The sequence below is a fragment of the Crotalus tigris genome, unplaced genomic scaffold (assembly GCF_016545835.1).
Source record: "Crotalus tigris isolate CLP2741 ecotype Arizona unplaced genomic scaffold, ASM1654583v1 scf7180000024370.6872682, whole genome shotgun sequence".
NCBI classification, from domain to species: domain Eukaryota; kingdom Metazoa; phylum Chordata; class Lepidosauria; order Squamata; family Viperidae; genus Crotalus; species Crotalus tigris.
In genome coordinates, this window is record NW_024100540.1 from 3,897,126 (window position 1) to 4,015,758 (window position 118,633).

At 39.5% G+C, this 118,633-nt stretch overlaps 1 protein-coding gene across 4 annotated transcripts; it reads right to left on the reverse strand.

The window, feature by feature from the left end:
- Positions 1-22,502: 22,502 nt before the first annotated feature.
- CYGB (cytoglobin) lies at positions 22,503-105,099 on the reverse strand. Of its 4 annotated transcripts, none has more exons than XM_039328018.1 (5): positions 104,901-105,098; positions 93,715-93,876; positions 63,852-64,083; positions 59,957-60,088; positions 22,503-28,017 (listed from the first exon to the last, which is right to left on the reverse strand). In XM_039328018.1, the coding sequence occupies exons 2-5, from the start codon at positions 93,855-93,857 to the stop codon at positions 27,943-27,945; spliced, it is 582 nt and encodes a 193-aa protein (XP_039183952.1). In that variant the 5' UTR covers positions 93,858-93,876; positions 104,901-105,098; the 3' UTR covers positions 22,503-27,942. The 4 variants fall into 4 exon arrangements, with proteins under 4 accessions (XP_039183952.1, XP_039183950.1, XP_039183951.1 ...); XM_039328016.1 differs by having other exon boundaries at positions 104,598-105,097; XM_039328017.1 differs by lacking the exon at positions 104,901-105,098 and having other exon boundaries at positions 93,715-94,263.
- Positions 105,100-118,633: the final 13,534 nt, after the last annotated feature.

A 118,633-nucleotide genomic window follows, 5' to 3' on the forward strand; every position in this document is an offset into this window, starting at 1 on the left:
ACCTTCCCTGGTTGTCCTGTTTCCCTAACCTGAGAAAGGAGAACACTCTTAGTAATGTTTCCCGTGGGATTTAACTATTGTGAAAGAAGCCACAAAGCCTTCAGATCGCTAGAGAGAGAATTCAGCAATCATAATCAGAAAGTGCAAAAGCACCACAGTCCATCCATAAATGTTCCTTTATCCTTGGATGGAAAATTCAGAAGCCAAATTGCTTTCATCAAACAAAATAAGAACTGATAAGGGGGGGGGGACCAGAATTTTTTTTCTGCTTAATACTACTTAGGACTCCATCATTTGTATTTTTTCGAGACCCTTCTAACTGCCTACAAATATAATGAGCACATGTGCTAAATGAACATGTCGAAAAGCAATTCTGAGCAGTGCTGAGGAAGAAAAATGAAATATCATTTATAAGCAATGCATATACATTATACAAAAACCAGGACGTAGAAGCACCATGTACGTAGAGGGGCTATAGTTTTAAAGCAACTCTGAGTGACTTACATATAATAATTAAAATAATTCAATTCAATCTTTATTGCTGTCACAGACCAGCACAATTCAAAGAAAATAATAGATATCAAGGAAAACATTAGACAGTTGACCAGAATAAAAGTAAAGCTGCCAAAGGTAACCAACCAAAGGAGCTCCACCTCTACCACAGACCAGGGCCTGGAGGAACAACCAGTTTACGGAATGTTAGAAGGGTGGGAGCAGTAGGGATCTCTAGGGAGATATAATTTTGCAATAGTTCCAGCAGCTGATCACTACCCTGGACTGCCAGGTTCCTATGTTTTCCATTAGTGTAGAACAGACATATCAAACACAAGGCCCGGGGCCTGAATACGGCCCGCAAAGTGGTTTCATGTGGCCTGCGAAGCCATCCTGGAAACAGTAAGAGAATGGCCCCTCTGCCTTGGCCTTGGCCCAGGCTAGCAGGGAGCCAATGTACAATTTTGTGGTGGCCATCTATGCTGAAACACATTCAATCTTAGCTCCATAAGCCCCCCCGAATGGCCTGAGAGGAACAGTGAGGCTCCGCCAGTAGACCATGCCTTGGCACTTGCCCTGGTCCCACCCCCTTCTGCCAGAGACCCTCAGATCTGTCCCACTCCTGCCCAGGCGCCCACAGGCACCCTTGACGCGAACAATGTAGAGCTGGCCATGCCCACCCAGTAGGCCACACCCACTCCATCCACACCCACCCAGTAGGCCGCATCCACCCTGGCCACACCCACCCAGCCCCCTGATGCGGCCCTCAATGAAATTGAGTTTGACACCCTTGGTGTAGAAAATAAGGAAGATGACTTGATAAAGAGAGGGGAGATCTATTAATTAAAGCAACAAGGAGTGAAACAATGAAGGAGGAATATAAAAATGTTTCAGATTTCCCCTAGTCCACCTGATTATAAGAAAGGGAGGAGATAAAACATAATCTGACTTGGAAGATTCTGTTACTATAGCTAGGCTTAGTGGGTAAAGGTAAAGTCCTAGTAAAAGTAGTTTAGCCTTCTACGAAGTTAATTTTCTAATTTGATCTATGTCTTGGGGCTGATAATGGGACAGCAGCTACCAAGCTTTAAATTACGTTTTGATTATGCCAACAATGACCTTTTAAATCAATTAAGTTTTCATCTATGTTTTCCCATCCCCTTGGAAACTCATTGTTCCATTCAACCCTTATATTTCTCAGTAGGCACATTTCAATTTTGGCTTTCAGAGTGAATAATACTGTCTTTGTTTTCCCATCCCTTTTTAAAAATTTCTAAATCTGTAAATTGACAGATTGCTTCTATAAAGCTGTTCATTCTTTTTTTTTTTTTTGCAACTGTGTACTGTTTTTTTTATTAAAAAGTTTTTATTTTCCATTTATTCATACAAAATACAATTCAATTAAAATAAATTCCTAACCATTGGTACCGCCTGCCCATTGCCCCCAGGCTGCGTCCACCCTCTCTAAACCTTCCCTACTTCCCTCCTCTTTCTCTCCTCCCCTCCTACTCTCTTCCCCTCCCTTTTTCCTCTAACCATCCTACTTCCTCCCTACTCCTTCCTCCCCTCTCATCCCTCTCACACACATGAACGCAGCATAGGGGAAATGCCCAAGCATTTACCATGACTATATTATCATTACCCACCCACTCACTCACCCACCCACCCTCAACCCTCCCCCCCTCGCTTCCCAGAGCAGAGTACAGGGTTATTATTAAGAAAGTTAACAATAATAAAAAAGAAAACAGAAAATAAAAGAGAAAAAAAACATCATACTTAACCTTTAACTCCCCTTAAATTAAGTCATATAAACAAATCTCTACAACAGTTACTATAAAATTTACTCATAAAATAAATGAAACTTTATAGTCCCATATTTTTTCTGAATATAATCTATCCATCTTCTCCATACAATAATATATCTTTCTTGTGTATGATCCTTCAAATAAGCAGAAATTTTTGCCATTTCTGCAAAGTTAGAAACTTTAAATATCCATTCTTCTAAAGTAGGCAACGAGTCCTTCTTCCAATACGAGTCTACTAATAACCTTGCTGCAGTTAATAAATTCAACATTAAAGTAGTTTCTTTGTCATTTAAATCCACAAAGATACCCAATAAGAATAATTGAGGGGTGAACTTTATCTTCCTTTTAAAAATCTTTTGAATGTTCCACCAAATCATAATCCAAAAAGCCTTTACCTTTTTACAATTCCACCAAACATGAAAATATGTCGCATCCATATTACCACATCTCCAACATTTGGGTTGTAAATTTGGATACATACAAGATAATTTTTTAGGATCTAAATGTCATCTGTAAAACATTTTATAAAAATTTTCCCTCAAATTTTGAGCTTGTGTAAATCTAACATTTCTAATCCAAATTGTCTCCCATAAGTCCAATAGGATCGGATCCTGGATATTCTGAGCCCATTTAATCATACAGTCTTTAACCAATTCTGTTTCAGAGTCTAATTCTGTTAAAGCATTGTAAATTCTTTTTATATGGGCCTGACTCTGATCTTTAATCTGAATAACCAGATTTCCATCTTCTAGTGTTATTCCTTCTTTTTTATCTACAGTCCACCTGTCCACTATTTGTAAATATTGAAACCATGACTGTAGAATATTTTCTTGCCTTAATACATCTAGAGATTTTAAATGCCAATCCGAACCTGACCAAGTTAATAATTCTTTATATGAAATTTTATCAAAATTCATCCCCTTAGAAATCCCCTCAATTGCATGTCTAGGAATCCCCCAGATAGGTATTTTATAGTTTAACCTATAATAATACTTTTTCCAAACTCGAAGTAAGGCACTCCTCAAAATATGTGATTTGAAAGCCCGGTCCACTTTCTTATTAAAAATTAAATATGCATGCCAACCATACATTAAATCCCACCCTTCAAGAACAAGAATATCCTTATTTGTTAAATTAAGCCAATCACTTATCCAAGTTAAGGCGGCTGCATCATAATATAATTTCAAGTTAGATGCTTTAAGTTCTCCTCTTTCTCGGGCATCTTGCAAAAACCTTGTTTTTTTTCCCAGCCCAAATGAATTTATTGATACCCTCTGCCATTCCTCCAAAGAGCTGTTCATTCTTATTATAAAGCTTCTGTGGTCTTTAGCAGAACTAAGAATGAAGGGATGTTCTCTTTGCCTTAACTCAGTGGTGGCGAACCTATGGCACGTGTGCCAGAGGTGGCACTCAGAGCCCTCTCTATGGGCACGCGCGCCATGCCCTGGAAATGGCAACCATCCCTCTTCAACCAGCTGCCCGCTAACTCGCCGAGGTCCCACGTGGCTGGATGCATCCCAGCACCCATGCGCTCGCTGACCTGTGTGCAGGGGCCGATTGTGTCAGGCAGCAGCCACCGTGGCCCCTGCTTCACCTTGCCTTGTGACAATGGCACCCCCATCCTGCCTCGCCTCACCCTGCAGAACGAGCCTCCTGCCCATTTGCCAGTGCCCCCTGGATGTCCCTCAACTCTGCCCAGCCCCCATAGGATGTCCCTCAACTCTGCCCAGCCCCCTCTCCACAAGCAACATTGAGGTGATCACGCCCATCTTGGCCACACCCACCCAGTCTGCCATGACTACAGCCACGCCCACCCAGTGGACCACTCCCACCTGGCACCCAGTGATAAATAAGTGAGTTTTGGGTTGCATTTTGGGCACTCGGTCTCTAAAAGGTTCGCCATCACTGCCTTAACTGCAAAGTATAAAAGCATTTGTTTTCTTTTAACGACCTTGTAATCCCTTGCACTGGGGTGGAGTCGGGGCAATTGAATGGAGCTGAGTATTTACTGGCCGGATGCCCTTCCTGACACCTAAATGGTATTTGTAGCAGACAATTATTCACTGTGTCCAGGGAGAGAAATATCTCTAGGATCAGACTCACAGTCTCCTAATTGTGAGGTGAGAGCTCCACTGCTAGGCCACCATTTTACTCACTAAACAGTATCAAAGCAATAATGGTACAATAATCCTTCATTTTAAGCTGCCTAGAGTTACCTGATGGTGAGATGGGTGGCATATAAGTTGAATAAATAAATAAATGAGAAAGGGAAAAAAGAGGTTGCATTAAGGTCAAAGGAAAAAAACTGAAGAGTTTAAGATTAATGTCAGCCCTTTAAGGTAGGCCCCTCAAGAAACTGGAATGGCAAATATTCCAGAAATATATTTTATTGTAGTGACTCTTGAAATAAGACTCTTGAACTCTCTCCAAGTTTCTCTCTATCCCATTTTACACTAAACAAAATTAAGGTGGGGTTATTTTGAGTTTTTTTTTTTTTCATGCTTCCTTCTATCTCAATACTGGACAATCTTTTCTGCAAGTTCTCCTTAAAGGCTCACTTCTTTTTTTCTGTCTTTACAACTCTCTCATACCTTCCTCAAGGCCAATTGTACATTTCCTGTTAATAGGTATGGAGTTTGCTAGACTGTGAGATGAACAATGCACCCATAGAATTATAATTCTATCTCTATGGTCACAGCAGGCCTGAGGTCCTACACCAGAGTGGAAAAGTCTATTGGTAGGTTGAAGAACCATCTAGAAATGGGGGCCGCCCAACATCCCATTTCTGTATTCTGCAGTTAGTGGTATATTCTGTACCCAGGTAGGCCTAGAAGAGTCACATCAACTTGTGTAGCTCAGGCAGAGGATTACTCTGGAAGTCCTTCTCCGCTGTTCTCTTATCTTCCTTTCATGACGTTTTCCTCCTTGTTTATTTTAAACTAGAACAGAGATCTCTGTATAATTGTGTAAGGCCCCATATACTTAACACAGTAGTAACAGAAGGAGAAGCAGAATGAAGCAGAACAAGGAAATGCAATTGCTTCAGCTGTCCAAAGAAGAAAAAGTATAGGAATCAAATCTTATAAACAAAACAAAAAGAAAAAAGAAAAACCAGAGAGCTCTGTGCTTCTCATGGAGCAATGCATTCTAGAAAACCTCATTGTCCATTCACAACACATTGTGCAGGCAGGAAAGGGTGTCCCAGTATGGATCACCCTCTTAGACAATACGAGCCCAGTTCCTTCCATTATCGTTTCTGATTTCCCTGGGTGGCAAAATGCCCTATATTTTTCATATCCAGCATAAGATCTTCTCATGTTTTGGTTCTTTCTTCTCTGAACAGTAGAGAGCAGTGTGACTCCGCTGTGATTCCATCTTCAGAAGCTGAGAGTGTTGTTTTTCTAAGCCCGCTTCTCTTAACTATAATGACATGTTACATAAATGCCCTATAGACAGACCTTTTCTCACCAGGGTTTGATACAGAAATGAATGTTCATCTTTTCCCAGAACATTTTCTTAGTATGTTTTCTAAATAAGTAAATTCTAACCAGTAAAATAACCTGCTTTCAAACTTAAATCAAATTTACAAATCTCTCCAGACTAGAAAAAAGTAGAAATTTTACAATATCATAACAACTAGGCGGAACTCTTAAGGCGATGAGAAACTTGAGTGCCTTTCTTTTGTTACCAGTGTGCTGGGGAGGCTTGTAACAGTTTCTTAAAAGTCCTGGGCTATCAGACAAAGGAGCAAAATTACTCTTTGCTCTACTAGAAACTCCCTTCTAAAAACTAAGGCCGAGCTGGAAGGGGAGGACCTGCAGCACAGCTGCTTCCTACAAAGGTTTAAACCAGCATTTCTCAACTTCAGGTTGAAGTCTACACAACTTAAGAGTTGTCAAGTTTGAGAAACACTGGTCTAAGATTTCCTTCTCCCCATCCCCTTCCGAGGAACACAGCCATCAGTTTCACCTTACAAACTCTCAAACATTTTGCCTCTGCCTTGAGAGGGATGAGAAGATTGTTGCTATTCCTGTAATACAGCAATACTGCGAGTTGCCAACAAGGCCACTCCGTTCCATTCCAGTGACCAATGGGAGATACAGAACTTGCATTCATCCAAAGTGCCCCCGCCCCCAGCTTATAGATAGTCCTCAACAAATGACCACAATTGAGCCCAAAATTTCTGCTGTTAAGTGAGACATTTGTTAAGCGAGTTTTGCCCCGTTTTATGACTTTTCTTGCCACAGTTGTTAAATGAATTGCCGCAGTTGATAAGTTAGTAAATATGAACCGGTTGCCAAGCATCTGAATTTCGATCACATGCTGCATAGGTCCTAACTGTGAAAAATAATCACAAGTCACTTTTTTTCAGTGCCGTTGTAACTTTGAATAGTCACTAAAGAAGCTGTTGTAAGTTGAGGATTACCTGTATTGTCCTTGCCTCACTGGATTTGTTTTTAAATTGTGGGGTGATAGGGAGTAAGGAGAAAACTGTGCTCCCTCAATTTTAAAAGCATATAGAGCTAATCCAGGGGTAGGCAACCTTGGCTCTTTTATGACTCGTGGACTTCAACTCCCAGAATTACTGAGCCAGCCATGCTGACGGGAAAGGGAGAGGTTTCCAAGCTGAGCCATGCTGGCTCAGGAATTCTGGGAGTTGAAGTCCACAAGTCATAAAAGAGCCAAGGTTGTTTACTCCTGAGCTAGTCAGACTAATGTGACAAGGAAATCAATTCCCTTGAATTTAAAATCTGAAACAGTTAAGTGTTCCAGCTAGTGGCAGGATTCATAGCTGTCAGAGGCCAAAACTCTCATGCCCACAATATTGTACTGGTTGCATAGTTGGTTGAGTTGTCTTGGGGAGGGGGTGGTGGTGGCCTGAGTCTTTGTGGCTCCAAAATGGGCCACAAAACCCATCCCTCCAGAATATCTAGCCCCAAAGAGCGGGAGCCAGTCCTTGGCTTGCAAAGCGGTCTTCTGTTTCTTTCTTATCTCCTTGTGGCTCTTTAAGGAGCAGCGCAACTCTGCAGATCAGAGACAACATCGAAGGAATCAGGGCTCAGTTCCGGCCATGCTTTGCAAACACAAACCCATCCCTCCAGAATATCTAGCCCCAAAGAGTGGGAGCCAGTCCTTGGCTTGCAAAGCGGTCTTCTGTTTCTTTCTTATCTCCTTGTGGCTCTTTAAGGAGCAGCGCAACTCTGCAGATCAGAGACAACATTGAAGGAATCAGGGCTCAGTTCCGGCCATGCTTTGCAAACACAGTCTTACCCTGCACAAGACAGAGGAGGCAAAAAGAGGTTTGATCCTTCAAGTGGAAGGCATCTTGGGCATGAGATAGATAGGCATTGATTCATTTTGTTTATTTTGTTCCTGTTCTAGAAGGGGAGAAAAATGTGATATTTACCTGAATCTCTTATAGCAGTGGTGGCGAACCTATAGCATGCGTGCCACAGGTGGCATGCAGAGCCCTCTTTGTGGGCATGCGCGCTGTCGCCCCAGTCCTAGGCCTTCAGCTGGGTTTTATAAAACCTTTTCGCTTTAGGCCTCCACCGCTGTGTGCAAAAAAAAAAAAAAAGGTTCAATCAGTCAATTTCAACTTCTCACACGAAAAAAAAGATCTTGCAAAGTTGGAATTGATTGATTGAATTTTTTAGCCCCATCCAGTCTGCCGTTACCACCACAGCCACGCCCACCCAATTGGCCACGCCCACCCAATTGGCCACACCCGGCCAGTGGGCCACACCCACCCGGCACTCGACGATGCATAAGTGGGTTTTGGGTTGCAGTTTGGGCACTCAGTCTCTAAAAGGTTCGCCATCACTGTCTTATAGCAAGCAGTGGGGAGGCTGAGGTTTTAGAGTAAAGGTTGTCAGGCAGCAGAAAAACGAGCCAGGGCAGAGCATCACAGAAGAACTGGGCTGCCCCTGGTGCATGCAGTGTGGTTATTTCTTCAATCCAGGAGATTGAAAGTATGTATGTGTGTGTCTGCGTAAGCGTGAAAAAGAGAGAGAGGGTTTTCATTTCTCTTTGTTCAGCAAAAGCATAGAAGCAATAATATCTAATCATAAGCCGTATTGCTCTCTGGGATGTGTTGGATCATGAATATTCATTTTCCACAACCTAACTGGGGGACAGCCAACATGGGCTAAGGGCCTGTGGACCCCACAGAACTTGGCATTTTTCTTGCCCAAGGAATTCTGGAAAATCTGAGCTGTTTAACTCCCAGCCGAGTGTCATGGCTTGCCTGGAATTCTAGAATGCAAGCAGTTCACCTTGCTACTATAACGTGAGATCTTTTCTTGACAAGAAGAGTTGCAGGATATTTGCTCCTTGCCTCCAAGATGGCCAGTCCACTACTAGGAGCTCAGTGGAGATGGGAAGGGAGAAAGAGAAAGCAGGATTGTTTCAACCATTTACAAGTCAGCACATTCCTATTGATGTCAAAGTAGGGTTTTCATCAGCTCAGAAAACTTGGGTTAAGGAAGCTCCAATCTGGTTCCAACATTAAACTAAGTAAAAAAATTAGCTTGTTTGCTTTTGGCTCAGTATATGTGGTCTTAGCTACTGAACTTTGGAAGCTCATGGCGCTGATTTAGTGCAGGGGTGGGTGGCCTTTCAGCACAGGACTATACTTTAGCCCCTCTGTGATGTAATATGCACCTGTAGGAGCAGAATGAAATTGTTTTAGCAACACAAAGCTTCCCAAAGAAAGCCTTAGATCAGCGGTTCTCAACCTATGGGTCGCGACCCCATTTGGGGTCGATCGACCATTTCACAGGGGTCGCCAAGCAAGGCTGTCCGCCATTTTCCCCCCTTTTCCGGTGGGTGCCTTATCTCCCTTGGGCTGGGCCAGCTGGTGGCCCAGCCGGTGGTTGGCCTGCTCCGTCTCTGCCGCTTTCCAGCTACGCCTCGGCCGGCGCAGGGGGCGGCACCACGCATGTGCGGCGCTCCCGGGCAGGGAAAGACCTCGACTTACGACCGGTTGGGTAGTCCTTGACTTACGACCAGTTTAGTCCTCAACTTACGACTGGTTTAGTCCTCGACTTACAACTGGTTGGGGGTCATGGCATTAAAAAGGTTGAGAACCACTGCCTTAGATTAAGAGGCTGTGCAGTCTCAAACCAGAGGGGGGGGGGGAAGAGATTCAGGGTAGCCACACCCTAGAATCTCCCATGTTACACCTGATAGGTTAGAAAGTTATAGTTTTAGTTTGCCAAGATTTTGTCCATAGATGTAAGCAAATAAAGGACTGAGTTCAATTGGATTTTGCTGTGTTGTTTCTGAGTTTGGACCTAACACCCTTTGACCATGAATTGAAGGCTGCAAGATTTCAGCCATTTGAGACAGGAAATTTTAATATTGTCATGCCAGCCCTACAAAGAGGTTTAACATGGTTTAGATACAGTAAACCTGACTCCCCAAATCCCACCGACCAGTGGAAACAAATAAAAATCTCTGCCCTGTTTAGACAATGGTAGGTCCTGCCCAATTTGCCCCCGGCTTCCTTAAAATAACAGTGTAGTTCCTGCCATCTAAAATTGCCAATAGTGCTTTAATCAATTAACCAAAGTATGATGTGTGAATTAGATTATTACATCTGTGGCCTTCCTGATGTTATCAAACTACACATCCCAGCCACCTTCCCCATTAGGCAGGCTGAATGCAATTACTAGGATTTGAAGAATAAAATAAGAGCAGTGCTAAAAGTCTTGGGTAGGGCTACCAGATTTAGGTGGTAAAAATCCAGATAACCACTAGATAGCACCAAATATTTATCATCTATCGTTCCATTGGTATGGGTTTCAAATCCCACAGGTATCCCTACTTTGTAGTTGGGGTTTTGTCATTTGGACTGATGAATGATATTCTTGTGGAATACGAAAGGACTCTTACGAATTCCAGAGGGTTTTAGCAGAGAGATTTATTGCGCAGGTTCAGAAGCTGTAGCAACAAGCAATTCTGAACCCCGCAGGTTCAGAAGCTGTAGCAACAAGCAATTCTGAACCCCGAGGGCGGTTCAGACTTCAGTTTTATACTTTCTCTTTCTCAGGAACAAAGGAATACACACATTGTGATACATTTGGTTAGTTTCTTACGGGTATACAATGGAGAGTTTGCTACATACATTGTATCTGAATGTAATGCGCATTAGGTTAGTCACATATTGCTAACACAGCATTATTCCAGTAATTATGCAGACACATCGTTATTTTAGTGATTTTTTTCATTGTTCCACATTAATATGGTGCATAAGCTGCTCTTTTACTGTTTGAATCCTTGTTTGGAAAAATACATCAGAATGACAAGCACAAACTGTTAGCTTCACTGGACAAGCAAACCTTGACTACATGTCCTTCTGGCCCATGGTGACAACTCTTCAGGGGCTTGGGCAGAGAGGCATCTCTTTTGTCACCGCTCAGCTGAACCTGCCGAGGACTTAACTAAAGACTTTCTGGATGCAAACCAAGTTTTAGGGTCTGTTTTCTCCTTATCTCCAAGTTAAAGGCTGTGCAGGCAGGCAGGCAAGCAGGCAGGCAGGCAGGCAGGCAGGCAGGAGACACCCCCTTCCTTTGGGCTGAGCCACAGAGATTTCTTCACAATCCCGCCCCCCCTCCAGCATTTAACCAGTATATCTTTTTCTCTCCCCATACCAGATGAGTCCAAGGGAAGAGCCTCCCTTGGCCATTTGTCTTTCTATAGTATACAGTACACCGCAAGGAAGCATTTCTACTTACATTTGGCTGGGCAATGGGATATTTTTGTTTTATTGCTTTCCCAAAGCATAAACATGTGCCAGGCAAGGTGGGAGTGCAGGATTTCATCAAACAGGGAGGCAGCCCAGCCAGAGTAAGAAGCCCATTTCCCCTGGCACCCTTCTCCTGGATTGTGGTTTAGGATTTTTTATTCCCACATAAATGTCATCCTGGTGAAACATTATGGCTATAAATAGAGCTCTCTGGTCTGTCCCAGAAAGCAGCCTGAAGCTCCGTAGGGACTGCAGAAGTTTAGAGACCTGTTCTGCAAGATCGGGGCTGCACTGAGAAGTGGAGGAGATGGTGCCCAGGAGGGGCAAACAGATGAGATGTTTTTAAAAAGCACCACCGCTCCTTCTGAGAAATAGAAAAAGCACATTCCCCGGGATGTTAAAGGGGGATGGCGTGAAATAGCTTTGAAGCCTGGGGTGTTTTTAAGAGCTGTTCCAGTGGGCTGGACCAAGAGGAGACTAGCAAAGCAGGAAGAGCAATTAGAGAATTCACACTCCTTGACTTTAAACACTAAAGGAAGGAGGTACCATGTCAAAGAAAGCCTGACAGCCCTGTGCGGAGGGCTGCTAAGCAGCCTGCCCTTTTCCAAGTCAAAAGCAGCTATGGATTTAGAAAGCAGATTGATTTTCCAGACAGACCTTTCACTCCTGTCACAATATATTACAACATTTGAAAAGGACATGTCTATCTGGAAACATATGCAGGAAGGCTTGTTTGTTTGTTGTCTCTTGATAACATGTTCTGCAAAGTCATATTAGAGGTTTTGATACTTGGCAGCAAAGAAAGACAACAACAACAACAACAACAATGTGAATGTTCCTTAAATGGATATCATGGAAACTAATCTACCTTATAAATTGTGAAATGGCGCCAAGAATGGATTTTGCATCTCAGGTCATGTGCTTGCAGTATGCTTGCTAGGAATCAAGTATCTTCCAGCTCAAAAGGGTTTCTTCTTTTAAATAATGTGTTGATTTCTAGTCTGCTGAGCGTTATATTGTAGCCCACAAAGTGATTGAGTTTATGGATCAAAGATCAATCTTCTGTTGTGTCTGAATTATTCAAAGGAGCATTTGATGATGGGGAAGATGATATCTGAGATGCTTGTGCAACTAGATGGATTGTCTCTTGGGGAAGGCTACTGTCCGGTAATTCAGCCATAATGAAGGAGAAGGCCTTTTAAGGAGGTACACAAATGAAGTTTCAACCTTGACCCCCTCCCCACTGGCCTCTTTGTAAATGGGTTTTGCATTCAGGATCATTTTATTTCAACAAGTTTTGGATTATACATTAATGTTGCCGGCTTTTTTAAAAAGCTCATTTAAGAGTGAGGAGGGGAAAAGAAAGGAAAAAGTAATACAACCAGTATTAAAAGAAGTTTGGTTTCCTGGATAAAAGTGATGTTTTACCTTACATGGACCCAAAGGCAATATGTACCACTTTTTATTTAATAAATACAATAGAAAAGCAGCAGAGAGCCTGCAAGTCTGCATATCCTATTCTGAAGTTTGAAATGTTTTTTATATATATATATATACCATCTGGTCCACCCTTCCCATTTTTGTGGGAGAAATGCTCTAAGGGGAAGACACAACCACAGTGACAAGCCTTTCCTTTATCCTAGGGCCATCAAATGGGATGGATTACAAATTCTGTTATTCCCTACCAGCAGGCCCATGGAGAACACCTGCTTGGGCAGTGTTGAAAGAAAAACCATCAAGTCCAGTTCCAAGCCGGAAGTAAACAAAATGGAGGCTAAGATGCTGGAAATAAAATGGAGGCTGGCTGTTTGGAAAGAAGGTTTGATGATGAGCAGAACCACCAGCAGCATGTGGTTTTGGGACAGCTGACAAAATGGAGTTGAGAGTGGGGGGGGGTTCTACCTTCTTTGGGGCTTTGTGTTTGAGGTGTCTGTTCTTGTGCAATGTAATTTGACCGGTGCTCTTTTGGTATTTTAATTATTGTTGCCTGACTCCCGGTTGTGGCTTGGAGGTCATGTCTTGGGTGGGGGATGTAGATTTAGGAGTCTTTGTTTTTCTAATTGAATCAGCTCCAGTCTTTGTGGAAACTGTGGCTAAAGGCATTTTGCTTATGAATAAATTGACCAAGTCTTCCTGAATGGATTACCAAATCTGCATTTCTAAAAGCTGGTCTGCTCAATTTCTGCCTGGGGCAGGGAGACTGGGCGCTGTTTCTGTTAAGATTTTTCCCCAATACTCCTTCAGGGAAAATATTCTATCCTGCCTTTTTAATATTCCCCAACATATTTCATTCTTTTGGGGGGGGGCTACTGACTCCCTACATCAGGCTGTGCTTAAGTAACAGAGAGGAGATGACTGCTATCTTTTATTCACAAGTGAGACTGCTGTGAAAATTATCTTTCAGGATCAAAGAAAAGGGAATCACTTTGAACATGTTCTTCATCTCTGTCTGGACTGTTCAGATGTTAAGTCAGCTCTGGTGCACAGCCAAACCCTCACCTGTGTTTATCACTGTAGATCAGTGGTTCTTAACCTGGGCGATATCGCCCCCCGGGGGCAATTTCATTTTTCAGGGGGGCCATGGAACAAAAAGGGGCGACATGGGGGCGAAGGAACGAAATGGGGGCGATGGAGCGAGAAGTTTTGGGGACACTTTTGAGACTTTTTCATACAGTGAATCGCTGTATATCTGTTGTACAAAAACATCAGATCCCTCGCTATTAGTGGATTGAATTGTGTTTTCAAATCCAGCTAGCTTCAGTACAGAATGCCAGACATATGTGAATATGCATCGCTTATCTTCATGCACGTTGCACAGCAGCTTCTACCCTTTTTATATTTCTTTTTGCGTCTTAAATTTCACTTATAATTCAATCATTAAATGTTACTGATTTTCTTTTTGGGCATTTCACTTTCTTGCAATTGAATTTTGTTTTCAGTGGTCATTACATTTAAGTATCTTGAATAAATAAGATAATAATGAAATACATGTATCACGAAGTTTGGGAATAAAGTGACGGGTGGCATCAAAATTTTTCACACAATTGAGATATGGGAAAAAGACTGGAAATAAATTATTTGCATCGATATGTCCTGATGACAATTTTAAAGAAAACAAAACAAGTGTTTGCATAAATTGAAGAATTATTTCCTATGTTGTGATTGAGAGGTTATGTTGGGGGAGGGGGTGATGACATCTTCCTCATTGGCTCAAGGGGGCCATTCGTTCAAAAAGGTTAAGAACCACTGCTGTAGATTACAATAGTATTTACAGTCAAGCACAGTAGTGAGCAAACTACTCTTCCAATTACCTGAAACTCTTCATAGAGAAGAGAGAGTAGGCCAAAACGGGATGGGAAAAGAGCAGATTTCAGGAGCAAGGAGGATGTACAAGGCTTCCTACTCAAGAAAGATATAGCAGCAGCAACTTCAAGATTAATATTCGGGGGTGGGGTGGGGGGAAAACAGCAGGCAAACATCCTGACAAAAATTCCAGTACCAGCCAGCAGAAGCCAATGTGGCTAGCAAGTGCCATCTAAAGAAACATCTCTAGTTATCGGGGAATCTAAAGATTCTATTCAAAGTTTTCATTATGCAAAGTTGCAGGTGGGCACGGAGGAAATCTCTGCTTATTATCAGATAGTAGCTTTCAGAAGGTTCCAATATCTATTAGAAATCTATTGTCTTCACTTGCAGGATTAAGATCTGGGAAGGGTTAAAAAAAAAAATGGTTTCCCCCAAAGGGTGGCCTCTCTATGGAGAATGTCTGCTCAAAGTGCCAGCTCAAGGACCAAATGAAGCCATATCTTAAAAACAAGATATGGCCCTTCATATTCTGAGATGAGGGCCTGGGGATGAGGTGCTAGTGCCTGGCTAAATAAGGAGTAAGGAGGAGTTTGTTGGTAGGAGTGGAGCCTAGTGGCAGTGAACAAAATAAGGTATGGCTAAAAACAGAATCTGATCTTCTTGTGGCTTCCTAAAGAGATGCAGATGGTTCTACTTTGATTTGTATTTGACATATTTCTAATGCTTCGATGCATCATTTGTGTGCTATTTTTTCTTGCCATCAAAAGCAAGGCAGCTGTTTCACTTGAAAGGCTGCATCAGTTCTGAACTGGATGGCAGGTCCAACCTATTTCACTGCTCTCCCTATTTTATAATTTTAGAATAGAATGGAATAACAGAGTTGAAAGGGACCCTGGAGGTCTTCTAGTCCAACCCCTTGTCCAATCTTTTCTTAAAAACATCTAGTGTAGGAGCATTCGCTGCTTCTAGAAGCAAGTTGTTCCACTGATTAATTGTTCTAACTGTCAGGAAATTTCTCTTTAGTTCTAGGTTGCTTCTCTCTTTGATTAGTTTCCATCCATTGCTTCTTGTCCTGCCCTCAGGTGCTTTGGAGAATAGCTTGACTCCCTCTTCTTTGTGGCAACCCCTGAGAAATTGGAACACTGCTATCATGTCACCTCTAGTTCTTCTTTTCATTAAACTAGACATACCCAATTCCAGGAACCGTTTTTCAGAAGTTTTAGTTTCAAGTCCCCTAATCATCTTTGTTGCTTTTCTCTGTACTCTTTCTAGAGCCTCAACATGTTTTTACATTGCGGTGACCAAAACTGGATGCAGTATTCCAAGTGTGGTCTTACCAAGGCATTGTAAAGTGGTATTAACACATCACGTGATCTTGATTCTATTCCTCTGTTAATGCAGTTTAGAACTGTGTTGGCTTTTTTTGGCAGCTGCAGCACACTGCTGGCTCATATTTAAGTGATTGTCCACTAGGACTCCTAGATCCCTCTCACAGTTACTACTACTGAGAGATGTTCCACCTATACTATACCTGTACATTTGTTTTTTCTTGCCTAAATGTAGAACCTTACTTTTTTCACCATTGAATATAATTTTGTTAGATAGTGCCCAATGTTCAAGTCTGTCAAGATCCTTCTGTATCTTAAGCCTATCTTCTGGAGTGTTGGTTAATCCTGCCAGCTTGCCGTCTGCAAATTTGATGAGTTCCCCATCTATCCCCTTGTCCAAATCATTAATGAAGATGTTGAAGAGTACTGGGCCTAAAACAAAGCCTTGGGGTACCCCACTGCACACTTCTTTCCATGTAGATGCAGTTCCATTGATGATCACACCCTGAGTACGGTTGGTCAGCCAGTTACAAATCCATCTGGTGGTGATGCTGTCTAGCCCACATTTTTCTATCTTATCAAGTAGTAAGTTGTGGTCTACTTTATTAAATGCTTTACTGAAGTCCAAGTAAATTATATCCACAGCATTCTTCTGGTCCACTAATTTTGTCACCTTGTCAAACAGCTTTTGGAGAATTTTGTTCTTCTCCACCCCAAAACTTTACAAGACCAGTTGCAAATCCCAGATCTTTCCTGGCCAATCCTTACTGGAAAAAAAGATGGACAAGATGCTCATATATATATATATATGAGAGATAGAAAAAGAAGGTGGGGGCAACTGTGCCTCTTCTCATCATTTGTATGAGTGACAAGCTTAACCAGAAACTGCCCACATGACAGGGTCATTGGGTTACCTCCCCTTTTCTTGATTCCTCTGAACAGAGGCTGTTCCTGCCAGAACAGGCTACAGGGCCAAAGAGGCAGGAAGCAGGGAAGATACACGACTATTAGGTAAATGAATTGCACCACAGGCATGAGTTTCTTTGCTGGTTCATTTCCCTTGCTGCCTTTCCTCAAAGGAGAAATCTAATTTTGGTTGACAGATTGTTGTAGATAATCATCGTAATCAAAGGTGGAAATGGAAATAGTCAGGGGCACACAAAGCCCGCTCCTTTAGATTCGGAATGGGATGTAGAAAGAAGGCATTTTAAAATTGTTTTCTTGCTAGAATATACCCCAAAGGGGAAAAAAAAACCTACTGCAAAACAATGTATATACATGAACGTGCTCATGCATGTGTGTGTAGACATAAAACCCAAATTAAAAAAAAAAGATGCAAAAGAAAATCCCAACAAACTAAAACATATACATGATAGATCTGCAAAGTGATTTCAATTTTAGAACAATGAATTTGTTTCTCTTACAACAAATGCTCTATTAAGCTCCTTGCTGCCTTTAAAAGTTTATTCCATTGTGGCTCCAGATCCATCCATCCAAGTGTTTGCCAAATCCTTGAGATAAGAGCACTTCCCACCCTGCATCTTCTTGTGTCAACATAAGGCAGTTTTGGTTATTACCTTTCTATCTCAACCTTCCTGTAGATGTTGCTATTTTCTATTTGATCCCAAAATTATGCTCTTGACCCAGGCCCTCTTCCCACAATCTTGCTTCTTCTAGTGTCATTTTGTTGTTATTTTGTAAGAGGTGGAGATGTATTTAATCAAACAATCATTCAAAAGGAAAAAAAAACAAGGAAAAAATTGATACTGTTGGCTTAATTTCCCGTTGTACTGAAAACCCTTCCTATCCCTTTCCCAGACTGAAATCCTTCTCATGTCATTATTGTTTTCACTCCCCTAATTCTTTATTTCTGATTCAATTCTGGACAATGGACAACTGGGCACCACTACAAAAGAAGCTTAACTTTTACAATACCAGAAAGATGTGTAACTTCCCCAATTTGAGATGCTTTGCAACTAATGGGAGCATGAGCTTTCAGATTACCGAAACCGATGAGGATGATCAGCCCTCTCTCAACAGAGGGGGGGGGGATATGACATCATCTATCTCTAGTCTACAACACAGTCCTTTCAACATTTCCAAGAAGGCTCCACACCCATTTGCACCACTCAAATAACCTGATGACACAGATAAACCTCCAGGTGGCCTCAACGACTTTCTAAAATAATGCAAATGACCAGCTGTCTGCAAGGAATTTAAATCCTTCCATTCCCCACCATCTAGTCAGAGCTGAAGAAGCTTCTTGGATGAGAAGTGAAATGTCTTCAAAGAAAAACAAGAAAGTCCAGTTGCCTCGTGAAAAAACACCTTTGGGATAACTATGACCTGGTTGAGTGAGAATCTCCATAGACATCAGGTGAGCTGTCTTCTTCCGATGGAAGGTGAGACAATAAGTGAATGGGAGGGTGGAAAAGCAGGAATAAAATATTTTCATTATCTTGCCCTGTTCTCCTGGACCAATAATAAGGAGCAGGAGAACTGGACCCTAGCAATTGTTGCCCTAACACAAAGAGTGATCAATGACTGGAAATGATTCATACTTACCATATAATTGTCAAACCACATTTAGGAATTTGCTATAGAACCAGTACATTAAATAAATTGAGTAAAATAACAAATTCAGTAAATTAGTAAATAAAAAGGTAGATGTGCCATGAAAAATCAGAATAGCAGCTGGGTGTAGAAAACAGAAAATAAGAGTCTCTTTCTTTACCTTCTGTCCATTTTTGCTCTAGCTCTTAAATGTTGATAGTTAAATATTTGATAATACTTTGACCAATATTGGGTCTTAGCGGGTGGCAGCACCTGCTCTTGGTATGGCAGAATCAGATCTCCTTGGAGGGGACATAATCAGGGAACACCAGGGCTATAATTTGGAGACCATCCCATAAAAGGCAAAGGGAAAACCTTTCTGGGCTGTTATTAATACATGGATATGTTCATGAAGTCACCAAGAGTGACACACAACTCAGAATCACCTTTCCCTTACCAACATTCTGGCCCTATGTCAAAAATTATTATATTTATGCCCATCTTGGGCTATTCCTCTGAGATTCCTTTTGTTGATCATAGGATTGAATGGGATCTTGGAGATTTTTTAATCCAAATTCCTGTCCAGACCACCTCAAACGATTAGCTGTCCAACTTTTGCTTGAAAACCTCCAATATGGTTTGAAAATGGTTTGAAAATCTCCAGTAAGGGAAGCTGTTCCACTGGTTAGTTTGGATCTTTGTAAATACATTAGATGGTTGGACATTGGTTCATGTTCTACTCATGGGCAAAAGAAAAACATCTACCCCCTTAGCCTGTTCTTCTTTAAGGTAAACATATCCTGTTCTTTTAATTGTTCTTCATAAAATTACGTGCAAGACTCCTCCCCATTGTTTCTACTTGTCCTGTTGGCTCCAATATGCTCCAGGTTCCTTCAATAAAACATCATTTTATGTAACCTTGGAAAGATGCCTGTTCTATCTATCCACCTGCCCTCTGGAACCCCTCTAATTTTTATAAGGAAATTGTGTTACCTTGATGAAAGGCAACGTGATTTTAACAATACAGCTTTCCTGCCAGCTTTTCACCACTTCCTTCATTTTTTTGTCCTTTAGGTAGTCAATTACAGCTGGCTAACTTTTGGGGGCAAATAACATAACAGCTGAAAGGAAAAAGGGATATCTGGGACTTTGCAGAAAGCTTAATAACGAGGAAAAGTAACTGTCAAGGTATTTCTCTATTTCTGCTCCTTTAGATTGCTAGGCAGAGTGTATAGGTTATTAGAAAAACAGCCAGCGAGGAGTTTCAGCCTTTCTTATGTTTAAAACAACCATAGTCAGCCAGCTGTGATTGTATTCAGGCAGCTGAACAGCCTATAGGGACGACTAGGTGTTTTCCATCTTCAACAATCAGGTTCCCAAAGAAAGTATTATGTTTTATGTATGCTGTTTCTTTGAAGTCCAGGAAGAAACAGGGCATCGTGACAGGGCATTATGCAGGAATTCTCTTGCATCTCTTCTTTTTTGTGGTGTTTGACTAGATCAGTGGTTCTTAACCTGGGCGATATTGCCCCCCAGGGGGCGATTTCATTTTTCAGGGGGGCGATGGAACGAAAAGGGGCGACGCGGGGGCGAAGGAACGAAAAGGGGGCGATATGGGGACGATGGAGCAAGAAGTTTTGGGGACACTTTTGAGACTTTTTCGTACAGTGAATGGCTGTATATCTGTCGTACAAAAACATCAGATCGCTCGCTATTAGTGGATTGAATTGTGTTTCCAAATGTTCCTCCAGCTAGCTTCAGTACAGAACACTGTACATATGTGAATACGCATCGCTTATCTTCATGCGCATTGCGCAGCAGCCTCTACCCATACAGTGGCGCACCATTGGCCAGAATATGGGAGATATGGGGAAAAAACTGGAAATAAATTATTTGCATCGATATGTCCTGATGACAATTTTAAAGAAAACAAAAAAAAATGTTTGCATAAATCGAAGAATTATTTCCTGTGTTGTGATTGAGAGGTTATGTTGGGGGAGGGGGGCGATGACAACTTCCTCATTGGCTCAAGGGGGCGATTTGTTCAAAAAGGTTAAGAACCGCTGGACTAGATGACTAGAGAGGTGTTTGACTAGATCACTAGAGAGAGTCATCTAGTCAAACAGCTGATAGCTTTTCCAGTCTGTAAAATGTCTGGTATTAGGGCCAATTCATTTTCTAAAACTTTTTAATCTTTCCAATTTTCAAATGTTTCTCCAGGCTAAGAGCTCACACGTGCAGCTCCCAATGCAGACATTACTGAGGTCAATCACTTAAGCTTCAGCAGATGTATTAAATTTTCCAATGGTTTCAGAGCATTTTGTAGATCAGAAAATGTTTATTTTCTGTCTGTTAGCCATTGTGCAGCCAAATGTTTGCTTTAATTCTTTCTTCTGTGGGTCTGTTAATCATGTGCTGTCAATTGTGTGGCCAGGATTCAACAGTGGTTAAAGTGTGGGAGTTGTTATTGAGAAGCTCCTTTCAAATATTCTTGCCCATAAATTTCCCTGGGGATTTTGGGAGTCACTCTCTCAACCCAGCCTTATTATGGTGATCACTACATATAGCATGGGTGTCAAACTGCATTTCATCATATGGAAGCTGCGTCCACCCCACTGCTGGCAATGCAAAAGGAGTAGTGATATATTGTGACATGTCATGTAATGTGTCAAGTTTGACACCTGTGACATATAGGAAGCCCTTGACTTACAACCCCAATTGAGCTCAAAATTTGTTGCTAAGTGAGACATTTGTTCAGTGAGCTTTGCTCCATTTTACAACCTTTCTTATAGAATAATAGAATAACAGAGTTGGAAGGGACCTTGGAGATCTTCTAGTCCAATCCCCTGCTCAGGCAGGAAACCCTATATACCAGTGATGGCGAACCTTTTAGAGACTGAGTGCCCAAACTGCAACCGAAAACCCACTTATGCATCGTTGGGTGCCGGGTGGGTGTGGCCCATTGGCTGCGTGTGGCTCATTGGCTAGGTGTGGCCCATTGGGTAGGCATGGCTGCAGTGGCAGACTGGGCGGGACTAAAAAGTTCAATCAGTCAATTCCAACTTTGCAAGATCTTTTTTTTCCCCATGAGAAGTTGAAATTGACTGATTGGTGGAACCTTTTTTTTTTGTACATGGCGGCAGAGGCCTAAAGCAAAAAGGTTTTATAAAACTCAGCTGAAGGCCTAGGACTGGGGTGATGGCGCGTGTGCCAACAGAGAGGGCTCTGAATGCCGCCTCTGGCACCCGTGCCATAGGTTCGCCACCACTGCTATATACCATTTCAGACAAATGATTCTCCAATCTCTTCTTTAAAACTTCCAGTGTTGGAGCATTCACAACCTCTGGAGGCAAGTGATCTCATTAGAGCCAGTGGTTTAGCTAAAGACACTCACATCCAGAATAAGTATTTTGGCATCAAAAGCTGAGAATGGAACCAAAAAGTGATCACCACTGATCAATCAACAATCCCCCATGAATTTAAATGGCTTCTAGCCTATCAAGGATTCCTAAAACAAACGGAAGAAATTCCCCTATACCAGTCACACTGCGTATAGTTTTAAACAGAACACTCTTGCTACACTTGTTAAGTGAATCACTGCAGTTGTTAAGTTAGTAACACAGCTGTTAAGTGAATCTAGCTTCCCCATTGACTTTGTTTGCCAGAAGATCACCAAAAGTGACCACGTGACCCCAGGACACTGAAACCATCATAAATATGAACCAGTTGCCAAGCGTCTGAATTTTGATCATGTGACCATGGGGATATTGCAATGGTTGTAAGTGTGAAAAATGGTCATAAGTCACTTTTTTCATTGCCATTATAACTTAGAACAGTCACTAAATGAACTGTTGTAAGTCGAGGACTACCTGTACATTGCCTTGAGTATTTAGAAGATAGACGGAATTTCAATGTATTCTGTGACGGCTTGAATCACTCAGATGCTTTGCACCAATAGTCCATTTCACTAGATTGTAAGCTCATTGGGGTCAAGGTCTCTGTGTCATCATACTAGTTCTATAACAGAGGTCCCCAATCTTTTGGGCACCAGGGACCAGTTACGTGGAGAGAGGTTTTTCTGTGGACTGGAAGGTGTGTGGTTTTGTGTGCTGCCTGCATCCCGCAGATGGGGCTTTCTTGTTTGTGTGGCCCGATTGCTAGCATGCCGCGGCCCAGTAGTGGTCCAAGGACCGGGGGTTGGGGACCCCTGTTCTATAGTATTTACTAGTTATTTATTCTGAAAGTGTTAATAATGAAAGGTACTGCATATTGGCAACAATGTTGTTGTTTTTTAATTCTTTTGCAACTTTAACAAGAATGATATTAAACAACAGTGATACTGAACAACAAAAAGGGAATGGACAGGAAGTGAAATAGATTCCTGTGGGAATATTTTGACTAGCATGTTAGCTTGTCAGCTTTTGACTCATTCAACCAAAGATTGCTCTATTTATTTTTGGTAACATAATTACCTCAGAAGAAGGAAATGGCAATTTAGTTTTGCCTTATTGTCAAGGAATTAACATAGATGAGTTTCCAGGAAGTCATTGGGAGTTGAGTTTGATTTTTTTTATCTTTTTAGATGACCTCACTGATACTGAAGTGTTAAAATAATATTTCATAGAAGTGTTCAAGGAACAAGTCTATGATTCAGGTCCGAATAGCAACTTAAGCATTACACACATTTTCAAAGTAGGAAGGAAAATGACAAAGATATATTTAATGTTATATCTATCTTCCTTGTTGGTTTATCCAGGATAGAAGGATAGGTTAGAAAAAATATTGCAATGCAGCTTCTTTAGCAGAACTAGCACAATTTTAAATTTATATCTGATTGCAGCTCTGTGGCATAAATGTCATAGTTTTTCCCAATCAGGTATTATCTAGATGTGTTGGATTACATCATGCTTGGCAAGCTTGGCCCATGAAAGCTGTAATCCAACATATTTGGAGGACTTTATATTGGAGAACACAAATTATTGTGTGACTCAAAAACCCATGCTATACTAGCTTCATCTTATTATTTCTCTTATGTATTTGTTAATTTTGGAAGAGGCAGTTTATTCCCGCTCAGGAATATGGTCATCCCTTGCCTCCAGTGAGAATGGAGATACCATTATGACATCACTGAAGAAGGGCTGTGAAAGTGTTATGAGCTAAATAAAAAAGGCAAAACATATTAAAGGGATTTCTACATATAGAATTCAATAGTCATGGCTTTTCTTCCCACCAAATAATGCTAATACTAATTTCTATTAATAATAGTTGGGGAATTAATGATATTTTTATTGTTATTTATTTTGCACTTTATGCCAGTCCTCCTGCTCTATACTTACAATCCTGGGAAATGTAGTTTTGTAAGGATACTAAGGATTCTAAAACAAACAATGCCCACTCTGTCCAAAACTATACCTCTCAAATTCCTTGCAGTGAGGGAGTCAATTAATCCATATAGATATGCTCCAGACCAAAACTAGATAATCTTTGGATGGCTGCTGACGAAACTAATTATTGTTTGAAGAGATAAAAGTCACAGTAGGAAATGTGCTGATGCAAAGTGGGCAGGGCCTTAGAAACCTATTTTATACTGATTTTCTATCTATAAATGGTACCACTGATCTTCAGCTGCTGTGTTCCAATAATCGCTGCAAAAGCAATTATTTGAGTAGATATACACAACTTCTACAGCCTTAGACTGCCCATGTTTGCTCCCAATTGCCTGTGCTTTGTTACTTGCAGTAGCTGGATGAAATATTGGATTAGGCCAGTGCTTCCCAAATCTGGATAAATTACCCCACATTGGCTAAAAGTGGGTTTTCTTTGGGTAATGGCACATGAAACCATTGCCCATCACAACAGGGACATTTAAATTGACTTAAAGATTGCCACACATAACATATTTGAAAATCTCCCAAAGTTTTCTTATTAAGATAAAAATCGAGGAAATTATCAATGGTAGTTTGTTGAACGATCATGCGATGATATTTTTATGATACAGGTAGTCCTCAAATTACAGCCATTTGTTCAGCGGCTGTTTGAAGTTATGATGGTGCTGAAGGAAGAGGACTTATGACTGGTTCTCAGATTTTGATAACACTTTTTAATAAGTGATTTTGGGCTATGAAGGAACATGTTCGGGAAGCACTGGATGTAACGGCATGTGAGAATGACCTCGCGAGACAAGGGGAAGAGATGCTACCAAGGTAATGATCAGATAAAAAGGGGAGGAGCCTGCAACTGCTTAAAGGCCTTAAAGGGCAAAGAAAGAAAGTTAAAAAGAATCTGCCCTAATGTAACAGGCTGTTAAAAGTGACAGTGGGAGGTTTGCACTTTGCAAAGTCTTGTTAATGTAGCCTTACAATAAAATAGAATGAGCTCATCTGGTTGCGTTTCCTGTCTGGTTTACCTGGGAGGGCTGACTCTGAGCTAGACTAACAGAGTCCATTATTTTGCCTCACAAGCTTCCATCCACATGCTATAAACTAGAAGCTGACTGATCTGCCTTGTGGCTCTCCTTTTCTTGGCATAGGAGATTAAACATGCAGCTACATGATTATACTTTCCCACGTACTACAGCTCTTGCTATAGCAAAAGCAGGATTAAAAACTAGCAGACACATAAGTGGTGGACAGGCCTCGTAGAGGAGCACACTTGGTGTGTAAACTTGCATTCATTTAACATGTTTTTAACGGCCTTAAAGTGGAATACACACTTGCAAAAAGCATGTTTTTGCAAATGAAGGCATGCGTTGTAGGAGTTTAGCATATAAAGGAAATCACAGCTCTATGTAAGTACATAGGGGAAGAGTTAGGGCAATATAAAATCCTGAATCTATAAGTTTATTTTGAGCATTAGAATATCTACAAGTCTGAGACTGGTCTGCTGTAGAATTAACAATAATAAAATATTAATTGATCACTCTTGGATAGTCCAAAGGGATATAGTGTGTTGATCCCTAAATGTACTGAACTTCAATTTCTATCAGCCCCAAGTAGCATGGTCAATGGCAAGGACATTGTGAGTTATAATCCAAAACATCCAGAAGGATCCATATTGCTTACCTCTGGATTAACCTATCCTGCCATAGATGATTTTCTATTTTCTATGGAGACAACACAGAATGGTAACACTTATAACAAGGAACTGATGTATAAAGATTAAACAAAATCACGACAATATATTGGCAGCATACAGAAGTCATACAAATAATACAGAGGAAAATTACAACAGGGTTCAGCCAGTACGTTGGGTAATAAACAAGAGGACTTAGTACGATAAGGAGGAAAACATTCACAAATCACTGTTCATAGCACCAGAAGCCCATTTTATAAAATACAATATTAAATTATATGTATTAATATTTATTATTTTATACAGTGCCGTATTCTTGTGCATGGCTGTTTAACAGATAATCCCCATGAGAAACTGCTTTTTGCTCCCAAGGACCCTACAATTCAAAGTTTGGAAGAATTGGGAATGAAATGAAGGAGAGTCAGTAAAGAGCTATAAGTACTGTCATAGCCAGGTACCTTCCAGCTGTGCTAAACAACTCTGATCACCCCTTCCAGCATAGCCAATGGGAATTGTAACCCATCACATTGGTAGGGCCCTGGCTAGCCAAGGCCATTCTACTCTTACTTTGCCTTTGACCTGCACAAGCTTTGAGTTTTTCAGTTCATTTTATATTTCCATCACCAGCTTGCTATAGGCAAGATTATGCTGTGTTTTTGCTTTTCTTTTGCATTCTTGCTTGGCTATCCCTTTTTCATTGATAATAAAATTACTTTAGTCAAAACTGTCTGGTTTGTGTGTATGTACATACACACCCACACCGAGAGTATTCACTAAAGTAATTTAGTCTATGTATGCAACGTAACGGTCAGGATTTTCCCACCATCGTATGTGTGTGTGTGTGTGTGTGTGTGTGTGTGTGTGTGTGTGCATGTATGTGTGTGTGTGTGTGTGTGTGAGAGAGAGAGAGAGATGGAGAGAGGGAGAGAGATAGAAGACAAATTGTTATGGATTGAAATAATATAGCTCCAAATTTTTAAGGGCTAACATATTGCTTCAGGGATAAATTAATGTGCACGTATTTTCCTTCCAGAAATATCATCGTACTTTGAAAATGAATTTCAAAATACATTTAGATTGTGATATGGGATCATGGTGTTATTGTAGATGACTTTCAGAATTTAAGGTCATATTTTTTGAGGAATGTGGTGAAATTTAGTAGTAGTAGAGTCCCTTTTAGCAGGAAAAAATGTGTATTTATAAGCATTAGAACTGTCATATTTTGTAACCAGTCTAGATTCTTATATTTTAATGGCAGATTGGCTGATTCCTTATTTCCATGTCATGAAGGATTCCCTTCTGATTTTTCCAAATCTGTTCTCTATTAAATGAACAGCCAAGTCAGCCAACGGTCAGATTTTCCCCTTCTACTTAGGTAGCAGTGCTACTTGCTGGAGTTGATTGGTGGTCATGTGAACACAAAAATCCTATCAGAAATCCTTTCAGATCTAATTACAGGAATTTGAAGGAAAGCGTTAAAAAAGGAAAGATTAAAAAAAAGGATTGTTATCCCAAACCTATCTGGGCACAATATTGCCAACTCCACAGCAATAAACCTATGTACAGTTAGACCTACATAAATCTCATTCACTTACATGGGATTTATTCTGTTACAAGAGATGAGATCTAACGAAGAATGTCCTTCCACGTCCACCTTTTTGTAAGAAGCCCAATAAGACCTCAGAAAGCCAACACATATGTAGGACTGGATGAAATGATTCAACTCAACCCACACAGAGAATTTCTTAGGCATCATGAAATAGCTATAAATTAATATATTGATTTGTTCTTTTAATACATCATTTTTTGGTTTCAGGTGTTTTATGTATTCAAACTTTGGCTAAATCTTCTACAATCGCAAGACTTCTAAAGTTAGTTTTGTAAAAGGGGAAAAAAACATTGTAATGGAATACAAAACTAAGAACAGTGAGGACTGCAAGCACAATTCATATAATTCCAGAGAAACTCCAGTCCAGAGGAGATAGCAGGAGAGAAAAGCGTAAATGAGAAGACAAGACTAAGCCTCGTCTCACGGTGCAGATTTTGAAATCTAGACTAAATGTATTGAGATCAAATGTCTTTTTAAGGACATGGTCAGAATGTATCATGCGGAAATGAAATCCTGCAAGCACTTATGCACACATCACTAGTATTTTGGGGGGTGGGGAAGCAAGGACACTCACATAGTCATCAGTGATATATGGGCACAAAAGTACTTGCAGAAATCAAATATTGGAACTTGTACATTCTCACCTTAGTACAAAAGATGGAAACGTATCAATTCAATGCCATTTGATGAAAAGTCCTCTTCAAGACAGACAAAAACAGTAAGTCTCCAGAGGTATCAATGTGGATGAATCATAACAGTCAAGATCTATATAATTTTTGTTTTCCTCTGGGGAAATTCAATACATTCCCTCCCCCCGTCACAGTGTACATGATTTGAATTTGCCTGGCTAACTTCAGGGAGAGTGTTTATGCACACCTGGTCTTCTATAGCTTAGCTGGCCTTAGCTATAGAAATTATAAAGCATTTCCACTGACTAATATGTACACGGGATAATTAAAGGAGACAGATGTAGTTCTCTTGGGTGCTATCCTTTTCCGGTGCCAGTTTAGTCTTCTGAGAGACGACATTTCAGGTCTGTGGGAGGGGTTCTGCCACTTTGCTGCTGCTCCAGCTGCTGCTGCCACCGCTGTCACCTGGGGGTTCCTAAAAGGAAAAGGGAAAAGGGAGAAAACAAAATCAAAGGAAGCTCAGGTATTCACTTCTGGGATTTTTGACAGCTCAGTAGATTTTGCTAGATGTCTGCAGTGATTGCAATGATCTCATAAGGTGACCAACCTTTAGGGAGGACAGTCCTCCTTTTGTAAGTTCTGTCCTCCCTCAAAAAGTGTCCTCCTTCATGTCCTCTTTTTCAATATTTGAAGACTAATCTGCAGGGCTTTTTTTCCCCTCATAGAATGCTCAGAACGGCGTTCCGGCACCTTTTTTGATGGTTTTTTTTCAACTTTTGCATGAGCTGTGCTATTCCCACTATTGGCTTTCGAAAGCCAATAGGAATTGCTGCTGAGCACGCCAAAACACCTGGCCAGCAAACTTTGCACATGTAAGTTGTCTGCAGCGAAGGAGAATTGGCAGGAACTTTGCACATGCGCCAAAACACCCGGCCGGCAAACTTTGCACATGCAAGTTATCTATATTATTGTTGCAATGAATAAAATGTTTTTTTATTTACGATATTTTTTCTTCAATTTATTTGTGTCCTCCTTTTCATTGTAAAAAAGTTGGTCACCTTATGATCTCACGATGTCCATCTGAGGAACCTCACATTCTACCATGGTTGATGGGCCTTATTCTTGGCGAGGGGTGTGCTGAAGAGAAGCTGTTCCTTGCCAAAAGAAAGCAGCCTGCTGATAATAGAGACAAATAGGCCATTGGCTTTTCACCCTTCTACAGCATATTTGAGATATATTTCCAGCACTCCAGATATCTAGCTTGTGCCTGGCTGATTCCTCCCCAATGGGAAGGTCAGGATGTTTCCTTCATCCTGAGCTGTTTCTCTTTGTATCTGAAGTTGAGGAATGGCAGGATTTTTTCTCATGTTTTTCTGTGAATGCCAGAGCATTTCTTCATCCAACTGTGAGTATGTTGCCCCATGTACCTCCCCCCCCCCATCATCTTGTGACCCATGAGTGATGGCATAAAATTGAGGAATATTTTCCTTGGTTCTTTTGCCTTTCCTAGTAGTAGTGTATTTGTTTGGGCAGGCTGGGAACCATTAGTTGTTTCTCTAACTGCTTCTTACCTGAAAAAGTTTGGACTATCTTTGAGCTGAAGGAGTGAAGATGGTCTTCTCATGTACTTACTCTCAACACAATATTGGTCACGTTTTCTCCTAGGATTGTGTCAATAGACTCTACACATAGTTCATTTCCTGAAATGGGCTTCCCAGTGCTGTCCCATCCCTCTCCAGAAACCATGGATTGCAAATTGTGAGCCACCTGTAGAAATATCTGCCAGGAACTATTTGCTGATTGTCTCTTAGGCATCTGGTTAATGTGTGAAAATGCCCTCTGTGTTAAATCCAGGACAGGAAAAGAATCTAAGCAGATGATTCCCAAGATATGTCTTTTTGGTTCATCCCCAAAGCAGAAACTCTGCTGCCAGAAAAATCAGCTCTAGAAATGGAAGGAGGAAATGGTGTTTGTTTGTTTAATGTTAGATTTCCCATCACCAGGGTCAGAGTTCTCTCACCCTCTGCAGATGAAAACTCAAAATATCCTCTCTCGCCTCTGAGACTTATAGCTTGAATAAAAATGACACTGAATAATTCAGTTGCCTGCTGCAGATGTTGATTAAATCTTCTCATACTATACTACCTTATAGCTATAAATTAGCATGATTAGTGTGGCTGAGTGGTAGGGATGACCTTAATAAAGCTGTTAAATATTTACCAATCTGAAGAGCCAATATCTTATGAAAACAAACAAGAACACTTTTTTTGAGTAAGGAAGCATTGTGTGGCCAGGGGAAGAGAAGGATTGAGGAATTAGCTGAGTCCATTAAAATGACAGATTGGCAATTATTTGATACTTAGAGGCTCTGGGGTACCTTGAGGGCAGGATTTTTGCATGAAGACAGAAATGGAAAATTTTCCATATTCTATCCCTCTGTGAAATATGAAGATTGATGCTGTGTAATTTCTGCTCATTAACCAGCTTCCCATGTGTGGAGAACAGAACAGGAAATAAGTGACAAAAGACAAATTCTCTTTATGCCTCCCTTTTTATCTTGTTTTGGGGTTTTGTTTTGTTTTTTGTTTAGGGTTGAAACCTGTCCCTGGAGATTTTTTTTTCCCCAAAACATTAATATATTTCTGGATCCCACATTATTCTACCTCAGTCTTCACCACCTAGTAATTAATCTTTTTCTTGCCAAACATTGTGGGAATTAATCTTGGTCCAGGCTGACATAGTTTATATTAAGTACTCCTCAAATAAACCAAATTGTTTTGAGCAAATGAAGAAGAGACAATGAAGTAAGTTCTTGCTCTAGAATCACAGCAGGAAATTAAATCCCTCCCTTCCTTCCTGTAAGAATTTAGAAGAAAATCTAAGTTATGGGATGAAAGCAACTGAGATTGACTGTTAAAACCAAGAGCACTTTTTTTTAGGGGGGGGGGTTCATTGTATTATTAAACCATCTAATACTGAATTAGATTGTGTGGGAATCATATTATCTGGAAAGGATCTTATTGTTTCCAATAACAATACAGGTAGTCATCCTTACAATATGACCATTTGCTGAGAGTCATATTGTCACTGAACAAATAATACTTATGCCACTCCCCAAATTTATGACCATTGCAGTGCCCCCAGTGTCCTGTGAGCAAAATCTTGGTGCTTGGCAGATCACTAGAACTTATGACTATAGGGGCATTTCCACACACACACACATACCCTCCATCTTATCCCTTTTGGCTGTCCTGCACAGCAGCACTCTTGATGATGGTGCTGGGTCTGATGTAGATACCTGGGGCCTTCAGCAATCTTAGCCAGATGTTAGCACCCACAGGCTACTACTTCAGCCAAGAAGTGCTACCTCAGACTCTCATTGCAGCCAGGCATTCCAGCTCCATAGTGCAAAACCCCAGCCGCTCTGTCACCCTGCGCTCTGCAGGCCCTGTTGCATCCAACTAACCTTCATTGTTTTCCTCCCAGTGCTGACAAGATGCATCTGGCCTGACCCTTTGTGAGGCTGGCTGTGCTAGGCCTTCTTCCCAAGTCCATTTACCCTGTTCTCCAAATAGCATGTTTGGAGCACAATGCACTGTTCTTGTGATGCTTTGCAAGGCCTCAAAGGTTTTCTGAAGGCTTTCTGAAGCATTATGAGAATGGCACACCCCATTTGGGGAATGGTGTGTGTTATTTGGAGAACAGTGTGAGCAGCCTCAGAAAGAAATGGCCAGCAGATGTGTCACACAGGAAGATGGTAAAGATCAGCTGGACACAGCAAGGCCTGAGGAGTGCAGGCCAGCTGGGTTGACTGGGGCTTTGCACTGTGGCACTGGAATGACTGGCCACACAGTATGGGGCTTGAGGTGGTTCTGCTTGGTGGTGCTGAGATTAAAATAGAGCCCAGAAGATGGTGGCAGCCGGCTGAAACTGCCACTGCTCTGTTGTAGGAGATGACTAGGCTAAGCCTGAGGGAGGGGGTCAAACCCATCATCAGTCATGAGTCTCTTCACGCTCACAAGAGATCTAAGTCCAACCCACCTTGAATTCCTCTGACTCTTAACTACCACCATTTTGCTTGGGCTGTTAGTAGTTCAGATTCTTGTAGAGACCTTAAGCTTGCAATAAATCTTTATACCCATTTGAACTGCCTGGATCTCCTGATTTCCCCAGCCCTTGACACCTGGGCCTCTGCCCCGGTGCTGCCACCACGAAGGAGTGCCACTGGACAGAGTGGTCAAAAGAGGAAAAATGAGGGTAGAGATATTTTACCAAGGATCGGGACTGAAAGGGACCAAGCCAAGAAGGCCTAACATCTGGTAGGATTTGGTTAATGCTGTCACTAAGCAATGCAGTCACATGACAACATGCTTTATGACTGCATCACTTAGCAGTAGCACTTCTGGTCCCAATTACTGTTGTAATTCAAGGACTATCTTGCGCAGCAGTTAGAGTGCAGTACTGCAGGCCACTTTAGCTGACTGTGTTCAGCAGGTTAGCGGTTCAAATCTCACCGGCTCAAGGTTGACTCAGCCTTCCATCCTTCCGGGGTAGGTAAAATGAGGACCCAGATTGTTGGGGGCAATGTAAATATATATATACATATACATTGCTTACTGGTGTACACCGCTTAGAGAGTGCTTGCACTTAAAGCGGTATATAAGTCTCATAAATAAATAAATAAATAAATTGTCCAAAACCAGCATGGCTATATAGAGATGCTTTTCTTCAATAATAACTTGAGCAAAGCATTCCCGCAAATGCCTTCATCAAAGTAGGATTCCCCCCCTTAAAACAGCTGTTCTGCTTCATCTGGCAGCAGGGTCTTCTGCATACGGGCATGTTCTATATACAGAGACTGCTGTTCATGAGGCAGATGAGGCCATCAAGGCAAACTTCCCCATCTCAACTCTCTTTTGAGGTGTAGACCCAGGAAGTTCTCTGAAGTAGGCAACAACCAATTTCACAGTGATTTGCCCTGTTAGCTTTTCAAAATGAAAAGTGTCAAAGCAGTTAATAAGCAGGATGTACTGTGTTTTAAAAAGTTCTATTATTTTTATAAAGATAAAAATCATGGTAAGTCACATCAACATAGATAAAACCAGGGGTCTCAAACTTGGTAGTGCCATTACTTAATAACATTTCAAACAGAATTGACCTTTCTCATCAGAATTCAAGAATCTGCTGGAAAGACTACAAGCTATCTAAAATTAAGTATAGAGTCTTGAGATATGCAGTGGGTTTGGAATATGAGGCTGATAGCCCTTTAATATAAAGTATTCCCTCTGATCTGAGAGACGTTTCATCATAATGGCAGGTTATATATTCAATCCTGGTTCTCCACTTAATGAGGAGAATAAGTTTGCAATTCCTGTTGAATGTGGAGGGTGAAAATATGAATGCTTACAGACATTTTTTTTCTTATTTAATCTCACTTTTAATATTATTGATATGGTATATAATCAAGCAATTTTAAAGATTCTTTCCATTTGCAGTCCAAAATTCACAGTTCATGCTTCTGTTAAGAACTGGGATAATATAATACAATTTTCTGCCATGTGTCCTACTGAACTAAGCTATGCATGTCAAGCCTCTGTTTTTTAAAGAAATCAATAAAAGTCAAATTCCAGCATTTGGAATCGTTTGGATATGAGACGAGTGTCCAATAAAATAAAAATAAAATAAAAAATAAAATAAATTTGTTTAAGTACAATTAAAACTGAAGCCTAAACCTCACTTTTTCTTGTTTGCAACCCCCCCCAAATAATTAATTTTTAATTGTTTTTTTAAAATTAAAATAACCAAGCCTCCAAATCTTCAAGAGTATGTCAGGAGACAGCCCACTGGGAAGGCTAAAAAATGTATGGGTGCTTTGGCTCTCGTATGGGAGGCTGTGCCAAAGGGCTAGAACTGCCACTAAGAAGGTGCATTTTGCCTGACCTACCAGGTGGAAACATTTAAGGGAGAACACCTGGATTGTACCCACTCTAGTTAATCTGGTAGAATGGGCAAACACCCTCATGGCCCACAAAGAGCCATGAAAACTGGAATTTTTGAAGAAAATAAGAGGGCCCAAGGACTGCAGTGCCTGCTTTAAACCTCACCTATGCTGAAGGTATTTTTCTTATCTGGCCTGAGATTCATTCATTTCTTTACCACACCTGCGTATTAGTTAAGCCCTTTCGTTGCTTCAGCTGGATGGGATGAAGGATTTAATAGAACTGTGATTATCATCAATATTCTAATGGCATAGCTTGCTTGCTTTCCCAATTATCTCTTTCAGCAATTTCGTACTGACATTAAATAGGAGAGTTAAATAAAGTAGAACTCCTGTGGGTTTTATATTCAGAGGACAATAGCTATTCACCCTGGACAGCAGTAAATAAGTAGCTGAACTTTTTTTTTTTTTTTTTTTTGGAGATCACTGAGTAAATAAACTAGTCCAAGGCAGGGATTGTGGGAGTTTGTCTGGAGGGAAAAACAATGCCCACTCGTAATTCAAAGTGATAGTTGTGCAATGTGACTGTCCATGCCTATCCTAACAAGCCTCCCTTGCTGGCACTTCCACAAATTCCCTAATTTTTTTTTTCTTTTGGTTGCGGGGCATTTTTTTTTTAAAAAATATTATCTCTCAAAGAGAAGGATAGATACAAGACTTGAGGTACTATAGACAGATGTACCATACTCTGAACTTGAATATACACTGACCAGCCAGTTATTGTGCCCACATTTTGCTCTGAATCAGTAAACGCTAGAGTTGGCCATTGAGAGCAATTCACCTGGCATAGATGGGATTGTCTGTCAGCACTTCTGTTAGACAACAATCTTCCCCACAAAGGGAAAGTAACATTTTGCCTACCCACTGGCACAGATAGAGCCTCCTCAATAAGAGCAGTTTATAAAATTTGAGTAAACAAATTTAGAAAAAGCTCCCCAATATGTTTGAGTGGGAAATTTTAACACAGTAAGTGTCAAACACACTCTATTAATTGCACACCCAATAAATTAGGTGGGAGAATTTTCATTAGCTGCAAGAGTATCACATTTGTCAACTCAGGTTCATTCATAAAACAACTTCGTGATTCTGGGGCCAAACTAAATGCTACAGTTGCAGCCACATCTCATATATATGCTTGCCCCTTGCAAAGTTTTCTTCAGCAAAAGGTCCCAAAAGTGCTTTTCCAAAAGGCAACTGGACTTTCTTAGTTTTTTCCCTTTGAAAACATTTCACTTCTCATCCAAGACACTTCTTGGAGAACTGAAGAAGCTTCTTGGAGGAGAAATGAAACATTTTCAAAAGGAAAAAAACATCCAAGAAAATCCAGATGCCCTTTGGAAAAGCAGCTCTGGGAGAATCATAACCTGGATGGTTGAGAATCTCCACAGACCTTCAGCAAAGGGAATTTGCTGAGCAAATAGGAGATAGAGAGAAGGTAGCTGCAGCCATCTCTGAGAATTTCCTTAAAATTCTCCTACTAAATTCTTTGCCCCAGATGTTCAGACCAGCTTTGCAAAATCTATGCAGGGCTGCTTGGAGGAGGGAAGAGCAAGGAGAGTTTCAAAGGGAAATAGATATTCTTTCTTACAGGGAAGAGCCATTTCCTTCTTGTGTATGATCTAGCTCCATTACATCCCCTTTATCTCCTTCAGCTTGCCACTTTGTGTCCTTGGCAAAACATTTCGGCACCTAAATAAAGCCAGCTAATGAATATGCAAGCAATATTATGTGTCTGCTTGTCTAAGTCACAGAATTTGGGTTTGCGGGTCAGATAGAAACCGTTGTTTTTAGCATCAAATTCTAAGTACAAGCCTGAGGCAGGGGAACACAACATTCTCAAAGATGCCGAAATCCTTCTCTTAGGGGCAATCCATCTTGCCTTTCACTTTTTTCATTTGCTTTTGTTCTTACACAACTGTGTACATTACCCAAATCAAACAAAGTCATGAAGCATGCCTGCAGGCAAGTTAAAAAGAGGGGGAAAGGTAATCAAGGAAGGATTTCTGGCAAATAAGAAGCTGACCTGAAGCATTCAAACATTCCTACAGTTGAGCTGTGTGTGTGATTCAAATATCATTAGATCTCATGTTCAATATACAAGGACAAAGTACACATTATTACAGAATAGAGCTGGAAGGGACCTTGGAGGTTTTCTAGTCCAGCCCTCCACTTAAGCAGGAGAACCTATACCTTCTCAGACAAGTGAATGTCTAGCTTCTTCTTAAAAATCTGCAGTGATGGAGCCCCCACGATTTCTGGAGGCAAGCTGTTCTACTGGTTAATTGTCCTCACTGTCAGGACATTTTTCCTTAATTCTAGGTTGCTTCTCTCTTTGTTCAGTTTCCAACCATTGTTTCTTGTCCTACCCTCTGGTGCTTTGGTAAATAATGTGACCCCCTCTTCTTTATGGCAGCCCCTCAAGTACTGGAATACTGCTATCATGTCTCCCCTATTTCTTCTTTTCTTTAGACTAGCCAGATTCAAGTCCTGCAGCTGTTCTTCATATGTTTTAGTTTCCAGGCCTTTGATGATCTTAGTTGCTCTTCTCTGATTTTTTTCTAAACTCTCAACATCTTTTTTGTGATATGGCGACCAAAATTGGTTGCAGTATTCCAGATGTGGTCTTACTAGGATTTTATAAAGCGGTACTAATATTTCACATGATCTTGATTCTATGCCTCTGTTTATACAACACAGGATTGTATTAGCTTTTTTGGCTGCTGCTGCATACTGCTGGCTCATAGTCAAGTGATCGTCCACTAGGACTCCAAGGTCCCTCTCACAGTTAATTTTTTTAAGCCAGGTCTCGCCCAATCTGTACTTGTACCTTTGATTTTCCCTGCCTAAATGTAAAACTTTGCTTTTCTCCACACTGAAACTTATTTTGTTGGACAGGGACCATTGTTCAAGTTTGCCAATATCTTTTTGGATCCTGAGTTCGTCTTCTGGGGTATTGGCTACTCCTGTCAGTTTGGTGTCATCTGCAAATTTGATGAGTTCCCCTTCAATTGCCTCATCTAAGTCATTTATGAAGATATTGAAGAGTACTTGTCTAAGACGTAACCTTGTGGTATCCCACTGCTTACTTCTCTCCATGTAGATAAAGTGCCGTTGAGGACTACTCATTGAGTACAGTTTGCCAGCCAGCTACAGATCCATCTGGTGGTGATGTTTCCTATTCCACCTTTTTCTAGCTTACCAAGGAATAGGTTGTGGTCTACCTTATCAAATGCCTTACTGAAATCCAAGTATACTACATCCACAGAATTTTGTTGGTCTATTAGTTTAGTCACTTTATCGAAGAATGAAATAAGGTTGGTTTGGCATGACCTGTTTTTGATAAACCCTGGCTGGCTACTAGTTATAACTATGTTTGCTTCTAGATGTTCGTAGATCTATTTTTTGATTATCTTTTCCAGGATCTTCCCAGGTATTGATGTTAGACTGATTGGTCTGTAGTTTCCTGGGTCTGTTTCCCCCCCCCCCTTTTCCAATTCTCAGGTACTTCCCTGGTGCTCCAAGATTTTTTGAAAGATATGGTGCAATGGTTCTGACATAACATCTGCCAGCTCCTTCAGAAGTCTGGGATGTAATCTGTTGGGTCCCGGTGATTTATACATGTCAAAGTCAGATAAGTGTTCTCTTTACCATTTTCTTGCTTATTTTAATTTTTGTATGTAGGAGGTGAATGTATATATGCCTCAAATCTCCTACAAATGATTTTGTCTTTAGAACTTCAGAGCAAGTGACAGTTGGGAAAACTATCATATTACAGTTTTTTTAAAAAAATTTTTTAAAGGATTTTACAAGACTGAGCTTCGATGAAAACAGTTAGAAACCCACATCTTGATACCTGAAAATTCCTTTTAGAATTTGGTAACTGCACAAAAATCCATAGAGGATCTGCTTATGTGGGCAAGTTGGCTAAGCACTGCAGTCACATACCTAGTTCTTGCATGCTTCAATAGATCTTTGGTCTAACACTCTTTTTCCTGCATTTGCCTGAAAGGAAGCTGGGATTTTTTTAATTATTTTTTTTAAAAGGCTACTTAAATTAAATGACAGCAGGAGGCTTCCTAAAGTAAATTAACTTTCTTAGTTTCCTCATTACTGCCTTGTTGGAGTTCCTGACATCCAGTGACAAATGGGCAATAGATCTCAGAAATGTTGGCTGAGCAACCAGGGCCAGCCAGCAGCTGCAGGACTACTGGAAGAAAAATTGTTTACCCTTTGCAAATATACAAAAACTGGAAATGAAGAATTAATGATCTGTTATTACAAATCAAATCCAACCAGAAGAGGATACAGTATCTGAAAAGAATACACCAGTACTGAAAAGGACAACAGAATCAGAAATAACAGAGCAGGGGCTAGAACATTCAACTATGACATGAAATACAGTATTCATAGATGTAGAATAGGAAGAACTGCAAAAATCTATCCAGGGCAATGAAATAGAAGCCTTCCCAGAAGTAGCTCAGACTGTACATGCAAACCACAGGGAAGGGGGTATAGGAAATGACCAGGATGACCCTGAGACTAGGGTCAAATGCATCATCAATCTGGCATCCCCACATCTCAAAAGAGTCCTAAATCCAATCCTTCCCTTGAAGTCTGTTGACTCTTATCTGCCAATTTTCTTTGACCATTAGTAGAGCAGACTCTTGTGTATAGTTTGCATGGAATAAACTCATGGTGCTTTTGAATTCTATTCTGGCTCCTGGTTTCTTGTGCCCGACTAGGGGTGGGAGCTGGTTGGTTTTGAATACTTTTTATTCCCATACCAAGCACTCTCTCCTCTGCCTTCTCCTCAGAAAGAACAAATCCTTGTGACTAAAGAAAAACAAAAGAAATTCAAACAGAGAATAATTGAACATCTAGAACAACACAAAAACAACATAAGATTGCGTGTATTGAAGCTTGTTCCAAAGAAACAGCTAGCACAAGTATTAACAGGTGCTAATACTGTGTAATATCAAATATAAGCACCAACTCACTGCAAGAAACAAACCAACTAATATGCAACATAGGTGCAGTTATAGCTGAATATCTTTGATGCAAATCAACAGATAAACAAATAAACAAACAAAAACAAACTGCATCGCCAAAAAAAAAGATTAAGTTAGAAAATAAAATCAGCATGCTAAGGTCAAATTCAAGCATGCTAGAACAAATAAAAGAAAAGAAGGTGAATGGAATCAGAAATCATTTTTAAATAAAATTATGCATTTAGAGCAATTTTTAAAGTCTCACCTTTTATACATTTATTCATAATTTAGTTTTTCTATGTTATGTTAAAGGCTGTGGCAAAGGATAACTTCTACTCTAATTTGCAAGTGGAAGAGCAGTTTAATCCTTCCTTCCTGAGTTCTGACTGTATATGAATTATCCCTGCATGTTTGTGAGGTTTAGAAAAAAATCTGCCATCTTTACATATACTCTGAAAGTATCAGCCTTTCCAGGTAGTCCAAACAGGAAACAAACCAGATGAACAAATCCTACTTTATTGTAAGACTACATAGCAAGTCTGCTCTATTGGTGGATTTGAAATAAGATTTGACTTCATTGGTATCTGGGTGGGGAGTGAGGGGTCAAAACGGCTAAGACACAGGACGCAACATCACAATCCAAGGCCTGCCCCTTTTGTACAAAAAGATTGTAATGTCTTGTTTACAGTGTTAAATGAATTACTGCAGCTGTTAAGTTAGTAACAGGGTTGTTAAGTGAATCAGGCTTCCCCATTGACTTTGCTTGCCAGAAGGTTGCAGAAAGGGGATCACATGACCCCAGGACATTGTAATCGTTATAAATGCATGCCAGCTGCCAAGCTTTTGAATTTTGATCACATGACCACGGAGATGCTGCAGTGGTCGTTAAGTGTGAAAAACAGCCTTATCACTTTTTTCAGTGTCATTGTAACTTTGAATGGCCACTAAACAAATGGTTGTAAGTCAAGGACTACCTGTATTAAATTGATATGCCACCCATCTCCCTGATAGTGACTAGTATGAATGTGTGTTGTTGCTGGGGTGTGGTGGTGGTCGGTTATTATTTTATTATTTTTCTTATTATTATTTTTACTTCTTTTATATGGTATTTTTATATCTGTGTAAGCCGCCTTGAGTCGCCATGTGTCATTAAGCGGCAATATAAATTTTCTAAATAAAATAAATAAAATAAAATAAATAAGGGGACTCTGAGTGGCTGATGAGATGATAACCACATTGTAGGATGTGGTATGAATTGACCTTTAGTTGGAGCCACATGTAGCTACAATTTTTTTTTATCAAATCCTAGGTTCCCTGGAGTCTTTTAGTCTCATTCAAGCAAAATTCCTGCCCCTGGCCATTTGTGAAAACATTTGATATTAATGCGTTCCAACTGCACGAAGGATGTGGTGAAAACCCACAGGATTACTTCTCCAAAACACATTTACTCCATTGAATGCTGATTCCTTGCCTTTTAAGGGATCTGCATAAAGTAAGGTTTAACCGGGCAATTACTAATGCTACATAACTTTCTCCTTCCCCAATGGTTCATTCAAGATGTTTTTGCTGACTCATTCCCTTGTTTTGGCTATAGAATCTGTTAATGTGTTTGCAGAAGAGAAGCTGAGAGACACATGGAAAAGGAGAATGAAACAAGTGATTACTTTTAGCCACTGAATTCCCTCCATTTCTGCTTTTACAGCCCTCTCTAAGTGGTTTACAGAGTCAGCCTATTGCCCCCAACAATCTGGGTCTTCATTTTACCGACCTTGGAAGGATGGAAGCCGATGAGACTCGAACTGCTGAATTGCTGGCAGCCAGCAGTCAGCAAAATGTTATTTCACTGTCTTCATCTTAGTGGCATGTTTTGGATTAAAAATATTAAAACTGAAAATATGGTGATATGCTATTTTTTATCATTTCAGGTTTCTTACAAAGGAAGAGTATAGTGGGATAATCTGGAACTGTCAAGCTGGCATCCAGGAAGCTAAATCTCAGAATGAGTTGAGGTTAGCAATCAAAGCTAAAAATAACAAAAATGCCTTCCTTAAATATATTCTCTAAATATATAAAAAAAGGAAACAAAAATAATCAGCATATCAGCCAGTCAATGGCAAAATATTAACAGGCAACCAAAAAAAGAAGACATTGCTACAACTCTTACTTCAGTTTAAACTTTAGTTCAACACAAAATTATACATTCTATGTGAAAATTATGAGGAGCAAGATAAAAAAGACAGGTTTGAAGCTAGGTATGGGTAGATATATGGTGAGCTTAATTCCCCAGGATGAGGTAAATTGCATAGTAGGGTACTGAAAAAAACGGATAGCTTAGATCCGTGGTGGTGAACCTATGGCACGTGTGCCACAGGTGGCATGCAGAGCCCTCTCTGTGGGCACGCGCACCATCGCCCCAGTCCTAGGCCTTCAGCTGGGTTTTATAAAACCTTTTTGCTTTAGGCCTCCGCCACCATGTGCAAAAAAAAATGTTGAATCAATCAATTTCAACTTCTCATGGGAAAAAAAAAAGATCTCGCAAAGTTGGAATTGATTGATTGAACTTTTTGGTCCCACCCTGTCTGCCATTATCACCACAGCCATGCCCACCCAATGGGCCACACCCACCCAATGGGCCACATCCACCAAATGGGCCACGCCCACCTTGCACCCGATGATACATAAGTGGGTTTTGGGTTGCAGTTTGGGCACTCGGTTTCTAAAAGGTTCGCCATCAGTGGCTTAAATGAATCTATATGTATTGTCCTTGAGAACTCCTGAAGAACTGGTCAATACTAAATTTCTAGAGGAGAAAAATGTTCTCCTCCCAAAGTGCTGGAAAAGGAAGAACATAAAGCCCAGCCTGACATCAGTACCTGGTAAGTTCTATAACAAATCATAATGAAGTTATTTCCAACCACTTAGAAAACAATGCAATAATTACCAGAAATCATAGATATAATAATAACAATAATAATAATAGTAATCGCCATTTGGAACACAATACGCCGGATATCACAGTTGTAGAGAACCGAAGCGTACAGCTGATTGATATCACTGTACCAGGAGATGCCAGAGTCGAAGAAAAAGAACTGGAAAAAAACTACGAAATATCGTGACCTGGCCATCGAAACTGTGCGATTATGGATGAAACGTGTAACAGTGGTACCCATTGTCATTGGGGCACTGGGAACTATGTCCAAAATCTTTGCAAAACACATCAAGAAGCTGCAGCTTCCTGCAATAACTCCAGCAATGTTACAAAAAACTCTGCTACTCGGAACATCTTATATTTTAAGGAGATATCTGGTTGACACCTAGGATGCTGGTAGCAACCCGTGTCAACTATCAGCGCCAGCCAATTTGAATGTTCAGTTGACAGGTTCATGTTTAATGAATAAAAGTATAATAATAATAATAATAATAATAATAATAATAATAATGATGATGATGATGATGATGATGATGATGATGATGATGTTGTTGGAAGGCACCTTGAAGGTCATCTAATCCAACCCTCTGCTCAGGCAGGAAACCCTATACCAGGGATAGACAATCCAAAACACTCAAAGAGCCACTTGGAACCGTTTCCCACCAAAAACAAAACACTGGGAGCCACAAGCCTCAGGTTGCCGACTGGAGAAGATAACAAAATACAAAGACCTACAAATAGAAATAGAAAGACTGTGGCAAAAGCAAGCAAGGGTAGTACCAATAGTCATAGGCTCCTTGGGTGCAATCCCAAAACAACTGGAGCACCACTTGAACACAATTGGCATTGACAAATTCGCTATTAGTCAATTGCAAAAGGCGGCCTTATTAGGAACTGCTTCCATCCTGCGACGATATCTGTAATACCATCAAACATCCACATCTGCCTATCCCAGGTCCTGGGTAAGGACTCGATAGGTAGACAAAATGCCAAATCCAGTCTGAACATCTGGCTGACTGTGCGATGATTGATAATAATGTTGGAAGGGACCTTGGAGGTCATCTAATCCAACCCTCTGCTCAGGCAGGAAACCCTATACCAGGGGTAGGCAATCCAAAACACTCAAAGAGCCACTTGGAACCATTTCCCCACCAAAAACAAAACACTGGGAGCCGCAAGCCGCAGGTTGCTGACCTGTGCCCTATACCATTTCAGACAAATGATTGTCCAATCTCTTCTTAAAAACTTCCAATGTTGGAGCATTCACAACTTCTGGAGGCAGGTTTGTTCCACTGGTTAATTGTTTTCTGTAGTTATAGGTTGCTTCTCTCTTTGGTTAGTTTCCATCCATTGCTTCTTATCTTGCCTTCAGGTGCTTTGGAGAATAGTTTGACTCCCTGTTCTTTGTGGCAACCCCTGAGATATTGGAACACTGCTATCATGTCACCCCCTTGTCCTTCTCTTCATTAAACTAGACATACCCAATTCCAGCAACCGTTCCTTATATGTTTTAGCCTCCAGTCTCCTAATCATCTTTGTTGCTCTTCTCTGTACTCAAGAGTCTCAACATCTTTTTTACATCGTGCTGACCAAAACTGGATACAGTATTCCAAGTGTGGCCTTACCAAGGCATTGTAAAGTGGTATTAACACTTCACATGATCTTGATTCTATCCCTGTTAATGCAGCCTAGCACTGTGTTGGCTTTTTTGGCGGCTGCAGCACACTGCTGGCTCATATTTAAGTGATTGTCCACTAGGACTCCGAGATCTTTCTCATAGTTACTACTATTGAGCAAGGTACCACCCTATACTATACCTGTGTATTTGGTTTTTCTTGCTTAAATGTAGAACCTTACATTTTTCACCATTGACTTTCATTTTATTAGATAGCGCCCAATGTTCAAATCTGTCAAGATCCTTCTGTATCTTAAGCCTATCTTCTGGAGTGTTGGCTATTCCTGCCAGCTTGGTGTCATCTGCAAATTTGTTGAGTTCCCTATCTATCCCCTCATCCAAATCACTGATGAAGATATTGAGGAGCACTGGGCCCAGAACAAAGCCCTGGGGCACCCCACTACACACTTCCCTCCATGTAGATGCAATTCCGTTGAGGAATACACGCTGAGTTATGGCCAGTCAGCCAGCTACGAATCCATCTGGTGGTGATGCTGTCTAACCCACATTTTTCTATCTTATCAAGTAGTAGGTTGTGGTCTACTTTATCAAATGCCTTACTGAAGTCCAAGTAAATTATATCCACAGCATTCCTCTGGTCCATTAATTTTGTCATTTGGTCACAGAATGCAATAAGATTTGTTTGGCATGATCTGTTTTTGACAAACCCATGTTGGCTTTTGGTAATAACTTTGTTTGCCTCTAGATGTTCGCTGATTTGTTGCTTGATTATCTTTTTCAGAATCTTCCCAGATATTGATGTCAGACCGATAGGTCTGTAGTTTCCTGGATCCATTTTTTATCCTTTTTTGAAGATGGGAATTACATCAGCTCTTTTAGTGCTCCAGGATCTTTGAAAGATATAGTTCAGTGGTTCTGAGATCACATCTGCCAGTGATCTTCACCATAGGCTTTTATTATTACAATACTTCGTGCAGATAGAGTAGATTATGCATTTAAATCTCATCTCTGACTCTCTAATTACAATTGCTCATTCTAATGGTGTTGCCTATCAGTCACTTGTGACCAAATTTTTCTGTCTGTCTTAGATGCAGATGTCCATGCTAGACAACTATTTTCCAGGTGCCTTCAGACATTAATTTAAATTTGCCAAAGCATACCCTGCTATTTGACTTACAGTCTGAGGAATCACTGATGGTTCAGCCACATTGATGCTGTGTTTTTGCTCTTGTCATGGGGGAAGAGGCCAATCAGTTGCTTTTCAAGGAGTTTATGCATAGCACTGCTTCAGCAAAGCAAGGAAAAGAGTGTTTATATAACAAAGTAAGTAATATAGCTGGACTGCAAATCAGCTTAACTGTATATGAAACTTTGCCAAATAACAGTATTTCAATGAGTTGCCCTGCTTCTGTTTGGTTCTTAGAGCTTTATTTTAGAGATTCTACTATAAAAGAAGAGACATATTTACTCCAACAAAAATATCTCTGCTTGACAGTTGGGAGAAGATTGAGGGCACGATTGGGAAGTGCCCTGGTGATGCAGTGGTTAGAGTGCAATATTGCAGGCAAACTCTGCCCACAGTCTGGAGTTGTATCCTGACAGGCTCAAGGTTGACTGATTGTTGGGGGCAATATGCAAATAATGCTGACATTGTAAACTGCCCAAAGAGTGCTGTAAAGCATTATGGGGCAATATATAAGCCTAAATGGTATTGCTATTGTGAACAGCAGCAGAACTAACTCAACCTAAATTAGTTTGATATAACAAGTCAAAGAGTGGGTGCAGGAACTATGACACCATTGTGTGGGGCAGATGACCATATGATTGAGATCATGAAATCAATGGCTAACAAGGATAGGAAATTCCAGAGTTGTTACCGTCTGCCTCTAAAAGCTATAAAATTATTATATTTATATTTAATATCCTCAGCTTCCAAAACTTCAGGATATGGTATTTAAAATGCTATAAACAATAACATGTTTAATAATACTTAAATGATAAAACAGGAGAAAAGGTTTTATCAAGTTCTATTTTTATAATGGTATACAATATCTTCAATTCTGAATCCTATTTAACAGCTAAATCAACTTCCTGTAAGACTTATTACCCATGGCAGAAAGTCAGCAATATTCTATAAATAAAAGCAGTATATAATCAAGAGTTTGGTAGATTTTTTTAAAAAAATGGTTAATTATTTGTAACTTTCTTATTTATTTATTTAATTATTTATAACTAGAAAAGATATTATAGTATATAGAATCTCAGTAGTACTGGTATTGTATAGAGGAAATGTCTCAACAGATTTTTTTTTTGCTTAAGAAGATTTGCATAAACAGAACATTTCAAGGAAAAATAATTTTCAGTGTATTGCTTAAATACAGCTGTAGCACTAAACATCTGTTCAGCACAGTACTGATTGAAAGTTGATCTGGAAGCAGCTTTGCAATTAGGGAATTCATACTGAGTGATCGATGTATCAGTCAGCTCTGCATATCAACAAGAAAAAACTATAATTAGAACCTGTGTTTAGTTTTCAGCAATAATAATGCCTAAGCAATGTTCACTTCAAAAAGGTTCAGTAATTAATGACTGGGAACATTCTTCAGGTTCTCTCAGGCTTATCATAGCCATAGCGCAGAGTTAATGATTTTTTGAATTTTAGATTTAGAATATTTTTATGGCTACTGTTCAATTTATTTATTTTTTTATTATGAATATGTGTTTTTAAAACTTGCTTAGTATGTTTATATTTCACTTTTCAGTTCCGAAAGTTTTGAAAAGACAGCTTAAAAAAGAATTTAAAGTCAGCACCAGCAGCTAACATTTCTGAAATTTACTAATGCAAATCAGCAACAACAGTAACTTAAACAATGTGAGAAAAGAGAAACAAATACTTGACCAAAAAGATATGTTGAAATACAACATTCTTTAACAACCACTAAAAATGAAAGGAGAGGAAAAATTGGCAGGGGTGAAGGAAGTGAAGGAAGTCCAAGACTGCTATTGGAAATTTCATGGAAGAAACTTTAGCATCCATATTAAGGGCATCTGGAATCAGGTGCTACTTGTCAATATCAGGGCTCTAGAACTAAGATCACAGCCTGTTTGGTTTAAGAAATCATACAGAGGCCAGAGAAACTATCTTCTTCTTCTTCTTGTGCCATATCCATTATCGGACGTTGGCGATCATGTGGCGATCCTGTTTTTATCAGCAGCTGCACGAAAAGTGCTGCTGAGTTTTGTCCAAACCAATCCCTTAGATTTTGAAGCCACGATATTCTTCTTCTGCCTGGATCTCGTTTGCCTTCAATCTTTCCCTGGAGGATTAAATGGAGTATGCCATATTTTTCTGGGTGTTGCATCACATGTCCGAAATATTCTAATTTTCATTTTTTAATTGTTTTGATGATTTCCCTTGGCTTTCCCAGGTGGCTTATCACCTCCTCATTTCTGATCTTGTCAACCCAGCTTATACGTAACAGCCGCCTGTAAATCCACATTTCAAATGCTTCTAGTCTCTTCAGGTGGCCTTCTGTCAGAGACCAACTCTCTACTCCATAGAGCAGGATAGAAAAAATATAGCATCTGACAAGCCTGATTTTCAGTCTTAGGCTTATGTTGTGACTGCAGAAGACCTTTTTCATTTTGAAGATTGCTGTTCGGGCTTTTTCTATCCTTGTCTCTACTTCAACGGTCATGCCCCAGCTTTCATGTAAATTAAAACCGAGGTGCGTGATCCTTTCAATTTTTTCTAGTGGTATTCCTTCTGAATTTATTGGTGGTAAATTAACGGGTTGTTTGCTGATGACCTATGATCTTGGTTTTTGAGGTGTTAAGCTCCAAGCTGTATTTTTCAGATATTTCTGTGACTCTGTTGATGAGGAGCTGAAGGCCTTCATGCTTACTGGCAAGCAGAACTGTATCGTCAGCATATCTTAAGTTGTTGATCCAAACACTGTTTACTTTGATGCCAGCATCGATGTTCTCCAGTGCCTCATTGAAGATTGACTCAGAGTAGATATTGAACAACAGTGGAGACAGAATACATCCCTGTCTAACCCCTCTTCTTATTTCTGCATCAGCTGAGTATTTTTGGCCTAGTCTCAATTTGCAACCTGATGCTAATACAGATTCTTTATTATTTGTTTTTCTGAATCAGTTCCAACCAATATGGTCTCCGCCTTCAGTTGATACTGGGGAGCCAGCTGCCATTCACCAGGCCTGTTGGTCCACAGGAGGTATTTGATTCCCTCCAACCCGCCATTACAGTATAAAAGCCATAATGGGTAGGGCCCCCCAATCTGCCACCTGGGGACGTGTTCGGGGGTGAGTGTTCCAGGCTCCCCCTAAGAGAGAGAAACTATGTTAAAATATAATACCCACTGGTGCCTATAAATAATTAAATGTGACACTCTGTATATCAGCAAAGTTTTGGAACTATCTTCAAGCGCAGCCTCATGTAGACCACACAACAACAGCAGCCTAATCAGGATATTATCATTGTTGGAAGTCAGCACTCACCCACCCTGCTAGAGAAGGAAATATTTTGGGGAATATTAAAAAGGGCAGAATATTATATTTCCCCAAAGTAATAATGAAAAAATCTTAGGCAAAGACAGCCCCAAGTCTCCCTGCCCCAAACAGAAACTGACCAGAAACCAGTTTTTAGAAATGCAGATTCAATAATCTAATCAGAAAGACTGAGATCCTGTTCATGAACAAACAATAGTCAGGACAGGATCTTTCAAAATCTTTTAGAGCAAGATTTGACAGCTAACAATAGCAGAGTGATTGGATTAGAACCAGCAACTTCCCACCCAAAAATCCAACACAGGACATAGCCATTAGCCACAATAGAAGTTACCCAACACTCTTTTAGAACACAAAAGCCCCCCTCATTACACACACCCCTGAAGCATTCCAGACACAAAACTCAAAGAATGTCAGCTATCCCAGAACCACATGCTGTTGGTTCTGTTCTTCAATAAACAGAACCTTCTTTCCAAACAGCCTCCATTTTTTATTCCCGGCTTGGACTGGACCTGATGATTTTTCTTTCAACACCACTAAGCATAGTGAACATACTCATGAAACTGATGAAACATTCTAGGTCATGGCTTGTACTTGTAAATCAAAGAGCAAAAGTTGAAAATTATTATTTTGGCCAAGGCTAGCCTGAACAAGGACGTACTCTGGCCAGACAGCCAACAGTTATCCATTCTTGTCTTGAACTTGTATTTATTGATCCTCCCTTAATTCATCATCAACTACAAAGTTTTGTTTAGGGAATTCTCTGCTAGAAATGGAGCAGACCAAAATGGATGAAGAAGCTTGCAGGATGGTGCTATGGGGAAGAACCACCATCTGCCACCATCACTTTCAGAAACCTCCCTTCCAATGTAAGAGTAGAGCTTTTACAAAATAGTATGTTAAGGTAGCAGTTCCTAGGACAGTCCAGAAAAAGAGCAGTGTGGGTTTGATTGAAAGCCACTTGGCCCTTTTTTACTCTCCCACCTGGGTGGTCAGTTATGGGCACTCAGGCAGGTTCATCCACACCAGGTTGAATGTCAGGCAAAAATGGATCAAAACAGCCACCTTCAAGGCTCTGCATTGTTCTAAATTTTAAAGGCTAACACGGCAGATATGGAACTGGCAGGATACAACTGGAATCTTCTGTTCTGTTTTATTTTATTTGGGAAATTTATATGCCGCTCATATCCTTTATACACTTTTTAAAGGAGCAAGTGATGAGAATTTGGCCTACCTGTGCAAGAATGATTTATTTAAGTGGTATTCAGGCCTCATAAAAGTATCTTTGGGGACTGGGTATAGAGTAGTTCTATCAGATCATTGTATCTATAAACTGACTGGAAAGTGAAGAGAAGAATTACAAGCAATCCTCTACTTCTCTTCCTGACAGACAGCTTTCCTTAATGAACTTTGGTGAAGCTGGTGTCTTCTAAGTCCTTCAGTCATTTATAGGAGTTGTTTCTAATGCATCTCCTAGATAGCTGTACATGGAAGCTTGCCTCCTGCTTGATAATCACTGGATAAGTTGAACTTCAGCTCTCTGTCCCACCACAAACATTTGAAGGGTGTTCCTTCATCTCCAGAGAGCTATAATTTTCTTGAGAAATATCAGCTGATGGGTTCTCAGATAATCCAACTAATTCAACCCAAAGCACAACGCAAACCACTAGAACTATGCAAGGCATTCAGCAGAGTAAACATGATGTGAGGCAATCTGTGACATATCTACTGGGCACAGAGAAAACAGAAGAGATAAATGCACTCTGATTTCCAAGAATTTTCATTTTGAAATATTTGTTGCCTCTGAGGTCAAGAGAGAGGGAGGAAAGATATGGAATGTGGATAGAAGATCTGATGAAACATGGTGCAGCTGGCTCAAAGTATATTTACTAGAATCACCAACCAAAGTCATGATTCAATCTTCCTTCCTTTCCTTCGCTCCTTTTAATTTCCCTGTTTTTAAAATTATTTAATTGGCAGATTTAAATTTGAGTTATATATCCTCTTTATATTAAAATATGACAGATTTTTTTTAATATAATGAAGTTAACTATGAGCAGTGGTAGCACAGTGGTTAGAATGCAGTACTGCAGGCTACTTCTGCTGGATGCCTGAAGTTTGGCAGTTCGATTCTCGCCAGCTCAAGGTTGACTCAGCCTTTCATCCTTCCAAGGTCGGTAAAATGAGGACCCAGATTGTTGGGGGCAATACACTGACTCTATAAAACCACTTAGAAAGGGCTGCAAAGCACTGTGAAACGGTATATAAGTCTAACTGCTATTGGTGTTGCTAACTATAAACGTATTTCTGAACTTGCATATGTTCTTCCTTGGTGGCAGTTTTTCAGGTTGATGATACTAAATGCTGCAAGCAATTGAATTCTATTTAGTAAACATTTCTGCAAAACTGCAGTAGCAATAAACAAGTATGGCAAATGCTTTAATAATATGATTTCTGAAGACATAGATTTATTATAGCTTGCAGCCGGAAACAAAATAGCCCCAAATGTCAATTACCGTAAATGCCGGCGTACAAGGCAACCCGGCGTATAAGACGACCCCCGTTTTATAGCCGGGCCGCATTCCTAGAACGTCGTCTTATACGCCGGAAACTACCAGTATTTCCGGCGTATAAGACGACTCGGCGTATAAGACGACCCCCGTCTTTGGCGCCAATTTCAGCGCTCGCGGAAGTCGCCTTATACACCAGCATTTACGGTATATATTATTTGACAAGTATTTTCTTAATGATTTTCTTTAGTTGCCAAGGTATGTAAGGCTGATGTCAGTCTTGCTATTCTGAAAATATATTTCTTCCCTGACACCTTTATAACCTAAGAAACTAGGGAGCATCCCTTTTTTGCCACACCTAAAAAACTTTTTAGGAGCTAAGCTGCTTCTTGTCTGACTACTCCCCTGGCTGTAACTCTTCCTCTTGCCTCCCAAGGTCATTCCCACATACCATTTCACTTTGTCATCTCTGAGATTGATTGGCATCACACAACATGGGCCACAAAGCTAGTGATAAAAATTGTGTTGGTATGTTTGAAGTTTCAAGCCTCTTTTCCATGTTATCTCAGTTATGTGAGAACTACTTAAACACGATTATCTTTTGTGTGACTGAAAGCATGTCTGAATGATCAAATTATATGGTCCTACATAATTAACATTCTCTTCTTGCGGTAATACTAATTTCATAGGAAAAACGAGAAGAATCAGTTCCCTCAAAATGTAGTTAGGGGATCTCAATACAATTTCTTCCATGGAATATCTGCTTGGAGAACCATGGCTGAGACAACATCAAAAAGTTGCTTGAATGAGAAACTCTTGAATTCTGGAACCCAACTGAAATCCCCCCAGGGCTCTTCTGAAAACATTTATTATTCTTATTACTGAAAATTTAACATGTCAACATCTTCCAGAGTGATGAAAACCCTTGGACGGCTTACATCTGAAGATAAACTTAGTGTGAGCATGCAGAGTTACTTGATGTTCTGTTTTGTCAATCTTCTTTATTCTGCTGTGAGGTCCAAATGGATTTATAACATGCTTTCAGTCCAGAATTGTTTTTGGAAACTTCCAATTCCCTAAGTAAATGTTTTGTGAAAGCATGGGCAATCCAGAACCTCACTAAAATTTTCATTTAAACCTTATAATATTTTTGGGATTCCTTTGTATTTCTCAAGGTTTTTTAAAGGAGTTTCTTCATAATAGTCTTGTCCTGATTAGAAAGTCTTTGTAGGTGGCATTGATTCTGCAAATCTGCCTTTTAAAGGTGATGGAAGAGGGGTTCCCCACCCAATAGGCCACATTGCACTATTGCTGTAATTATTACTGCCCAGATTGAATTAAGGCAGTATATACATTTAGCCAATCAGAAATGCTCAATATTGGAGATGTGTTACACACAGTATTGTTCACACATTAAAAAAAAACAGGAAAAAAGTCTGGCTCAGTATTCTGTCATACATGCTTCCAACCGTTCCTTTTTTTATGCTACAAATACTATATCATTTTGTGGTATTGAAGACACTTTGACATGACTATTTTACAGCAAAATTCATAGACATTTATCCAATTTATCAGCTGGGTTGGACAGTTAATCATTTCTGATTCTGCATAGATTTACTTTAACCTGTAGCAAAGCTGGGTCTCCCTTGTCACAGTGTTTCTCAACCTTGATAATTTTAAGGCAATTCCACATTGCTGGCTGTGGAATTCTGGGAGTTGAAGTCCACATGCCTTAAAATTGTCAAGGTTGAGAAACACTGTAAAAGCTAGACTATAATTCTGCAGAGTTTATAGGAAACCTGTTTCCCCATTGTGGCACCTCCTACCTCATCTCATTTTCTGGCCCTTGACTCAAGGCAGTCATTCATCTCCCCCCCTAACTGCCCCGCCCCAAAAAACCTACAGCATCTGGATTCTAGTATGTGTCCACTGACATATGTTTCCTAGACTCCAGCCATCACAAGTTACAAGCAGTAACCATTATTACTATATTGGGGAAAATACGAATCTTGTAAAAATTGAAAAAAAAAATCTGACAGGCTTATCCTTACAGTGTGCAAATATCTTTTTCTTTTAAATATGACAAAGGAACAGAGTCTTGGCTGCCAGATTTCCTTCTCATGTACTGAAAGTGTCAATAGGAACAGTATATTAGTAAATTAAGGTTATTTCCCTTTTGTGTGAAGGGATTTTGTGTTGTGATTTCCTGGGTTTCTGGTAGCTCAGATAGGCCACCAAATGGATATTTTGATCTTATTTACTGGTCAACTGGATGATGGGCAATTACTGGCTTATAGGATTCTTTGTGTGTATAGGTAATCCTCAACTTACGACCACAAGACAGCCCCAAATTTCTGTTGCTAAGCGAGACATTTGTTAAGTGAGTTTTGCCTCATTTTACGACTATTCTTGCTACAGTTGTTAAGTGAGTCACTGCAGTTGTTAAGTTAGTAACACCATTGTTAAGTGAATCTGGCGTCCCCGTTGACTTTGCTTGTCAGAAAGTTGCAAAAGGTGATCACATAACTCTGGGACATTGCAACTGTCATAAATATGAGTCAGTTGCCAACCATCTGAATTTTGATCACCTGATCATGGGAAGGCTGCAATGGTGATAAATGTGAAAAGGGGTCATAAGTCACTTTTGTAAGTCGAGAACTACCTGTATTTAACACCTTGAGACGGTAGAAGTGACAACACTAACGTGTGAATGATTAAGCTGTGTCTCCTAAACCATATACAGTAATAAACTGACCTAATACTGTCAGAATTGAATAGATCAAATTCAGATCTTGCTTCCCTGCAAAGCTTCTCCCCTATAATCTTATTTATACAACAAAGAAGAGGTGAAAATATTTTGTACTTTCTTGCTGGTCACCTGGATGGTGAGCAATGATTGACTTACAGGATTCCTTACAGGTGTTTATTATTTCACCAAAGGTGTGTTAGGAAAGTCGGTTTTGCCACTAGATAATTCATGATTTCCTGGCTAGACCCAGAGACGGAGGTTTTTCTTTAACTTGGGAAAGCAAAAATCTCCTCAGAGAGGCTGGTTTTCAGTTATTCTGTAAGTTCTATAGAACTGAGGTTACTGCTCAGGAAAAAAAGAAAGAAAAGGAGGAGTGGAAGAGGAGAGTGACAGGCTGCCTATTAACATGCAGTTGGAGGTCCAGATCCACTCTCTTGAATAATTTCTTGGTAAAGAAATAATAAATAAAATTTTATCCTGCGCCAAAATGGACAGGTTAACTCTAGAGATGAAAAATAAAACTGAAACAGAGTATTATGAAATTTGGAAAAATTTGCACGATTGGTTAGAGATAAGGAGAATCACTGAGATGACTATCGATTGACTAGTTGATATCGTAAGGACTTCTTATTAGTACTTATATTAGGGCACAACTGAAAGATATGTAAATGCAATGTTGAAGATTGAAAGATGGTTTATCAAAAAATTTACAGATGTTATACGCACAGTTTGTTATACTCTGTCCTGTTAAAGAATATATTTTAAGTTTCTGTTTTTCTTTCTGTAACATAAGGTAATACTAATAGCACTGTTGAAGCCAGGGAAGTTGAATCATGTCCATTTTTGTTTTTAAAATGTACATTTAATAAAATTTGTTTAATTTTTTTTAAAAAAAGAATAATTTCTTGGTAGTATATTCTGAACATGTGCTGAAATCAAAATCCCAGGCAAATCCACATTTTAAGGGCTTAACTGAGTTGAGGGGTGTCACTTATTTAAGAATGTCTGCTGATATGAAATCTCATTACTGCAGCATTTAAAATTGCCAAAGAAATGTGGTCCCATGCATTCAAATTTCAGGGTATTAAGTATTCCCAAATTAAGGTTTTAATACTGACAGGAGGGAGGTTCAGAAGTAATGTTAAAAAGTATTATTTCATAGAAAGAGGAGTGGAAGCTTGGAACCAACTTCCATCGGAGGTGGTGGGTTAGTCATCAGCTTAAACATGTTTGGGATAAACACATGTCCATCATCTGACAAAAATGTAAAAATAAAATATAAATAAATAAAATATAGAAATTAGAGTTTTGGTTTCATTGGTTTAATAAGAGATATCCTTATTAAACTTTACCCACATGCAAAGTTGCACAGCTCTCAGTTGCATTTCAGAATGCACACAAGGGTGTGACAAGCATTGTAATTCTAGGTTTGGGGGCAGAAAAATTCAAAAATGTTCTCTCCCTCCTCACCCCAATTTCTCTATAGGTGGGCTGAAGTGAGATATCTGGTTTAAAAGAGTGAAGACCTCCCCAGTTGAACACAATCAAGGAGAATCTGGATGTTCAGTCTGACTGGTGTCATCTTGTCAGAAATATTTTTCACTGGAGAATCCTTGTGACAAAAAAAGTGGATGATCTGCTGGAGGATGGTTTGCATTATTTTCCCTCCTATGATAGGTAAGAACTCCCATCTGATTTTTTTTTTTTTTTGCTCATAATCTGTTCCTGAACTTAATCTCCAGCTTCTTCTGATATTTTAAAGCATACAGCCATTCAATTTCCATGACTTTCTTCATAATACCGTAGTTTTAATTTAAAAATAAACAGAGAAATGTAATTTTCTTTTTTAAAAACTGTCTGTATGGCACACACAAATGTGTTGAAGCCAACCTTCTGTCTATCCTTGCTTGAACTGGGAGAGGCGAAATATAAACTGGAAAAAAAAGTCTTGATAATTACTGTTTGAAATCAGACATTATGTGGGGTGTGTGTGTGTGTGTGTGTGTATGTTTAATGGTATCAGGAATTTCTGACTGTCTCATTCCAGGGGTAGTATATAATTCCATTTATCTTAGACATACATTTCATTCTGGTCTGGAGTAAACCCCCCAATTTTAATTGAACATTCTTCAGCTGGATGAAATATTTTATGAATTTAGCCTGGACTTTTAGTGTGATTATTACACTAAGAATACAAAATTCTCTCCCCCAACCTTTATCTCTCAAACTGGTCAGTACTGTATTAAGCCACCCCCTGTTAAATAAATTGCTTCTTTCATTTTCTCTTAGCAAAAGCTGCAGCTTGTCCCAACCATCCCTCTGTTACCTGGAATTTTAGGCTACATTATTAGCATTTTAAAAGGTGATATTAGCATTTTTAACATGGCAGTGTAGGCCTCTTTTTTAACTTCAGGAAAACACATTTCTTTCTTCTTAGCCAAGGACATTTCTTTTGGTATGTGAGAATGTGTCTTTTCAGCACTAAAGAATACAGAGCATATTCTAAAAGTCCCTGAATATACTTGCAAGTTTTAAGAAAGATGCAAACCTAGTTTGGAAAGAATAAAATAACTTATAAATTTGCCACTTGTGGAATGTTATCTAGCATCGATGTTTTCTATTGTTCAAGTCTCACATGTTCTTTCTTGCTTGATCGCCTGCTTTCTGATGTATCACATATACTAAATAAATGAATCATTTGTTTCTGTACCTTATAAAAAGAATCACCCCCACCCTTTTTGCTTTGCCTGAATTACTTGGTAATTCATATTTTTGGGTGGACAAAGCAGCCTCTTTGCAAGGATAAAACTATGTCTCTCAAATTCATGGATCAAGTTCTTATCAGCGCCACCAAACTTGGGGTGCTGGAGTTTTGAGGCAACACCTGTTTTAATTTGCTTTACTTGCTATGAGGGGTTGGTAGCCAGCCTCCCATATGGCAAGAGAAGATGGACTTACTTAGGATGGGGGGGGGGAATAGGTGGGTAATTTGGATTGAAAGATTTAAAAGTCTTGAATCTCTGGCATACAAGAAATTTGGAATAGAGAATTGGAGTATTTTATATTTCCCAATGAATAGATTCATTGGCCTTAAGAAATGCTAGTTATGTTTCTTAAGACTTAAAAATTGATTAGTTCACCAAAAAGGAGAAAAAAAGAGGGAGGGTTTATTGAAGTTTTCGAAATATGTTTTAAATATATTGGCTTTTATCTTGTCTATGTTGGAGACATAAATTGGAAGGAAGTTTGGCGTCTATCTCAAAGGCACATCTGCTTCTAATACGCTATTGTTTTGGTACCATTACTATACTGAACAAGGTTCTTGGAAGGCGGTTAATAGCTAAAGATATTAAAGTTTTGCTAAAGTATATCCCCCAGATCTGAAGTCTTTCAGTCTGTGAAGAATTTGAGAGAAATGCAGGTAGTCCTTGACTTACAACAGTTCATTTAGCGACCATTCAAGGTTACAACAGCACTGAAAAAATGACTTATGATCATTTTTTCACCCTTAGGACTGTTGCAGCCTTCCCATGGTCACATGGTCAAAATTCAGACACTTGGCAGCTGACTCATATTTAGGACGATTGCCATGTCCTGGGATTTTGTGATCACCCTCTGTGACCTTCTGACAAGCAAAGTCAATGGGGACAACAGATTCACTTAACAACCATGTCACTAACTTAACAACTGCAGTGATTCACTTAACAACTCTGGCAAGACAGGTCATAAAACGGGGCCAAACTCACAACAAATGTCTCACTCAGCAACGGAAATTTTGGACTACCTGTATTAAGTTTGGACTGCAGCAAAAAAAAAAAAAAGCAGTTGCGAAGTCATGGATGAATAGCAATAGCACTTAGGCTGTCTCTAAGTGGTTTACAGAGTCAGCCTTTTGCCCTCAACAATCTGGGTCCTCTTTTAGCAATCTTGAAAGGATGGAAGGCTGAGTCAACCTTGAGCCAGTGAGGATCAAAATGCTGAATTGCTGGCAGTCAGCAGTCAGTAGAATTAGCCTGAGGTACTGCATTCTAACCACTGTGCCATCACTGCTCCTGAATGGTGCTGTTCCAGACTTTAAAAGTTGACTTAATGACATTTGTCAGCTCTATGCCACTGAATCAATTATGTAACAATGGAGAGGCAAGAATTGACAATATGGGGTGGCTTACTTTAGGATCAATTTATTCAAACACTGAATCGTAATGAGGAAATTATAAAACTTCAACAGCTTTATTTTTTACCTATGTTTTTTTTTAACAAGTAGGTAACATCATCAATGCGAGTGAGTGTGCGGTTCTTCCCGTTGTGTTGGATCACCCTGGGAGAAAATATTGCAGGATCCTCTAAGTGTTTAAGTAGAGGAGAACTCCAGATTTGAGTGAGTCTGAATGAGTCCGTTTCAGTGACAGACCCATTCTTATGGAATAATTTGCCTCAAGAGATTTGGGAACGGCTAATCGTAGGAGAGCTTTTAAGACTTGGCTTTTCAAAAAGCTTTGGATCTTAAGTAACTGCAACATGTTATAATATTTTAACTGTAGGATTTTAAAGATGGTATTAGAGTTTCCTTGTGTAGTTTTTAATTTTATTGCATGTAAGTTGCCTGGTATTCCTACAAACGTGGTTGGATATGAATATCATCAGTGCTAGCCACTGTTAGCCACCATCAGGAAACTGACTTGCAATGATCATATTACCTAGTTGGGTACTGCAGTTAAATGTCTGCAAGTAAAATAATTGATCTGGTTTATCACATTATGATTGACTAATTGGTGGATCTTGGGAGGTGGAATCCAGGGCTTTTTGCGGCGGGGGGGGGGGACCTTATGCAGCCCAAGGATCTCAAGCAGTGCACTGCTGATTTAAAATACTTTCAGCAACTAAAATCAACTATTTTGGGAATGGGAATGCATGTGCTCCTGCTGTTTCTTTGACATCATTTAGCCTGCCTATACAGGTCATCCTCAACTTTAAGTGAGACATTTGTTAAGGGAGTTTTGCCCCATTTTACAACCTTTCTTGCCACAGTTGCTAATTGAATCACTGCAGTTGTAAATTACTAATACAGTTGGCTAAGTGAACCTGACTTCCCCATTGACTTTGTCTGTCAGAAGGTTACAGAAGGGGATCACGTGACACCCCCCCCCAGGACGCTGCCACTGTCATAAATATGAGTCTGTTGCTGAGCGCTCTGAATTTTGATCAGTGACCACGGGGATGCCGCAACACTCATAAGTGTGAAAAAAAATGATCCTAAGTCACTTTTTCCGGTGCCGTTGTAACTTCGAACGGTTGTAAGTCGAGGACTGTCTGTATTGTTTTCAATAAGGCAGAGCTATGGTATCCCTTCATTCTTATGTCAGGCTTTTGAGATGACTAAACCAGAATCCAAATGGGCAAACTATTCAGCAGTATTGAGTGAAAGAATCCTTCCAATTCTTAGCAGTATGGAAAAAATACAGCTGAACTGAAACCTTGCAGAGAGGGACCCCAACTCTTGAGATCTGACCTCAGTCACTAGGCCAACCTTAGTTAGCAGCGAGCCTTCCAGGCAGGGGACAGTTCTACCTGCACTTATATATAGCAAGCTTATCCTATCCAGTTAAACCAGATTTTTCAAATGGCTCAGGAAGAGTCAAACAATATCGCCCCATCATTATATTTTCCTTGTCTTTCTTTCAGTTACTGCTTTTCGTATCTGCCACTTTAAAAACTGCCCTGCCTACCATGGGCTGATTCATTGTGGAGGCAGCATTGTCTCTGGGAGAGCATCCAGAGCCTTGGCAGATTCACTTTCTACATCAGCCTGGCTGACTAATTCTTTGTTCTGTCTAACCCAGTATGAATCAATACTGGAAGGGGGAATCCCAGTGCACTCCTCTAATACCTCTGAAAATAGGCCAAAACTGACATGCTTTGCCACCTAAGTAGATCACTGAGATGAATCACAGCTTTGAAAAACTGTAAACGAATCAGCATCAGTGAAGGAATAAAAATATAACTTGAGTTTGGAGAGAGATGGACTTGGGCAGAGATCACCTGATTTCTTATTATTTATAATCTGGGAGGATTTAATTTTGAGCTAGGGTTTGCTCTAAGAAAGATTAAGCTATTTTATAATTCCACTGTATGAATTGTATTTTCTGGGCTGTAGAAAGACTGCAGACAAGTCATGTGTATGGTAGTGAAAATTACCAGTCTAATAAGACCTCATGTTCATCCATCAGTGGAAGATTTGTAGAATTCCACTTTTTTCTTGATGGATTCTGAATTAAATACCTCTGTTAACATCAAGCTGAAATAAGTAAATCTGAAATAAATACATTCTGAAAGCTATTACCATAAACTAATAGCTTTTAGAATGGTAACTGGCTTCTGCTGAAGCAAATAAAGACTCTTGCGATACTTTAAAAGAAAAGATTTATTGCGTGATTTGTGGATCAATGTTCACTTTATGTGATGAAAAGGACTCAGATCCACAAAGGTTTATACAGTTACCAACTACTGTGCTACAAGATTCTTTACAAGATCCATATAGTATGGGTTCATATATCCTAGCACTGTATTATTAACAAATCTGGCAATTCTAAAAGTCACAACTGAACGCATTTCATCTTCTTTATGCTGGCTTTCCATTCTTACATGATTACTAATGCTAGTACAGTACAACAGGGATCCCCAATGCTCAGCATACTCATGAAACTCCATTTATGTGAGTGGCAGGTGGGCACGTATGCCTGCTGCTTGTGCAAATGGAGCTGCACGTGGTCACCCACCACTTGTGCGGAACCATCCCCTCTTCCCCTCACCAATCCACAAAGCCAAAAAGATTGGGGACCGCTGCAGTACAGTACCTATAATTGTCTAACTCTCTAAAGAAGTACTTAATACTTCTAAAGAAGTATTTTTCAGACTTCTTCTTAAATACCTGCAGAGTTATGTGTATGAGCCCATTGCAAGTAGAGTGAAGGGGTGATGGGTCATGAGAATTAGGATGAAATTGTGCAGGAATCCCAAGCCTGCCCTGCCATATTACACTCCCATTATTGAGTTTGGAAAGTGCATCCAGCCCACCTCCTTGTATGCAGCCGTCACATGAGTGTAGATGAGGCTCCTCATCTTGGCCCAGGCTCTCTGAACCTCTGGAGCACTGAACTCATTGGTGTACTCTTCCACAAGCACTTCCAGTATGATGCCAGTCAGAATCTGGGAGAAGGACGAAGAGGAAAAGTTAGGAGAACAGGATTTCTCATTCTCCTCTGTAGTTTCAAAACAAAGCATGATCGTTAGCCCCTCCCCCCTTTTTAACTGCCATTGCTTTGGCTGTGTGCTGCCATAATGGACATTTATTCTCACTTTCTGTACAATACCCAGTAGATGAATGACAAGGTAATTAATAATAACATAAAAGCACTCTTCCTTAATATTATGCTTCCCTGGGATTTTAGACTATAACTCTTTCATTCCTTGGTAGGTTATTGTAGGCTAAGGCAGTGGTGGCGAACCTATGGCACAGATGCCAGAGACGGCACTCAGAGCTCTCTCTGTGGGCACAAGTGCCGTCACCCCAGTCCTAGGCCTTCAGCTGGGTTTTATAAAACCTTTTCACTTTAAGCCTCCACCGTCGTGTGCAAAAAAAAAAAAGGTTCAATCAATCAGTCAATTTCAACTTCTCGCAGGGAAAATAAGATCTTGCAAAGTTGGAATTGATTGATTGAACTTTTTAGTCCCACCCAGTCTGCCATTACCACCACAGCCACGCCCACCCAATGGGCCACACCCACCTACCCAATTGACCACACCCAGCCTATGGGCCACACCCACCGGGTACCTGATGATGCATAAGTGGGTTTTGGGTTGCAGTTTGGGCACTTGGTCTCCAAAAGGTTCGCCATCACTGGGCTAAGGAGTGTACCTAAATAATTTTAGGGCATGGGTATAAAGGTCTTAAATTTATTGATCTTTCCTAATCATCTTAGATGACTAGGTTATTTCAATTCAGAAGTACAAAACTAGAAGTTCTCCTTTACCTCATAGCCATTTTATCCTTACAATTTCTTGTCCATTTTTAGTAGACTACAGGGGGCAAAATGAGATTTGTCCTTGATGCTCTGAACATGTGTGGTGAGGCAATGCACCCATTGAAAATGACGCAGAAGAAACACTTTGGATATTCAAGCTTGAGCACAGCACATTTTCTACTATTCAACAAGGCAGGTTAATGTGATCAAAAGTTGCGACTGTTTTATGAATTACTCATTTTAGTGATTCGGTGCTTATAACTTGAAAAGTAAGCATTTAGTTATATTAAAGTTGGGCTTGTGTACTATTTTCCTCATCATCTGACATGTCCTACATGGTCATTTCAGCAACCTGTGGGACTCTGAATTTCAGCTCCAAAGTTGCACCACAGCTTGCACTGAGGGAACTATAGAACAGACTGTTTGGATGGCAACACAACATATTATCAAAATCAAATCAATAGAACAAAATCAGCGATAAAATTAGACGACCAAATACTTAATAAAAGCAAGGGAATTAGGAAAGTGTTTTCTTGATGTTGGAAAAACTACATGCCAAGAAAATTCTGCAAGCAGGAGCCCCAAAAACTATCACCAACAGATATAAAAATTATTAAGAAAACAGCTTCTTTAGTCAATAAAGAGTCATGGGATAGCTCATCTAGAAGCAGATTTTTTTTCAGTAGCTACCTTAAAATTAAGTCTTTCCATTCAAACTGGACGGGGACTATTTTCTACCCAAGTGAGATGTGTTTCAATTACTAGTTCTAATTAGTACTTTAGCACCTGCCTTTTGTGCTAACCCCTGGAACTGAAAAATGATTCGGCAAGTGCTTCAGCCTTCATGTGAGGGCAGTATTTTATTTTATTTTGCTATTTATGAAAACAGCCTTTTTCCGGGCTTCTTCAAAAACCTAAAAAAATATGTTTTTCTTTAAGGAATCAGAAAGATTCTTAAGCAGTGGACTCATACAGAAGTCTGAAAAAAAAAAGATGGGTGTGTTTGAATAAACTGCAGGGAAGTGCTGCATACACACCACATCTAAAGCACTTCTGAATCACTTTCAAAGTATGCACAACCTCCCACCTGGTCTGCCTTCAGATATAGTCCACTTGCAGTTCACTACAACAATCCTGGTTGAAGATTCCCATTGCATAAATAAACTCTAACCAAAGTATTTCTATCCAGGAGAGACTGCAAGTAGTCCCCCCTTCCCCCCTGTTCGCTATAGATTAGAAATAATAGAATTACAGCATAAAAGAGACTAAAAATAAAATATATGAGAGCATTCATCATATAACTTATAGCTGGTGTCCCTAGCTTCATGTTTGTATCTGAAAATCTAATTGGAAGTTTCAAGCACAACAATCACAAAAGGCACCAATTTTGACAGAATAGCCAGATCTGTGGGCAGGTCTGATATTTTAAAAGTATGTTGCAAATATTCATTATTCACTGTAAAAGGCTGAGACTGTTTTATCTTTTTTCAATTTACCACTTAACTTTTTTCTGGGTCGGGACACACTTTAGATAAAACAAACAAACCAAATCTGGACTTTAGCTACCACCTTATTGCTCAAAAATAACTAGTGACAGTTTTAGAAAGAAAAGAAAATGCTTTGTGCCATGCCAGCTAAGCTTTTTGGTTTGGTTTTTTTTATCTTTATAACAATATGCCCTGCTAATTTAAAGCATATATATCACAACAAGGTAATTTGTATCTGATTGCTAGCTGATATTCTGGAATGTGTTCTGCCAATCTTCTTCCTGTCTGTTCTGCATTGTGACTGCTATAATCTTTAGTGTTTCAACTGGGAAATTATTGATATTTTAGATCAAGCCAAATCCAAAAATGCTAAGGAGTTCCTGGAAAGTTGGCATTCTGACAAATCAGCCATATGTGTGTGTATGTGTATATGTATATATATGTGTATGTATATATACTTTGAACTAAATTCACACATATTTATGAGAACTAGTGGCTGAAATAAAACTGTCTCAGTGCTGAAGGACAATCATAGTCTCATCCATCAGTCATCAACTAGAATTGTGGCCAATGATAGATCTAGATTTCAAAATCAATAGAAACAGATCTGCAGTAAGGTGAAGTTGCTCCAAGTGCTCTATTTCAGTCAAAATCAATAGCTTGGGTCAAAGGGCATGAGCAAATAAGGGCTCGTTGATTTGAGATTTTTTAGCAGAAAGAATATAGTTCCTCAGAACTGACAGAGGAAATCAATCCTGGAAAAAGACACAAAATAATAATCTCTAAAGAGTGGCATTATATAACTGCAGTATTTTCCATTCAAGTAAAAGACTTCTGAAGGACAGAAAGACACTCTATAGTCTTCTCCATCTGAAAATGACAACCTGAGTAACCTTTTAAATAGTCCTTAACCCACAATTTAAAAAAAAAATGTTTTTGGAAAACAGCAATTAATTCAAGTCTGAGTTTGCTGCTTCCCTGTAGAATGATTAATGGAAAAAAATGTACCGTATATTCCGGCGTATAAGACGACCCCCGTCTTTGGCGCCAATTTTAAAGCTTGCAAATGTCGTCTTATACGCCGGAAAGTACGGTATATGTATTTGCTGGTCTCTGCCTTTCCCTTATAGGTACTCTTAGGATATTGCAGACAATCTCAACTCAATCCAAATGTTAAAACAAATGGGAATGATTGTAAACACAAGCCCCTAATGTACACATTTCGTTGTTTGTGGATCTTACAAGTAAACTGAATATTGATGATTACACCGCAAAATGATATATAGTTTCTGTTATTAGAATTAGATGGAGATTCTTCATCATTTAAATACTTTTGAGATATTAAAGCGCCAAATTTGAAATTGCCAAGGACTATTAGCCAGTCATTATTACCATTTTATGTCTGCTTTATTTGGTTTGGGGGTTTCTTATCAATGTTCAAGAACATGGTTTTTCTCTTACCTTGAAGTAGACAGGGTCGACTTTGTGCTTGACCGCATGTGCCTTGCCCACCAGAGCTAGCACAGAAGAGACCTTTTCTGAATCATATATGTTCTCCACCACGCTATTAATAGCCCCCATAACCCTCCTGGCATGTTTCCGCAGCTGCAGGCTTCTTTCCATCTCTAGTGGATCTTCCATGTGCTTGAACTGGCTGAAGTACTGCTTGGCAGATGGGAAGTTGACAAAAAATCTGCACAATACCAAAGAGAGAAGAGTGCCAAGTTAGTTTGGAAAACAATATGTCCCAGTGTGTTTTGGGGTGGGTGGGGAGGAAAGAGCAATGGAAGTGAAGTGAAAGCCTTAAAAGTAAGGATTTTAAGAGGGAGACCTGGATGCCATTTTTCTCACATCATTAGGACAGCTTCTACCACAATGTTAGCTTCCAGACGAATTGTAATCATGCCAGCAGAAAAGTAAATTTTTTTAATGAATTTTGGGGAGCCATTTTATATGGGAGCATTTTAAAACTGGAAGAAGGCTGAACTTCAAGTGATTTTACTGTGGAAGTAAAGTAAAAGTAAATCTACTTTTATGTGGAAGAGCTGCTGGGGTGAATGCACATCACCATATTTATCACTTCCTTTCACTGAAAATTTGCCTGCTAGTTTAAACCAAGCCTAGTGCTTTTATTTTAGCCAATATATTCCCCAGGATGATACTTTTAAGTCTCTTTAGAGATGATTATCCCTTTAGCTCACTTTAAGTCAATGTATAAAACTCTGCCAAGCATTCATTTATTCATTCATTTTATATGATGTGTTGTTAAATTTTCAAATTATCCCCACAGGAACTTACAATAAAAACAGTGTAAGCAATTGTGGGAGGAATCCAGAGAAAGAAATATTTTGGGGAATATTAAAAAGGCAGAAACTTCTCCTACACCCAGCTAGAAAACTCAGCATAGGCCAGCTTTTAGAAATACAAATTTAACAATCTTTCAGAAAGGTTGGAGCCTTCCAGCTAGAAACTGAAGAGATTAGGAAGACAAAGACACCTAAAATATACATACCCCACCCAAACTCTAAAAGACATGACCTTTGGGGACATAATAGGATTAACCCATCAATACCAAAAGGGCACACTCAGACTCAGGTCAAAGTACATGACACAGGAAATACAAAGCCTCAAACAGGAACAGGAAACAATCTCAAAAGCCCCAGAAGATATAAAAAACCCCACTCCCAACTACATGTGGTCAGTTTTTCCCACAGCCATCTTTCTGTCTGGCTTTCCTCTTCAATAAACTGCAACCTTCTTTCTAAAGCAGTCTCCATTTTGTTTATTCCCAGCTTGGACTGGACCCTGATGAAGATTTTTCTTTCAATACAATAAAAATGGTGCAAACAATATAAAATGATTAAGTCATCCAGTCTGAGGACAAGGGTAGTGGGCCAATGTATCACAATTTAATGATGAGAACATTTGGTTCATGCAAAACTCTGCTTTGTGGGAACACCCACCCAACCCTTTGTTCTGTTTTTTTTTTCAATTTTTTTCAGCGATGCATGTATAGGAGAGGTAACGCCATTGAACTGGTTGAAACAGTAGTCTAGTTCATTTTCTTAATGGACTATTGGGGGTTTATGTACTAATTTGCATTCATATTCTGCTTTTTTTCCGAGAAACCCAAGCTGGGGGGAACATTTCTATCCTTTCCAACAATTTTGGGGAGATAGGATAATGATTACAGATGCCTAGAGTGCTTCATTGCTGAAAACGTGGGAAAGGATTAGCGTTTGAATGAATCAGAATTTCAGTCAGTTGTCCCCTTCTATTCCCAAATCCACCTTGAAAAGCCTTGAACCATGTGGCATAGAATGGCAGCCTGAGGTATATTAGCCATGGCTTTGAGAGCTGCTTTCTTATGCTTGCACAGTTTGCTCTTCAAGCAAATTCCTAGTAGGCCAGTTTCACTCGGAGACAGATGAGGGTGGGGGAGGGGGAAACAACCACCTGGCTGTTTTTGATCCTGACTGTTTCCTTCACCCACACACCATGACAGAGCAGCAGACTCTTTGGGTTCCACTTGATTAGGTTGTTCCCACTTGGCTGGTCTCACACAAGAGGTTGTCAGGGAAGCCATGTGAAGCCGCAAATGGAATAACCGCATCTCCTGCTGCCTTTCCTTAGACATCTGGGATTCATTAGCCTGCCTAAAATAAGTTCTGAAGTGTGAAGAGTGTGTGGCAGCAAAAGGACAGGAAAGATGAGAGACAGAGAGCAGCAGGGGGAGGATTAAGTGCTTTATTTTGCCTTTTAAATATTCTTTCCATTTTCTTTCTGATCCAGTCCAAATGCCAGTCTCTCCAGTTGATTTTGATAGAAGGAAAGTTGCTTCTCTCAAGGAGAGAAGCAACCTGGAATTTAAGGAGAAACTTCCTAACTGTCCCAGTGAGGACAATTAACCAGTGGAATAACTTGCTCCTAGAAGTTGTGGGTGCTTGAGCAGACCGTTGGACTAGAAGACCCCCAATGTCCCTTCCATCTCTATTCTGATTGAAGGTTGCTGTTGATTAAGTCTCATTCTCAGGTTTCTCTGCAAAATACAAATCTGTTCAATGCTTATTTCTGCCAGCAACAATAGATTCTGCCCAATTTTTTTTCCCAGGTCAAAAAGCAACTGTCTGATAGATGGTCCCAAAGCAGCTTACCCTTTTCTGGAAAAAGAGGTAGCCAAGTAAGTGAGACAAAGTGGATGCCAGATCTTAGTACAGGGGTGTCAAATTCAATTTCATTGAGGGCTGCATCAGCACTGCGGTTGCCCTCAGAGGGCTGGGTGGGTGTGGCCAGGGTGAGTGTGGATGGAGTGGGTGTGGCCTAGTGGGTGAGCATGGCCAGCTCTACATCGTTTGATTCAAGGGTGCCTGTGGGGCCTGGGCAGGAGTGGAACAGATCTGAGGATCTCTGGCAGAGGTGGGTGGGATCAGGGCAAGTGCCAAGGCATGGTCCACTGGAGGAGCCTCACTGCCTGCTGAAACCTCTCTGCCGGAGCCCATCAAGCCAGATATGTAAAGTAGGCGAGGGCCATTTGCTGGCCACTTCCAGGCAATGGTGCATTTCTTCATTCCTCACAAAGGGTGACACCTCCCCAGCATGCACCTGGGGGGGGGCGACATGGCAGGGGCTGGTTCCTCGCTGTTTCGAGATGGCCTTGTGAACCTAAGATTGAATGCATTTCAGCATAAATGGCCACCACAAAATTGTACATTGGCTCCCAGCCGGCCTGGGCCAGGGCCAAGGCAGTAGGGGCCGTTCCCTCACTGTTCCCAGGCTAGCTTCGCGGGCCACATAAAACTACTTCGCGGGCGCATCCGGCCCCCGGGCCTTGTGTTTGACATATCTGTCTTAGTAGAATAACTGTTGTGTTACAAAGGAGGAAAGGATGAGGATGAGGATTCAAAGCCAAAGGATTGTTGCCACCTCTAATATCTTAATTAGGACTAGCCAAAATGGCAGAAAAAGTATGAAATCTTTGAAACATCTTCGCAAGCAAGCATGTTACAAAAACCAAGCTGTCAAGATTAATTTACTCTTCACTAGAGATACAGAATTCAGTTGGGTTATTAAAGTGCAAAAGTAGCTGTGCAACCTGTCCTTGCATTTCTGACCCTTGCAGACTTGTAAAGCAAAGAAAAGCTGCAGTAAGATCATTAGCACAATTCAGTCAGCAATTATTTTGTTTAATAACCAACTTGCCCATACCAACTATGGTTGCTAAATGAGGATTAGCTGTATAATATATTTTTCCCTGTTGTTCTTTCCTTACTATCAGATTTCTTGTCTCAGGACAGCAAATCTAACTTATATTTCCACTTCTGTGTATACATTATAGAAGCTATGTGCCAAATTTCACTAAATGCATCCTCTCTTTGAAGGTGTTTTCTATCTGAATGAGTGTGCAATGCAAGTGTAATTAAAAGGCCTTGGGGGAAAAAGAGAGAATGAAGAGCTCTGAAAGAGTCAGTCAAAAATTAAGAACTGGACAAATCCAGATTTAGTGGATGACTGGTCATTGTGATAAGAGCTGTGGTTTTTCTTCTGTAAATTATGGCTATTATTTAAAATCTGCTTTTGTACATATATTAGTAGAAATAAATTGTATATAAATCCTTACTGATTATGGTTTCCTTACTGGCCATGCTGATTTATATGAATGCATCCACATCAGAGCTTCACTTGTTCCTTTCTGATGCTAAATTGGAGGGTGGATGTTAAAAAGTTTTAAAAAGAAGGCAGAGGACAGAGTGAAAGAAGCTTTTAGTTACATATTTGGGTGAGATTCCACCCAGTTTTAAATGTAACTCTTGGATAGGAAATGTGGAATATGAGAAGACTATTGGAGCCCCTAGAGAGCTGGTTTCTCAGCACCAAGTTAAATCACCACTAATTTGATTGAGGTGAAGGTAGCATTGTTTTAAAGAATGCTGCCCTCCTAAAGCACATAATATAAAACTAAATAAGTTATATTGCGCTATTGCTGTCTGCTCTTTAAATAGGAAGGAAACCAGCTCAGCACATATAGATTGTGAGGAATGTATATAGGTATACAAAAATAGAAGGTGCAACATTTTGCAGTTCTGTATGGAGCATTTTAAATTCTAATGGTCCTTTCTGTTTTTCCTATCCTCTCCCCTTCCCAATCTCTACATTGGCCTTTCCTCCTATCCCAGTGGTGGCGAACCTATGGCACGCGTGCCAGAGGTGGCACTCAGAGCCCTATCTGTGGGCACGCATGCCATGCCTCGGAGATGGCAACTGTCCCTCTTCAACCAGCTGCCCGCTAACTCACCGAGGTCCCACATGGCTGGATGCATCCCAGCATGGCTGGTTTCCCTCCCCCCCGGTCCCATCCCTCCTGGCCTTGCATGCTCTTCTTTTCCTGGGTACAACCCACTGCATTGCCTCCTCAGCTGTTGGCCGGCCATCCAGCTCAGGGCTGTGGAGCTGCTGACAGACACTGTTGGCCCCCATGCGCTCGCTGGCCTCTGTGTGTGGAGGGTGATGGTGGCAGGCAGCAGCTACCCCAGCTTCGCCTTGCCCTGTGACAATCGCACCCCCGCCCTGCCTCGCCTTACCTCGCCTCACCCTAAAGGACAAGCCTCCTACCCACTGCCCCACCTGCCAGATACCCCCTGGATCTCCCCCAACCCTGCCCGGCCCCCACAGGCGTCCCTCCCCACGATCAACATCTAGGTGACCATGCCCACCTTGGCCACAGCCATCCAGTCTGCCATGACCACCACAGCCATGCTCAGCAATAAATAAGTGGGGTTTGCTCAGCAATAAATAAGTGGGGTTTGCGTTGCAGTTTGGGCACTCAGTCTCTAAAAGTTTCGCCATCACTGTCCTATCCTGTCCACTAGGGCTACATTCCATTTTCCATCCTCCTTGGAACATTTTTGAAGTTTTCACTTTTAAAAGGCTTCCCTTTTAATGCATTTATATTTCTGCAAAGAAAAAAGTGTGCTTTCTGACATTCCCTCTTAAGTATGAAGTGTGGTATTTTGATCATACAAGCAAGTGCACTCAGACCTGACTGTCATAGTTAAGGTCTGAAAAAGCTCCTTCAAAACACATTCTGCAGGTATGTTTTATTAATCTGCTCCATGTTTTGCTTCCCCTGGACTTCAGCTATGTTTGTTACAAACCTGCAAGAATCATTACAGTTGAGTGGTAAAAAAAATACATGCAATTAATTAATTAACCATCAGTGTTTTGAATAATAGCTGGGAGTTGCAACTATCTTTCAACTTGGCTTACATATGGATTTCCCCACTGGAAAAAAAAATCACATCAAGATGGGAGAAAACAATTGTGTGAATCCAAAGCTTGGCAATAACAACAACAAATATTATTGTATGTTACTACAATAATATTTGTTGTGATTGCCAAGCTTTGGCTTTGCAGATCTAACACTTGCTATTGCACAACATGGAAATAAAATTGATAAACGGCAGCTGTCACAAGTATGAATTCTATGGAACTGCTTATCTTATGCACTTCTTTTAAGCATCTTCTGTTGTCTTTTGACAGCTGATAAATGTATACAAGATGTCTTTTCAAAAAGATCTCTTTTCCCTTTTGTTTCTGAGATTATAATCCTACAGAAGAGTGCAATTCTATGGCTCCTGGAAGGGTATCTCAGGGCTGATATAAATTTTGATAATTCCTTCTTGGACAGTGAAGAATTCTGACCTTAGTGATAGAATTGTGGCACAGTTTTAGAGAAATCTGTTTTAGTAACCAATGTGAACTCCTGCAATCTATTCTTTTGAAGCTCTCTAACATCAAAAAGAGGTAAAAGGAGATGACAATGGACAGTGGCCAAGTCTTCAGATCTGCTGCCTAAATATTAAATATAACTTCTCTCTCATTCCTGGCCAGCCGTCAACAAGATCTCTCTCTTAAAAAAAACCACATTATTAACTTGAAATATTTTTATATTCTTTGAAAGGTGAACAGCTTTCCAGAATAAAGAAATACAATAATAAATATTTTTTAAAATGATATGAGCTAATGATAAATATTTCATTTATTCACTACTTATTTATAGTACTCTCTTATTTCTTATCCTGATTTATAACCTGCTTTTCTACCAATAAGGCATTCAAAGTTGTAAAAAAAAACCAAAACAAATGAAAATAATTTTATTAGATTTCTTTGTTGAATGTAGTTCATAGAAAGAATTTTCCACATTTCCTCCTTGGTCCTATTGGCAATGATTAGTGTATCAAAAGTTAGAAATTTCCTGAATCAAAAATATGAGCATGCTCAAAATTGGAGACCACTTCTAAATCTGACTTGCTTCTTAAGAACTGTGAGTGGGGCCAAACACAAAAAATGTTCTGTTCATGAATTTTTGTTAATTTGTTGCAGGATCAAAATTATTATTATTTGGGTTTATCTATTGGGAAAAAGTAAGTAAAGGAAGCTTCCTTTTCAGGGATGATAGAATTTGACAAGAGTTAGCAAGTCTTCTAGAAATTTAATCCTTCCTTAAGATAGCAATATTTAAAAAACCACACCCAGCAGAGGCTCCCAGCTTTCTTAAACCATAGGTACGACTGGGATTCTGAGACCCTATCATAAACTCTTTCACAAAATGGCTGTTAGTCAGGAGGGCGTTCCTTGAAAGTGGTGCAGTTTTCCTCACCATCCCTGCCCCCTCAGCTCGCCTTTTATATTTTGGGGTGGAGAGATGGGAAGGATGAGCACATTTCTAGAAAAAGCACTTGGCTATTAGAGGCCTGGGGTAAATTAAGGAAAAATATTGCTGATCAGATTAATCCAGTGAGAGGGTGGATTGTTTTCAGTGATTGTGTAAACTATTTTTCAGGCATTTTGAGCCTTGGACTTGGGTATTAGTCTTCCCTGTTAGGGTACAAAGGAGGAGTGTGAAGATTTAGCAATACAGAATTTCAGAGTTGGAAGGGACCTTGTAGGCCATCTAGTCCAACCCCCTGCTCAAGCAGGAGAATTTCAAGATGAGATCCAAGCTAGACAACAAATAAAATTATGGACTGGTCCTAGTTAGCTATTTTTAATTCAGTGTTCTAATTTGTGTGGGTTTCTTGTTTAGAAATTAACAGAAGAAAACAATATTTAAGTCAATAAGGCCCTTCAAGATGCCATAAAGGGATTGTATGTAAGTTAGATCTGCCCTTTTTGTATACATGTGTGACATCATGACACATTATAAAAGTGCAGAACCTACATTGCATTGATGTGAAGCTTTATCGTCTGCTTTCCCCCCACCACCTGTCCCACTAATCTCACTAAACTCCAGTGAAGCAGAAGTGATGGATGATAATATAAGTTGTAGCACAGCCTGTGGCTTATCACTTTGGAATCCTTTCTTATTTTCTATTGCCTCATTGACTAGATGGCTGATTTCTAATTCTATACATGACAGAGAAGTTTAGTTGGAAGGCAAGTAAAAATTCTCAGTCTCTAGAATTATATAAAGGAGGAAAGCAGCTAATATGTTTAGATCTGATGCTCGTTTTCTAAGCCATAGTTTAAATCTGATAGTCTGGACTGGGCCATACTCCCTAACCTGAGGCAACATTCAGTCAAAAAATAAAAAAAATGCTGGCTTTCCATTTGATATCAGAACTGTAATGATGTGGCTTCCAGTCATGAGTAACTTGTAAATAATGAGGCTTCTTATTTAGGTGTCTGAACAAAGCAAAGTTTAACATTGCATTGTAAGTGGCAGTAGAAATCCAGCTGATCAGGCATTAGCTGACGGCAAATACTATGGTTTATATTATTGCTAAGGTGACCAACTTTTTTACAATGAGAAGGAGGACACAAATAAATTGAAGAAAAAAAGTGAGTCTAATGCGTGCATGTGTGCCGTGTCATGTTTTGGTAAGAAGTAAACAAAGCCACTTGCACGCGGCGCACTCTCTCAAAACAATTCTCCTGTGCGGAGCACATGCATTTCATAATCGCGTCTCGCTACACTGTACCGAGCCTTCGAGCCTTGATGAATCGTCATGTCAAATACAAATATATCACATCACACGCAATGGATCGGGTCATACAGATTAGTCTTCAAATATCAAAAAGGAGGACATGTAGGAGGACATCTTTTGAGAGAGGATAGAACTTACAAAAGGAGGACTGTCCTCCCTAAAGGAGAATGGTTGGTCACCTTATTTTCCCCCAGAAAAAGAAAGCAGGTAAAAATTCTCAGTCTCTAGAGCAAGGGTCTTTAAATTTGGCCTTTTATGACTTGTGGACTTCAACTCCCAGAATTCTTCAGCCAGGCATGCTGGCTGAGGAATTCTGAGAGTTGAAGTCCACAAGTCATAAAAGGGCCAAGTTTGAAGACCCCTGCTCTAGAGTTATATAGAGCAGGAAAACAGCTAATATGTTTCAGACCAGAGACATCTCAGATCCTTTCAGTTCAACCTCTGGTGAACAAACTATTTTGCACTAATATAGAGAAACCCCACTGAGACTTTGGGAAGCTGCTGAAAGCTAAGCACATAACATTTCTTCTTTTCCCATGTAATCTGTTGATAAGACCTATAGCCCTATTATCTTGCTTACAACTTAAAAATATGTATTACTCTTATTTGATCTACTAGCCTCTTTGCACATATGGAAAAAATGCTATAGATTCTCTTTCCTTTCCATTATTGCCTCTTCCTCCTTCTCTAAATTGTAGAGAAAACATGGACAACCTAGCAAAAGAAGGACTGCTGTTTCCATTTCTGTCTGAGCACTAAGCCCTTGCTCTTGACCTTATCTAGGGGCAACTGCTTGTCCTTCCCATAATTCTGTTATCTTGATTGATCAAAACCTTTCAAAGATATTCACTTCAAAGAGCAGAAGCCACTGCTGTGCTCTGAAGTAATTACCAATCTTACAGAATCTTGTGCTCAATAGTCCTTTAACTATCATAGGCAATCTATTCCATGACCCAGGTAATAACCATAACGTTCACTCTGTCTTCATTATCCTGTGGCTTTGGCCAGAAATTGAAACATCCTCTGAGTCATAAATCATTCTGTGGTTCCACAAGCTTTCTTTTTATATGAATGGTATGAGATACAGCTTACTGTATCTTTATTCTAGGCCAGGAAACCATCTGGAAATAGTACGATTTGTTTGCTCATTGTATCTTTCCTCCAACATCCCTCATTTTATCTTTATCTCAACCATCATGTATTTTTTTTCCCTGTGCCTTACAGTCATTATTGATTCCTGGCAATTGCCTGGATAAGTCCCTGCAGTTTTCTTGACAAGGTTTTTCAGAAGTGGTTTGCCATTGCCTTCTTCCTAGGGCTGAGAGAAAGTGACTGGACAAGGTCACCCAGCTGGCTTTATGCCTAAAGCAGGACGTGAACTCACAGTCCCCCAGTTTCTAGCCTGTTGTCTTAATCACTACACCAAAGTGGCTCTTTATTTAAATTTGGTTGGATAAAAATAAAATGACTGGCCCCAAATTACCTAGTGAGGACTACAGTTAAGTGAGATCTCCCTATTGGCATATTAATAGCATAACCATTATACAGTAATGAATGATATGACTTCCCTTTAATGTCTTTAATGAAGAGATTAAAGTGGGTAAGATACATAGTCACCCAAAGGTACAAACTAAATAATTCAAAAAGAATTTGACTTTTCCTTCTTTTTGCCCCCTTGCACCAATTCCTTTATGTAAGCATTGGCTTCTGAAGCCCGGAGTGATCTGTAAAAAATTGATCTAAAGTCAATTCGGGTTTTGGAAATGTTAGACTGGTTGAGAGGCCATACTGATGGTTAGATATTTGTATTTTTTAAATATTAGTTCATTCCTTTCATTTACCAGTGACTTGTTTTCTAAAGGGTTTCTGCACAGTTACAGCAAAGAAAAACTTCATAATAAATATGAAATTAAGCAAAAAAAAGGGAGAAGAAACAGAAGCTTATCATACTCCAACATTGCTAGAAATGCCTGGTATTTAAACACATAGAGCTTACATAATCTAAAACTACTAAGTTCAAAATATATTAACCTTCTATGAAACAATTACTCTATACATTGTTTCTTAGTTAAATTTAGTCATCTTTTTTCCTAAACTAAATCAATACATAAGATTATCTGCTATGCTGACTGGATAATAATTCTTTCATCATTATTCATTGAAGAGTTACAGGTGGTATTTTAGGCTGTGATTTATGGTAATCAGAACTTATGCCACATTAATTAACAGAGAAATAAGTCCCTTTCTTGGCACTGTTTTTTTAAGAAACTAAAATCAATTCAGAATAACAGAAATACTAGCCCTGATAATTTGCTGAATAGCAGCATTATGAGCTGGAAGTACCTTTTTACTAGCACCAGTTGTGCTTGTGAAAAATTCACTAGCATTAATTTTGCTACTAATTGCATTCCCACCAGTGGGCTCAAAACTGAAAGGGGCTAGCTTTGCATCCACTGGTTTTAAAGCTTGTCCATTCTCCCAAGAGGTCACAGGATGTGATCATTGGTGTGTCTAAACAGAATGGGACAACTCACCACAGTCAACTCGCTATGGCCAACTCACCACGGTCAACTCGTCGTGGGCTGGCATGTTGAATTCTTCTGGTTTTCAGTGGGTTTTGTTTATTGGTTTGTCTGTTTTAATCACTAGAAATATAACAGAAAATTTGCCTTGTATACTACCTCATCTGATAAATTGGCAGGATTTTGGAAAAAGTAGATGAGCCACTGCTTAATTTCCACATAGTGAGCAATGTTCTTAACACTACTTGAAATTAGTTTCCATTTATATCAGGGGGAGCACCTAACCATGATTAATATCCCAATGATTTTAATTAAAGTGTGACTTAGTCTGCCTTCAAGTCAGTTGCATATGCTTGCCTTAAAAAAAATATTTACACTAAGACAATGACAAGGACAAGGCTATTTCTTATTAGGTAAAGGAGCACTTCCTAATACTAAATTTCCTGCAATAGTTAAAAGTAAACAGCTATGACCAATTTTAATCAAACATCAATTACAGATGTTAGCAATTCTTTGCTTTCTTTATCAGTGAGAACCTTGTCAGTGACTGCAATCTTTGAACACATTGCCAAATATGAGGCTGCCCTGTTTTGTCACTGTTTAGTGAAAGAAAATAATGTAAATGAAGCATTTCTCCACGGAAGGAAATATTCTGTTATTCAGGAAGGTTTCTCCTACAAAAGGAAGTTATCACTTATTCAAATCTTGCTCAATTTTTCAGAAATGCTATTTATTCTTTACTAATACATCTATCCATATATCTATTAAATCAGTGGTTCTCAACTTTTTTAATGCCGTGACCCCCAACCGGTCATAAGTCGAGGACTACTCAACCGGTCGTAAGTCGAGGACTACTCAACCGGTCGTAAGTCGAGGACTACACAACTGGTGCAGCACCGTTTGCAGAATGGGACTTTTGGTGGGCTCAGCAGGGCAGAGACATCCTGGACAAGAGAGTCTATTCTATTGGCTTTCAAAAGCCAATAGAATAAAAGGGAGTAGCACAGCTAAGGAAAAGGGGGAAAATGGCGGACTGCGTTGTTTGGTGACCCCCGTGAAATGGTCGTTCGACCCCAAATGGGGTCCCGACCCACAGGTTGAGAACCACTGTATTAAATGAATATCTTGCTATTCTACTGAGCTCAGGCTAATTGATAGCTCCTTTGAGGGGTAGATAGCCAGAAAAATACCACCAGTTGGATCTGTTCTGCTGTAGATCCAGCAGAACAGATCCAGCCAAAATCTCAGCTTCAGCATCAGTAGTAGAGAGATGTGCACTGAAAAATGTCTGGATGCAGCTACCAACAATTCTGTCTTGAACCCAATGAAATCTGTAAACCATCTTGGATAGCTTGAAAGAGGCGGGTATTAAGAAGCTCATGCAGCTCCTAACCCCTTGGATGATATCAGGGATAGCATCATTTCCACAACTGGTCGATGCCATCGTTCCAGAAGGGAATAGCTGGGCTTCTTTCTTTATGAAAGATGGAAAAAAGGGTGTGGAAAGGTGAAGCATTTACTGGGCCTGTCTAATGCTGCCATTTTCATTTTAGCTCCAGTATAGCAAAAGTGTACCTATACCCAGTTGGATTGCACAGGATTTGGGTGGCATAGCACATTTGGAGAATGAACCTCAGAAGTATTAGGGTGTGTTTTGGGGGTTTTCATTCTCCCCCATGAAAAAATAGGGGAGAATTGTCATTTGTAGTCCAATTCACTTGGAAATGTTCTGTGGGCTATAAAAGGAGTACTGCTTGGTCAAATTGTGCTTCCAGCCTGTAGTTTTCACAAGAAAAATAAAATTTGAGTGTCCTTCTGGATACCTAGTCAAATTCCAAAATAGCACTACTCAAGGATCTTGCTTTCAGATTATCTATATTTTCCATTATTTCAGGATTATTTTTCAGGAGCCAGGCTGTGTAATCAGTAGAGCAGTGGTGGGATTCAGCCAGTTCACACCAGTTCGGCAGAACTGGTAGCTATTTTTTTTTGTTGCCCAGGCCCAGAATGGACTTCCGGAAGCGGCATCCACAGAGAGAACCGGTTGTTCACATATTTATATTCCACCACTGCAGTAGGGACTTGTTAGGGAAAAGTAGACAAATTCTACTTAGTCACAAAACTGAGAAAACCAGCTATGAAGCTGAAGTAGTTCTTTGCTTGAATATTCATAGCCTCCAGCAAGTATATACATAAGGGTGTTCATAGAATTTGCCACATAACAAGCTGTAGTTTTATTTAATCTGCATTCAGGTTGCTTATCAACTCATTGATGGAAGTCCTCCATGCAAGACAATGATGATTCTGGCTAATGCCTAGAGTAGCAGTTTCTACTCAGAGTCTTTGAGCTAATTACTCTCTTGTCTTAATCTACCCTTTTCTCCAGAGTGTTCTTAATGAAGGAGTACACCCAGTGGCAAAACCTGTCTCTCTTTCATAGAACAGTTAAGCATGAGCCTCTCAGATGTCACCATATTTGAAACATTTCTTACTGCAACAGACAAAAATGAGGACCATCAAGTAAACTTGATGGAAGAAAATGCATGAAGAAGTAGATAAAATAGGACACTTATCTCCTTCACATACCTATAATTTTCTCTTTTCCCCCACTGGTCATTTGGGATATTTACAAAATTCAGATAAAAACAACAATAAAACACTAGAGTATTAAAGGCTTAAATTATATGTTGTGATAAGAATCCAGAACATTTGCCATAGGCAGTGGGGGAATGTTAAAGGAATGTAGACCTCAGGGAAGGAAGAAGCAAGCTTAAAGTCTCAGCGGAACTATATAGTCTTTGCAGCTTAAGCATAATAATTAAGGGTTATTGAGATTGTCCTTCCTAGAAAGAGAGCTCCATACTTAGGATGCTGTTATTAAAAAAATACCGTATTCCAAATTATATTTCTAGATCATGGGAGATACAATTAGGTATCAATATCATTTGCAAACTACAAGCCTGTGAGCATGGTAAGGGGTATTTTTCAGATGTCCTGGTCGATGGGCATCTGTACAGAAGACAAAAGGAGGCAAGTGACATCATGCACATGATATAAATTATGTAATGAAGGCAAATCCTATAATTTACATTGTGTGATGACATCACGATGTTTTGTTCCAGAGACCTGGACACAAACCATTTGCGGCTCTATACAGAAGACCCATGATGGATTAAAAGTTGACTGGAAACTGATCCATTATCAGTGCTATGTAGCCTATAAAGGATATTGTCAAATAAATGTTCATTTTTCTATCCAATTTTCCTTATAAATCTTTCACCAAAGTGACCTCAGCTATTCCAATTACAAAAGCAAGGTCTGAAAGCAGATTGGAAAGGATCCAAATAATCAGCTTCATTCAAGAAAGCTCAGAGATGCCACTGCCCACTGGAGGACTTTATTTAGAAAAGGAAGCTTGAAAACTGAATAATAATTACCAAGGGTCTTACAGCTGTTTCCTTTAGAAGAGTTATAAAATAAGCATTCTTCAAGGAAGTGTTCATAGTTTCTAACACCCAGTTAGCTAATTCCCCTCTGGCAGTTTTTCAAAACCAGAATGGAAATGGGTTTAAAGATCATGCTATTGGTCTCCACCCTTCAAATAATTTGTTCCTGCATTTGGACTGAACAAATGAAAACACATCCATCAAAGCTGGACCACCAGTCCACCTCTGTCATTTGATTTTCAGAGTGAGGTCAAAGTCCAAAAGGGCACAAGTGTTTTGCATGCTTGTTACAACATGTTTTAGATAGTTCTTCCTTGCTATATTGCAGGATTGAAATTGTGCTTATGTAACAAAGGCAGAGATGACCCCCTACAGCAGGGGTCCCCAACCCCCGGTCCTTGGACCAGTACCAGGCCATGGCATGCCAGCAACTGGTCTGCACAAACAAGAAAAGCCCCATCCACGAGATGCAGGCAGCACACAAAACCACACACCCTCCGGTCTGTGGAAAAACCTCTCTCCACGGAACCGGTCCCTCGTGCTCAAAAGGTTGGGGACCTGTGCCCCACAGCAGTGCTTCTTAACCTTGGTGACTTGCAGAGGTGTGGACCTCAACTCCCAGAATTCCCCAGTCAGCAGTTTCTCCTGACATTTTGTAGCCATATGCTTGTGCTGTGTACCAAGCAGAGGATTTAGGAGGGACTGTGAACTGCCTGGGTCACCTCTCCCGCCATCCCTACTTTCTCCTGATCAATCAACAGGATTTTTAGCTCTTGTGGGAAGAGAATCCCCTGGAAATTAGTCCCTGAAGTTACGTCACTTATAAATTCCCCATTACTGAATAACACAAAAGAACAAAAATTCTAAACATTATTAGATAATATTCTCTTCATGACAGCGGGATTTTTGGATCTTCAAAATATCCAGAATAGCAAAAATTTCTTTATCCATATGCCCTGCTATACATATATAAGTCCCAAAATGAACAGAGACAAACCTATGGTTGCCATGGAAGCCATACATTGCTGAGCTACTCCTATAAGGAATGTTGAAATTCCCTGACATGATCAAAATCCTTTGCACTCTAAAAATGTTTCTTAAATATGGCAATATATATATATATAACCAGAATGAGCCGTCTCTTTTGTACTTGAGCATCCACAAATAAATGACAGCTTAAGTCCCAGCAGTACAGTTCACATAGCCTTGTGGTTGGGTTTTCAGTGAATGGGTGACACGTATTCAAACTTTTCCATTTCTCATTGTAAGTTTCAAATCTTCTCAGGAAGCTGTTTTCAATACTGAACTGCTATTATAGTAATAGGTCATAAACCAGATTTGGAATTAGGGTACCAGTGATTTTCCTACTGCATACATATAAATCTATCTCCTTTTAAATATAAACTAGCTGCTTAAAATGCCTGGTTCAACAAAAGAGTTGTTTCCTCTCTGATTTCAAATAGTAAATGTTTTCCTGGGATGGCGATGTTCACTTCAAATTGCACTGAACTAGCCCCAGAACCGTCAGCCACAGATGGAAGAAATCTTTCCATCCTCATGGGGCTGACGATCCCTAAATGGATTAACGTGATTTTTATCAGTTCTTCCACATACTTTGAAGACAGTTTGCTCTTCTCTCCTAATTACTCAAGAGCTCCGCAGTAACATGGCAGGAAAAAAGGCAAGGGTCTGCAAAAGAATGAGAGAGAGAGAGAGAGAGAGAGAGAGAGAGAGAGAGAGAGAGAGAGAGAGAGAGAGAGAGATTACCCCCCTTCTTTCCACCAACAGGAATGTGGAGAGTGGAAGTCTGTTTTGCAGAAAAAAAGCAGGATCCAATTCATTACCACTTTGTTCAACATACCGTACTTGTATTTTCCCTACAGTGTGATAACACCTAATAATCATTCCTGAGAGCTGCATCCTTACTGGGTAAATGTTTTTGCAACCAAGAGGAAAATCTGGGTGAGAAGGGGGAATACTGGACCCCAACCATGAAGCATGTGGGAGAATAGCAGCTGATCAAATGTCTTAGCTAGTCTAGTCTATTTCCCGGAGGGATAGTTTCTATTTTTGAATACTTGTCCCTATTCTGCCCTTATATTTTGATAGGTTGAGACATTGTTATTGTGATTTGCCAGCATTGCCATTTTTCCTATTTCCATTCCTTCCTTCCCCAGATGCATCCCCAGAAATAAAATCTCTTAGCAGATGCATATATAGATAAAACGATGTGCTTGAAGACCAAGTTGTTTTGCAATAGACAGCCTGCCTTTCTACAAACCTACACCTACTGAGAATATTTTGAACTAAAAGTAACAACTATTTTTAGTATCTCTTTTCCAAAGAAATAATGATGGTTTTTAAATGATGGGGGACAGAGTGCTGTGCAATAATTGAATATAAGATCTGACTGGAAAGAACTTTCAAAGATACGTAAAAAAAAAAAAAATAGGACTGCTGAAATCCAGGCTAGACTTCAAGCTGGGTAGAAGTCTGAGGCTTCTTTCAACAGAACGAACAAGAGGGTCTCTGAGTGTTCAACGTTGCCTTTCCCATCTGCAAAAACTAATACGCATGATTCTCTGAATAAGAGGATTCACGGAACAGAAGTCAACTGAAACCAAGCTTAAACAACTATTGAATCGTACTATTCAAAAGTAGAGCATGTGGCTGAGATAAGGTTCCTTATAAATCTCTATTTTCATCTATAAATATTAGAAGGGCATGATAAGTTTGTCGTAAAATTAAATGGGGAAAGAAAGATGACATCTTAAAATCCTTAAAGGATAGAAAAATTAAAATGTTATAAAATTTGGGAGGCCAAGAGAGAAGATATAGCTTTAATATATCCTTTATTTTAAGAAAATTTTATAAGTCTCTAGGACATGACCAGGACATGTCAATATGCAAACACTTCCACAAGGTCTTGCAATATAGTTAGATGAATCCCATAGACTCTACTGCTCTCAGCTTTTACAGATTTTGAACTGATAGATGGAAAATATGACTGGCAGAGACCTTGTATAAAGAAGTCTGCTTGATTTCAGCAGATTGTTGTCAGAAACAGATTTCTGTGAGATTCCTCTAATAAAGGCAAATTCATATACTAAGAAGTGGTTAGAAGCATGACAACTTTGTAATAAAAATAATCAAATTATGATAATTATCACATTCTTCTAGTTTCTTATCTGTAACTTAACATGTGTCAATTCTGCAGGGCAAAGTGAACAATATAAAACATGTATCCTTTTCATCAGTCCCCAGTTCACTTTGTTGATGATAGAGGGCTTCGGTATTGGCCATTTATAAACTAATAACTGTTGACATTTCCATTCTTCATAAAATTCTCTAGACTTTCATAGAAGCCATCTATTATTTTGAACAGTGATCCCCAACCTTTGGGGCACCAAGAATTGGTTCTGTGGAGAAAGGTTTTCTGAGGACTGGAGGGGACATGGTTTTGCATGTTCCTGCATCCCATGGATGGGGCTTTGCTTGTTTGTGCAGCATGTCACAGCCCGGTGCCGGTTCATGGGCTGGACTCATTGGGGAGCTCTGATTTTGAACATCTGTGCTAATTACATCACTGCATATCACTTGCTTGTACTTGTCATAATGATATATATAAAGATATCCAAGTCCCATTGGTCTGTTTCGTGGTAATTTTGCAATATACAAAGAATGTGTCTAGTAATATTGTGGGATTTCCAAACACTGACTGATGTCTGTGGCTCATAACCACACCAGATGTTGTTGAAAAGAAAAAAGTGTGGATAATTGATGTGGCAAAACCAGGAGATAATAGAAGATAAGGAATTGGAAAATATCACAAAACATCAAGATTTGAAAATCAGACTGATAATCAGACTTGATAATCCCAGGGATTATCAAAATGCTGGGTACATACCAAAAAATCTTGAATGGCACTTAGAAAATCTGTCCATTGACAAAATTTTCATCTATTATTTACAAAAGATCACACTGCTTCCACACATATACTATGTTGATGCATCACAACATCTTAGCTTGGGAAGAATTTATGTATATGAAGCCTAGCACTAGCTAAAGAACCGATCGCTATGACTTCACACAACAAACACACATATATACATATTCAAAAACTAAAACACAGATCACTGAGACTAAAAATTTATTTAAAAACTTAGCTTTCGTCAGCATCTGCTGACATCGTCAGAGTTCTAGCCAGGATTGAGAATCACGTTCTTATAGTCTTTGTAGCACCAAGTATTTGGCTAATGACCGTGTTACCAGTCTATTCAGCTCCCTCCCCCCTGTAGTTAATTGCTGTGTTGTTTCCGTCGCAATTACAAAGAATATATATAAGAATGTAATTCTCAATCCTGGCTAGAACTCTGATGATGTCAGCAGATGCTGATGAAAGCTAAGTTTTTAAATAAATTTTTAGTCTCAGTGATTTGTGTTTTAATTTTTGAATATGAATATACCTGAGACTTGTATCTTCAAAACTATTTTAGACCTGAAAATAGAAATAGAATGACTATGGCAAAAGGAAGTAAAGATAGTACCAATAGTAATAGGCGCCTTGTGTGCAATCCCAAAACATCTGGAACACCACTTGAACACCATAAGCATTGATAAAATCACCATCAGTCAATTGCAAAAGGCAGCTTTACTTGGAACAGCTTACATCCTGGAATAATACCTTTAGTATTACTACGACATCATCTGTCTATCCTAGGCCCTTGGGAAGGACTCAGTAGATGAACAAAAATGCCAAATCCAGTCTAAATATCTGATTATGCAGCCAATCATGATAATATACTCTCAAAAGTTCCAATTCACAATCTCCATGGATGTTTTATTCATATTGTATTATTACCGTGCTATTTTACCCATTCTCATCAAAGCTGCCCCATCTCTCTTTTAAACTAGTGTGGGTCTAAATGTGAAGTAGTATAGCTGTTCATGTGATTTGTGAGTGTGCAATATACTGTAAAGTGACTCCAAATCTTGATTTCAGAAATGCCTGCTATCTGAATCATTCTTTTCCAACAAAGTTTTCTAAGATTGGAATGCTGTTTTAGATTCTTTTAAAAGGCACCTAATGTTCCTTTTCACATTCACTCAAGGGGTGTCCTTTCTTTCCTGAGATTCTGTTACAACCTAAATGCTGGACCATTATGTTCAGGCTCCATTTTCTGGAAAAGAAACTGGGCCTGACAAGGTAGGATTTGAGCAGTGGGGTTCACATGGCTTCTTGTCTGGTCATTTTTGACTCTCAGAAATATGAATTGATTCAGTAAAAGAGACAAAAATACTTCCAAAAAATTGTAGGGATGGGGTTTCTCGATCATTTAGAGAAGCAAATTCTGCAAAGGCAGGCTAGATTCAATCTGGACTGCTTCTCATCTCACTGTGCCTCCCAAGAGTTTCTTCAAATGACCTAGTTCTCCAGGATGGAGTGATGATCTATTATCCAGCTGTGAAATACAGGGAGGGAGCAGCTGCGTAAGAGCTGTGATCACAGGTACTGTTCATTTTAAACCACAACTGCTGTAATATGAGGGTGTGGAGACATTTGCTAGAGTAGCTTCAAAGTGCTACTCAGCAAAGGGAGTGATAAAATTAAAATTTCTTTGTGTGTTTTTTCCCTTTCCTCCTAATGTTTCTGTATATCATCCCACCAGCCTGTTCTTATCAGATTGTAATACAGTATATTATTTCATATTAATGTGCAAAGTAGCTATTTATGCCAATCTCAGCTCTCTGGAAAGAGGGTAAGAGATAGATAAATATATGGTGCATGTAGTTAATGGTAGGTTATGAACATAACAGTAGATTATGTTGGAGAAGACTCCTAAGAGTACCATGAACAGCCAAGAAAACCAACACATCATTGAACAAATCAACCCAGAATTCTCACTTGAAGTATAAATGACCAGGCTCAATTTATCCTATTTCTAATACATTATACAAGGACTTAGCTCTCTGGAGAAATCTCTAATGCAGGGGTATCAAACTGCTGGCCCATGGGCTGGATGCATCATGGCGAAACGGCGCCCACCCCATTGGTGGCAATGGAAAAAAAGTCACGATACATCGTGACACGTCACATGACATTGCGAGTTTGACACCCCTGCTCTAATGCTATAAAAGGTAGAAGGAGAGAGAAGATAATCAGCAGCAAGGTGAATGAATTCACAGTAGCAATGAGCACACTGTTGGAAGAGCTGAAAGACCAGGTGATGGACAAATTGCCATGGAGAAAATCTGTCTATGTAGTTGCTTTGACACTGACAAAGAAGGAGGAGGAGGAGGAGGAGGAGGAGGAGGAGGAGGAGGAGGAGGAGGAGAAGTAGTTACGAGGTCCACAGCTATCTCCCATTACCTGATATTTAAAAATATCCAACGCATAAATGCAGACCTTCCATATTACTCTATAATTTGTTAATTTACCATATGATTCATATAATCCATTAAGACATACCGAGCTTTGGTTTTGATGTGTGAATTTAAATTATTCTGGTTCAAATAAATCATGGGTAAACAAACTTAGTGTGTTCTATGAACACTTTCCATAGGTAGTTTAAGTCTTGAAGTGAATGTAAAGTTAAGATAGGGATAGGCTGAAATCCAAACTAAAGCAAAAGAAAGAGAAGCTACACTCAAGATTGTAAAGGTCATTTAGAGAAACTAAAAAACTTTTTCTTCTTCTGCAAAGTGTGTTTTTCCATACATTTAATATTTCCACATGTTTAATCATGCTTTCTACCAATATAGCTGGGAACAATGGTTTGTTTGATAGATCTGTAATGTCCTGGATATAGTCCTGATTTACCTTTTATTGTAATTATTGATGTAATGTTTATTCTTCCTTCTAGTTCTCCAAAATATGGTTATACCTTAAAATATGGAAACCATCCAGTTTAATTTTCAGAAGACAATGTAGAGCTAGGAGCTGTTCAAAGTCTGCTACTATTAATGCAGATAACAGCATTAGCAGCAGCAATGAAACTTTCTGGCAAGATTTGCAGAATCAGTGCAACTCAAGGCCTTTTTCTGGGCTGTCCTCATTGGGCCAGATCCTATAATCTAGATCAGACACGTCAAACACATGATGTCTCATGACGTCGCGCGATGTATCGGGACTGTTTTGCCATTGCTGGCAATGGGGAGGGTGTGGTTTTCGCATGATGCATCCGGCCCACGGGCTGGCAGTTTGACACCCCTGATCTAGATAGTAAAATGTGAAGAATCACCTGCATGTTTGTTGATCGTATTTGGCATTATTTGGGGAAGTTGCCACTGTCTGATCTGTTTTGAACTGGGATTTCCTAGTAACTATTCCTTCCAAGTTTGATTTTCTTTACGGCTGAAAAAGCTGCTAGTCATGGAAATACATCTGGGAAGATATGAAGAAACGGGTTAAAAGAGAGGGAGTTTTTGGTTTTCACGTTTTAATAAAATGGCCACTTCGAATAAAGAAACAAAAAATCATGCACTACAAAACTGATGTAACTTTAGCCACTTTAATAACCAAAAGCAATGTTTATGATGTTATGTGCTTTCAAATATTTCATATTTCACACTGTTAAAAATGGCTGCGAGTTCAAAAGGCTTCTGTTTGATATGAAGAGAAGGATGAGGGGTGACATGATAGTAGTGTTCTAATATCTCAGGGGTTGCCATAAAGAAGCGGGGACTCAAGCTATTCTCCAAAGCACCTGAAGGCAGGACAAGAAGCAATGGATGGAAACTAATTAAAGAGAGATCCAGTCTAGAACTAAGAAAAAATTTCCAGAGAGTTAGAACAATTAATCAGTGGAATGGCTTGCCTTTAGAAGTTGTGGGTTCTCCATCACTGGAGACTTTTAAGAAGATATTAGACAGCCATTTGTCTGAAATGTAGAGGGTGTCCTGCTTGAGCAGAGGGTTGGACTAGATAACCTCCCTCCCAACTCACTCTGTTATTCTGTTAATAATGTGGAAAGCATTGCATGTTTGCCTTTCTTGTAGAAAGATCACTGGCACCCTGTCGATATGCTTAGGTTTCTATTTGTATCTACTGTATTTATTGCAAGACATTTGTACACCCAATTAAAACACAAACACTAACACTCCACTTCTACCGTCTTTTATATATCATGAAGCAGTCTTCCACAGCCAGCTATCTGTATTAGTAACAACAATTCTTATGAATGATAGAAATCCAACTTCAGCATATGGACTAGAAGACCTCCAAGATACTTTCCAACTCTATTATTATTATTATTATTATTATTATTATTATTATTATTATTATTATTATTATTGATCATCGCACAGTCAGCCAGATGTTCAGACTAGATTTGGCATTTTGTCTACTTATTGAGTCCTTATCAAGGACCTGGGATAGGCAGATGTGGATTATTATTATTATTATTATTATTATTATTATTATTATTATTATTAATAGAAGGCACCAGCTTAGGAGAAGCTCATGGATAAATTACTGGTTCAAGCACTGCAAATATAAGAGTATTTCTTTGAAAGCAATTTGAATACAAAGATAAGGTGATTTATACTTTGGTTACACTGATCAACAGCTCAATGCATTTTGAAAGCTATGGTAATCTCTCTGCTGAGTTGGCTCCTATCTTTGGTGTTCTTCCTGCTTTGATATAATTGCTTCTATATTCACTGTAGCCCCAATACTTTATTAAAATATTTGTAACAGGAGATAATTGCTGTTGAATTTTCAGTACAAAAAATATCCTTCTTCTTCTTCTTCTTCTTTTTTTAAAAAAGTGTTTTAACTTTACATGTGAGAATGAGGATGCATAACATCCAATTCTTCAGGAAAAGTTCCACAAAAACCAGCTCTGATTTTTCTAAAGGAAGGTTAGCAGGCAAATTCTTGTTACTGAATTTATTCCAGAATATTTATGCTGCTGAAGAAAATCAAGAGCCAAAACCCATTCTTTGAAATTAGTGTTCATCCCCCATCCCTGTCCTCTCTCCTGACTGCTAGAACTACAAGGATGTGCAAACTGCATTGGATTTAATTAAACAATTAATTCCCAAGCTAGTTTAGCTAGTTTAGCCATCTAAAACCCATTAGAGAGGCAGTTAGAGATAACTAAAATCAAAGGCTTCCATGAATACAATGCCAGTGGAAAAGTTACAGTTAAGAGTTTTCAGTTTTTTTTAATCATTTCAACATCCTCTCTCAAGCTATTAGTAACATGTTCTAAAAGTAATTGATTAAAGACAGATACTTTTCTTTAACTATCCAACAACCATTTAAAAGTTGATGAGACAACAATCTTCCACGTATTTTCATTATCTGACTGCAGAGTTTTAAACAAATAACTGCAAGCTATGTGGTCACTGAAGTATGGAATAAAGTTTAGAGTTTACCTCGGAATAATTAACTTTATATCTTCTTCCAAAACATCAGTTTATTTTAAGGTTATCTGGTCTGAAATATATTTAATATTCTTGTGAAAGCAACATGAAGAAAAGAAAACATGAAAACTGCTACACAGCTAAATACAGTGGTACCTCGGTACTCATTCTTAATTGGTTCTGGGAGACATGATGAGTACCAAAAACAATGAGTACCAAACAAATTTTTCCCATAAAGAATAATGTAGTGAGTCACAAGGCAGTTGACACCAACAAGTTCTAGCTTGTGCATTGATACCAAACAAATGACGAGTATCTGGACAAAATCTTCATGTTGAATTGCATTGAGTACCAAATTTAATCAGTTTCAAAGCCGTTGAATATCAAGGTACCACTATAGTTGTCTTGTACCATGATTATATTTGCCCAGTACCACCTCAACACATTAGATCAACACATTCTCTGTTAAAGGCAATGCTTTTTTTTTGTTTTTTAAAACCTCTTGTATGTATTAATCAAGAAACAATTTCTGCCTTCCTGTACTTGTTCTCCCTCCCTCCAGATTTCTTCTCTGTACAGCATAGCAAGAGTATCAATTTGCCCATACAATGTTTTGGAGATAGAATTCCTGCATTTTAGGTATTACTGATTTAGTAACAAATTTTCACTAATAATCAGTCTCAGACTTCTCTTTCTTTTTCTTTTTCTCTTCCCCCATCCTGTTCATTATATAGTTGAACTTGGATTGCTAATCATACACTAGATATTGTTTTTTTATACTTTATCTTCAGTTATTATGTGTACATTTTCACATAATGCCAGCTAGTTTGGGACTGCATATTATTCTGAAATGGCTAAATGCAAAAACCTACTCTTATGATTGATAAAATGGTTGTTGTGAAAAGCATACATATTTTATTTCCTTGGTATTTTATTCTTCGGTTATTGCTGACTCTTATTTCAAACAAGCATATTTGGAATTGGGATTAATTAAACTTCTCTGTTTGAACAAAGATAAAGTTTATTATTTACAGTAGCATTTCTGTAGCAGCCTTTGGACCATTGCAAAATCTTATCCCATTTTCTTCTCACAACAAGCCTGTGAGGTAAATCTGATGATAAAACAAACTGTGGTTCAAATTGTGGCTGAACAGGAAGTTGATTGAAAGGCCAAAATATTTATCTTTTTTTGTCATGTTACTCTTACATTTTACCCCTAAAAGCAGAATATTCTTTTGAATACTTTATACTTTCTTCAGAACTGAAATCTGGTTAGCAACTGTTTTCTTGTTGGCACAAAGAGCCAGAGATAGCATGGCTAACTTTCAAAATTATTTTTAATCTGTTTGCACACGTATGTTTGTGTGTGAGGTAAAGGTAAAGATACCATTGAGCTGCTTGACTCCTATGGGTTTGTGTGAGGGAAGTTTTATTCTTAAAAATGTCTAATTGGTATTTCAGAAATCTAAATGAAGAGCAGCTTATTTAGATTCAGTTTTTCTTCTCTCCCTCCCACCCTTCCCTGCTTATCCGTCATGCTTAGATCTGGTGAACAAAATCCAAACAGCATTTATCTTTCCAGGCTATTCTGGAGCCCTGCTTGGAAATTAATTTCAGCATGGCTCGCAGGCTGTAAGAAACAGGGTAATCTCATGTGTTTTTCTATGTACTGGCTTCTTTGCTTCTCCTGGAGTGATTCTATCATTTTCCCTCCTGCCCGCCCTTGACATCCTTCACTGAGTAATGACTTTGCAGTCACTGTGTACATGCACAGAATGAATTCAGGGCCAGTTCTTCATAACTGTGCACTGTAATCTATCCATATACCCTATTGTCTTGGCTTGGCTTGGCAGACAAATCATGTCACCGATGCCACAGTAATTTGCCAAGTTTTTTTTTTAATCAAGATATTTTTTAGCTGCTTGAATGGATACTTATCCCGATCTAAATATTCTTTATATCTATTTTTCTTTCAAGTGGGAGCAGTGTGGGAGGTGAGATAAATAGAAGTCGGACTGAGGTAAAAAGTCTAGAGAAGTCAAAAGAGAAGGAATAAAAAAACCAAAAGGCAATTAGGGAGCTGAATACAGATGTCCATCAATGCCTTATTCTCAGTGAGATTTTGATTTAATGTTTTACTGATGCACAAATAGCTCAGTTTGTCCAATGTATCTACATGAGCTGAATTGGGCCATATATGGGCAAAGCTTAATACACATCATAAACAAGCAAAACAATAAATTTCTTCTGAGTTATAATTGGATATAATAATTCAGAAAAGCAAAGAGATTTCTGATTGCATGTGGACATTTTTCTAGACATCTGCTTTCCTATGAAAAGGGAAAGCAGAAAAGTCTGAAAAAAGAAAGATAGCTTTCCTACTTCTGTGCGTTCTTTCCACTGTTCATTTAAAATATGAATGCCTGGCTGGCTGGAGAATTCTGGGAGTTGAAGTCCACAAGTTTTAAAGTTGCCTAGGGTGAACACCCTGATTTAGAAGCTTAAAACTGAAGTGAAGGCCATGTTAATAGGGCAGCAAAGTTGATTCTCTCTTATTGTTTAAGGCACATAGCAAAGAAGTAATCTGAATAAATGCTTTGTTTATACCCATGATCAGAACCATAGTTTCAGAGAGCATTTTGTTTTGTTTTGTTTTGTTTTATTCATCCTCCTCTGCCTTTAACTTCAGCCTATCATGCCTTAGAGCAGTGGTTCTCAACCTTTTTATTGCCGTGACCCCCAACCGGTTGTAAGTCGAGGACTAAATCGGTCGTAAGTCGAGGACTACCCAACTGGTCGTAAGTCGAGGACTTTCCTTGCCCAGGAGTGCTGCACATGTGTGGTGCCGCCCCCTACGCTGTCTGAGGCGTAGCTGGCAAGCGGCAGAGATGGAGCAGGCCAACCACCGGCTGGGCCATCAGCTGGCCCAGCCCAAGGGAGGTAAGGCACCCGTCAGAAAAGGGGAAAAAAATGGCAGACAGCCTTGCTTGGTGACCCCCGTGAAATGGTCGATCGACCCCAAATGGGGTTGCGACCCATAGGTTGAGAACTGCTGCCTTAGAGTAGGGGTCCCCAATCCCCGATCTATGGACTGGTACTGGGCTGTGGCATGCCAGCAACCAAGCCACCCAAGCAAGCAAAGCCCCATCTGTGGGATGCAGGAACACATAAAACCACGCCCCCTCTGGTCTGCAGGAAAACCTCTCTCCATGTAACCGGTCCCTGGTGCCCAAAAGGTTGGGGACCTCTGCCATAGAGTGAAGTTGACCTGTGAGTTCCATTTGATATAATCTGTGTTGATCTTTGGTTCAGTGGAAACCAAATGTTTGACAGAAATATAGAAATCAGAAATCTGTTACTTTATGGATCAAAAGATAATCATGGGACATAGTCATGGTCTATGAAATAAATAAAATTAGATAACTGTACGAGTTATCTTTGTAAATTTTTCTGTGATCATGAGTATATCTGTGTAAGAAAGTTAATGTTTGTTCCAGCTTCCTAAAATTGATATTTTATAAAGAAAGGTATCAGGTAACATCCTGGATCTTTATACAATAACAGCTTTTGCCTTTTTCTGACCCAGGTGAATGGGTACTTCTATCTGGTAAATACAAGTAGAAGTGTGTATGTATATGTTTATGCAGCTATGTATACTAGTTAAGTACATCTCCAAATAACAATAAAGTGAAAAGAATCATTTAGACAATCAGAGATTATTGAGGAACATGGAAGATGGACAGAAAAATGTACAGTTTTGAACATTCAGATCAAGAAAAACAAATGGGACTGTGATCCGAAATTTAGAGCAATACTGAAGGAAAAGTTATGCTCTTGCATGATCTTTATCACTCAGCATGGGGATAAGGAATTAAAATCACTACAAAATGATCCAGGTAAATTATTTACCCCAATTTCCTACTTAAGAATAAAATGAGAAAAGTTCCATTCCATTGAAAAAAAAAGTCATTTAGTGTGAATTCAAGAGATTCATTTGTAGGTATATGGACTGCTGGTTCTTTTTTGAGTATTCTGATCAGCTACTTAAAGTTTGAGGGATACCCTGGAATACATGCGCCTTATCTTGTCTTGCTTAAGATTGCAAAACTTAGCGATCATAAGGGACGTTCAATATATTTTGTGGAACAAATACAAGAAGCATTTAAAAAGATGGATCATACTCCTCCCCCCCCTCAAAAAAAGAACATGTTTTAAATAATTGGGAATGAAACATCTTGGGTTTAAATTAAGCTCTTCAGATTTTTTCCCAGAAAGCAGACTTGTAAGAAAACGAATTCTTCCAATTCCCCTCCACAGAAAGGATCTACCTGAAAACATATCTAAATATGCGACTGGCGATCCTGCTGTTGTCCCATTGGGATAATAGGATTTGCCTTATACAGCTTTCAAACTATTAGTTCTTGGAAAAATTCTGAAAAACAACAACCAGTCTAATTTTCCACAGAAAAACTGATGTGAAACTTTAAGAAAAACTGGGCAGACCACCATAGTACATTTGTGGATGTCCTCATTATTGCAAAATCCAAAATCTTCTCTATTCTCTAGTTAAATTGGATATACTTGGACTGCATGGGATTTTTTTATTTTGTTTTTGCTCAGAACTCTAAGAAGTTGCTATAAACTGACCTAACAATTTGTTGGAGAACATGCTTGTTAAATAAATGAAAGAATCTTTGTTCTTTTTGAATGCCAGTTTATATAGCCTCTAAGTCAAACTTTGAATAATAACTGAAAGCTATGACTGGAGTTCCTAAGGTTGGTTCAAACTTAAAAATGGGAATTGTGGCAGGCCTTGGATTAAATAAGAGCAATAAGATTGGAAATGTGTAAATCTTTTTCCTAATTTATAGTTGGGAATAGTTTCAAATCCAGATCAGTTCAGTGACTATTTCTCTCAAGTTGGGTCTTTTTCTCTTACATAGCTCTTTTTACCCTGATTTAGAAAACAACAACAACTCTTTTGCCCCTTCCACACATCTCCAAAAGAGTCTGCAGGAGTTAACATGAAACAAGGTCAGATTTTGAAATAATCCTCAAGATAATTTTGACAGGGACATGGTCATTGTACACAGGCTACTTCATTATCTGTAGTATGTGGAGCCCAGTAAAATACCTAGGATCAGGTAGACTATAGAAAAGTAAATTAGTCTGGAGAATCATCCTACTCATAGGCCACCTTAGTTTAAACCAGCTTTCTAGTTCACTTATCTGGTAACATATAAATACACAGGCTACATTCACACGTCACACTAGTCCATGGTTTGAATCATGATTTTTTTAAGCAAGGCATGCAACATGCAAAGCCAGAAATCATGGTTTTCAAGCCACAAAGGCTGGGTTTGTACTCCGAACTATGCCAAAGTGAAACAAGCCACATTATTGCTCCATGCCATATGTAAACTTAGCCACCAGCTTCTTTCTTAAGATTCCTGTAACCCATTGCTCTCTGGCAATTTTGCCAAGAGCTTTCCAGCAGAGTGAAGCATCCAATTATCCTTTACCTGTCACTGTTTGCAGTGTTTACACCAACCCCCTGGCTAGTAACCTTCACGGCAGACTCAAGAGACAACTTCAGCCTCATATTTTACATTGATACAGCCACCCAGCTGAGGAGCAGATGGTGCCGACAAGCTTCAGCAGCCCTGTTTGGATTTATCTTGGCTCGTAAGTTGCAGTATTTCACCCAGGAGTATGATGTATATCTTTTTCTATCAGCAAAGAGCTAAGCCAAAACCATTCCTTCCTTATAAATTCCCCAGCTGTACATAAAAAATGAGATGACCTTTATGGCTGAAATATTGATTGCCACCAACTAGGCTACACAGATCATATTTCCCCCTCTCTTTTTTCTACTCAAACTATTGGAAATTGAAATGCAATGCAATAATTCCCAATCACAGCTAATCCATTGAAGGAAACAGTTACTACCTTCCCACCCTGTCCCTTGAACTAAAATTTGGCTTCTTGTGGTCATGGTAAATACCTGATCAGAATGGAGACCCCAACATCCTCGCAGTTCGCATAGACTCTGTTCCACGTCTCTTGAATCACCTTCCTTTCGGCATCTGACAGCTCTTCGCTTCTTTCCCATCTCTCAATCTCCATTTCTCCTTGGTCTTTCTCCATGAAAAACAGCCAGCAAAATCTTCCAAGGAAGCCAAGAGAATAAAAAAATGTGTGAGTCTGTTGCTCTGTGGGTTTTGTCTGTGTATGTTTGTGTGTGTGTGTGTTTGTGTCTATCCAGCAAGAAGAGATAAGGTGCTCTGTTGGGTTGTGATGGGGTGGCTGATACTGCTCTTGCCTTGTTCCCTGGGTCTGAGTGGCTTCCTATATAGACAGACCGAGATATGTAATAGAGGTAATTAGGGAGGGAGATGGTGTGTGATCAGATTTCAGATCTTCTAGAGCAGCCCATTGCTGTGGTTTCCTTCAGCTCAGCATGTGTGTGTCTGCATGACTCGGAAGAGAAACTGGCAAAAAAGTAGAATATTCAAAGGCACTGCAAGACCAGCCTCTTTACCAATGTGAGAATGTGAGCTCACTTTTCGCTCTCCTCCCCTTCCTCCCTCCTCCTCCTCCTCCTCCTCCTCCTGTGTGTGCATTTGTGGGTGAGTGAGTGAGAGGGAGAGAGGGGAAAAATCAGTGTCAAAAGCTCCTGCTTTGACTATTTTGTGCCTTGTATGCTTTCTCCGTTTTCTGCATCTGCAAATGGCTTGGAGAAAATGCAGCATCTGAAGTGAGCAGTTAAACTTATCCCAACAGCTGGCTTAGCTGAGATGATCTTTTTTATGGCTTCCCACCCCCCAACATCTGCTTAGATTGTTTTTATCAACAGCAGCAAAAAAAAAAAAATCCTTATCTCTCAGGGTTCCCCCCCCTTTTTATTTTTGAGGGAGGGAGAACTGGGAGGAAAAAGACACTCTTGAATCAATGTTTATCTTTTGCACCATCTGAATTATATCTTTCCTCTGAAGGAATGTTTCTAATTATACAAGTCTTGTTTTTTTTTTTTTACTTCCTTCTTATCTGTGAATCAGATATTAGAGAAATAATCTGGTTGAAAGCACTTGTGAAAGAAATAGATTGGAGACAAGATAGCCTTTTTCTGTCAAGAATGAAGGAATAGATTAAAGCGAATATTGCTGCCTTGTGGGAATACTAGTAGATTGGCTCGATGTGTTTGTTTGTTATTTCAACTTGGATTAGAAATATTTACATTTAACTCATTTTGTTCTCTCTGTCTCCCTTTCTCTTTCTCATATGCAGAACTAATTTAGCCTTCCAAGAACTGATGTCTTCTAGGTTTGGGGATTATAACTCTCAGAACTCAGAATTACCCAAACTTGCTTTTGGCTAGAACCAACCAATTAGTTCTGTATAACTAATTTGGGCTATAGTAGTCTGTTACCCTCCTGGTCAAATTACCTGGGAATGGTGGCTATCTTGGAGGAGGAGCCATAAACTAAATCAAAAGGAGCTGGAAAACGTTGATCCTGCCCAAGAATTCCACCACGTCAGGAGATCTTATCTTTGAGAGTTACTTTCAAAAGAAATAATGTTCTGGACCAGAGCCCTCGTGACAACAGGGAGAATAACATTTGCTCAGTTGGAATCAAGCCTTTATAAAATTGATTTCCCCGTTGAGCTTCCTGCTGGACAGCTCCCCTTCTAACCTGAAAGTGCAGTACTGCAGGCCACTTTAGCTGACTGTGTTCAGCAGGTCAGCGGTTCAAATCTCACCGGCTCAAGGTTGACTCAGCCTTCCATCCTTCCGGGGTAGGTAAAATGAGGACCCAGATTGTTGGGGGCAATGTAAAATATATATATATACATTGCTTACTGGTGTACACCGCTTAGAGAGTGCTCGCACTTAAAGCGGTATATAAGTCTCATAAATAAATAAATAAATAAATAAATAAATAAATATTTTTGACTCCTAGGGCTGCTCCTGGCTAAGTTGTCTAGCTAGCCAGCAAGAGTGGTGAGAATGACATATGTTGTTTTTCATAGAGGGCAGACACCTCCTCCCAAATTGCAGACACGATTATTCCAAAGAAGCACCAATATTTCTCATCAATACTTCGTCAAGTTCTATTTACGCTTATCCTTCTTGGAAACCATTGCAATATCTATCCATGCCAAAACACAAATCCTATTACTGTGAAAACTACAAGAAAGTTTACCTCAATGGACATTATGTGCTGCTGGGTTTAAATGAAATGCACTACTTTTTCAAAAAAGGTAATCTTTTGGTTATATTGCCAGGTACATTGGAAACATTCTGTTAGTTAAGATTTTGTTACAGTTTCTTATCTCAGGGCACTGAAAGCACTTTGCCCCCCCCCATTTCAGAAGGAAGAGCTTGTGGATTAACATGGATTTGTGCTCCTAAGAAAATTCTTACCCATTTACCAATCTTCTGGGAAAAACAGCCTAGCAGACTAGGAGAGCCACTTAATGTGGCCTTAATAAAGAACTGCATCACTAGAATTCAGCTGACTCAAAGGTCCAAATAGTGAAGCATTTTTTTAAAAAAATCATCCCAAGCTAACAGAAAATATGATACAGATCTGTTTCATTACTCAGGCATTTAAATCTTCTTTAACAAGACAACATGTTTCACAGGAAATTGGGAAGATAAGGGTGATAGAAGGGGCAAGACTGAAGCTTAAAGTTGAAAAGAAACATGATAAAGTAATAACTATTTACTCAATGAGTTTGAATCTCCGGGGTTAGATGAATAGCATCCTAGGATATTGAAAGAACAAAATGATAGGATGACTAATATGAGAATAACAATGATCATAACCACAAATAATCACAAATTTAAAGAAGGAAAATATGGCCAGTTAATCAAATATCAAGATTTGGAAAGATTCTAGAGATTCATCTGTGAGGACTTGAAAATACAGTAATTAATAGGTCAGCATAGATTTGTTACCAGACTAATTTCACCTCATATTTTGACTGGGTAATAAAAACATACTCAAATGGAGTTTTTTTTCACCCAAATTCAGTTGATTTTAATGTATAACAGTAATGGGAGAAGGAATAACCTTGAGGAACAGAAGGAAGACCACTGCCAAGATAACAATCAAGTAAAAGAAAAATGAGTCATGCTCGGAACTTTAACCTGAGTAAGCATTTCAGTCAAGATTCTCCCTAGTTCTCATGAAAATAAAGGGAGGGAAGGAGGAAGTGCATTCAGACTTGCAAAAATCTGTTACTATAACAGAAGTAATAAAAGTAGTATTAGCATTCATAACTTTGGTTTCTTAATTGCTTCACCTTGAAAAGCTGCCAATAACAGAGAAGTATCGAACTCGTGTGAATATTTTGTTCTTCACATTAGCAGGGAATATTGCATGTGGTGCAGATACAAGTGAGACTGATAATGTAGTCTATATCTCCTCAACATTACTGAAAAATATTACCTGAATGTTTGATTGACCAGAGCTATAGTGGGAGGTGGGAGGTCTCCAGAGACTGTCTCTGGAGATAACCATGGACCGTAGGAGATTGTAACAGGAGTAAAGAGCACGAAAGGAAGAAAATGAAATGAAAAACAAATAGATTTTTGTGTGAGAGACACAAAATAGAAAATGGGGGATGTAAACAATCTGAAAGAAGCTGGTCCCAATGTGTGGAATTGATGAATACATGCAGGAAATTGAAACTGTAGGTTTACAATATCAGTAACTATGAATTAGCATCATTTAGATTGCTGTAAAGAAAAGTATGGATCTATAGATTATGCTCCAGTTGATGATAATAGTGAAAGAACAAGAGATGTATTTTGGGGGCAACTGTGTAATATTCAGAATGAATGTAATCCAGATGAAAATAGTTTTATTCTGGGACATGAATGGATAGATAGGAATGAGAAGAAACAGTAAGGAAAAGATGAATGGGGCATTTAGGCATCTAAAATTGAATTAGAATGGTGATTGGAGAACATTATTTTTTTAAAATATGTTTCTTTCCAATATGTATTCATATATATACATGGCAAGGATATGAACATAAATAAAGTATAATTGATTTTATTATTTCTAATAAACAACTAAGGGAATTCATGATGAAAAAATGGAAGAAAAAGAAGAAGTGAGGCAAATCAGTTGAAAGCAGAATCACTGCAGGAGGAGAAAATCAGAGTGTCATATGAAAAAGTAATCTCTCAGCAAAATGAATAGAAAATAGAGGTAAGGAAAGAAAATGTGGGAGCTACATGAAACACTTATGGGACACAATGTCACCAAGTAATGGAAAATATGAGAAAGAAATGTTTGGTAGAATAGTAAACCATTATGTAGAAACTTAATCCATTATTTGGATGACAAAAATAACAGAATAATTGTTGGGGGCAATGTAAATATATATATACATTGCTTACTGGTGTACACCGCTTAGAGAGTGCTTATACTTAAAGCGGTATATAAGTCTCATAAATAAATAAATAAATAAAATCTAGTCCAACCCCCTGCTCAGGTAGGAAACCTTATAGGGGTTGGACAAATGGTTGTCCAATCTCTTCTTAAAAACCTCCAGTGTTGGAGCACCCACAACTTCTGGAGGCAAGTTAGTCCATTGATTAATTGTTTTGACTATAAGGAATTTTCTCCTTATTGCTAGGTTGCTTCTCCACTTGGTTAGTTTCCATCCATTGCTTCTTGTCCTGCCTTCAGGTGCTTTGGAGAATAGCTTGACTCCCTGTTGTTTGTGGCAACCCCTGAGATATTGGAACACTGCTATCAAGTCACCCCTCGTCTTTCTCTTCATTAAACTAGACATACCCAATTCCAGCAACCGTTCCTTATATGTTTTAGCCTCTAGTCCCCCGATCATCTTTGTTGCTCTTCTTTGCACTCTTTCTAGAGTTTCAAAATCTTTTTTATATCTTGGCAACCATATAAAAAGATACATATAAAATGCATATAAAAGAGACACTGCTGCAAAATATTAGGACGAGAGAAAGAGATTGTATAATTATCCATAGAGGAAAGGATAGATGCAAAGATTGCAGCCAACACAGAAGTGTTAAAAAGAGCAGAAAAAAGAAAGGTTGGTTTTAATTAATATTTTTTTAAAATGTTTTTGAATTAGATGAAGTGGGCTCAGCTGAATGACTGGAATTAGGAATAAAGGTATGGAAATGATTTGGGGTGAAAAGTGAGGGAATGCTAGAGCAGTATTGAGAGATTTGCATGGGAATACAGTGGTATCTTAAAGAGTGGAGCTGGAAGTATTCATGAAAAAGTGATGTAAAGGAAGTGAAACATGTTTTCAGAATGTTAAAAAATTGTCAGATGTAAATTGTATAGTTGGTAAAAAGTTAAAATATTAGTGTTGCTTGCTTATGACATGTCTATGCGAATTCATTTAACACAGAGAGAGAGATTCTGTGCCTGACAACTGGAAAATGCAATTTCCTCAAAGAGACAAATACCTGTAATAAGAATAAATACAAAGACTACAGGGACATTAGTTTGCACAGGAAAGGCATTTGGCAGAATTGTGACTGAAAGGCTACGAAATAAGACAGTGAAATTTAGGCAGTACTATACATATTTATGCCAGGCAGAGGACTTCAAATCAGATTTTATCTCACTAGCAGATAACTGAGAAATGTATGAATGTCATAAAGAAACTTCATTTTTAGCCTTAGAAACATTCAACCAGCAGCTCATTCCAGAATGTTCTGGACCCTCTGAAGAAGGGGTTCCAGGTTTGAAGCTTTAAAGACAAAATATACTAAAGCCAGAAAACAGAGCAGGTATAGGCCGAACCTCTGAGACGGGAGTCCCCCACCCCCGGTCCGTGGACTAGCACCAGGCTGCGGCTTGCCAGAAACCGGTCCATGCAAACAAGCAAAGCCCCATCTGTGGGAGGCAGGCCGGTCTGTGGAAAATCTCTCTCCACGGAGCCGGTCCCTGGTGCTCAAAAGTTGGGGACCTAACACGCAATTAACAAAGAGGTCTCTCTGTGAGCAAATCCTTACACAAAAGGAGGGTCTTATCAGTGAAAAGGAACTCTGGGTAGATGATCTGGTGCCCAATAATGAAGGCTCAAGAATGGCTTCAACAGTTCTCAACTTTTAGCAGCTACTGGTAGAATATTATTTGTCCATTGAGTTCAGTGCTTGCTTCTTGACTAGTCTGATCTCTCTCTATCTGGTGTTTTTTAACAGATTGCCTTGAATTCCATTTTTGTTTTATGATTTGCCTTTGCGGTTAAACCCAAATCACAGGCTTATAACTGACCTGACCTGGCTTATAATTGACTATGGATACTTGGCTGATCTGTGACCCCTCCCCATCCTGGTTTGTTTCTGATTGAGAGCTCTTCTGTTCTGCAGCACAGACAGTCCTGAACTGGGGTAGTGAGGCCCTATTTTTTGCTTAGATCAGTGATGGCAAACCTTTTAGAGACCGAGTGCCCAAAAACTGGTCCCACCCCTGCTCCACCCCCTGCCCCGCCCCCACTCTGCCCCCCATCTGCCGCACCGCCCCCACTCTGCCCCCCCATCCGCCGCCCTGCCTGCCCTCACCGCCTCCAGGGCCCACCACAGATCGCCCAGGCAGCCCAGCAAGGCTATGGCAGCCACACCCTCTGCCCACGCCCTGCAGCATCAATTGCATGATGGGGTGTGAGGGCAGAGTCTTGTCTATGCTGCCTGGCTGTCATGTCCTTGGCTGTGCTGCTCCGTGGGACCACGCTCGAGGGTGACTCTCCTTCAGGGGGGCTGCTGGAGAGGAGGGGGTCATGGGGGGAGGCAAGGCTGGGGCAACGGCACGTGTGCCCACAGAGAGGGCTCCGAGTGCCGCCTCTGGCACCCGTGCCATAGGTTCCCCACCACTGGCTTAGAGCATCCTCCTTTGCATAGCAAGATGGTTTGATTAAGATACAAACAGCCTCTTTCAGACCAAGAAGGGCTGCCCTTAGCTTTTGAGCAATGTGGTAAGATTGAATTCCAAAATCAACAAATAAATAAGATAAGCCATGATAAAAAAAACTGCAGGATAAAAGCTGAGTCTGATTAAATATAATTAAAATTAAATATGGTTGATATGATTACTTCCTATGTATTTAATTATCTAACCCTTCAAGATTACTATTTGCTTTTTGGCTTCTCAGATTAAGACTTGTGTGGGGGGAGTGAAGGAAGAGACAGTTGTACACTCTTAAGTCAAACCTATGAACAGTTTCCAAATGGGATGTAATCCAGGACTCTCATACTTGTATGATTTCAACAATTCGATGAGCGTCCAGAAAAAAAATCCAAATAGTCTGGATGATTTCCAAATTGGAACTGGTCCAGTCCAAGCATTTCTAGGAAAAGTATTTTATGTTAAGTATTATTTTTAATCCTTAAATAATACGGAAATCAAAATAAAGGTTTACAGGGCGGATTAAGAACCAGCATTGCATCCCTCTCTAACATTCAGATCTGAGATTCTATACAGAAGGAAGGGCTGCATTTCCAAATACTGAATATGTTATCAAGAGGTGTAATGCCTGAGTTAACAAAGGATCCATTTTAAAAGAGTAAATAGCAGGCTGGGTGAAACCAATGGAACAGAAAACAGATAGGAATGTATTGAGCAAAATCTGAAAACTTGCTCGTGTTTAGAACAATTGCTACCAATAAATATTCAATGTACCAAAATTGCTGGGTGAATAAAGTAGCTTCATATTACTATTGAGTCTAAAACCTGTTTCAGTCTCATTGTACATCCCACTTTTCAGAGTTATTCTGTGGATAAAGTGCGGTAATCACACTTAAATCAAGCTGTATTTAAAGTCAAATCTTTTACATATCCAACTGTCATTGTAAGTCAGAATTACTTTATTACAGCCTTGATACTTCAAGAGATCCAATCAAATGGGTTTTCCCACCAGGACTTAGAAGCCCATGGAAAAGCAGGAATGTGAATGTGAATTACAGTTTCAGAATGAATCAAGCATGTGACAGCATGCATTAGCTCAATAGTTCTCATTGTTATGAACAAAAAATGGACTCAGATGTTTGTGGAATAAGTTGCCTCACTCTTCAAGTATCAAGTGGCAACACAGCTCATTTTAATTCAAGCATAATATTTGCATATTGTGTTCCTTCCGATGCTCATTTTCAGTACCTATTTATGAATAGAGCTGATACCTATGTAACAGATTATGAATGTTATTTCTTAATGAACATTTTCAAAATAAAAACAACTGGTGGTATCGAAAAACAATATACGTAATTAATTTACTTCAGGCTTTGGACACTGTTTTCATACTTTTTCTTTGGGTGCAGTGGAATGTATTTGTTAAGAAGCTGAACATGGCCTGTCCGTTTCTAGTTTCGATCACATTTGTACAAAACAAGAGAGGAGGCTTTATTTTATTTTTTTGAAAAGAGAAATCTGATTCTGAAATGACACTCAAGATACAACAGATTGGAATACTAAGAGGGCAAGAAAAAAAAATCTGGCTTTGACCATAGAACAAGCATCCAGTAATAGAAGACAAGTTCCACGTTCCTCGGGTTTCTTTTGCAAAACAATCAGATTGGCAATGTCTCTTTGGAACTGTAATTACAGGTAGTCCTCGATTTACGACCACAATCGAGTCCAACATGTCTGTTGCTAAGCGAGACATTTGTTAAGTGAGGTTTTCTCCATTTTACAACCTTTCTTGCCACGGTTGTTAAGTGAATCACTGCAGTTGTTAAGTTAGCAACACGGTTGTAAAGTCAATCCGGCTTCTCCATTGACTTTGCCTGTCAGAAGGTCACCAAAGGTGATCACATAATCCGCGGGACACTACAACTGTCATAAATATGAGTCAGTTGCCAAGCGTCTGAATTTTTATCACGTGATCATGGGGATGCCACAATAGTTGTAAATGTAAAAACTGATCATAAGTCATTTTTTAAAGTGATGTAACTTTGAATGGTCACTAAATGAATTGTTGTAAATCAAGGACTACTGTATTGAACAATTATTATGGAGGACACAATATTTTTTTTAAAAAAAAACAAGTTAAAAGGGTATATGCTATGGGTGACATGTTGTTACCTATTGTGAAATTAAAAAGATTCCCAACCCTGGTTCAATATTTAAGGAAACTAATAGGATTCTTTTGATTTTGAGTTTGTATTTTTCCTTCAAAAGAATGCCAAGATAGGATAGAATAGTGAGGCTGTAAAACTCTAGACCACCATTAGTTAGCTATTAAATGCTATAGACCAGGGCTTTTCAGCCTTTTCACCCATTGTACCACTTTTAGGATATGGCAACATCCAAGTACCACCAGTCGCCTAGCAAGGTGTCAAAAACTTGATGACCAAAAAAAAAAAAAAGGAAAAAAGTGATGAAGTACAGGTAGTCCTTGACTTACAACAGTTTGCTTAATGACTGTTCGAAGTTACAATAGCATTGAAAAAAGTGCCCCCCCAAGGCACAGCCGAGCAAGACTCCTGCCTGCGGCGCTCTTCCTCCTGTCCAAGGTTTTCATTGTTGTGAGGCATTTCTGTTGAGGATTGGCAGCGGAGGTGGGGTGTGGGGGTGTTTGATTTTTATTCCCCCCCACATGACCCTGGGACACTGTAACTGTCATAAATATGAATCAGTTGCCAAGCATCTGAGTGTAAATCACCAGACCCTGGAGATGCTGCAACATTCCAGCTGATCGGCGCTTCTTCTGGGCTCAGCAGAAGCGTCAGGATCAGTGCCTCTTTCCAGCTGATTGGTGCTTCTTCAGGGCTCAGCAGAAGCACCAGGATCAGCGCCGAGCTCCAGCTGGAGCCTGGCACTGATCCTGGCACTTCCACTGAGCCCTGACAGCCCCGAAGAAGCGCTGATCAGCTGGAAAGCAGCACTGATCCTGGCGCTTCTGCTGAGCCCTGCAGCTCCAGCCATCTCTCGCTCAGGCTTGTGCAGTGCTGCCACCGGTTCAGCTCATTCCCCTCCCCCACTACCACTTTTCTAGGATGGTCGCATACCACCTGCCATGTGCCAATGTACCACAGGTGGTACCTGTACCACTGGTTGAAAAGCCCTGCTATAGACTTCTTTGCTCTTGCTTCACGATTATCCTGGATTTTGTTGCCCAGAGTTGGTAACTCTAAAACTCAGCTGCAGGCATCTCTGAAGAAATATTTTCATTGTCCTTTCTCTCTACATAATTATAGCTTCTCTGTCCGAGCCCCTGTATTAGTTTGGAAAATGAAGAAAGGAGGGGCTGTCCACTCCCCCATAGTTACTTAGTTCCTTCTGGATGCATTAAATGAAAATTTCCAATATTTCCATTCTGAGTGATGGGATAATAGTTCCACACATCCGCACAACATGAGGAAGTCAGTATCCATTTATTAGATTCTTTTCTTGGGTTTTTTTTTCCAATGGTACAAAGGCTTTCTAGGTACTTGTCTTCACCAGCAAACCTTCAGAGACATGAGCACAAACTCTGAATGTTGCCAACAATGGCAAGATCACCCACTTCATACCTAAATTTATTTAAAGGGAAACCGGCTTATTTCCCACATACAACCATACCTATATACAGCGTAACAACATTAGCTTGATTCTCATACACTCAGGATTACATGAAATGGAGAAGCAACAACTCAAGAAATAGAGGGAAATAAGGTTTCTTTAGTAGGCCCGTAGACAGCACATGGGTAGGCATGCTAATTCTAAATAACCCAAGAAAAAAAGATTGGAGAGAATGACAGATGCCAAATTTGGCTGGAAAGATGGCCCTAAGAAAACAGAATTTGATACTTCATTCGATACCAAGAAAGTGCAAATGCAAAACGAAAGGGTACAAATGGGCAAAACTAAACATTTTCAAAGAAAGAGAACAAGAATAAAATATACTTACCTGTCCTTGAGAGGATGGATGGCAAAAGAACTTAAATTTCCCAGTAGCTGTTGAGCAAAGTTATTGTGTGCAAGTAGAAACTTGAATTTAGAACTGAATCTTATGCAAGGCCAAACACTTTGTTAAAAATAGAGCTGTAATTATCCAGAACTTATATTTAACTTGAGATTCAGTCTTAACTCTTAGGTAGTAATATTTCCTTCCCCTTAGATACTTTACACCTTAGACCTAGATCCATTAAATCTGGCTTTGAGACTAAAATGTTCCCTTCTTCAGGAAAAAGCAGAAGAAAATACTTTATACCTTGCAGTAGCAAAGCAACCAAAACTGGCAAAGAAACAAGAACTCTGGATCTTAAAACACAAGGGAAGCTCTAGAAAAAAAAAATAGCGATTGTGCTAAGCAGGAATCACAAGGAACAGAATGAATTCCAGATCAGTTTTACAGCATGCTTCGGAAACAGCATGCTAGTCTAGAAATGGACAATGATCCTGTAGGCTGAAGGGTAAGTTATAAAGTCCTGGAAAAAGGAGAACCAAGGTGAAAGTCTGCTACAGCACTTGATTAGATTAACTTTTGTAAACAGCAGAAAGTACTCGCATTTGATAAACAAGAGCAGGTGATTAACCAAAGGATCACTGACTCCTACAATTTGAATGAAAATAATTCTCTTTCCCTGCCATCCCCACCCCCATTTCCAAAGATGATTTATAGTCATCACTCTACCTAGGTAACCTTTTGGGTGTTGCTAGGTTGCAGAAGATATGTGCTTATCTTTTCAGAAGGCATGTGCCTTTAAGCACAAATCCCCTTCTGAATTCCCCAGGGGAGGAATTTTATTACCAATATGACTGGTGGCTATGTTGCTATTTTTTGTATGAGGGAGTAACAGAGCAGAGATGAATTTACACATTCCTGGTCTCTTTGAACCTTCCACATAATGATCTTTCAATGAAAAACAGATCTTCTGAAACAGGCCTTGCCCAGATGAAACATATATGCAGTATATAGGAACTCCAACTGAATCTATCTAAATTTCAGCTGTCCATCAATCAAAATAAATACACTAATATTTTCTTCTGTAATTTGGGAACCCTCCAATGTTTGGACTTCAATTTCTAGTATTCTCTACCCAGCATAATTTCATTCTGGAAGGGCTGAATAGACAAAATTCAGCTTTTGTTTCTCCCCCCCGCCCCACACACACAAAAACCTTTGGTAAAAAACTTAGGAGGGCTTATCCCACTGGATAATTTCTGATTTGCTAGCTAGATTCAGGAATCAAAAATGGAGCACTTTGCTTGGCAGGAGAAAGCAACAGCTGGTCTCCCTAAAGAGACTGTTTCTAGTATTGAAAGAAAAATCAAGTCCAGTTCCAAACTGGGAATAAAATGGAGGCTGCTTTTGCAAGAAGGTTCCTGTTTATTGATGAGCAGAACCAGCAACAGAATGCAGTTCTGGGACAGCTGGTTTGGTTTGATGAGTACATGGATTTTTATACAGTTTTCATAGCATTTCGTAATCTAGAGACTTGCTTTGTGTGTTTTGTTATTTGATTGGTTTTACTTGTTTTGCAAAAGCTTTTGATGGGTCTTAATTATCAGCTTCCTTGGTCCTAATCCTTTTAAACAAATGTAATTAATTTTATCCCCTTATCTACCGACTATTACCTTTAGCAAGCTCTCTTTGTAAATCTACAGGCTTGTTTCAATGTTTCTGCTTTTCTCAATAGCCAGGAGCTTCATAACTGAAACATTGTTTCTGTATTTCTTTTCCTAAGTTTTATTTTTGTGATTGGGGGGCATATTAAAAAGGATTGGGGGGTGCATTCTTACCACACTGTTTATCCTCCACTTTCTATAAAACTGAGATTAGTGCAAAGAAAATAAAAGATGCAAACTATTTTGAACATGTCCTGAAAGCAGGCAATAAATATCTAATTTAGCTATGAACTGTTTGGATGTCTGTACTATTGTTGAGTTTTCTGTTCTCCTTTATTTACATTTTTTTCAGATAATTTTTACTTCTGAGATTTGACTCCAATAAGGGACTTTCCCAAGAGTGCAAGGTTGCTCTGCTCCTTCTTGTATTTCAGGACCTGGGCAAGATTTCTTAAGTTCTGTATTTCTGAGCTTTGAGAAGGAAGTAAACGCTTAAGCATTTTCCTTTTCCTTTTTCCAAGGCTGAAGGGAAGCGTGGAAGTTCCCAGAACTTGCCAGCTAAAAATGCAACTCAACTCACGGTGACCTATCACATGTAAGCATATGATACCTGGACTGCAAAATCAGGAAGGTCACTAAATGGCAGCAAAGAGGTACAGAAAAATTCAATTCTTCCTTGTCATCTAGTTATGCATGCCTAATCATAATGATCATTTATTCAACAGAATAGAATAGAATAGAATAGAATAGAATAGAATAGAATAGAATAGAATAGAATAGAATAGAGCTGGAAGGGACCTTGGAGGTCTTCTAGTCCAGCCCCCCATTCAAGCAGGAGAACCTATACCATCTCCAACAAGTGACTGTCTAGTCTCTCCTTAAAACCTCCAGTGATGGAGTGCCCATGATTTCTGGAGGCAAGCTGTTCCACTGGTTAATTGTTCACACTGTTAGGAACTTTCTCCTTAATTCCAGATGGCTTTTCTCTTTGATCAGTTTAGATCTGGAAGGGGGCAGAGGTTTTCTCATTAGTACAACATACCATCTTGCATAACAAAAGTTCTAGACGCTATTCACACATCTACCTGGTGGTGCAGAAATACATATAACCAGTAGATGGCCATAAAAGCATAGCACCTTCTGTAAAACTTTCTGCATTTCATGAATGTCTACATTCTTTAGCCCAGATGTCGTAGCTCTAAGTAAGCAATCTTGCCTCAAACCAGGAATAACCATTGCCATCGGATATCATGGGACATGAATCAAGCAAAGGAAAAAAAAAAACAGAATTGACTTGATAAATAAAAAAATATATGAATTAAACCTAAATATTTGATTTCCTTCCCACAATACTTAAATGATATTGTGGGAAGGAAATCAAACCCTCCCGCCCCCCCCCGCCCCCCAGGCTTCCTTCCACCCTAGTCTTCCCCAAAATCAGGACATTAAAATTTAGAATGGGCTTAAAACAAAGAAACAAAGTATTGGGAACTTTCCTTCAAGGCTGATTAAAATAGCAAAGCCCTGATTAAATAGCAAAGGATTCTTTCCCCAGAGAGATTCCTACTTCCATCTACAATGCTAAATAAGTGGAAACTGCAGTTCAACAAGATGCATGACTCCAGAGTGGTCTCTCTCTAGGAAACCCCCAAAGGATTTCCAAGCACTTAAATATAAATGCTGATTTTAAAAGAAAACTACAGAACTTCTGTTTTAGATCTGCATCTGTTGGGAAATCTGAAAAATCAATGTAACTCTACATTTTGAAGAGGGATTGAGGACAGAAACAAAATAATAAGTCACCTAGCTTAGTGTGTCTATGTGTACATGTGCATGCACACACAAACACACATACTCATAGATAAAATAAGTGTATTTTTAGGGTGTCACACACAAACACACAAGCACACATACTCATAGATAAAATGAGTGTATTTTTTTAGGATGTCAAGAGTTCAAAAGATATTGAACATCTGGACTTTCATAGAGCCTTTGCCAAAATTCCCTTTGACAGAAAGGGATTTAAATGGCAAATAGATAAAAAATAGAAATAAAAATAGAAAAGAAAAATTAGAATATAGTAAAGAAAAATATTTTTACTTATTTATTTAAGAAAATGTATACGACCACATCAACTCACTCTCAGTGACTCTGGCAGCCAACAAAGATTAAAAAATGAAATGTATAAAGAAATGACTTCCCCTTTCAGCACAACAAGTTTAAACAATTTTAGTAACTTATCGTCTTCTCTTAAAATACACAGAAGTAAGAGACTAATAACGTGGCTCAAAATTGATCAACAAGGTACAATAAATAGATCAATAAACAGTTGTGAACAGATGTAATGATATGTGGAATTATCTTGAAAAGCCAAGTGAAGCACAACTGTACAGTTGAGATTGTTATAGTAATAAAATAGTATTGACAAAAATGAAAAAACAGAAAAAGCTGATTTAGAAGGACTTTTTTCTCATGTTACTTCTGGATCCAGCTAAAGAAGATTTTGTTCTTAGAAGACTTGGCATGGTGAGAAATTCAACCAGGAAGCTTATCTAGTTACCATTGTACAGATTAATTCTGTGTTTCTCAACCTTGGCAACTTTCTCAGCAAGGATGACTAGGGAATTCTCCAAGTTCAGGTCTACACATCTCAAGGTTGCCAAAACTGAGAAACACTGGTCTAACTTATATCATAGGTTTGCTATGAAGATAAAATGGAAGGAAGAGGCAATGGTTTTGCCTTACATTCTTTGGAAATAAAATTGGATGTACCGTATTTTCCAGTATATAAGACAACTTTCTAAACCATGAAAATCTTCTCAAAAGTTGGGGGTCGTCTTATATGCCCAGTCATCTTATACGCCGGAAAATACGGTAAATGTAATGAAATAAATAAGAAAGGAATTAACGGGGGGAAACCCCTCAGAAAATGTTCAGAATACCTTTCCAGATATTTAGATGAATGTAAATAACTATCAAAGGTGAATGAAATTGATAAATATATGAAAGATTACTCCCCTCCCCCACACACAAACAAAAAGATATCTCTCTCAATTATAGACTTGAAGAAATAAGTGACTTCTTAGAAACACAGAGTTTAACAAATGGATCTGATTATTCCCAGCCAACAAACTTTATTCAACAGAGGAGGAAGTATTAATTCAGAGGCTGGTATTCTTTATAATGAACATACATTGAGCTGTCTAAGAAAGCCCTGGAAAACTCAGAGGAATTGGAAATAATAGAGGAAATCCTCGCTATCAGTCACCACAGCAATAAAGCATATTTTAGAAGCTCGGAGGTCTGTGGCAAAATAATTATTTTTCAAAGAATGTTGGATATCTTGCCTGAAGAAGGAAGACGTGTATTGCAATCAAGCCAGGGCAATGTCTGTAAAAGAATAATAATAATATGAAAACTCAGTATTATCCTGATCAGTAATGGATCAAGTGTAGCAATAAGACAGATGACAAACATAGTTTTCATTGGTTTTGATTAGACTTCTCCCCCATCCAACCCAGTAAGTAAATTCATACCAACTGAAAAGACAGTCTTCTCTTGAAGGAAATAAGAATGGATCTCTCTGTCAAATATTACCAGCTATGTTTTGTTTCACGAATGAAGCACAGTATCTATGTCCCAAGATAATATTTCAGGATCCAATCTGGATCAGTCACTGGGACCAGAGGTTTTGTCTTTTGAGCTTTTGTTTCTATGTTTTGTTTCTTCAAATGTGTCGTTAACCATTGTCAAGCTTGCCCATTGTACAAAGGATGGGAGAGAATGTGATGTGATCTCTGAGAGATGTTCCAGGCATGAGATTTTTGAAGGAAGAACAATTCTTCCTTTTTGGTTTTAACTCATTCACCCTCTCCCCTTGCTGCTCTTCCCAATTATCTCCATTATGAAAATAACCATGTCCTGGAGACAGAACCCACCCTTTGCATAATAATCTCCATGATTTGGAATCCAAACTGTGAAAACTGATAAATCAAAGAGGGAGAACTCTTATAGATTGCTATCCTATTTATCCAGATTGACTCCTAAGCAAAACTTTTATTGTTTAAAGGCTTGACCTCTAGTCAAGCAAGTTATGTTGTTGAGATCACGTTTCAGTGATTGGAGGCTATTCATATCTGTACAAGGAGGAATAGGCTCAAGCTTGACAAGGCTGAATAGATATGGGTGCATCAATCTGGTCCTGGTGATTTTCCATCTTTAGTTTTCAATAAGTGGTGCATTCCCATACAGAACCAGTGTGCCATTTGGGAATCTGGCTTTGCACAGATTCATCTGATTTGACAATATCACCCTTTCCTGGATCAGAAGTTCCTTTTCATCAGGGGTGTCAAACTGCCAGCCCGCAGGCCGGATGCGTCATAGCGAAACCGCGCCCACTCCATTGCCGGCAATGGGGGAAAAGTTGCGATACGTCGTGACACGTCATGTGCTGTTGCAAGTTTGACACCCCTGCTTTTCATGATCATTCATGCTGAATTATAGCTATGTGGTATGTATGGGATTGCCTTGAAGGCCATTTGAAACTTTGCCTGATCCAGAATACAGCAGTGCAAGCAGCTCTGTATGCATCTTGGTATGCTCATGTAATACCTTTGCTATGTCAACTGCACTGGTCAACAGTGAGCTTCTGTGCAGGTTATCTTATAAAGCCTTTTAGGGCATAGGGCTTGTAAATCTGAGGACCAAATCTCTTTCATCATTACCGCCTGTCCCTTTAAATCCAACAGAGAGGAGGTGCTTTGGGCCTTAATCACTAAGTAATATCATCTGATAGGAAGGGCTATGGTTCCTGCCCTATGGAATAATCTTTTCCTGGAGGCCCAAACTACTCTGACTCTGTAGGCCTAGGAATGATCTTTCAAAACTTATCTTTTCCCCTCAGTCTGTGGTATATGTTGGGGATGTGCCCATGTTTTAGACAGTCTGCAGAAAGGCAGTCTTGGTTTCCCAGCATGCTGACTGGAGAATTCTGGGAACTGAGGTCCACATTTCTTAAATTTGCTGAATATGAGAAACATTGGTCAAGGATATGCTGTTTCTCTTTATTTGGGGGAAAATAAATTAATATATTTAGTATCATTCATTTTTAGGCATAGTATTTGTTCTGAATTTGTATGACACTTACAGTCAGTGTTGACAAACAGAAACATATAGGGGCCCTTAACACAGGTTTTGGTGCCAGAGTTTTTGAAAACCCTTTTCTCTCTCTCTCCCATGGCCACATCAGGCATTTGGCTCTCAATGAGCAGAAATTGCCATGTAGCATGAGGAGTGTTTTCACGCTTACATCAGTGGTGGCGAACCTATGGCACTCGGAGCCCTCTCTGTGGGCACACATGCCGTTGCCCCAGCCTTGCCTCCCCCCGTGACCCTCTCCTCTCCAGCAGCCCCCTTGAAGGAGAGTTGCCCTCAAGCATTGCCCACACGGAGCAGCGCAGCCAAGGACATGGCAGCCAGGCAGCGTAGACAAGACTCTGCCCTCACACCCCATCATGCAGTTGATGCTGCAGGATGCAGGCAGAAGGTATAGCTGCCATAGCGCTTCTGGACTGCCTGGGCGATCTGCGGCAGGCCCTGGAGGCAGTGAGTGGTCCTGTGGGCAGGCAGGGAAGGGGATGGGGGGCAGAGCGGGGGTGGGAAGGGGGGTGGAGAGGGGGCAGGGCCAGTTTTTGGGCACTTGGTCTCTAAAAGGTTCGCCATCACTGGCTTAGATGCCTTCCTTTCAGGATTGCAAGCTGAGAATATCTTGTGGAATTGGTAGCTGTCTTGGAAATAGCATATTATTTGCACAGAATCAAAGAAAGATCTGGAGTCTGTAAACAGATGCACAGTTAGAGCCCTTCTTTTCTATCTTGCCCTGCTTCTTGAGGAAATGCTATGTTAATCATATGTTTTGACAACTATGAGAGGGGAAGAGACACTAAGAAGAGGGGAATAATACCAACAGATTGGGCTATAGAACTACAGTACATGGGCTTTCCCTTGTTTTCTTTTGACTGGGATTATTTTGAGGGATTTTTTTTTTCCAGACCCCAAGGTTGGCACAATTGTTTATTTGTGTTTTTTTCCTAAAATGTCTGCAAACATTACTGCTGATTTATGGCAACTAAATCAATGAAGGTTAGCAGTGAGATAAGAGAAGGCTTTACGGATTGCAAATAGGGGGTTTCTTGCAATTGCACATACAGATGCATTTGTGGAAGAGATAAAAAAAATCAAGGGGGCATCTACAACAGTACACTTGAATCTCTGTCCCTTTTTTAATATATATTGCGTATATCACAGGTGTCAAACTCATCACGTGACGTGTTGTGAGGTATTACAACTTTTTTTGCATTGCCAGAGTTGGGGTGGGTGCAGCTTCCGCATGATGCAACCGGCCTGCAGGCCAGCAGATTAACACCCCCTGGCATATATTGCACATATAAAAAAGGGAGGCAAGCTTTCAACAGCATGGCTGTAGTCAGTGGTGGGATTCAAATATGTGAACAACCAGTTCTCTGTGTGGATGCCGCTTTCGGAAGTCCATTCTGGGCCTGGGCAACAAAAAATTAGCTACCAGTTCTGTTAAAGTGGTGTGGAGTGGCTAAATCCCACCACTGACCGTAGCCACCTTCCTGACTACTTCCCCACAATGGATGTCTTTGCTCAGACCCCCAGATTATCCACAGCTACAATCCTGGACCAGCTTGTTGATCCTCAGTACTGCAAATAAAAACCTGTACAAAGAAAGACTCCTGATGATAGGGGATTGGGATCCTTGTGTTGCTTGCAATTAGGCTGATTTATAGGAAGCCTCCAGCTGCTGCTGAAGTCCTAGCACCCACAGCCTGCTGGCGGATGGTAAGGACAATGTGAATTATCAGTCTGTGTTTGAAACGATACAGGTCCTCCCAGCCCCACTTAAACAATTGCTTCCCAATTCATTTCTAGTGTCTTTGGGTCCCTTTCCACTCACTGTTAAGCCTTAGTTTAAAATTATGCACAGACTCTGGAGAGGGACAGCTTTTGGCTTACCAAATCAGGATTTTTATAGGCTCAGGAAGGCCTCTCTCAATCTATGAGCATCTAGACTAAAGCCAATAGTTGCTAATCTTATTCTCTGCCTCTTTTTCCCCCCAAACATTTTCATTTCTCCTGCCACTGCCTGTTTCCCCTTAGTTTTGTTCCATTCCCCTTCCTGCATAATTTATCTTCCTTCTCTGTTTGACTGACTTGCTCCCTGCTGTAGATTTTTAATTAAGGACCTTGTCCGTATCTGTCATCCTCCATTCCTCTCGCCTCTCATCACTGTTCCTGTGTGTTCCCCCACTCTGACTGCCTACCCGCCTGTTTTCTGTCTGTGGCTTCCTCTTTTTTTTTTTTATCCCTTTTAGAAACAGGCTCAGTATGCCCTGTGCAGCAGCTGCCCCTGGAGAAGATGGAAATTGACAGGAGCCCGACCTTCTGCTTGTCAGAGAGCAAAGGGATCAGAGTCTTGTCAGTTCCAGACAGCTTTGGAGACAGAAGGAGCTCCTTCTACTTTCCTACAGCTTCAGAAAAGATCAAGTGCACAGAGAGGCAGTCTCCATTTTTATTCGCAATGCTCAGGAGGTGGTGAAATGATCTGTGGGCAGAAGTGACTGAGCTTCTAATTGCAAGAATCTCTTGGTCCCTGATTTCTGAAGTATCCTTTTGATTCCTCCCTTTTCCACAGGAGTAGAAGCTTTAGTTTTACCTATTCTTCCTCCCCCTCCCCTGCTTTTTTCCTTCTTTCTCTTGGGATATTTTGAAGATTGCCAGTTGTTTAGGGCCTGTTACAGTGTTGTAGCAAATTCAAGAAATACCACAGGTAAGGAAAAGCTGTATTAGCTGACCCCTTCAGAAATCTGTTTTTCTGGCAAAGATGGCTGACATTAGTTGCTGGGAGTGGCAATTTAAATCTGATTGGCTGACTTTCTTTTCCAGGTTCTCTTGGGTAAAAGATTATTCCATTCAGGGTAAATCCTCTAACTCTCCCCATGGCTTGGCCCTTTGGCTCACCTTGCCTCTATCTGCCACAAATAGAAGTGGGGAAGCTTGTGCTAATCCAGAATCCTAAAGTGTGGCTTCAGAAGCCATGCAATTTCACTTGTGGGGAAATTTGAATGAGACCTTTCCTGATTAAAACAAGAATGCCAAACCTTTACATATAAAAAGGTGTTTATTGGGAAACACAGGTACTCCCATCAAGAGGGGTAGACTAATTTAGGTTTGATTACTTGGTTGGGATCAGTCATCTCAACCATGCATTGAATGATGTTGCTTTATTTTTATTTTCCAAATTGGCCAAAATCCAGTACACTTTTAAAGTTTGTTTTCAGCCCTTTCTCTCTTTCCAGTAGATGACTGGCATACCTCCCCATTTTTTTCCCTTTAGTTCCAGTTTCACAGAATGCCTCCTCAATTATGATAAAGAACAAACCTAACCCAGATGAAAGGAAGAAAAGAGAGAAAGGGAAGGCAGGAGGGCAACTGCAGGGAGTTAGCTATTTTCTTATCTCCTCCACCACAATGTATCAGATCACTTGATAGCTGGAGCCTGTCCTTGTTCCAGCCCAACTGCTTGAAGTTGATAAAAAAAAAATGCCCCTTCCATTTTTTTAAAACTTTGGGGGAAAAGGATAGGCAACAAACTGACACTTTTTACAGAGCTGTTTATGTGTGTTTTCCTCCCACTGAAATTGAAGGCAATCTCAAGGTGGCAGGTGGCTAATAACCATATTCATATCATTTTGCATTTCATCATGGCACTTGACATGCTTGCTGTCAAAGATCCTAGCTCAGGTTCAAAGCAGGCCCCCATTTTAGATGCAGATTGAGCACCTGATGTGCCCATAAAGATTCATTGATTCATATCTTAAAAGCCAAAAAAAAATCTTTAGAAGAATTTAAGCTTGACTTTTCATATACTTTTTGGTTTTTCAAAGTTTAGGCCAGACAACACGGGGAAGGGTCATATTGCGTGCCTTTGAACCTGTGTCAATCAAGTCTGCTTTTAATTGATCTCTTCTGTACAAGCTCCAAATGTTGAAAAATGAGGATTATTAACGATCAGTGAGACAGAATTTCAGCCATTCATCTCTCTTTCCCTTTCCCTCTTTATCTCATATGAAGAGAAGGATGAGGGGGGACATGATAGAAGTGTTCCAATATCTCAGGGGCTGCCACAAAGAAGAGGGAGTGAAACTATTTTCCAAGGCACCTGAAGGCAGGACAAGAAGCAATGGATGGAAACTAATCAAGGAGAGAAGCAACCTAGAACCAAGGAGAAACTTCCTGACAGTTAGAACAATTAACCAGTGGAACAACCTGCCTCCAGAAGTTGTGAATGCTCCAACACTAGAAGTTTTTAAGAAGATAGCATTTCAGACAGCCACTGTCTAAAATGGTATAGGGTTTCCTGCCTGAGCAAGGGGTTGGATTAGAAGAATAGAACAGAACAGAATAGAAAGAATCTGGAAGGGACCTTGGAGGTCTTCTAGTCTAGCCCCCGGCTCAAACAGGAGAACCTATACCATCTCAGACAAGTGACTGTCTAGTGCCTCTTCTTTAAAATCTCCAATGATGGAGCCCCCACTATTTCTGGAGGCAAGCTGTTGCACTGTTAATTGTCCTCACTGTCAGGAAGTTTCTCCTTAATTTTAGGTTGCTTCTCTTAATCAGTTTCCAACCATTGTTTCTTGTCCTGCCCTCTGGTGCTTTGGTGAATAATGTGACCCCCTCTTCTTTGTGGCAGCCCCTCAAATACTAGAATATTGCTATCATGTCTCCCCTATTTCTTCTTTTCTTTACAAACACAAGTCTTGCAGACGTTCTTCGTATGTTTTAGTCTCCAGGCCTTTCATCATCTTAGTTGCTCTTCTCTGACTTTTTTCCAAACTCTCAACATGCTTTTTGTGATATGGTGACCAAAATTGGCTGCAGTATTCCAGGTGTGGTCTTACTAGTGTTTTATAAAGTGGTGCTAATACTTCGTGTGATCTTGATTCTATGTCTCTGTTTATACAACCCAGGATTGTATTGGCTTTTCTGGCTGCTGCTGCACACTGCTGGCTCATAGTCAAGTGATCGGCCACTAGGATTTGAAGGTTCCTCTCACAGTTACTGTTTTTAAGCCAAGTCTTGCCCAATCTGTACTTGTACTTTTGATTTTTCCTGCCTAAATGTAAAACTTTGCTTTTCTCCACATTAAAACTCATTTCATTGGATAGGGCCCATTGTTCAAGTTTGTCAAGATCTTTTTGGATCCTGGGTTTGTCTTCTGGGATGTTGGCTACTCCTGCCAGTTTGGTGTCATCTGCAAATTTGATGAGTTCCCCTTCAATTCTGTCATCTAAGTCACTGATGAAGATCTCCAAGGTCCCTTCCAACTTTGTTATTCTGTTATTCTGTTTCCCATCAAGCATGCTGAACCCACTGTAATGATGTGAACTCTCATAAGCTTGTGCCTATTAAAGTTGCTGAATCTGGAAAGTGTTACCAAGATTCTTGTCTACTATAATGCAACCATATTGCTATATGATCCAAGAATGAGAGTGTGGGAGAGAATAGAAGGGAAAAATGGAAATGAAATTCAGAAGATAGCGATAATTATTTATTGATGATTTATTAATGATTATGCTTAAAATAATTGGGAATGGACGGCATTTATTGTGGGAAGGAAATCAACATCTCCCCCCCCAGTCTTCTACCCACTATAGTCTTCCCCAAAATCAGGACATTAAAAATTACAATTACAACAGGACTCAACCCAAAGAAACAAAGTGTTGGGAATATACTTTCCAGGCTGATAATAGCCCTGATTAAAAAGCAAAAGATCTTTTCTCCAAAGAGATTACTACTTCTATCTACAATGCTAAATAAGTGGAAACTGCTATTCAACAAGATGCATGACTCCAGAGTGGTCTCTCTTGGGAATCTGGCTAAGTGCACTTTTTTCGAATTAGAATTTCTGAGAATTAGAATTATGTTTAATGTGTGTAATAATGAAGCTGCTGGATGAACTAGAGATCAAGTCTTTTATGATTAAAGTGGTCTTGTACTTTTTTTTTTTTTACATAAAAACAAGAAATTGAAAGTCCCAATTCCCACCCCATCCCTCAGGTTTTGGATATTGCCACCTCTGGAATCAGATTTGTATCTTTTGATTTTTTTCCCCATTCAGATTGGCAAGTTTGTTCTTTACTGACGGCCGCTAAATGCTTCTAACAAATGATGTGATATTAGAAGAAGAGTTGCCTATGAAGTGATACCTTCAAAATATTTTTTATGTAAGCAAAACTTCTGACTATAATGTGGTTCTGGCATATTTTTTTTAAACCTGTAATTGTTCTCTCTTATCATGATGCTGAGTGTAGAATGTTTTAATGTACGGGGAAATTCATTACTGAATTGTTCATGAACACTGTCCATTCAGATTGGGGTAGTGTATAATTAGTTCTAAAGAAATGAGTAAATTAAGTGTGCTGCAGGATGGGGTCTTGATATGAGTATGACTCAATCTTTGGCTATGGATAAGAACTATAAGGACCTGTGAGCTGTATTGATGGGTGGAAAAAAAATAACACAAACTTTCCAAATAAACACATTCTTTTCTCTAAATTACAAGTAAGTGCATTGTTATAGTGCTTTTAGATAGGCAAGCTGTGCTTATAATTTATGGCTTAACAAATAACACATCTATGATTCTATACAGATAATTTCAAATAAAGGGTTCCCCCCCCCAGAGGATCTTCACATGATTCACTTCCTACATCAACCTATTTTTGGTTTAGCTATGGAATATTTTAGTATTTTTATTTTTAATGGGTTTAATTTGTTTTTTTTAAAGATAATGTCTATACATGGATACATAGTTATCATAATTGTACAACTGATGCCAAAATAACATTAATAAAAGATACCAAGCAAAGTACATTGTTTTCCTAATATTAAAAAAGGGGAAAGAAATATGATTTTTTTGAGCTTAGTAATGATGTCTTCATTATATTATTGTTTATAAATAGTAAAAAGAAAATAATAATAACATCCCTAAACAATATATATAAGTGTTTGATTTCTGACTGTTCCATTCTTCCTTCTCCAATCAATTTGCAGTATATTTTGATATAAACTTTGGCAAGCCTATCTTACATATTTATTTTTGGCTTATTGCATAATGTGTAATATGTATGGAAGCCACTCTTGCTTGAAGCTGTAATATATTTTAAATTGCTGAGAACTTGTCTTTTCTTTGAAGCTCTGAAGCTTATGAGCAATTCCTGTTCCCTTGTAGAATTGTTCCCCATCTCCTAACTCTTTGCTGACCTTTCAAGGGAAAAGGTGGGTTGAGAG

Bases quoted from the DNA above. Each gene is read 5' to 3' on its own strand.
- CYGB (XM_039328018.1), bottom strand. From the start codon at position 93,857: ATGGAGAAAGACCAAGGAGAAATGGAGATTGAGAGATGGGAAAGAAGC. The intron at 60,089-63,851 runs GTAAGAGAAAAA...TCCTTCTCCCAG, and splicing joins TCGACCCTGTCTACTTCAAG to ATTCTGACTGGCATCATACT. The intron at 28,018-59,956 runs GTGGGCTGGATG...TTTTCCTTTTAG, and splicing joins TGACGGCTGCATACAAGGAG to GAACCCCCAGGTGACAGCGG.